Here is a 140,125-nt window from a genome sequence, read left to right on the forward strand (position 1 = left end):
GAGAAAACTGGACACATGTGCATACATTTAGGCAGGGGAATTGGCAGAACGTGGCCAGAGCTGCCTGTGGAGCACAGTTCACAAGGATGACGCCCAGGCTGTGGCGTGGGTGATCTGGGGGACGTTGGTGTCATTCGCTGAGATGATAGCACTGGATCAAGTAGCTTCCGCCTTCCCTGGGCCAGACTTTCTTCCACGGTTCCTTCCAGCACTCCTAGTCTAGGTTTCTACTTCCCAGAATTGCTGAGGGTTAGCAGAAGCCATTGGTTATGTAAGAGCAGAGACAAAAGATTATAGTTGGCAAATTACCTAGTATGGCTGTTCCTGTTAGCAGCCCTGGAGCAAGGTCTGGATTCTGCCAGACTGAGTTCAGAGAAAAGCTAAAGTATGTTTAGTCTCGGAAGAGAAAAAGCAAAGCCTGTATCATTGAAGAGCAGGAAGTATTGTTCTAAAAAAGTACTTAGTCACACTAGCTGCTTCTATGTATTTCTGCTTACCTAAACTGAATGTTACTTAATAATAAAGATGAAGTTCTATGGGAAGACTTTCTAAATTGAGTGTTTTATTGTTTCTGAGGGGGGGGGAACCCCTTATGTTAACAACGGACTTTGAACTTGGGTGGTAATGGTGCAATCGTGCCGATTCACTAACAGTAATGAATGCGCCAGGCTGGGTCAAGATGCTGGAGTGCGCTTTGATCGGGTGGGGGCAGGGAAATCTGTTCTTTCTGCTCAGTTTTTATGGGAAACTAAAAATGTCTCTAAAAAGAATGTCTATCTGAAAACACATGCATTTTTGGAGCGGTGTTCTGGAACAAGGATCCACAAACTTTCTGTATAAGACTCTATAGTAATTGCTTGAGGCTTTGCGGGACTGTCCCAGGCTTCAGTTCAGCTGTGTGGGCACAAAAGCGGCCACGGAGAGAGTGGTTAACTGTGTGGACGTCGGCGAGTGCCTGTGGAACGACTCACAAAAGCAGGCAGTGGGCCAGATTTGGCCCATTGGCCTCTATAAACTGAGATTCAATGAAGCGTGAGTATGGGCGTTGTGCAGACCAGGGAGTCACAAATCAAGCCCCACCATCCACGTGAGTCAAGTATCTTCTATATAGACAGATGGTCTTTAAATTGTTTCCCAAAAACTCTTAGATTTTTTTTTTTTGCCACATTTTAGACAATTATTTCTGTTGAGGAAAAACATATTGAGCTTGTCAGCATTGTTTAAGTTTTTTTTTTTTTTTATACTCTTGTAATTCACCAGTCATTGTTAGGGACAGGAAGTTAGCCTAGTGGTTAAAATGCTGATGAGGGTGCCTGTGTCCCACACTGGAGTGCCCAGGGTCACTGCCCAGCTCCAACTCTGGTTTCCTGCTGCTGCAGACTCTGGGAGACAGCAGGTGATGGCTGGAGCAGTTGTGTCTTTGACACCTATGTGAGAAACCTGGATTGAGTCCCTGGCTCCCCACTTCAGCCTAGCTGTTGCCAGTTGCTGGCATTTGGAGAGTGAGCCAATGGATGGGAATTCTGTGTGTCTTTTCTCTCTGCCTGCTTCTCAAATAAATTTTTAAAAATCACACACACACACACACATACACACACACACAAACAACTAAACAGAGGCCAGCACAGGTAAAGCCTACTGTGGTGCCGGCATCTCATATGGCTGCCGATTTGAGTCTCAGCTGCTCCCCTTCCTACCCAGCTCCCTGCTAATGGCCTGGGAAAGCAGTAGAAGATGGCCCAAGTGCTTGGGCTCTTGTCACACGCGTGGGAGGCCTGGAAGACGCTCTGGGATCCTGGCTTCCACGTGGCACAGCCCAGGCTGTTTTGGCCATTTGGGGAAGTAAACCAGCAGATGGCAGCTCCTTCCCTGTGTCTCTCCATCTATCTCTGTAACTCGCCTTTCACGTAAATATGAATAAAACTTAAAAGCCAAAAAAACCTAATGGCCAGCATCTCTCTCCCTCCCTCTCTTTCAAGTTAATGAAAAATAAACATTTTGAAAAGTTTAAGTTCATGAATGGGGTTTTTGTTATTGTTGTTGCAAATGACAGGAAACCCAGATATGAGTGGGGTAAGCAAAAAGAGAACTTACAGGCGATATGCCTGGCTTGACCTGTGGACCAGGGGGACCCAGTGTCCCCTCACCTAGCTCCGTCCTCAGCCTCCACGGGCTGGTGAGATGGTGGCCAGCTGCTGCACAGCAGCATCCCTGAGGTTCACGTTTGCCCCTCTCCGCAAAGCCCAGCGCACGTCTTGGCGCCTCTCTGGTGCCCGCAGGGCCCCGTGCACGTCCCTGGCTGGTCCACGCCACAGGGGCGGAGGAAGCTTTGTCTGAAGAGTGTGGACTGGTGGCAGCAGGACAGGAGGCTTCTCAAGGGGAACACAAGGGGGAGCTAAACGGACTGTGAGTGGCGAAGCTGGGCGCTCAGCCCCTGGGCAGGTGGGACTTGCCCACGTGTTTCTTGGCACATACCCTCCTACACAAGTCAGCTACCCGTCCCCCTTCCAGCCTGGCCTACACCCCCGTGAGGACAGCACACGCAGAGCCCCTCGTGGATCACACGTGCACAGGCCCCGTGCTCATGCCCTCCCAGTGTGCCCACGGGCCGGAGGAACCGCCTCAAAGTTGGGATTACACATTGGTGGTTTGTCCCGGTTAGGGTCGCTGTAACCATACACTGGTCCCCTCCTTCATCCTTGGTTTCCATGGTTTCAGTTTCCCAGTCAACCATGGTTTGAAAACGATAATGTGGAAAATTCCAGAAAGAAGCAATTCGTAAGTTTTAAACTGCACTCAGTTCTGAGTGGCGTGATGAAATCCATGTTCTCCTACTCCATCCTGGTTGGGACATGTATCATTCCTTTGTTCAGTGTAGATGCTGTATGCCTTACCCTCCCATCAGTCGCTGCTAGCCGGCTCAGTTGTCAGATCAGCTGTGGCAGTATCTCAGTGTTGGAGCAGCCCTCAGGGGGTAGCCCGAAGCGCCACTCCTTCTCTTCACCACACTGCCATAGTGCCACTCCGTCTCATCACGACGCTGTCACAGCGCCACTCCGCCTCATCATGATGGTGACAAAGTGCCACTCCGTCTCATCACTGTGATATCACAGTGCCACTCCGTCTCATCACCACACTGTCACAGCGCCACTCCGTCTCATCACGACGCTGTCACAGCGCCACTCTGTCTCATCATGATGGTGACACAGTGCCACTCCGTCTCATCATGATGGTGACAAAGTGCCACTCCGTCTCATCACGACGCTGTCACAGCGCCACTCCACCTCATCACCACACTGTCACAGCGTCACTCCATCTCATCACGATGGTGACATAACGCCACTCTGTCTCATCACGTAGAGGTTGTGTTATCACCACGTCATCACAGGGAGGGTGAGTACAATCTGAGATATTTTGAGGGGCAGAAAGAGGGAGGGAGAGACCACATTATATAACCTTTATGACAGTGTATTGTTACAGTTGTTCCAGGGGCAGGCATTGGTGAAGTGAATCAACCGACCGCTTGGGACACCCACATCCCATATCCGAGTGCTGGTTCAAATCCCAGCTCCTCTACTTCCAATCCAGCTCCCTGATAATGTATCTGGGGAGACAGCAGGAGATAGCTCAACTATTTGGACCCATGTGGGACACCCAGATGGAGTTTGGGCCCCTGGCTTCAGCTGGGCCAGCCATGGCTGTTGCAGCCATTTGAGATGTAATGAAAGTGGATGAAAGATCTCTCTCTCTCTGAGTGTGTGTGTGTGTGTGTGTGTCTTCTCCGTGTCATTCTGCATTTCAAATAAATAAATCTTTAAAAAAACTTTTCTATTTTATTATTTTTATTATTGTTAATCTTTTACTGTTCTTAATTTGTAAGTTAAACTTCATCATCGGTGTGTATGCATAGGAACCATCACAGCACAGGGTTCGGTACTGTTTGTGGCTTCTGAGAGGGTGCAGTTGTAGCCCAGCCTGTGAGGCTTACAAACAACAGAAATCTATTTCTTACGGTTCTGGAGGCTGGAAGTCCGAGATTAGGGTGCCGCTGTGGGTGGCTCCTGGTGCAGGCCCTCTCCGAGGCTGCACCAACTTTTGTACCCTCCCAGGGTAGAAAGAGGGTGGAGAGCCCTGTGGGGACCTGGGAGAGCCCTCCGGGTCCCATTTCCTAAGGGCCCTCTCTGTTGCTAAGAGAATTTCCGTTATCACCTCATTGTACCCCAGAGGCCGCACTGCCCAATGCCATCACCTTGGGGATTAGGATTTCACATGTGAATTTTAGAGACGCAAACATGCAGCCTATTGTATATGCAGACACACAATGGAAGCATTTTGATTCCTGCAGGTGTGTGAGCAAGATACAGGTTCCCGAGGATTCTCCATATTTTTTTAAAATTTTAATTTATTCACTTGAAAGACAGAGATAGAGAGAGAGAGAGAGATCTTCCATCCATTGGTTCACTCACCAATGGCTGTGACAGCCAGGGCTGGGCCAGCCTGGAGCCAGAAGCCAGGAGCTCTATCCAGGTCTCCTCTGTGGGTGGCAGGGGCCCAAGCACTTGGGCCATTTTCTACTGCTTTCCCAGGTGCCATCAGCAAGGAGCTGGATTGGAAGTGGAGCAGCTGGGACTCCAGCCAGCACACATATGGGATGGCAGCATCACAGGCAGCAACTTAACCAGCTGTGCAACAACACTGGCTCCTTCTTAGAAAGATTTATGTATTTATTTGAGAGGTGGAGTTACAGAGATGGGGGGAGGGGATAGAGAGAAAGGTCTTCCATCCACCCAGATGGTCACAATGGCCAGGGATTGCCCAAGCCAAAGCCAGGAGCCAGGAGCTTCTTCCAGGTCTCCTACGTGGATGGCAGGGGCCCAAACACTTGGGCCATCTTGTGCTGCTTCCCCAGGCCATTAGCAGGGAGCTGGATCTGAAGTGGAGCTGCTGGGACTCAAACCGCATTCAATATGGGTGCCCGTGTCACAGGCAGCAGCTTTACCTGATACATCACAACACCAGCCCCACAACCTGTTACTAGAGAAGCAAAGGGTCCTTGTCTTCACACAAGAAAGAATTCAGGCGTGAGACAGAGCAGTGGAAAGTAAAATAGCAAGGTTTATTAGGGTAGGGACATCTGTAAGCATGGATGGGCACCTCTCCAGACAGAACCTGAGAGAGAGTGCCCCGTTTACAATTAGGCTGGGGTTTTTAAGGGGATGGGTCTTGCCTTCCCACCTGTTCTCCCCCCCCCCCTTCTTCTCTGCCTGAACAAAGGACTTGTTGGGTGTAAATATGAAAAATTTCTTTCTGAGTTTTTCCCCCTGAAGTTATCAGACAGGGGAATCCTGGCTGGCGTTGCCCCGCCTTAGAGGAAGGATGGTTATCAGGCCAGGTAGAAGGGGCAGGGCCCCCTGGAAGGTCATCAGGATCCGGGCAGGACCTGGAAGAGCAGATATGAGGCTGCACCTGGAAGGTTATCGGGATGACTTTGAGATGTGGACGCTGGACCATGGTAGATGTCAATCCCTTAGGCCCTTGTCACACACACAAAAGCTTATTTCTGACTTCCTACCTAACAAACCCATATTCATTTTTTTTAAAGATTTATTTATTTGAAAGTCAGAGTTATACACAGAGAGGAGAGGCAGAGAGAGAGAGAGAGAGAGAGAGAGAGAGAGGTCTTCCATACGGTGGTTCAACGGCCAGAGCTGCGCCCATCCAGAGCCAGGAGCCAGGAGCTTCTTCCAGGCCTCTCATGTGGGTGCAGGGGCCCAAGGACTTGGGCCATCTTCTACTGCTTTCCTAGGCCACAGCAGAGAGCTGGATCGTAAGTGGAGCAGCCAAGTCTCAAACTGGCACCCATATGGAATGCCAGCACTTCAGGCCAGGGCGTCAAGCCGCTGAGCCACAATGCTGGCCCCGAAGAACCTACATTCGTAAAACAAATTCTTGGGGGATGGCGCTGTGGCACAGGGTAAAGTAGTGGTGTAGGTAAAGCTACTGGCTCCCCTCGCTGACCCCGCCAGTCAGGCCTTCAGGAAACACCAGCTCTGGTGCCCCTCCCTGTGGAGAGCCAGGCTCTCCGTCCTTGCCTGGTGACCTGCCCATGCGTGGTGTTCTCAGAGGTCAACAGTCTCCCTTGTGAGGTGAGCTCGGGGCCCTGGGCACCATCAGCAGAGGGCCACGTGTCCTCGGTGGCCACACTTTCTGAATGCGAGTTGGGGCCTGTCTCCCTGAGCCCTGCCCTCTTCCAGGCCCCCAGGCCTGGGGCACTTGCCTCACGAGCTGTGGCTAAGACCACCTGGGTTTGAGTCTCAGCTGCTGTATTTACTGTTACGTTGAGGCAAAGTGCTTAACCCAGCAACACCCAAATTTCTTAGTAAAATAAAGATGTGAAGTCTAAGATATAGCACAATACACACAGTGAAGTGTTCAGGAAAGGGCCAGCTACTCGGGGGCCTTCGACTCTCTCTCTGTTTTAAAAGGTTTATTTTTTATTTGAAAGGCTGAGAGAGAGAGAGAGAGAGAGAGAGATTTTCTATCCACTGTTTCCCCAAATAGCCACAGCACCTGGAGCTGGGCGGATCTGAAGCCAGGAGCTGGGAGCCAGGAGCTTCTTCTGGGTCACCCACGTGGGTGCAGGGCCCCAAGGTGTAGGGCCATCTCCTACTGCTTCCCCAGGCCATCAGAGGGTGGAAGTGGAGCATCTGGGGCTTGAATTGGCGCCCCTATGGGATCCGAAGTTGCAGCTTTACCCACCACGCCCTTGGCTCTCTGGATCTCAGCTTTTCCGTCACAGCTCAGGCCAGATCTAGCTCCTCCCTCTTTAAACATCTCCTTGTCCCGTTTTTTCACAGCTTCCTCCTGGGCCAGCTCCCACTGACTTCCGTGGGGGCCTTGCCATGCGTTTCTTGAACCTTGGGATCCAGTGCTCCCCCTCCCCCATTCCAGGTTACTCCACTGTCATGAGTAGCTGGGAACCCAGTTCTCCCTATTCCAGAACATTCTACCACCATCGGTCCTTGGCTCGCTTTGGACTTCATGGAGTAGGGCTTTAGCAAGGCTTTTTGAGGACGGCCTTTCAAGTGCTCGGTGCAAAGTAAGAGCAAAACTCAGCCTCTGGGGCCTCTCTCTGCACAAAGCAGCTGTCCGCTGTTTCTGACTCTCAGGGGAACAAGCATGCCGTGATCTGAGGCCTCGTTCCCTCCAGCTCTCACCTGAGCCACTGAGGCTTCTGCCCCACCTGTGCGTCTCAGCGGCTGCTCCCAGACACAGGCTCACTCCCTGCCCTTGTTCAGCTTACTGCCCGCCCGTGCATCTCAGCGGCCAGGCCAGGTTGGGCTACTTTGGCAATGATTTGCTTTCCAGCTCAACCAGTTTGCAGCTTAGAAAACGGAAAAGGGGTCGGTGCTGTGGTGCAGCGGGTTAAAGCCCTGGCCTGCAGTGCCGTCATCCCATATGGGCGCCGGTTCTAGTCCCAGCTGCTCCTCTTCCAGTCCAGTTCTCTGCTATGGCCTGGGAAAGCAGTAGAGGATGACTCAAGTCTTTGGGCCCCTGCACCCGCGTGGGAGACCCAGAAGAAACTCCTGGCTCCTGGCTTCGGATCAGCACAGCTCAGGCCGTTGTGGCCATCTGGGGAGTGAACCAGCAGATGGAAGACATTCTCTCTCTCTCTCTCTGCCTCTCTATAACTCTGCCTTTCAAATAAATAAAAAAAAAATTAGAATTACCAGAAGTATGATTTTTTAAAATAATCACTTGGTGATGTATCTTTAAAAAAAAAAAAAAAGAGAGAAAGAAAAGGAAGCGGAAAAGCCTCCGTGGAGCCCAGAGCTTTGCCCTGGCCCCCGGCACCTGAGCTCCAGAATGTGCGGCCAGGCCGCACCCTCGCCGGCTGTGTCCCCGGCTTTGCTGGCTCAGCGCCACGGGGGATCATTAACTTCCCCGTGGTTACTCAGACGTCCACATTAGGACTCATTTGCCACAGCTGGACGCGCCTAGGTGGCTGCAGCAGGCAGGTGAGCCCCCGGGGCCCCTCCCTCCCGGGTCGGCGCCCTGAGAAGTTAATCTTCCTGCCCGGAGCGGCCTTTTGTCCGTGTTCTCTGTCCTGTTGCCTCGGAGAAGACACAAGAGGGCCCTGAGTTGCCATGGACTCTGCTGTTCTCCGCTGGGAGCCTCCCAACCCCTCGGTGAGTGCTGGTGGGGGTGGGGGTGGAAAGGGGAGGGGGGCAGGAAGGTGGGCTGGGGGCCGGGGTGGGGGCGTGGATCTTAGGCCCTGATTCATTCTCTGAGCGACAGGCAGTGGCGCACTCTGGATTAGGGCTGGGAGTCTTGTAGATGAGGCTTGGGTTCTTAGGACGGGCTGCTCCCAGCCTTGGCTCCCTGGTGTCCTGGGTGTTCAGGTCACCGTCACAGCAGCCGCGAGCCAGGCTCTGACTACCACAAGGAGCCGGCGGGGCGGGGGGAGGCTGGATTTGCTTGCAAGGCAGTGTTGTCCCCGAAGCTTCCGATTCCCACCAGTTAACACCACCAGGAGCCGAGGCTAATGCAAACACAAGAGTTTTATTTCAAACTTGAGTTTGGTCTGACGTCCGCACCAGGCGCAGCTGGGTTGGATGGGTGGCCCCCACAGGAAGGTCGTTAGGGTTTTTATACAGTTGAACAAACAGGTTTGGCTATACAGCATCTGATAGGCCATATTTTAAATTAATACTTGTTGTTCTACGATTGGCTAAAGTATAGGGTCCGAGCCGCTAGGGTGCGCGTGCCAAGCTGCAGGGTTTCGGGATGCTATCAATCACCTTAACTGATAAGACACCTGGAACTGCCCTGCTGTCTGCTAATCGCTGTTGCTAGGAGAGTTTATCGCAAGGGGAGTTTTATTTTCTTCTTTTCGGAGCGTTTGGCTTAGGGTTCAGGACCCGGTCAGGCCCGAGTTGCAAGATGGAGGCCTCGTCTAAACTAGCTGCGCCTTGATCCCGGCTCAGGTCCCTCAGCAGGAGGGGCCCCAGGCCCCTGCTCGGGTCTCTGCGGCATCTGAGTGTTCCTTCCTTACCTTGCTCAGCACTCTGCTCGCTCTCACGTCGGGCCCCTTTCTGAGGGGGCAGAGGGAGAGAGAGAGAGAGGGAGAGAGAGCCCGAACAGCCAGCGTGCGTCAGCCACTTCACGTGCCGTTCCTTTTACACCTGTGGGGTCTGAGGTCCAGAGACGCAGTCACAGTGACCCATCTGCCACCCTCTCCAGCCTGTTTTGGGCACCTGTTTTGGGCACTTGGTAGACCAAGTGGACACTGGGCTTAGGTCTGCAGCCCTGGCCTAGTGGGGGGAGGCCCCTTCCCCCACGGCCAGCAGCAGCGAGGACAGAGCGTGTCCACTGCCTTCGCCCTCCCCCCGCAGGGCTGCCCCAGCCTTCTCACCGCTGCTCTGGCTGCACGGAGCCGCTGCCTCCTCTGCCCACCCGCCTGCTGCCAAGAGCAGGGAAGCTGACCCAGGAAGCACAGGGCCGCACCTGCAGATGGGAAGAGGGGGCGGTTCCACCCTCCCACTTGCAGCCTGACCTTGGACAAGCCCTGCAACCTCACTGAGCCCCGGCCTCCTGTCTATCTGTGGCAGGCGGTGAGAAGGTGCCAGGAACCAGGCGGTGGATGCACTGGCTGCTCTTTGTGAGCTGTGAAGTTCTGTGCACCACCAGGTGCCGTGGGGGTGCCCCTTTGGGTCAAGCTTTATAGTGAAATTGCAGTCACGTATTGATAGTGAAAACCAGAAGACAGGCTCAGCCCCCCACCCCCTTTCTCTGACGCTCAGCGTCGGGGCGCGCTTCGTGAAGTCATTCTTCCTCCAGGAAGGATCTCGGAGGTTTTCTTCTGCCACTGGGCAAGTCACTTGCACAGACTTCTCCCAGCAATGGATGCCCCGGGAATAGAAGTGGCCCCGGCACCCTGATGGAAAGATAGCACTGGGAATACTCGGAGGCCACCAGACTGGAAATGGCCTTGGCAATTGACTCCTGCTCTACTGGGAGGAAAGGCGAGCGGGCGAGAGCCAACGCCTTCCCTAGCCCTGGCGCTTCCCTGCCTCACTTTCCTGAAAACCCGTCCCTGCGGGCGAGGTGTAGTCAAGTAGCAGGCAGGACACGCACAGTCTCGGCGCCCATGGTGGGATGCCAGCACACCACGCATGCTCCAGCCTGCCAATATGCTCACCGCCATGCTGCCTGGGTGGGCAGAGGCCGTGGAGGTGGAGCCCCAGGCCCACAGGCTCTCTGAACTTGGCATGACAGTCGCATCCGCCCAGTGTCTCTTGTTATGCTCTTCTGTGTTTGCCCGCCCAGGATCCGATCAGTCACTCAATCTCTCCCTCTCTGTCTCTCCTCCCCCCCCCTCCTCTCCCCAGTGTCTTTTCTCAGCTGATCTGTAGATTCCTCTCCACGCTTGCTGATCCCTTGGAGTAAGTGCTCTGGAGCCCAGAGCGACCTCCTGCAGCCTCTAGTTTGGAAAAGCAAATTTCTTTGATGTGCACCCCAAATACCAAGCAGCATCAAAAGCCTAACTGGGATAAGCATGCTGTTTCCAAGACTTCCAACCAGCTGACGTTGGGAGCTTCTTAGGAAAATTCTCTGGTCATCAATGCATGCGTTTGTTCTCTGAGCGCTAACTGCGTGTGGGTATTGGAGAGGGAGAAGTTATGGGACTTTGCGATCCTTTGTGTGGGGAAATATATGGTGGATGTTTGGGGCTGTAGTAACTTGCTCACAAGTTTGTCGGAGCCCCCGAGGAGGGGAGGCCTCACCTAGTCAAGGCTGGGGTGGAGTGGGTGAGGGATGTCTTCCCGCGCCAGCGAATGCTCACCAAACAGGTGAGCTGAAGCAAAATGCCTGCCTTATGCTTCAGGGCCTGATGTCAGAGACGGGTGAGAATGCATGGTTTGGTACAGAGAACACAGTTCTGCAGGAGGTTAGATCAGTAGACCCAGAGCAGCAGGCCTGGACTGGGGCACGGGGCTCTCTTCCAACGGCTGTCTCTGTCGCTGGTGATGCGGGCTCCGCAGGCATGGGGAGGAATTAGGATGAGGGGTTAGGGGCCTGCATTGTGGCCTGCTGGGTGGAGCCACAGCTTGCAATGCTATCAGAGCACCAGTTTGAGTCCTGGCTGCTCTGCTCCGGATCCAGCTCCCTGTTAACGTGCCTGGGAAGGCAGCAGAAGACAGCCCAAGTACTTGGGCTTCTGCCACCTGCATGGGAGGCCCAGATGGAACTCTGGGATCCTGGCTTGGACCTGGCCCCAGCCCCAGCCCCAGCCCCAGCCCCAGCCCCAGCCCCAGGCTCAGGCCCAGCCATGGGGGTCTGTCTTTCCCACTCCCTTTGTCACTCTGCTTTTCAAATAAAAAGATCTCTTAAAAACACTTAAAGGTTGTGTTTGCCACTGAGCGCCCTCCATGAAGGACTGTTTTGCTTTGTCTCCAGGTGGGATATGGCTCAGCCCGCTGCTCCCAGCTCCCCTCCTTCCCGGCCAGCCCTGCCCTGAGTTAGGGCTTCCTCAGGGGAATGCATCCTAGACAGTGCAGCTTCACGGATGGTGGTTTAGCAGTGTTTTGGACCAGTTTTGTTTGGCACAATTGGGTGCAGAGGCCAGGAAAGCTAGTGAGCACAGGATACACACACACAACACAACCAAGTCTTGTTCGGTGCAAATGTCAGTAGTGCTGAGGCTGGGAAACCCTGACTTAGAATACAGCAGTTCCCCTTGCCTGTGGAGGACAGAGTCCAAGACCCCCTAGTGGATGCCCAAAACTACGGATAGCAACAAGCACTGATTATGCCATAACATCTGTATGCCCACAGCATTGCCATTCAAAGAGTTCATGGAAAATGCATATTATGGAAAAAATGTGCATGGATTTAAAAAAAATCTTGCACCAAAATGAACTTAATTAATTCCACTTTTCCATGAACTTTTGGAAGTGCCATCATAGTACCAGAGTTAATCTACTGTTTCACGTTTTATGTCTGGATGCCTCCTTTGCAACACTGCTTTTGCCCTTTGGGGCCATTACTAAGTAAAACAAGGCTCGAAGACAAGCACAGTGGTGCTGCGATGGTCACTCTGATAGCCAGGACCACTACTGAGTGATGAGCGAGTGGAGAGCATATGTAGCATGTGTGTGATGGACAGAGATGATTCACAGCCCAAGGAGGGTGCGGCCAGATGGTGTGAGATTTCATCACACTAGTCAGAGCACCATGCGATGTAAAATTTATGAATTATTTCTCTCTGGAATTTTCCATGTTGGATTTTTGAACTACAATTGAAGGAGGAATGAAACCATGGAAAGCAACATTGTTGTTAAGGGCAGACCATTTTATCGTGCTCCCTGGACCCCACTGGGCCATATCAGAAGGAGCAGCCTGCTTTTCGCATGATGGCCTGGCCACATCGGGAATGATGCTCTCACATGCTTAGCCATATGTTGATTGATGCTCAAATGTTGGCCCTAAGCACGTGCTGGACGCTCTCTGTATACATGGAAATCTGGAAGCCGAAGGTGTTGTAGCCAATATTTATTGGACAGTTACAATGTGCTAAGCATTGGACTATGTGTTTCCTGCTCCAATTTAATTTTCTCAACCATCGATGAGGCGGGTACTATTGACATTTGTATAGTTTGGAAAATCTAGACCTAGAAATACTAGTCATGTATCCAAGGCTAGTAGGCTATTCAGTCAATAAGGTGGCAGGAATGTCAGCAATTCAAAGTTGACTTCGGTTAAACTCAGAGGAATCCAAATTGGCTATAGACCTGAGCTCATTCTAGATGTTTGTACTGCACTCCTTTACGTTGGTATGTTCCCATTACTCACCATCAGCTCAGTCTACACTGAGCACAGAGTTTGCACTAGGAGCTGGAATGACAAGAGTGATGCACAAGCAGTGTGTAAGGAAACCACCTGTTAGGATAAATGTGCCGTGAGGAGAGCTTTGGCAGAGTAAGCACAGGGCTCCCTGCCAGCAAGTGCGAGGGTCTGGGAGGGAAATCTACCCATTTTCTGCCCTTGGGGTTGGCCATCCCCTCCTGTTCCACAAAACGACTTATTCGCCAGGGCGTCAGGAAGGGTACCCAGTCTTCTTGCATGGGCCCAGGCTTCACAGGCCCTGCTGCGGGTGCATAATCTAGGACATCACTGGTTTGGTTCTGGCCCTGAACTGCCCAGCTGGCCAAGTCATCCCTGTCTCACTGCCACTTGTCTCTGGAAGGCTGTCCATCTCTGGTTCACTCCTCTTTTATTTATTTATTTTTCCTTTTTAAAAAGATTTATTTATTTATTTGAAAGGCGAGAGTTACAGAGATGCGGAGAGAGAGAGGCCTTCCATCCTCCAGTTTACTCCCCAGATGACCACAACAACGAGCTGAGCTGATCCAAAGCCAGGAGCCAGGAACCTCCTCCACTTCTCCCACACAAGTGCAGGGGCCCAAGGACTTGGGCCATCTTCTACTCCTTTCCCAGGCCACAGCAGAGACCTGGATGGGAAGTGGAGCAGCCGGGACTCAAACTGGCATCCATATGGGATGCCGGCACTGCAGGAAGTGGCCCTGCCTACTACGCCACAGCACCAGCCCCATGGTTCACTCCTCTTAAAGTGCCCAGATGTATCCTTTTCTCATTCCCTGCAGAAGAGTGATGGTGTGTCCAGCTTCCACACTGATGACCAAGACAGGAAGAAGAATGGGCAACCTGGGAGCCCCAGCCCCAGCCATCTGGCCTATGGCATCTTGGACACCCCACCATGGTATCTCTGCATCTTCTTAGGGATCCAGGTAATGCCACCGAGCAAGCTCCGGGTCCAAAAATGCTCTACCTCCAAAGCCTTGTCAACCAACACCAAGTCCAGTTAGCCAACATGAACAGCTTCAGTTTCTGAAGTTGCGTCTTCCATGTTGTGGACCTCCAGGGACATGCAAGACTGCTCCAGTCTCTTTCTCTCTAGGGTTTAGATGTGGGGGAGGAGGCTACTGCCTCGTGCTGAACTGACGGTCCCTTGTTCCCCTCAGCAGCATCCCTGGGCTTGTCAAAGCTGTTTCACTGAGTGAGGTCCCTGGGGGGCCAGGGAGGGGCCAGGCCAAGTACCTCCCTTGGAGTAAGCCCTTTGAGCTCTAGTGTCTCTTTCCACCAAATGCCTCATGCTCTCTAAGTTCAAGAGATCTGATAATGGGAGGGAGTTAGCCCTGGCCAGTTTGGGTAGGTAATGTGGTCTGGGCATATATGAGGCTGGTGGACTCTTGGCCTGGAGCACACATGGTCTGTGTTGACCTAGTGGTGGCAGGCCAAGGAAGCATTTATAGTAGGCTATTGTGTCATTGATTCAACAAGACATAGGAGTGATGGTGAGGATCATCCAAGTGCCCCTATGTTGGCCTTTCTGAACTGGAAATTTTTCATGTACTCTTGCCCAAGGGGCAGCCAGCCGCCCAGTGACCATACTGCACCTGTTGAAACTGCCCATCAGCCAAAGGGAAGAACAACAAGTGTAGGCTTTGACTTTTAGTGGGAGTTCAGAGTCCCCCCGCCTCCAACACACGTCCCGTCCGCCCTCTACTCTGCTGTCCAGGAGCAGCACTGGTCATACTGGTCAGATTATCCCAGGATGTTCACGAGAGGATTAGCCGTGACTGGTGGAGAGGTCCCCTTAGACGTGACTTGGCCTGGTAACAGGAGCGGGAACTGCTCCTTAAAGAAGGCTTGGCCATTTCTGCTGCTCATGTGGCTGGGGAGACAGGGGCCTCCCACTCCCCAGTCCTACTGGCCCAGGCTTCTTGCGGGTGTCCAGGCCTGTCCCACCTTAGGCAGTGGCAAGATGCTGTCTTCCTCTGGCACCGGCGGAAGGTACTGGTACATTTTTACACTCGGCTTTGCCTGGGTGGGGCAGGTGTGTGAATACTTTTAGGGTGTCATTTTCCTAAGAAAAAGCCAGCTTCCTGTGGTCTAATTTAGCTCACAGAGGTTTGCAATCAACACCCAGCTACGTAGGGGCGTGTAACCTGCCTTCCTATGCCTTCTTTATGTGTCGCTTGCTCGGCGTTGTGGAAAGGAGGCGTGGTTAGGACAGGCAGGATCAGGGGTGCTGGGTCCCGTGGCTTAATTCTGTCCTAAGGACACCTTAAGGGTGACCCTTTGCAGAGGGCCAAGTCAGCTGTCCTGGCTTCATTTACACTATAATCTTACAAGGTGGAGAACCTGTGCTGTTGAGTCATCCTTCCATGGCACCTTTGCAGATCAGAATTTTATCAGCACTGAGAACCCAAGGCCTTGGGGAAATGCTGACAGATCTGGTCTATCTGTGGACAGCCTGGACGGGAACAAAGCTGAGAAGCCGGTGTCTGCATGGCTCTGGATGTTTGGCTCAGTGGCCAGGTCTGCGTTGGGACTGGAGCCACACGCTGGACAGCTGGTGTGACTCAGAACCAGAGTGGCCACAGCTCGTGAACGTCACCCTCGACGTGGGGCACCTCTCCGCTCTGTGGGGCTGCAGTACATGAGACAGTGGCTCATTCCTGCACCTCATTGGTTGTGTGGCGCCATGTCTGTCTGTCTCTCTCCCTCTCCCATTTGTCCCCTGCATTGCAAGGCCACCTGCAATGAATTCAGCCTTCCCTGAACTACGGCTCTAATCTGGTCTGACAGGTGGAACTCAGATAGCCTGTGGCCAACAGCTCCAGGGTAATGCTCAGGCCTTCCTTGTGCCTTGTTTAGTGATGAGCCTCTTGCCTGTTTTTTTTTTTTTTTTTTTTTTTTTTAATTTATTTTTTTTGAAAGGCAGAGAGAGAGAGGGAGAGACAGAGACTGAGAGCTCTTCCATCCACTGGTTCACTCCTTAAATTGCCGCAATGGCCAGAGCTGGGCCGAATCTTACCTGGTTCTTAAGGTTCCCCTTTGGTTCCTGTTAGATTCTCTGGCGCTTGCAGCTCTGCCTCAGTTTCTTCCCCAGGGCATCAGTTCCTGGTGCTAGGGCTCCGCCCTCCCAGCCCAATTCCTCTGGCAGGCTCCCTACGGCTAGTTGCTAGGCCTTCCCAGTTCCCTCTGCCTGCCTGAAACTCTGCCAGTGGTCCAGGCCCTGGCCCTCTTGCCTCTGGTGCTGGGACCAGCTCCCCACGAGGTGCTGGGCTGCACTCTGGTTTGGGGGATGGGGATGGAGCAGGCAGCTGCAGCATGGACCACGGCTCTCACTCTCTGCCCACAGCACTTCCTCACAGCCCTGGGGGGGCTCGTGGCAGTGCCGCTCATCCTGGCCAAGGACCTGTGCCTGCAGCATGACCCCCTGACCCAGAGCTACCTCATCAGCACCATCTTCTTCGTCTCTGGGCTCTGCACTCTCCTGCAAGTGTTCCTAGGGATCAGGTAGGTGAGAAACCGCTCCACCTGACCACCTGCCAGGGTGTCTGCAGGGTTTGCTTGGCTGTGGCTGGAGAGACCACAGGAGGCTGGTGTTGCTGCGAGAGAGTGCACGGGACAAGGATCCCAGCCTGGGTTCAAGTCCTGGCTCCAGTGCTCACTGTTAGGTCTGGAATAGCTCGGGGTTCTGGCCTTTCAAACCCCCAGAAAGGAGAGAGGGAAAAAAGGAGACAAGAGACCGACGTCAACAGAGACAGGTTGCTTTATTGGAAGCACAGAGGTTGCGACAGTCTGTTCTTTGGACTCAGGTTTTTATCCAGGTTAGGAGCGGGGACTTTGCCACTAAGGCGGGGTGGGTGTAGAAAGCAGCCGGCAGAAGAGGGGGCTCTTTGAAGTCTCTGGGAATCTCCCTCTTATCTGTTTCCTAGCTGCCCTGCTGGGCTTATCTGTTTTGGCATTTGCATTGTAAGGAGTTGAGAAGGGTCTGGTTAGGCACCAAGGATCTAGATAAAAGAGAGGAAGTGGTGGGGAGGAAGGGAGGAGGGGAAAGGTGCGCCAAGTCCTTAACTCACTGCCTCCATAAGCAATGGACACCTGATCAGAAAGATCCAGACCCACTCGGTGTAAGACGCGTTCTTCATGAATTCATCAGGTCAAACCAAGGGAAAGGCAGGGGTGCGTCCGTGCCTCAGGAACTCGATGGCCAAGCATTCACATGCTGTGGCGATCTCTCTCTCTCTCTGTCTCCGCTCAGGCCTGCCCCTGATGTTGGTGAGACCCTCAGCAAGTGCATCCGTGGGACAGTCTGTGCCTAAATGTCATAAACCACGCTGCCGCACCCTGAAACAAAACACGTTCCGCTCATCCTGCTGTTAACTGATTTGCTTATTAATAATTCACAATATTAGTAAGCCCTGTATGTTCTTGGCTCATAGAGAAAAATTCTGAATACTGGCACAAATAAACCAGGCAGCGTGATAAAGTTTTATATTCAGTGAGAGAAATGCATAGGAGAGTGAGGGCCCTGTCTGAAAGAGAGGGAAATCTGGATTTGTATGGAGCAGAGGAGCCAGCCATCTGGAGGGGCATGCAGGAAGCAAGGAGTGGGTGGCCTGGGAGGCCACCGCCCCAAAGGCGCAGGGCAACAAGCGGTAATCCACTCCCAAAAGGAGTGGTTAATTCGCTTGACTGGGCAGTGGGCACACAGGTGCAGTCAGGGAGGGGCATGAGGTCACTCAGGGGCGTGGTGAAGGTGTGGTCTTCCAGCTCACAAACCTGATCAATTTTATCCTGTTTGAGTTTAGACTTCTTGGCTCCCAGGGGTTCTGCTTTGGAGTCTGGACAGGGGAAGGGCCAGTCGCCAGCCGGTGCCGGCTCCCACCGTGTCCCACTTCAGGCTTTGCTGCAAATCACAAAGGGTCTCCATTCTTGAATGTGGGTGCCCCCAGCTGCACATCCAGGTGCCGGTTCTACCTGCCTCCCCGGAACTGCCGCCCCTTGGCTGTCCTTCTGCCCTGGGGGCTTGCATCCTGCCTCTGTCCTCAGCAGGCTGGGCCTGGGGAAGAGCCCCAAGGCGAGAGAGGCGTAGGCCCTTGGCGCTGTGGCCTCCTCCTCCAGGCAGCTGGTGTGGACCTTCTGAAGTTTAGAGGAAGCGTAGGAGGCTCTTGTTTGCTGGTCCGCGGCAGGACTGTGTCTTCATTGCTCTCCCAGTGCCTGTATTTCCTCCACGCAGACAGGCTTCCTGTGTATGTGTGGCAGGGTTCTTCAGAGAGACAGAACCGATAGGATGTGCATGTGTCGTAGGAGGTGGCGCTCATGTTACAGAGGCCGGACTGTGGCACCATATGCCGTGTGTATGCTGCAGCACCAGAAGAGCTGATGGTGCAACAAGGGAGCGGTCCTGGAGGGAGGCTCTGGGTTGAGCAGCGGAGGCCACTGGTATGACTCCCAGCCAGAGTCTCAAGTCTGCACAGCCAGTGTCGCTGGGGGAGGAGAAACTGGCTGTCCCTACTCCTGGGTCCTGAATGGAGGGTGTGGTGCCCACCCATGTTGGTGAAGGCCATCTTCTTCACCCAGTAACCAAGCGCCAGTCTCCTCTAGCAGACATCCCTGGCTCTGCACCCGTTAGCTGGGCATCCCTCGGCTCAGGCAAGTTGGCCCGTACAGGTGTCCATCGCCAAGTGACTGCAGCCGGGGCTGCTGGCCGCCCAGCGTTCCCAGCCATGGGCCAGCAAGTGCTACTCAGGCGAGTCTCACATTTCACCCTCAGGCAAGTGCTCGATTGGCCCAGCCCTGGATCCGCCAGGGGGCCACTCCCCTTGCGGGAAGGTTTTCCAAAGCAGCAGGGGAGAAGAGTTCTAATCTGGGTGGGGCAAAAGCAGGCACTCCCTGGCCAGGTAGGGACTTTGGGAGCTGAGAAATAAAGCTTGTGAGTGTAGCTGCCCCTGCTTCTGCCCCGTGCGGGCTGAGCTGGCCATTGTTGTCACCAGTGCAGTCACTGTTTTTTTTTGTTTGTTTGTTTGTTTTTGGACAGAGTTAGACAGTGAGAGAAAGACAGAGAAAAAGGTCTTCCTTCCGTTGGTTCACCCCCCAAATGGCCACTACGATTGAAACTGCACCGATCCGAAGCCAGGAGCCAGGTGCTTCCTCCTAGTCTCCCATGCAGGTGCAGGGGCCCAAGCACCCGGGCCATCCTCCACTGCCCTCCCAGGCCACAGCAGAGAGCTGCAGTGGAAGAGGAGCAACCGGGACTAGAACCCGGCGCCCATATGGGATGCCAGCGCCGTAGGTGGAGGATTAACCAAGTGAGCCACAGCGCTGACCCCTCACTCTTTTTAACATCAAGTCCTCTGTGTTCATGTGAGGGCTGCTAATGTCAGCCTTAGCAAAATGGAGTCCTTTGTTCTGGAGCTGGCCTGAGCACATCAAGTGTGGAGAGTGTGTCCTGGGGCCCTGCTTTCCTTGTTTCTACACACGCCCTCTTGTCACTCTGGCCACCACTGCCCCTTCTCTGGTCCTCACACCAGGGCTGCTATTGGCTGCCACCTGCTCAGCACATGCCTCCCTGTGAGGGCTCTCAACCCTTCTTGTTCATCTCCCTTACCCAAAACCCACTAGCCCCATGGCTCCTTCCTTTGACGTTTGTTTATTTTTAAAGACATTTTGACTCATTGGAAAGGCAGAGAGAGAGTGAAAGTAAGAGAGATCTGATCCATGGTTTACCCCTCAAGTGGCTACAATATCCAGGGCTGGGCCAGGCTGAAGCCAGGAGCCCAGAACTCCATCCTGGTCTCCCACATGGGTGGCAGGGGCCTAAGCACTTGGGCCATCTTCTGCTGCCTTCCCAAGTGCATTAGCAGGGAGCTGGATTGGGAGTGGAGAAGCCGGGAATCGAACTGGCATCCATACGGGACGTCAGCATCATAAGCAGTGGCTTCAGCCACTGTACCACAATGCCACTCCTTAATATTTATTTGGTATCAAGTCCAAGAACATGCCCAGGTTTTGTGCAACCTGAAGGTAATACAGTTTTTTAGTGTCCCCTTTAAGAAAAAGAACAAAAAAAATTATAAATCCAAAATCATGTACAAAAGAGAATATTTATTTATACTGAAAAAAGTAATCACAGCAAATGGCAGATAAATACTGCAAATGCCATACATTTCAAAAAAGTATGACATTTTTATTATTAAACTGTCCAACAGTCACCTGTAATGCATTCCCACCTCTGCGTTTTGTGGCTTCCCATTCTCTAATCACCTCTTAATTTGGCAAAGAGACGGAACAATAACTCTGCAGTCATTCCTCTAGGTTGGTTGGTCCAAGTTCATTTGTGATTCCTGCTGGTTGGGGTGCATTATTGTGACTTCACAAGCTGTACTGGGTAGTGCTGCTATAGATTCGCACCTTACAAACATGGGACCACTGACCAATTCTGTTACGTGTGATTCTTATCAAAGGGTCTTGAAAAATTACAAATGCACCGTGTATTTATAATTGAATGGCCACATATTAAGTATATTCCTGAGAGAGGAAACCTTCCATTGTGCCTGGGCATCTGTGAGGACCAAATCTCTGGCAATCCTGCAGATCTGACGCTTGTCAGATTTTCCACATCACTTTCTGGCTCCATTCGCTTCAAACCTTGTTTCCCCTCCCCTCCACATGTGTCAAGTCCAGGTGCTGGAGGACGTGTCCAGGCCCAGCATGCCCTGTGGTCCTGCCCACCCCCATCAGGACACGGGGCGAGCTGGTCTGTTGTTGGTAGGAGTGTTGCTGGTCACCACGTTCACCCCAAGATGACTAGCAATCAGTTAACTATGTTTGGGTAGTTTGGTGGTCTTAAACCACATAAATCTATCCTATTACTACCCTACTAAATTTATGCTGCCTCAACTTCCCCTTAGCCAGGCCCCAGAAGTGCTGACGGCTTTCCAAATGTCATCTGACGCCAAGTTTGGAATCGGGAAGGCAGTAGGAGGGGACAGGAGTCGGCAGCGGTGGCCAAAAGCTTTGGTTTTCATGCATTGTGCAAAGGTATTTAGCTGGTGAAACCCTGGCCAGCCCCGAGCAGCCGCTTGCTGTAAATCTGCTCTTGACCCCGTCCGTGCCAGGCCTGTGGCAATGGAGTTGAAAAGGGAAAACATTCCATGCAGTGTGCCTCTGCCTGACCTGTCGAAAGAGACGGTGAGTTGCCAGGAAAAACTCAGACCCAGTTAGTCTTCATTACCTGAATCAAAACCACAGGGCACGGACGGAGAGGTGGTTGGCCTATTGTTTCCAAGGTAGACAGGACACGGCACCCAGAGGACAACGTGCAAGCTCTCTGATCAGAGTTCCTCCTTTGCAAGTCCTCTCCAGGAGGAGATCCACCGTGAAAGCTCTTCCTGGTCCCTGGGGAGGGAGGTGGGGGAGCCAGCGCCTGCTTCTCTGCAGGGAGTCCCATCTCTGTGAGCCCCTATTTCTCCCAAGTGCCCCAGCCGAGACTCAGCCAAGTCCAGGGTTAACGCTCAGGTCTGTGGCTCAGGCCCGTAAAATCCAGAACTCTCCTCTCTGCCAGGATTGGTCCCTGGCACATAAGAGGCTTCAGTAGCCCCGGAGGTGGCCTGGAGGCCCCCTGCCTGGCTAGCCGGGCGCTCCTGGCTCTGCTCCAGCCCCACGGGAGTTAAGAACATGCAGCTCTTGTGGGTGGGCCAGAGCCTCCTCCCCAAACCTGGCATGGTGTTGGCTTTCACACCTGGCAACCAGGGGCCTAAATTCCAGCCCTGGCTCTGTGCTGTGGGAACAAGGTCAAGTCCTTGTGCTTCTGAAGGCTCTGGGTTTTCAGCTGTAAAATGAAGGAGCTGACTTAGATAATAGCTAAGCGTCCTTTCTCTCTCATGTCATGGACGCCTACGATGATGGCAGAGAAGACGGTGAAGTGCCCGTAATCAGGGGTGAATGAGCTTGTGGGCCTGGCCTTCCAGTAAGTTCTGTGAGAAGCCCCAATTAATCAGGAGTTAGAGTTCAGTGAGCTCACACCCTGATTAAACATGCAAAGAGAGATGAAAATGACATTAGGAAATGAAATCCTGCAAACATCATTAAACAAAGCGGGTGGGGCTGGTGTTGTGGTTCAACAGGTTAAGCTGCTGTCTGCAATGCCAGGATCCCCTATGAGCACTGGTTCAAGTCCCTGCTAATGCACCCGGGGAAGCAGCAGAAGCCTGCCAGCTACATGGGAGATCTGGATGGAGTTCCTGGCTTCTGGCTTTGCTTGGGCCAGCCTTGGCTGTTGCAGCCAGCTGGGGAGTGAACCAGTGGATAGAAGACCTCTCTCTCTCTCTCTCTTTTTCTTTGCCTCTGCCTCTCTGTAACTCTGCCTTTCAAATACATAAATAATGTTTTTTTAGAAAGCTTTTATGTAATAAATTTCATAGGTACATATTTCGGATTATAGCGGTTCTTTATCCCATACCCACCCTCCCACCCCAACTCCCATCCCAACTCCTACTCCCTCTCCCATCCCATTCTTCATTAAGATTCATTTTTAATTATCTTTATATACAGAAGATCAACTCTATACTAAGTAAAGATTTCAACATTTTCCACCCACACAAATACACAAAGTGTAAAGTGCTGTTTAAGGACTAGTTTTATTGTTAATTCTCATAGTACAACATATTAAGGATAGAGGTCCTACATGGGGAGTTAGTGCACAGTGACTCCCATTGTTGATTTAACAATTGACACTCTTATTTATGACATCACCTGAGGCTCTTATCATGAGCTGCCAAGGCTATGTAAGCATTTTGAGTCCACAAACTCCAACATTATTTAGACAGGGCCATAATCAAAGTGGAAGTTCTCTCCTCCCTTCAGAGAAAAGTACCTCCTTCTTTGATGGCCCATTCTTTCCACTGGGATCTCACTCACAGAGATCTTTCATGCAGGTTATTTTTTGCCACAGAGTCTTGGCTTTCCATGCCTGAGAAACTCTCATGGGCTTTTTAGCCAGATCGGAATGCCTTTAGGGCTGATTTTGAGGCCAGAGTGCTGTTTAGGGTGTTTGTCATTCTATGAGTCTGCTGTGTGACCTGCTACTCATGTTGGATCATTCTCTCCTTTTTAATTCTATCTGTTATTATTAGCAGACACTTGGTCTTATTTATGTGATCCCTTTGACACTTATTCCTATCTTTATGATCAGTTATGCACTTAAAATGATCACTTTAACTAGTTAAGGTGGCATTGGTACCTGCCAACTTAATGGAATTTGGAGTCCCATGGCAAGTTTTTAACTTTACCCTCAGGGGTAAGCCCAAGGGAACCTGCGCCTCCTTCTCTTATTCTCACTCTTTTTTTTTTTTTTGACAGGCAGAGTGGATAGTGAGAGAGAGAGACAGAGAGAAAGGTCTTCCGTTGCCGTTGGTTCACCCTCCAATGGCTGCCGCGGCTGGTGTGCTGCGGCCAGCGCACTGCGCTGATCCGATGGCAGGAGCCAGGTGCTTCTCCTGGTCTCCCATGCGGGTGCAGGGCCCAAGCACTTGGGCCATCCTCCACTGCACTCCCTGGCCACAGCAGAGAGCTGGCCTGGAAGAGGGGCAACTGGGACAGAATCTAGCACCCCGACCAGGACTAGAACCCGGTGTGCCGGCGCTGCAAGGCGGAGGATTAGCCTTTTGCGCCTTGGCACCAACCCCCCGACTCTTATTTTTAACAGGGATCAATTTTCAATTGGATTTAAACACCTAAAAATAATTCTGTGTTAAGTGAAGATTCAACCAATGGTATTAAGTAGAAAAAGAAAATATACGTTGGATGTAGATGTTTGGATTTCTGGTGTTTCTATTCTGTTCCATTGGTCTATCCATCTATTTTTGTACCAGTATCAGGCTGTTTTGATTATAACTGCCCTTTAGTATGTCTTGAAACCTGGTATTGTGATGCCTCTGGCTTTGTTTTTGTTATTTAAGATTGAATACATCTTTTTTAAACAAATAGAACAAGATGGGGTCTTGAGTTTGGTTCCACTCGTGGAAATGGACTTCCCTCTCTAATTTTAATGAGTAACTGCAGGAATATTACAGGCTGTAAAATCTAACTGGCAGCTTATGAATCAAAGGCCCAGTCAATCTGATTGCTGGTTATCAACTAAAAGTATTTTGTGATATGCCTGCCTTCCTGCCTACCTTCCTTCCTTCCTTCCTTCTTTTAAAGATATTTATTTGAGAGGCAGAATTAGAGAGAGAAAAGTCTTCCATCTTCTGGTTCACTCCCCAAAGGGCCACAATGGCTGGAGCTGGGCTGATCGGATTCTAGGAGCCATGAGCTGCTTCCACATGGGTACAGGGGCCCAAGCACTTGGGCCATCCTCCACTGCTTTCCGAGGCCATAGCAAAGAGCTGGATTGGAAGAGGAGCAGCTGGGACACGAACTGGTGCCCATATGGGATGCTAGCACTGCAGGTGAAGGCTTAGCTCACCTAGGTTAGAAACAAAGATGCTGAAGTGGCAATCAGATTAACAATTAAAACTGTTTAAATAATCTAAAGACAACCTTTGCTGCTGCTTTTGGTCTGAGAGCCACCAAGTGCCTTGCCTGGGAATCCTTGGTCTCACGGACGACTGCCTCGCTGGTTGGCTTTAGGGATCTTGGGTGTGTCCCCTGAAGGACTTAGGTGCTCACTTCTGAAATTCATGCAAGGGCATGCATCGCCACTCGTCTCGAAGACATGAGATTTCGAGGGCAATCCCTAGAGGAAGTAAAACCTTGACTCCTGTCATCCCAGACTTGAATTCCAACCCTCGCATTATGAATGGTGTTTGCTTGGTGACTTCTTGGTCTAGAGTGGTTCGAGATGATGTCTTCCTTTCCATTACCCTGAGAATATCTGAAGCATGGAGCAAATATTCCTGCCACAGAGTGATTCAGACGTTTCACTGTTGCTTGCCCTCAGCTTTGCCCACATCAACCCTAGCTTTGGTCCTTCTGATCCGTCGCGGGTCTTGCCTTACCCAAGCTCTCTGCCTATCCTTGGTTCTACAGAAAGGCCACGCCTGCCACCAGGGGCTTGCAGCCACGTTGGCCCCACCCCTGTTGACAGCCAGGTCCACAGAGGCACCTGGGGTCTGGTCTGTCCAACAGTCACTCATATCACAGAAGGTGGAATGGGCTGGATTGGAAGAGGAGCAGCCAGGACTCGAACCGGCTCCCATATGGGATGACAGTGCTGTAGACACTGGCTTAATCCTCTGTGCCACAGTGCCGGCCCTAGGAATATTAAAACTTTAGTAGTTGCAATAAACACATTTAATCTGTATTTAATTTTAATTTTACTTAAGTTTTTTTTTTTTTCGATTGGAGAGGCAAGGTAGAGACAGAGAGACAGATAGAGAACTCCCATCTGCTGGTTCACTTCTGAGATGCCTGCAATGCCCTCAGTTGGGGCTGGTGCCCAAGTATTCCATGTGAGTTGCAGGGCCTTAGTCACTTGAGCCATTACTTGCTGCCTCCCGAAGTCTGCACAAGCAGGAGACTGGAGTTCAGAGCTGAAGCCGGTGTCCAGCTCAGGCACTGTGACAGAGGACATGAGTGCCTGAAGTAGCATCTTGACAGCTAGGCCAAATGCCTGGCTCTGATTAAGATATTTTTGCCATAGGAAAGGCTTTATGTTTTTATGGTAAAATTTATCACTTATTCCCCTATCAAGTTTAATCTACTTTTAGGCTTTAAAATTTTTTATTTACCTAATAGATAAGTACTGTATTATTTAGATTTTTGGGATGTGTTCAAATAATTTAATTCTCCCCATACAAACCAACAGAAAGCAATAAAGACTTTACAATATTTACCTGTCTTGAGACTTCAAGTCAATTCAGATGGCAAAAATATAATCCAATCACCAATGAAATGTTTACAAAATATATATTAAACAAAAAATAGTTTTTACAAGATAAAAAGTAATCTTCCACATGCAATAAATTGCAGATCACTGAGCCTTTAACTCTTTAGATGTTTCAGTTCAGTTTTTATTTCAAAAATCTTGAGACAGCCAAAAAAATGTGTTGCCAGATTTTCTATGTTTTTGCGTTTTTCCCTCTTGCTTCTGCTTGTTATGCTATTTAAGGATGAAGATGAAGGTAGCCTTCTGATGGGCAAAGAGCTTACTTTGGGATGGGAATTCCCTGTGGCGGATTGTACAGCTGGAACATCGGTCACAGCGTGTGGTTCAGCAGGTGCTCTGACATTTTCATGTCTTTAGGTTCATTTTTTGGACCATCACGCAGTTTGATAGTCTCCACAGCATTGGGCTATCTCCCAGTTCTTTGGCCCTGTCTTGATTTAAGTTGTTATCTTTTGCATCGATTGTTACTGGTTCTCCAGTTCCATTTTCATGGAAATTGTCACCATCTGTGTTGGCGGTCTTAAGCCTGAGGCTGGCCCCTGACCAGCAGGGGGCAGTACAAGCACTCCCCGACAAGGCGAACGGAAAAGGTAAGGTCGACGGGCCAAGAACACCGCAAGCACCCGTGAGTTCTGTCGAAGCAGCAACTACTTTATTGAGGAAGCATACAGGCTTATAAGGCTTACAAAAAGACATGCGCAGCAGGAGAGCCAATCAGTGAAAAGGTCATGCAGGTGTGGGTGGACCATGCACAGGGGCATCTTAAACGAAGTATAGGGATCACGCACTGTCCACGTGTCCGGAACTGAAGCGGACCTATCCCTGCTTGTGGTCCGATCTTACGTAGCTAACCGCAGCAGCCACAGACAAGCCCCTCGAACATCCGCCAGGCGCCATATTGTAATGGAGGTTTTAGGCAATGCCCAACACATCTGTGCTGGTTTTGTTGTTGTTTTATTTTTAAGAAAGACTTGCTTTTGGTGCAGCTTCCATTTCTTCCTCAGAAATGGCATCCAGTAGATTTTCAGGCATTTGACGTCCTGAAGAATTCTCTTTGTCCTCTTCCAACTGCTGTTTTCCCAAGGCGACTGTCTCTCGGTGCTTCTTGGATTTCCCGTGATTCTCCCTGGCCTTGTCCGTCTTGAACGACTGTCACAGGCTGGGCAGTAGGGGCCACCAAAAGCTCAGGTCCTTGGCCTCATCGCTCGGCACCATCCTGTCCGCCTTTTGGTTCAGGGTCCTCCATTCCATTGTCATTGACCCACGTGCAAACTCCTTCTCATACCGCATCTCCATCTCCAGGAGCTCCTCCTGCAAATCAGCTATGGCCATGGCCATCCGGCTCTGCTGGCCGGCGCGCCCCGCCCGCTCTGCCCGCTTCGCCTGCGCAGCTCCTGTTGCCACCCGGTCTCTTCAGCGTTCCTTGGCTCTTCTGCGTTCTGTTCTCCCACAGGTTTTCCACCTGCCTGTACTCTTGTCTCTTTTGTGAATGAAAGCTACCAGCTGAGAGACAAGTTCATTCTTCTCTTTGCTTGCTTTGTCCCAAATCTTTTTGCTTTGTTTTTTTTTTTTTTTATTGCGGTTTTTCCCAGCAGTTTGAAGCTTTTCCTGTATCATATTCCTCCTTCCAAGCGAATTTTTTTAAAAGATTTATTTATTTATTTGAAAGGCAGAGTTACAGAGAGGGAGAGGTAGAGAGAGAGAGAGAGAGAGAGGTCTTCCATCCCATGCTTCACTCCCCAGATGGCTGCAATGAATGGAGCTTTGTTGATCCAAAGCCAGGAGCCAGGAGCTTATTCCAGGTCTCCCATGTGGGTGCAGGGGCCCAAGGAGTTGGGCCATCTTTCACTGCCCCCCCGGGCCACAGCAGAGAGCTGGATTGGAGGTGGAGCAGCCGGGACTCGAACCAGTGCCAGCACTGCAGAGGCAGCTTTACCCGCTATGCCTCAGCACCAGCCCCCCTCCCACCCAAGCAAAATTCTTTTAAGTGCAGAAACTGCCAGGAAGCGTACAAAGGGTGGACTGTTGTATCGCAGTCAGTCTGGGAGCCTCCAAAAGTCGGGAAATCTTCAACATCCTCCTCCAACACCAATTCCAGCCCTTCCTTCGCAATCATTTCAAAAACATTGCGAAACACTACATAAAAGCCCTTTTCACCATCTCCATAACCAGAATAGCAGGTAATGGTGAAACAGGGAAGCAGACCCAAGCTGTCATCTTGGTATTCTCCATCAAGCACACCTTTAGGTACACCTTTCCGGTGAGCAGGCCCCAGGCGCCAGGGCCTAGCCCTCTCGCCTCTCCCTGCCATGCTCTCTGCTGATGGTCATTCAGCACAGCATCTGCTGCTTGGATTGATTTACGTCGTCCAGCTGCCTATGCGGCATTGTGCAGATCTTTATGAGCTCCCTTCGCTTAATCTCGGTGAGAAAGGTACCTAAGTTAGGTGTAAGTGGCTAGGATTCCGCCATGAAGTTCAGGGTCAGGTGCTTTTCCATGGCCAGATTACTACCTGCCTTCTTGAATGCCGCCTCACTGGCGACATGCCACACCCCCAGCGCCTGTAATGACATTTTATTGCTGGACCGGGCTGGGGGCTGGGGTGCAGGGCAAAGCAAGTTTTTAAAATAATTTTATTTTTAAAAAAGGTTTATTTACTTATTTGAAAGGCAGAGTTATTGAGAGAGAGAAGGAGAGAGAGACTGATCTTCCATCCACTGGTTCACTCCCCACATGGCTGCAACAGCCAGGACTGGGCCAAGCTGAAACCATGCACCTGGAACTTTATCTGGGTCTCCCGTTTGGTAGGGACCCAAGTACTGGGGCCATCTTCTGTGTCATCCCAGACACATTTGCAGGGAGGTGGATCAGAAGCAGATCCGCAGAGACTCAAATTGGTGCTCTGCTCTGTGATGTCGGATTTTAAAACATGACCACTTTTCGGGGTCTCAAGCCCTAGGCTGGCCCCTGGCCAGCAGGGGCCAGTACAGACACTCCCCAACAAGGCGAACGGGAAGGGTAATGTCGATGGGTGATGAACACACCACAAGCACCCGTGAGTTCTGTCGAAGCAGGAACCGCTTTATTGAGGAAGCATATAGGCTTATAAAGCTTACGAAGGACATGCGCAGTAAGGGAGCCAATCAGAGAAAAGGTCATGTAGGTGTGGGTGGACCACACACAGGGGCACTTTAAGTAAAATGTAGGGATCACGCACTGTCCACGTGTCTGGAACTAAAGTGGACCTATCCCTGCCGATGGTCCGATCTTACATAGCTTAACCACAGCAGCCGCAGACACGCCCCTCGAACATCCACCAGGCGCCATATTGTAATGGAGATTTTAGGCAATGCCCAACAACCACTGGGGGCCCGGCACCGTGGCACAGTAGGTTCATCCTCCACCTGCAGCGCCGGCATCCCATATGGGTGCCAGTTCTAGTCTCGGCTGCTTCTCTTCCAGTCCAGCTCTCTGCTGTGGCTCGGGAAGGCAGTGGAGGATGGCCCAAGTGCTTGGGCCCCTGCACTGGCTCCTGGCTTCGGATTGGCGCAGTTCCAGCCATTGTGGCCATTTGGGGAGTGAACCAACAGAGGGAAGACCTTTCTCTATCTTCTCTCTCAATGTCTGTAACTCTACCTGTCAAATAAATAAAATCTGAAAAAAAAAAAATGACCACTGAATTCATGTAGTACTTATTTAGAAGTATGTCATGAGATAGGTCTTAAAGTTGATTTTTTTCTTCCTAAAAGTCAAGTTTCTCAGTTATTTGTTGACTGTTTCAACTGCTGTTCATTAAGAGTCATGATTTATTCATTATTAAGTTTGTTATTTCCTAGGATATGTGTCTTGGCTGCTATTTTTCTCATTAATCTCTTTTTTATATCTTTAACTGGTACTATACTGTTTTTAAACTAATAACTTTATGATGTACTTTGTCAAGTTTGGGAATGTTTTTTCCTCATTACCATTTCCTTTAAAATTTTTTCCCAAATTATCCCAATTCTTTTCATTCTTCTAGATCAATTTGCAGTGCATTTTATTAGATAAGAACTTCTCTTTGGGTTTTTGATTACCATTGCTATATTTATAGAGTAACTTGGAATAATTAGCATTGGGCTAATATTGACTTTCTTTCAAGGAATATGGTATAGATCTCATTTATTCCACCTGGGCGCTGGGGTGCTGACAGCCACTTTTTTTCCGATCCACCCTTGCCGGTTAGGTTGTGGACACAGCCCCAGCTCAGCCGAGGACACCTGCCGTCCGTTCTTTCCATTGCCCGGCCTGTGTCCCAGCTGCCTGTGTCTCGGGCTGCGCTAGCGTCATCGAGCTTGTAGATCTTTGGATACTGAATCTGCAGACCAGTCGCTTCCTCCAGTGAGACAGCTCCCAGCACTCTCGCCCTTCCCCGTGTCTAGACTTCCTGCTACGTGACTCAGACATTCAGAATTCTGGGAGCCTCTGCAGTTCCCTTTTCTTATCTCCTGGAGTCACCTCTGGAAATGAGGGCTGTGCAACGCCTCACCTCCCTCAGCCACCCCAGCTCTCCCTGACCTTTTATTTTCTAGATTTATTTTCTTTATTTGACAGGCAGAGTTGGGTGCGGGGGAGGGAGAGATCGATCTTCCATGGGCTAGTTCACTCCCCAAATGGCTACAATGGTGGGGGCTGGGCCTCGCTGAAGCCAGGAGCCAGAAGCTTCATCCGGGTCTCCCATGTGAGTTGCAGGGGCCCAAGGATTCGGGACATCTTCTGCTGCTTTCCTATGCATGTTAGCAGGGAGTTGGATCAGAAGTGGAGCAGCCAGGACTCGAACCAGCTCCCACACGGAATGCCAGTTTTGCAAGCCGTGGTTTAACCTGCTTCACCACAATGCCAGCCCCTCTCCCTGACATTTATCAGGCCTTTGAGGTGTGCAGATGCCTCTAGGGCAGCTCCAAAGCCTTTCCCTTGTGGCCTGTAAAAGGCCCAGCAGATCCACAGGGGCTTGTGTGCATTTGGTTTCCTTGTCTCTCATCTCTCTGGAGTGGAGAAACACAGGGGGAACTGTTGGTGACAAAGGGGTGGAGAGGGGTCCTGGGTGGGCTTTGTGATGCCCCTGGAGTGAGGTGGGGCTGCAGCCTGAATTCTGGGGTCCAACCCTCTGCTCCCATGACTTCTTTTAATCATCTCCCATCTCCAAATACCATCACACTGGGAGCTGGGACTTCAACCTATCAATTCTGGGGGACCCAATCCTTTGGTCCTTAGCACAAAATAAGTCATATGTTCTACAGAATTAAGTGAATTCAGTGTCTTGGAGAAGAAAGACAAAGTTGGCAGATACTCCATTCTGGGAGCAACCAGGGCACCCATCTCCCAAGAGGAAGATTCCATGCAGCATCCAGCTTTGGATGCTGTCCACTCTCTCCCATGGGCACAGCTTCCAGCCTTGATGCTGTAGCACCCTGTGTTGCATCCTGAAGCTGGTGGTGCCAGTTGCCTTTGCATGTTTGCCTGCCATGAGTAGGCACTGGGATTCCTTCGTGTTCTTGACCGCTGTTGAGTGCTTGGAAAATCAAAGCTGGAGTTTATTCAACAGGTCAAACCGAGGTTTTAAAGCTGGAAACAACCAGACAGTTCCCTGGGCTGGCTGTTTCACAAACCCGAGTTTGGATACAGGTTTTATACTTTCTTTACAGGGTGGGTGCATACATTGAATCAGGGTTTCTAAATATAGATAGATAGACAGACTGACAGACAGATTTGTTTTAAAGGCATAAAGAGAGAAATAGAGAGATCTTCCATCCATATATTCACCCCCCAAATGGCGACAATGGCAAGGGCTCGGCCAGACTGAAGCCAGGAGCCAGAAGCTCCACCTGGGTCTCCCACGTGGGTGAGGAGCCCAAGGCTTTGGGCCATCTTCCACTGCTTTCCCAGGTCGTAGCAGAGAGCTGGATTGGAAGTGGAGCAGCCAGGACTTGAACCAGCACCCATATGGAATGCTGGCACCAAGCAGTGGCTTTACCCACTACGCCACAATGCTGGCCCCAAGTGAGCTTTAAGCAATACAAATTTCTGTGTGGTTTTCAATCACATTGAAAATCACAGAACACCTCATTGAAATGTGAACACTTGGTAGTAGCTAGCAGACTTGATTATTGATTAAGGAGATACGTTGCATTCCCACTCTCATTCTTCAGGTTATCTCTGAAGAGAGAGACAAACGAGGGGTAGCTAATCATTCTTCCTGCAAAGGCCTTAAGACACAAAGCTCACTCCTTCTTAAAGTCCGAGTAGGCGTTGCCAGGCTTATGGCTGAGGTTCTCCTGGGACCAGCTGCGGGCATCCTCACCGTACAGGTCAGCACGGCTGACTTGCATCCCCACAGTTATCATTCAAGGCCACACCTTGAAGAGGTCAGTGTCTCCACAGGAGAATCGGGTGTTTGAAGATGTAATCACAGAACCTGGCGCAAGTGCAATAATGTCGTTGACATGGTCGTGTGGTAGCAAGAGGAGGGGAGAGTTTGCTTAGGAAGTGGAGAGGCCATGACCCTGGAGAAATGGTGGAGGTGAGGGCTGGGCGAGGCCCTGAGGGGAGAAGCAGGGGCTGTGGTTTGCATATGGCTTGTCTCCAACTCTGTCCCAGAAGCTGGGTCCCCAATGTCAGGCACCACCCCAATGTGATGGCTTTGAAAAGTGGTAGGATCTTCAAGAGATGGGACGAGTGGGGGTGATCAGCTTGCGGGAAAGGATCAATGCTGGTCTTGGAAAGCCACCAGGGTCTCTGGACTGGATTAGTTGCTGAGAGAGTGGACGTAAGGTCAAAACTCTTGAGACTGAGGGAGACAGAGCCATTACAGATGCCAGCCAGAAGAGGACCAGGTCCCAAGACAAATTCCTGCTTCTCCCAGCAGGGAGGCTATTGCATAGCCACCAGACTGGTGAGCCAGATGAACCTCTTTTCCTTATACATGACCCAGCCACAGGTATTCTGTTACAGCAATACAAAAATGGGCTGAGAATGTGCTATAGTTACTGAACATCTAACATGTCTCCTGCAAGATGGGTACCATCGTGAGCAAGGTCGCTCCGTCATCTCAGGTTCGACACCCCTTCTTTGTTGTCGTCGTCCTAGTTTGGGGCAGTCCTGCCTGTCACACTTGGAAAGCACCATGTCACTTTGTTTGCTGCACTAGTCATAGTTTGCAATGATACACTCACCCCTCCCCACAAGGAGCAGGCGCTGACTTGCTCATCCATCCTGCCTCAAAGGTAGTCTGTGCAGCCTGGGTGCTGAGGGCAACCTGACACATCTGCCAGGAAGGGTGGGCTTCTGGCTCAGTTTTTCCCAGCTCACCTGACCCCTTCCACTACTTCTCTCTTGCAAAGGAATGCAGGAGAGCTCAGAGAGAAGGGCTGAAGCCTAACTTCTCCAAGCTTCCAGAAGGCTACAGACTCCCATTTGGGAAATGGACTACATGGAGAGGAGAGAACCGTCCCTCCTAATCCTAGGCTAACTTCCTTAGGTGGTTTGTTCTTAGTGAAAACCCTGTCACCACTTCTTCTTAAGACTGGTGTGATGTGGCCCCGTGACTCCAGCTTTCTGATCAGCGCTCTGCCACTTCCCGGCTACCCCTCGGCCCTGGTGCTGCCCCCAGCATCGGTTTCCTGATTCAGAGAACCTTGGCAGTGCCTGAACCACACCAAAGGGTACTGGAGGGCATGACATCAAAACTCGGTGCAGCTTTCAAATGCTACACAGATTCAAATGTTGCTGTTATCTGCAGGGGCACGTTTCTGTGGCTTTTCCAGCCCCTACAACTAGTCGTCTCCAACTTTGAAGACTTATCTCTGAGACTGTGGGTTTGGGCATTTTTACCTCTTACAACAAGAAAAGCATTGTTGTAAAGCAAAATGTGGGGGGCTTTCTTTTTCGCACTTGAGCAGCATAATGATGGGATGTTAAAGGCTGGAGGGAGGAGCAGGATAGATGAGGAGTATCCCCATATTTCCTGTGGGATCCCCATGTTTCCTACAGGATGTTGTGAGAATAACAGTGCAGACTTGCACCCAGATCCCAGGCCATCTGAGCCCAGCCTGGCTCTCTCTCAAATGGTTGCATGAGATTGGGTTTAGATGAAATTGAGTGGGGAAGAGAAGGAACAGGTAGAAAATGAAATTGGAGAGGATGAGCACGGAGTGACATGTCCTTGCTGTATCATAACACATCTGTAAGCTCCCATAATGCCTATTTGGAACAACATGAGATATAAATAAATAGTTGAAGTTAGTACAGAGCACATCAGGGGTTATGAGACATTATCAGAGCGCTTGCTCCAACTCTAACACAGCAAAACAAAATGAGGAGGGGGAGAGAGAGAGATGAACCCAATAATACTGAAAGAGAAGCTTCAGTGACTACTAGTGGCCAGCGCCACGGCTCACTAGGCTAATCCTCTGCCTGCGGCACTGGTACTCCAGGTTCTAGTCCCAGCTGGGGCACCGGATTCTGTCCCAGTTGCTCCTCTTCCAGTCCAGTTCTCTGCTGTGGCCTGGGAGTGCAGTGGAGGATGGCCCGAGTGCTTCGGCCCCGCACCTGCATGGGAGACCAGGAGGAAGCACCTGGCTCCTGGCTTCGGATTGGCACAGCGCGCCAGCCGTGGCGGCCATTTGGGGGGGTGAACCAATGGAAGGAAGACCTTTCTCTCTGTCTCTCTCTGTCTCTCTCTCACTGTCTAACTCTACCTGTCAAAAAAAAAAAAAAAAGAAAAAAGAAAAAAAAGAAGTGATTACTAGATCCAATCAAGCAGCTCCATCCCAGTGAACACACGTGTGACACCGCGTGAAGGGCTTTGCACAGGAGCCCTGGAATGTTACTGTTAGTCTTTTTTTTTTTTTTAATTTTTGACAGGCAAACTGGACAGTGAGAGAGAGACAGAGAGAAAGGTCTTCCTTTTGCTGTTGGTTCACCCTCCAATGGTGCACCGCACTGATCCGATGGCAGGAGCCAGGTGCTTCTCCTGGTCTTCCATGGGGTGCAGGGCCCAAGCACTTGGGCCATCCTCCACTGCACTCCCTGGCCACAGCAGAGAGCTGGCCTGGAAGAGGGGCAACCGGGACAGGATCGGTGCCCCGACCGGGACTAGAACCCGGTGTGCTGGCGCTGCAAGGCGGAGGATTAGCCTAGTGAGCCGCGGCGCCGGCCTACTGTTAATCTTTATAGATTAAAGGGAGAAATGCCAATGATTGCAGAGCAGCTGAGCCAGGGCTGTGAAGTCTCAAGACACCAAGTGGGGGCCTCGGAACAGCCCTGGCATGAGGACTCCAGCAACACAGAGCCACAGGAGGAACGTGGAAGCCAATCCTTGGAGAACCCAACCGCAAGAGAAGGGAATGCCATATAGCAGTGAGAACTGGCCCACAGGGCAGCAGCTGCTACTTGGAGAGAAAGTTAAAGAAAGTGTTCTGAGATGAACTCGCTTCTCCGGAAGGACTCACTCATTGTAGGGAAACTCAAGCAGTAGGAACTCCGGCTAGCCCCTGGCGTCAGGCTAAGGACTTAGAGCATTGGAACCTCACAGCTAGTCTTGGGGAGAGCACTGTATTCTTTTTATCAAAGAGAACATTGAGGCCTGCAGAGGTGGGGCAATGTATCAGGGTCACATACAAGAGGTAGGGCCAGTTTGGAACACACCTTTGGTCTATACTGTGCTCTACACCTTGTCCTGGGAGAGTGAGGAACCCGGACAGTGAGTGAAGAGGCCAGGGTGCAGGTCATGACTTTGTCACTGGTTAACTCCAGGACCGGGGTCCTGACCTCCCTTGTCTGTACAATGATAAAGCCAAGCCACATAGGCTTCAAAGGGTTCTTCTAAGCCTAAAGTGCTATGGGTCTAGGTTTTTTTTTGGTGTGTGTGTGTGTGTGTGTGTGTGTTTAAAAAATTTATATACAGGGAACAGATTTCATGTATTCCATATATACAGGTTTTTTTCTTTTTTATAAGGCAGTTACAGAGATAGAGAAAGAGAGGGATAGAGTGAGGTATTCCATCTGTGGGTTCACTCCCCTAGATGGCTACAATGGTTGGGCAGATCTGAAGCCAGGAGCCAGGAGCTTCTTCCAGTCGCCCAAGTGGGTACAAGGACCAAAGTAGTGGTCTATCTTCCAGTGCTTTCCCAGGTGCATTTGCAGGGAGCTGGATGGGAAGAAGAGCAGCTGGGATTTGAACTGGTGCTGTATTTATACAGTTTTAAGAGCATAATGACAATTCCACCCTCTCCCCTACCCTTTGCCTCCTTTTCTTATTTTTCTTTAGTTTTTTACAATAACATATCTTCATTTTTTTATAATCACAAGCTTAACTCTCTACTAAATACAGAATTCAATAGGTAGTAAGCAGAAAAACTACTGGTCCTCAAGAGTATAGACAAGGGCTGTAAATAATAATCAAATTTCAAAATGTCAATTTTGCTCATACACATTACTTTTTTTGTTCTCTGTATATTACCACAACTCAGGGAAAACATTATGTTTGTCATTATGGGGCTGGCTTATTTCACTAGCACAATAGTCTCCAATTGCACCCATGTTGTTGTGAAAGACATGATTTCAATCTTTTCTTACTGCTGAATAGTATTTCATTGTGAGTATATTCCATGATTTCTTTATCTAGTTGTCAATTGATGGACATCTGAGTTGATGCCATATCTTAGCTGTTGTGATTTGAGCTGCTTTAAACATGGAGGTAGAGAGAACTCTTTCAGGTGCTGGTTTCATTCTCTGTGGGTAAATCCCCAGGAATGGAATTTAATGTGGTAGATCTATTTTCAGATTTCTGAGAAATCTCTATACTGTCTTCCATAATGGCTGTGTCTTTTTACATTCCTACCAGCCATGTATTAAGGAACATTTTATCCCACTTCTTTGCCAACATTTGTCGTTATTTGATTTTTGGATGATAGCCATCCTGATTGGGGTGAGGTGAAACTTCCTTGTGGTTTTATTTGCATTTCCCTGATGGCTGGTGATCCTGAGCACCTTTTCATGTGTGTGTTGGCCATTTGTATCTCATCCTTTGAAATGTCTGTTCATATCCTCTGCCTGTTTCTTAACTGGAATGCTTGTTTTGCTGTTGTTGAGTTTGTTGAGCTTCTTATGTATCCTGGATATTCATTCTTTATCAGAAGTATAATTTGTAAATATTTTCTCCTGTTCTGTCAGTTACTTATGTACTTTGTTGAGTGTTTGCTTTGCTGTGTTGAAGCTTCTTAGCTTGATTTAAACCCATTTGTATATTTTTGCCTTTGTTGTCTGTGCCTCTGTGGTCTTAGCCAAGAAGTCTTTGCCTCTGCCCATGTCTTTCAGTGTTTCCCCCTAGTAAATTGATGGTTTTTGGTCTTAGACTTAGACTCCTGGCCCACAGTGAGTTGATTTTTGTATAGTATATGAGGTAGGGGTCTTGTTTCATACGTTTTCATGCAGAGATTCAATGTTCGTAACATTATTTGTTGAAGACACTGCCCTTTCTCCAAGGAGTGATTTTAGCTTATTTGTGAAAGATTAATTGGTTGTAGATGTGTGGATTATTTTATAAAGTCTCTAGTCTCTTCCATTCGTCAACATGTCTATTCTTGTGGCAGTACCAGGCTGTTTTTACTATTACTGCCGTGTAATATGTCTTAAAATCTTGTATTGTGATGCTTCCAGCTTTTCATTATTTAGGATTGCTTAGGATTTAAGGGGTCTCATGTGATTTTGTGTGAATTTTGGGGGTAATTTCTTTCCAGATCTAGGAAGAACATCTTTGGTATTCTGATTTGGATTGCATTGAATCTGTAAATTGCTTTGAGTAGCATGGACATTTTCATGATATTAATTCTTCCAATCCATGAAAATGGAAATTTTTCCATTTTTGTGTGTCGTCTTCTTTTTCCTTCCTTCATGATTTGTAATTTTCATTGGTGGGATCTTTCACACCTTTGGTTACATTTATTCCAATATATTTAAATTTTTTGTAGCTATTGTGAATTAGACTTGTCTGACTAGTTCTTTATTAGTCATGGCATTATCTATGTATACGAAGGCTATTGATTTTTGTGTGCTGATTTTATATCCTTTGCCAAACTCTCTTATGAGTTCTGATAACCTCATAGTGGAGTCTTTGGGTTCCCCTATGTGTAAGATCACATCATCTGTAAACAAGGATCATTTGACTTCCTTTTTCCCCATTTGTATCCCTTTGATTTCTTTGTCTTGTGTAATAGCTCTAGCTAAAACTTCCAGAACTATGTTGAATAGTAATGGTGAGAGTGGTCATCCTAGTCTGGTTCCAGATCTTAGAGGAAATGCTTCCAGGTTTTCCTCATTCAATATGATCCTGACTGCCAGTTTGTCATACACTGCCTTGATTGTATTGAGGTAAGTCCCTTCTATAGCCATTTTGATTAAGGTTTTTTTTTTATCATGAAAGGATGTATTTTATCAAATGTTTTCTCTGCATCTACTGAGATAATCATATGGTTTTTAGTCTTCAGTTTATTAATGTGATGTATCACATTTATTAATTTCCATATGTTGAACATCCCTGCATATCAGGGATAAAAGTCACTTGGTCTGGGTGAATAATCTTTCCAATGCATTATTGGATTTGATGATCTAGCATTTGGTTGAGGATTTTTCATCTATGTTTATCAGGGATATTGGTCTATAGTTCTTTTTCTTTGTTATTCTTTTTCTGGTTTTGGAATTAAGGTGATGCTGGCCTCCTAGGAGGATTTTGGGGGGATTCTCTTCCTTTCACTTGTTGTGAATAGTTTGAGAAGAATTGGAATTGGTTCTGAAAAAGTTTGATAGAATTCAGTTGTGGGGGCTGGCGCTGTGGCACACCAGGTTAATCCTCCACCTGCAATGCTGCATCCCATATGAGTGCTGATTCTAGTCCCAGTTGTTCCTCTTCCAGTCCAGCTCTCTGCTGTGGCCTGGGAAAGCAGTGTAAGATGGCCCAAGTGCTTGGACCCCTGCACCCACATGGGAGACCAGGAGGAGGCACACATATATATATAGGTGCATATATATTTACTGTAGTCACATCTTCCTGTTGAATTGATTCCTTGCTAATTACATAAAGCCCCCCTCCCCTTTTTTATAGTTTTTGTGATAAAGCTCATTTTGTCTGATATTAGGATGGCTACTCCTGTTCATTTTTTTTTTCTGTTAGCATGGAATACCCTTTTTGGTCCTTTTACTTTCAGTCTGTGTGTATCTTTGTTGATGAGGTGTTTTTCTTGTAGGCAGCAAATAGATGGGTCTTGTTTTTTAACCCATTAAGCCTGCCTTTGTATTTTAAATGGAGAATTTAGGCCATTTACATTCAAGGTCATTGTTGATTAATAATGACTTACTTCTGCCATTTTTCCATAAATAATTTTATTTTTTAATTTTAGATTTCCTTTGTACTTTACTAGGAAATGTTCTGCCTTGAAATTCTTCCATGACATTATCTTTTTCTGTGTACAGCACATCCTTAAGCATCATTTGTAAGACTGAATGAGTGGTGACAAATCCTTTCAGTTGTTTTGGAATATTTTTATCTCACTTTTATTTATAAATGAGAACTTTGCTGGGTATGGTATTCTTGACTGACAGTTTTTTTTTCTCTTAGGACTTGGACTATGTTTCTCCATTCTCTCCTAGACTATAGGATTTCTGATGAGAAATCTGCTTTATGTAATTGGAGACCCATTGCATGTAATCTGGCATTTCTCTCTTGCACATTTTAAGGTCTTTCCTCTATGTTTTACTTTTTTAAAAAAGATTTATTTATTTATTTATTTAAAAGGCATAGTTACAGAGAGGTAGAGGCAGAGGCAGAGGCAGAGGCAGAGAGAGAGAGAGAGAGAGAGAGAGAGAGAGAGGTTCTCCATCCGATGGTTCACTCCCCAATTGGTCACAACAGCCGGAGCTGTGCTGATCTGAAGCCAGGAGCCAGGAGCCCCTTCCAGGTCCCCCATGCAGGTGCAGGGGCACAAGGACCTAGGCCATCTTCCACTGCTTTCCCAGGCCACAGCATAGAGCTGGATTGGAAGTGGAGCAGCTGGGTCTTGAACCAGTGCCCATATGGGATGCTGGTGCTTCAGGCCAGGGTGTTAACCCACTGTGCCACAGTGCTGGCCCCAGCTCTATATTTTACTTTTGAAAGTATAGTGTGTCATGATGAAGATCTTTTCTGATCATGTCTATTAGGAGTTCTATGTGCTTCCTGTACTTGGATGTCCCTATCTTTCTTCAAATAAGGAATGTTTTCTGTTCACTAAATAGGTCTTCTAATCCATTCTCTTTTCCATACCTTCAGGAACATCTAAGATATACAAATTTGGTTGTCTGGTAATATCCAATAAATCTCATATTATTTTTGGTTTTCTATTTTTTCTGATTTTTCTATCTATTTCTAAGGAGTTATCTTACAGCTCAGATATTATTTCTTCTGCCTCACCAAGTCTGTTGTTAAGGCTTTCCACTGTGTTTTTCAATATATTGAATTCTTCATTTCTAATATTCAGTTTGATTTCTCTTCAATATCTATGCTGGCAGGAATTCTCACCCATGTCATGTATGGATTTCTTTGATTCATGTCTTTGCTTCTCTGTGTGTTTGCACAATTTTATCATTCATTGGAGTTCACTTTCAGGCATTTCTTCAGTCTCTTCATCTTCACATTCTAATTTTTGAAGTGTTGGTGTGTTCCTTTGGGCAGTCTTATTGACTCTTGTATTTTTACATTTATTTTAGGCATTTGTGGAAACACTTGTTGGGTTTCTCCTCTGGTGGCTTTTGTCTTTGACATACCTCCATGGCTTAGTGGAATGGCTGCTCTTTCAGCAGCTATCCAGAGAGCTCCAGCCAGTGCTCAAGGGTAGGGCAAGAGTCCAAAATGGTGCCCAAGTTGGTCCTGGTAGATCTCAATCGTCAGCATGGGGAGGTTGTAATTGTGTTGACGGGCGTGATCACTGCCTCAGCCCTTTGCCAGTGTGAAACAACTGCTCAGGGTGAGCCCACAGTGGGTCCATGCCCACCATGCAGGTGCATGTACTGCACAAAGGATCTACACTCACCTTAGTGTGAGCGTGGACCCTTTGCACTGACCCACCTGGGCACTCAGGGAACTCTGAACTTCTGAAGCCAGCCACACCCCACACCCTATCATGCAGTCACAGGGAGCAGGGGGTCCACTCTGAGCCCCATGAGCCTCCCCCATCCACAGAGAGAGTCATGGCACCACCAGAGCCAACTGCACACCTGATAGAAGTTGGTCAGTGCTCCACCGTGGCAAGTCAAGGCCAGAGGCTTGGACAGAATGAGGGAGGGTAGCATCATTCCCTCACCTCACAGCCTTTAGTGAGTGCCCCACCCCCTACCAAACCTCCATGCCAGTGGGATCATGGATTTATCCTCCGATAAAAACCCCCAGCCTTGGGCAGGCCACACCAGGCTCCACTCGTCTTATTACAATGGTGCTTTCTCCCTGCTGGTCACCAGGTGCCCTTGTTGGTGGGAGGGAGGAAAGCCGTGTGCTTTCCATTCTTGGAATTTGCTGGCAGCCTGCCCCTCAGTTGCACTCCAGGCTGGACTCAAAGTCTCGGTGAGAGCCGAGAGGTTCTCCCTCAGGTCACATCCACCAGTGACACAGGCTGGCACAGGTTCCTCTCACCTTGCTCTGAGAAGATGGCACCCCCTCCTGCCACTGACTGCGGGAGTCACCAGCAGTGTCCCTCTCCGTGCTGCATGACTGGACCGTCCCTGCTGCTCCACAGCGTCTCTCTTCTTCAGCATCCCCACTGCAAACGTCTCTCCAGCTGCTCCCTGGGCATGCAGGTCCCTCCCTTTCCTTCTGTTATCTCTCTGTCATTAGAATCAGCTCATCTTTTCCCGATTCAGCTGTCTTGGATGTCCATGGGTCTTTCTACTCAACAATCTTGGTTTCCAAGAAACATTGAAGTCAGAAGGACCTCAGAGAACAAGTGTGAATCATAGTCAAATGGGGCTGCCATCGTAGTGCAGATGAAATTAACTGAGCAATTAAAAAAAACACTCAGATAATCAGAGTCACCCTAGAAGGTAAGTGGTCCATAGACCCAGGAACAAAATGGAGTGCACACGAGAACCAGCCTACATGCAGAAAATTTAGATCTGTCTGTAGAAAGACTGTAGTTAAAACTGTGCCAAGACTTAAAAAACACAACTAGTCAAGAAACAAAAAGGTACTAATACAACGTTATGGGCATGTCTAACAAAATGGGGTAGGGAAAGGGGTAAAAAGAATGAAAATGAAATAGGAAGGTCAGAGTATAGAATAATAAAGGAAGAATTCATTGATATAGCATGTGAACCTGAAGCTACGGCATGATAATGCATTTAAGCAAATAAAAGGGAAAAGATCCGTCTTGCTCTTGAACATAAAGACGTTTAGCCATTCCATAAAGGCAGAAAGCCCATACATCACATCATCCCAACGCCATGAAATAATCTTTTTTTAAAATATTTATTTATTTATTTGAAAGGCAGAGTTAGAGAGGCAGAGGCAGAGAGGTCTTCCATCTGCTGGTCCACCCCGCAGTTGGCTGAAGTGGCTGGAGCTGCACCAGTATGAAACCAGGAACCTCCTCCAGGTCTCCCACATGGGTGCAGGGGCCCAAGGACTTGGGCATCTTCCACTGCTTTCCCAGGCCATAGCAGAGAGCTGGATCAGAAGTGGAGCAACCGGGTCTCAAACCAGCACCCATATGGGATGCCGGCACTGCAGACGGCAGCTTTACCTGCTATGCCACAGTGCCCCTCCATGAAATAATCATAAAAGAAAATAGCATGAGCAGAGTTAGAAAGGGGCTCAGCTACTTCAAAATTTTGAAATACTCCTTTAAGTCATTTCTGGGTTGCTGCATACAATGAAAAAACTTTTTAAATGAAAATAAATCTTATCATCCTAGGTAAAGAATTGCTTGAAATATATATATATATATATATATATATTACTTACACACACACACATAGAGTGTGTGTGTGTGTGTGTGTGTGTGTGAGAGAGAGAGAGAGAGAGAGAGAGAGAGAGAGAGAGAGAGAGAGAGAGAGATTGTATTTATTTGAAAAACAGAGTTGGAGACAGAGATCTTTCATCCACTATTCTCTCCCCAAATGGCTACATCAGCTGGGGCTGGGCCAGGCTGAAGCCAGGAGCCAGGAACTTCATCCGGGTTTCCCACATGAGTACAGGTGCCAACACACTTAGGCCATCTTCTGCTGCTTTCCCAGTCAGATTAGCAAGGAGCTAGATTGGAAGTGGAGCAGCTGGGACACGAACCAGCACCCAAATGGGATGCCAGCACTGCAGATGGTGGCTTAACCTGGTGCATCGTGATGCCAGCCCAGAGAAAAATATTTTATAGTAACCAAATCCTGTAAAGTGAGCAGATAGTTTACAGACAAGGAAAAACAGACATCGAATGACATGAAAGAATACATATCTATCGTGGCTCAGCAAAATGCAAATTAACACTGGTTAAGATTTCATTATGTGCCTGTAAAACTCAAAAGTCCAGAATGACAAAACCCAGTGTTGGCAGGTTTCAGTTGGCACCATGTTCAGAGCTAGAGGGATAGAAAAGCAAAGCAAAGAATCTGCACCCTGGAGGAGCCCGGGAACAAAGAGACGGCCGAGACAGAAGGGGCGCCATGAGTGTTGTTCGTAAGCACCACCATCGCACCTTCAAGGGGTCGCTGAATGCCAGCTGTCATACATGGCTAAGCTGTTAGTAAAAGGGGCGTGTCCATTTGAAGAAATGGTACCTAGGTGCACTAGTTCCCCTTTTCTGGTAGGGGGTGCCTTCCAAGACACCCACCCACTCACAGTGGAAACCTGAATCTTCAGTTAGTACAGAACCCCAACTATGGTGTGTTTTCTCCTAACTGCACATACACCCCTAGCTAAAATTTCACTTATAGATTAGGTACAGCAAGAAATTAACATCAATAATTGAAATAAGATAGAGCTGTTATAAGAATGTACTATAATAAAACTTATGTGATGGGGTCTCTTGAAAGAGCCAGGATGAATATTAATATTTTGGGGCCATGGTTGATGGCAGGTAAGTGAGACTCTGAAAAGTGAAGCCGTGGTTAATGGAGGACTACTGCACCAATAGGAATTTTGTCTCGCTCTCCACTGTGGTTCCAATACCTAGTGCCCAGTGCTGCCCATATAGCATGGCCTCAACCAACGTTTGTGGGATGACTGGCTTGTGCATATGGAATTACAGCAAAAACAAAATACAAATCCTGTATTAGGTACTCTCCGTGCCCTAAACAAAGATTTCTGTGTTCACTTCTGAAGCTCCACAGGGAGTTTCCATGCCATAGAGCGTGTTTCCCTTTTCTGTCAAGACGCTTAGACTCTTTTTTGTTGTTGCTTAAGATTTATTTATTTACATGAGAGAGAGAGTTACAGACTGAGGGAGGGAGACACACAGAGAGAGAGGGGGGTCTTTTATCCCCTGGTTCACTCCCCAAATGGCCACAACGGCCAGAGCTGTGCTGATCCGAAGCCAGGAGCTTCCTCTGGGTCTCCCACATGGGTGCAGCGGCCCAAGCACTTGGACCATCTTCTATTGCTTTCCCAGGCCATTGTAGAGAGCTGGATTGGAAGTGGAGCAGCCAGGATACGAACTGGTGCCCATATGGGATGCCGGCACTGCAGGCAGTGGCTTTACCCACTATGCCACAGTGCAGGCCCCTAGAATGGGTTTTAACAGCACCTGAACTGGGAAGGCTGTGGTGTGAACAAATGCATTCCTGTAGCTGGAAGTCCCTCTGTTCCACCCTCCAGTCCTAAGGCCACATGGGCAGGCCAGGTAACAGTGACAGCCTCTTATCCTCTAGGAAGAGAGGGTCTTCAGAGGCTGATGATCAGGCTGTGTTCACCTCCAGGTCAGGCACGCCCTCCTGGAGGTTCTCACCGAGGCCAGTGTGAGAGGCCCACCCGAGGAAAGAGGGGCAGGGTGGGCGGCACACCCTGGTGACTTTTACAAGCCTGTGCCATGACCCTGTGGGGAGGACTCTCTGGGGATGGGGGAGAGTACAGTACCCACTAAGTGTGTCCAAGGAGCTCAGGCTGTCTCCACACCATCTCCCAGCACCCAGCTCCCTCCTCTTGGCTTTGCATCTCTAGGACCGAGGGTGGGCTGGGTTGTCCTTCCCCTGCCAACGTCTCCTACCTGCCCAGAGTTTGACGGGACTTGTGGTCTGCCTTGGAGCTTGGCAGGAACTCGCTGCAACTGGGAAAAGCAGGGGTCATGTGTCGCCTCTAAACCAAGCTAGGGCTTGGGCTCCAAAGGCCCGTTTGGGGCCAGTGATGGAGGCAAAGTGGAGGATCCTGGGGGTAACCTCAATCTTCCCCCTCCTCCAGGCTGCCCATTCTCCAAGGAGGCACGTTTGCTTTTCTGGCGCCCTCCCTGGCCATGCTGTCCCTGCCTGCCTGGAAGTGCCCCGAGTGGACACTGAACGCCAGCCAGGTGAACACCAGCTCTCCTGAATTCACTGAGGAATGGCAGAAGAGGATTCGGGAGGTAATGGGGCCGGAGGGGTGCGTGGGAGGAGCGCAGGGGTCCCTGCCCTCACTGACGGACACAGCATTCATCATCCAGCTTAGTACCAGCCTAGATCTGGGATTCAGACACTGCTCAGACAGGCAAGGATCCTGTCCACACGGAGCTGACTTTCTGGTGTGTGCAGGAGCTGGCACGGAGTGGGAGGAAGAGAGAGAAGTATTCCAAACAGGGAGGCCACAAAGGAAATCTCACAGATTCATACATTCAACGAAGAAAATAAAATGGGTGATGCACAAGAGAGGGGTTGGGGCTGCGGGAGTGGAAAGGGTGGAGAGTAGGAGTGGACCTTCTTGGAAATGCTCTTATATCTTCCACATAAGAAGAGTTCCAGCATCTCTCCAGCAAGTCCCGGGAGGCAGAGAGCACAGGGAGGCGCTTTCTGTTAACTCGTCAAATATCACTGCCAGACGCTGTGCCAAGTACTGGAGGCTGAAAAGGGGAGAGAGATAGAGACAGACAGACAGACACACACACACATATCACAGCAATGGTGGTGATGATGATGATGAAGAAGGGGGTATCAACTCCATCTGAGCAAACTCTAAGTGCTCAGGTCATAGCACTCTAACGGAGCAGTGAGCATCTTCCAGGTACTTGACTGCAGGTTTGCTACATTGCCACCTGAGAAAAGTAGGCACAGGTGAATAGGAAAAGCAGCATGCAGGACCAGGGCCCAGCACCATTCTGTTAGTGGGTTGTGTTAGTCCATTTCCCATTACTGCGGTGAAATGCCTAAGGCTGGCTACTTATAAGGAGAAGAGGGTTTTAGCTCACAGTTCTGGATGTTCAAGCCCATGGTGCTGGTGTCGCTCAGCTCTGCTGAAGGCCTACTGGAGGACGATGCCCCATGGTGGGATGCCCCACGACAGGGAGAGAGAGACCAGCAAGACAGCACATGGAGGGGCCATCCTGGGACCTTCCTCTAGACCCCATCTCTTTTTTCATTTTTTATTTACTTGAAAGGCAGAGTTACAGAGAGAGGAGGACAGACAGAGAGATCCTCCATCCACTGGGTCACTCTCCAATGGCTGCAATGGTTGGGACTGGGCCAGGCCAAAGCCAGGAGCCTGGAGCTTCTTCATGGTCTCCCATGTGGGTGCAGGAGCCCAAGCACTTGGGCCACCTTCCACTGCCTTCCCAGGTGCATTAGCAGGGAGCTGGATCAGATGTGGAGCAACCAGGACTGGAACACTTTGCAGATATCACTGTTCCCATGGTTGTCATTTCAGTGAGTGTGACGTCAATGATTGAATTCATAATGGGACCATGACCTATTTTAATCTAACACAACTTCAACCATGTCCTAATAGGCCAGCGTCACATTAAGAGTTGGTCACTTCACAATGCCCACTCCCCATTGTCCATCCAGTGCAGCCAAGTGTACTGAGTCCAGTTTTATTAAGACTTTAGGGTGGGCATTTGGCCTAATAGTTAAGACCCTGCATTAGGATGTCTGTGTCCCATATCCAGAGTGCCTGGGTTCCATATCTGCCTGTGGCTCCTGGCTCCAGCTTCCTGCTAACACATGCCTTGGGAGGCACTGGCACTGGCTCAACCAATTGGGTCCCTGCTCTTCACATGGGAGTCTTAGATTTGGTGTTGACCCAGCCCTAGCCACCATTGGGGAGTGAACCAAAGAATGGGAGCTCTGTCTGTCCGTCTCTCAGATAAATAAATAATAATGAAGACAACAAATGAGAGACGTTTCAGTTTAGTAGACTCAAGTTCAGGTGGTGTTATTCCTGATCTCAAACTAAAAGGATGTTTTAAAATATTAGGAAGTAATTTTATGTCCAACTTATTTTTTTAAAGATTTATTTTATTTATTTGAAAGACAGAGTTACAGAGAGAGGTAGAGGCAAAGAGAGAGGTCTTCCATCTGCTGGTTCACTTCCCAGATGGCTGCAATGGCCAGAGCTGCACCAATCCGAAACCAGGAGCCAGGAGCTTCTTCTGGGTCTCCCACGTGGCTACAGGGGCCCAAGGACTTGGGCTATCTTCCACTGCTTTCCCAAGCCATAGCAGAGAGCTGGATTGGAAGAGGAGCAGCTGGGACTGAACCGGTGCCCATATGGGATGCCAGTGCTTCAGGCCAGGGTGTTAACATGCTGCGCCATAGCGCCGGCCCCTGTCCAACTTATTTTAAATGTAAAGGGAAAGCGTAGCATCATTTGGTATAGTAATTTGGTGGACTCCAGTTCTTTCTTTTAAAGTTTTATTTATTTATTTGAAAGGCAGAGTTATAGAGAGGCAGAGGAGAGAGAGAGAGAGAGAGAGAGAGAGAGAGAGAGAGAGAGAGAGGTCTTCCATCCACTGGCTCACTCCCCGGATGGCTGCACCGGCCAGGGCTGCACCAATCCGAAGCCAGGCATCAGAAGCCAAGAGCCAGGAGCTTCCTCTGCGTCTCCCATGCAGAGAGCAGGTGCAGGGGTTCAAGGACTTGGGCCATCTTTTACTGCTTTCCCAGGTCACAGCAGAGAGCTGGATTGGAAGTGGAGCAGCCAACTTGAACCGGCACCCATATGGGATGCCTGCACTGCAGACAGTAGCTTAACCCACTACGCCACAGCACTGGCCCCATCCTTAGCTTTTCACTTCTCAACCTGTGCCCCAGAGATCACTCCACTGGGACTCACTCTTGGACGCCTTCGTTGTTCAATATTCCGTCCTGGAAAGCCAGCCCTTTTGCCTCTGTCACCAACATTTTGTTCCTTCAAGTGCGTGTTGGAAAGTGATATTAAATCCCAGAAGACCACTTGATATTCTATTTCTAGGTCCACCTTTCTCCGCTCATGAAATGTTGAGCGATGGGTAGTGAGTTGATAGTAGCATTGGTGGGCAATTGCTCTGCCTGAGCCAGTGCAAACAGAGGAGCACCACATATTGATAAGATTTTTTTTTTTTTTGACAGGCAGAGTGGATAGTGAGAGAGAGAGAGACAGAGAGAAAGGTCTTCCTTTTTGCCATTGGTTCACCCTCCAGTGGCCGCTGCAGCCAGCGCATCTCGCCGATCCGAAGCCAGGAGCCAGCTGCTTCTCCTGGTCTCCCATGCGGGTGCAGGGCCCAAGGACCTGGGCCATCCTCCACTGCCTTCCCGGGCCATAGCAGAGAGCTGGCCAGGAAGAGGGGCAACAGGGATAGAATCCGGCACCCCAACCGGGACTAGAACCCGGTGTGCCGGCGCCGCAAGGTGGAGGATTAGCCTGTTAAGCCACGGCGCCGGCCTATTGATAAGATTTGACAGTCCTTTATTGCCGGCGGTGGAGAGCGGGCTGATGCTCCAAAGAACTCGCAACCACGAGGCTCAAAACAACAGAGTTTACAAAGGCAAAATCCACAAGGAGGGGAGGGGGAGTGTGTGGTTACCAGGGTCAAGCTGACCTAAGGCCTATGTGAAACTAATATCAATTACAATCTTGACAGTGGGCAAATTAACACTAATCCAGGTGCAGCCTGTCTGTTTCCAGCTTGAACGATCATGCTAGGGAGTTTCTATGTTCTGCCAAGCTGCAGGAACATTGACTGAAACCAGAAATTCTGTCATTTCCAGTTTTTTAAAAAATGTTGAAATTCTCTGTGATCCATGATGGTACCCAGCCTGGCCTCCAAACCTCTCTTCCCAGCAGACACAGCTGAGCCTGCTGCTGTTGGTGATATGGACCGTCCTGGGCCACACAGTGGCTTCAGGTGCAGGTGGGGGACCTGCTGCTTGGGTGCCCAGGTGTGCATGGCCTGAAGCCCAAGGTGGCATCTCACGATGCCAGTGGCTACATTCATTGCCATATTTGCCTCTTCTTTGAAGACCAAGGGTCCATCACCATGAATGACCAGTGTCTGCGATTTGATTGTAAGGTCCTGTCTCACAGAAGGAGGGGGAGGGGGCATTAACATTGAACATTCTGGAGTCATTGGCCAGATCAAATCTTCCTTGGGCTGCAGCTCAAGGATCTATGTAATCACATAGGGAGAAGGGTGAGTCTTTACATGTGCATGGGGTCACAAGATACGGAACTCAGTCACTGGCCTGATGTGGGTGGGCCTTAGTCTCCATCAGAATGTCACCCCCCAGGTACAGGCCTTCGCAGGTAGCTGAGTAGCACCTTCCATAAGACACCAACTAGCATTTTTTAATTAAAAAACTCAGGTAGGGAGGCCCATGTCTCTGCGGCTAGAGTTAGATTGTCCTGAGAGGTTGAGCCACCCTCACAAGGGCAGTGGGCCTAGCATGCCCTCGTGGGTCCTCTGAACCCCTCCTGGCTAGCTACCTTTCCTTTTCCTGATTGTAACCATTTCCCTTTAATCAGAAAATGGGCTATTCCTTCTTTAAATGTCTTTCTGACATCACTCAAGACGTGGTTGGGACTTCCGGTTTTAGTGTCTGATGCCATTCAGCTATCCCAAGATAGCAGAACACTTAGTGATGGTCTTCCAAAGGGAGAATGGTGAGGCAGCTGCCTTGGCCCTGTCTGTACCCAAAGCTCTGAAACAGGCCTGAGTACCAGCCTTCACCACGTCAGCCCTAAGTCAGGAGAGGCTCCATCACCAACACTTCCGTAGCTCAGGGCACTGCTGGTAAGGGTGCGATAGACCAGTCTTGGGCTTCACTTGGGACTCAGACCATCTGCTGTTTCCCACAGGCTTTCAGTAGGCATCTGCACCATGACATATGAGGGACCTTCCAAAAAACTCATAATGGGGGCGGTGGTGTTGTGACGAGGGCATCCCATATGGGTGCCAGTTCATGTCCTGGCTATTCCACTTCCAATCCAGCTCCCTGCTAACAGACTGGGAAAAACAATAGAAGATGACCCAGGAGCTTTGGCCCCTGCTACCCACATGAGAGGCCTGGAGGATGCTCTTGGCTCCTGGTTTTGGCCCAACCCTGGCCATTGGAGGTTCTGGGGAGTGAAACAACAGATGTAAGATCTCTGTCTGTCTGTCTGTCTGTCTCTCTCTCTCTCTCTGTCTCTCCCTCCTTCTGTGTGGCTCTAGTTTTGAGGTAGATAGATAAATTATACATAGATTCCAAATCCCTTTTCATCAAAATTAGCATCTTTTTATTTTCCATGCACTTAAATTTTTAAAATTTGTTGATTTTTATTTATTGAAAAAGAAAAAAAGAGGAGCCTGGAATTCAACCCAGGTCTCCCCTGTGGGAGGCAGGGACCCAAGTGTTTGAGCCATTATCTGCCTCCCAAGGCATACATTGGCAGGAAGATGGATTAGAAGCAGAGGAGCAGGGACTTGAACCCAAGAGCTCTGACATGGAGTGTATCTCGTCGCTTTTTCTTAATGAAAGAAAGAAAATTTATTCTCATGATGTTTGGTTTTATATTTTCTTAAATTTTTCCCTTTTTTATTTACATAAAGGGAACAAGTTTCATGTATTTTATATACACAGTTTTAAGAGCATAATGATACTCCCACTCTATCCTCCCTCACTGCCACCCTCCCTCACCCACCTTTTCTTATGTTTCTTTTATTTTTTACAATGACATACTTTCAATTTTCTTTATAATTACAAGTTTAACTCTCCACTAAATAAAGAATTCAACAAGTAGTAAGTAGGAAAGCCATTGTTCCCCCAGAGTCTAGACAATGGCTATAAAATAATCAAATCTCAAAATATCAGTTTTGGGGCCGGCACTGTGGTGTAGTGCATAAAGCTTCCACCTGCGGTGCCAGCATCCCATGTGGGCACCGGTTCAAATCCCGGTTGCTTCTCTTCTTCTTTTTTTATTAAATATTTATTTATTTATTTGAAAGAGTTATACAGAGAGAAGGAGAGGCAGAGAGAGAGAGAGACCTTCCATCCGCTGGTTCACTCCCCAGTTGGCTGCAATGGCCAGAGCTGTGCTGATCCTAAGCCAGGAGCCAGGAGCTTCTCCCGGGTCTTCCATGTGGGTGCAGGAGCCTAAGGACTTGGGCCATCTTCTACTGCTTTCCCAGGCCATAACAGAGAGCTGAATCAGAAGTCGAGCAGCTGGGACTCAAACTGGCACCCCTATGGGATGTTGGCACTGCAGGTGGTGGCTTTACCCACTACACCACAGCGCTAGTCCCTGCTTCTCTTCTGATTCAACTCCCTGCTAATGTGCCTAGGTTAGAAGAAGAGGATTGCTCGAGTGCTTGGGCCCCTGCACCCACATGGGGAACTCTGAAGTTTCTCTTGGATCCTGGCTTCCGACTGGCCCAACCTCAGCCATTGTGGCCATTTGGGGAGTGAACTGGCAGATGGAAGATCTGTCTTTCCCTCTCTCTCTCTCTGTAATGCTGCCTTCCAAATAAAATAAATCTTTTTTTCAAAAAGTCAATTTCACTCATATATGTATTACATTTTTGATACTCTGTATGTTAATTTCCACAAATCAGGGAAAACATATATTTGACTTTTTGGGACTGGCTTATTTCTCTAAGCATAATGTTCTACAATTGCATCCTTTTTGTTGCAAAAGATAGGATTTCATTTTTTCATGGCTGAGTAGTATTCCATTGTGTATATACCACAATTACTTTATCCATTTATCAGTTGATGGATATCTGGATTAATTCTGTATCTTAGGTCTCATGAGTTGAGCTGCTATAAAACATAGTGGTACAGATAACTCTTTGTAAAAATGATTCATTTGTGGCCAGTGCTGTGGCATGCTAGGCTAAGTTTCTGCCTGCAGCACTGGCATCCCATACGGGCATTGGTTCATGTCCCAGCTGCTCCTCTTCCAATCCAGTTCTCTGTTAATGGTCTGGGAAAGCAGCGGAAGATGGCCTAAGTGCTTGGACCCTTGCACCCACATGGGAGATGCAAAAGAAGCTCCTGGCTTTGGATTGACCCAGCTCTGGCCATTGTGGCCATTTGGGGCATGAACCGGTGAATGAAAGACCTTTCTCTTTGTAACTCTATCTCTCAAATAAATAAATAAAATCTTGAAAAAAATATTTATTTATTTATTTGGAAGGCAGAGGTACAGGGGGAGAGACAGAGAAGGTGAGTCTTCCAGCCACTGGTTCACTTCTCAAATAGCCACAGGAGCAGGAGCTGGGCCAGTGTGAAGCCAGGAGCAGGAGATTCTCTTAGTTCTCCCATGGGTGCAGGTGCCCAACAACTTGGGCCATCCTCTGCTGCTTACTCAGGCACATTAGCAGGGAGCTGGATCTGAAGTGGAACAGCCAAGACTTGAACCAGTGCCCATATAGGATGCTGCAGTTATGGGCAGTGACTTTAGCCCCCAGATAACTCTTTCATACGTTGATTTCATTTCCTTTGGGTCAATTCCCAGGAGTGGAATGGCTGGGTCATATGGTAGATCCTTTTTCAGATTTCTGAGGAATCTATTTCCATAATGGTTGTACTAGTTTACTTCCCACCAACAATCTGTTAGGGTACATTTTCCCCCCCACAAATTCACCAGCATTTGTAATTTGTTGATTTTGGATGATGGCTATTCTAACTAGGGTGAAGTGGAACTTCATTGTGGTTTATTTACATTTCCCTGATGGCTAGTGATCCTGAGCATCTTTCCATGTATCTTTTGGTCATTGGTATTTCATCCTTTGAAAAATGCCTGTTCATATCCTTAGCCCATTTGTTAACTGGATTGCTTGTTCTGTTGTTGATATTCTTGAGGTCTTTATGTATCCTGGATATTCATCCTTTATCAAATGCATAATTTGTGAATATTTCCTCCCATTCTGTAGGTTGCCTCTGTACTTTGCCAAGTATTTCCTTTGCTGCGCAGAAGCTTCTTAGCTTGATGTACTCCCATTTGTCTGTTTTTGCCTTTAATGCCTGTGCCTCTTGGTTCTTATCCAAGATGCCTTTGCCTATGCTAATGTCTTTCAGAGTTTCCCCAGTGTTTTTCTCTAGTAATTTGATGGCTTCAGGTGTTATATTTAGATCCCTAATCCACTGTGAGTTGATTTCTGCAGAGGGTATAAGGTAGGGGTCTTTTCTCATAGTTCTGCATTCAGAGATCCGATTTTCCCAGCACCATTTGTTGAAGAGTTTGTCCTTTCTCCAGGGAGTAATTTTAGCTTGTTTGTCAAAGATTAGCATATTGTGGATGTGTGAATTAATTTCTGGAGTCTCTGTTTCATTGGTCAACATGTCTATTTTTGTGGCAATATCAAGCTGTTTTGATTATAACTTGCGTGTAATATGTCTTGAAATCTGATATTGTTATATCTCCAGCCTTATTTTTATTTACTAGGATTGCTTTATCTATTTGGAGTCTTTTGTGATTCTATATGAATCTTAGGGTCATTTTTTCCAGATCTGAGAACACCTTTGGTATTTTGATTGGGATTGCATTGAATATGTCAATTGCTTTGGATAGTATGGATATTTTAATGATGTTAATTCTTCCAGTCCATGTGTATGGAACATTTTTCCAATTTTTTTAAAGATTTAGTTACTTGAGAAGCAGAGTCAGAGGGAGGGAGAGACAGAGGGAGGGAGGGAGGGAGGGAGGGAGAGAGAGGGAGAGAGAGAGAGAGAGAGAGGTCTTCCATCTATTGGTTCACTTTCTAAATGGGTGCAATGGCCAGAGCTGAGCTTATCTGAAGCCAGGAGCCAAGAGTTTCTTCTGGGTCTCCCATGCGGGTTCAGGGGCCCAAAAACTTGGGCCATATTCCACTGATTTCCCAGGCTATAGCAGAGATCTGATCAGAAGTGGAGCAATTTTTTTGTAGCAATAGTGAATTAGACTCTTACAAGTTCTCTCTTAGCCACAGTATTATTTGTTTATACGAAGGCTATTAATTTTTGTGTGTTGATTTTATATCCTACAACTTTACCAAACTCTCTTAGTGAGTTCCAATAATCTCTTGGTGGAGTCTCTTGGTTCCCTTCTGCCTAGAATCACATCATCTACAAATAGGGGTAATTTGACTCCCCCCCCCATTTGTATCCCCTTGATTTCTTTATCTAATGGCTCTGTCTAAAACTTCTGGAATTATATCAAATAGTAATGGTGTAGTAATGATGAGAGTGGATGTCTTTGTCTGGTTCCAGATCTTAGTGGAAATTCTTCCAGTTTTTCCTTATTCAAGATGATGCTGGTGGGAGGTTTGTCATATATTGCCTGATTGTGTTGAGGAACATTCCTTCTGTACCCAGTTTTCTTAAGGTTTTTTAAATGAAAGGATGCTGTGTTTTATCGGATACTTTCTCTACATATCTTGAGATAATGATATGGTTTTCATTCTTTCATCTGTTAATGTGATATATTTAATGATTTGCATACATTGAATCACATCTGCATACCAGAGGTAAATCCCAGTTGGTCTGGGTGAATGACCTTTCTGATGCCTTGTTGGACTTGATGAGCTAGCATCTGGTTGAGGATTTTCATATGTGTGTTCATCATGGATATTGGTTCCTAGTTCTCTTTCTGGGCTATCTTTTTCTGGTTTTGTAATTAAGGTGATGCTGGCCTCATAGAAGGAGTTTGGGGGTATTCCCTCCCTTTTACTTGTTGTGAATAATTTAAGAAGAATTGGAATTAGTTCTTTTGTAGAAGTTTGGTAGAATTCAACAGTGAGGCCATTTGGTCCTGGGCTTTTCTTTGTTAGAAACATCTTTATTACAGATTCAGTCTCCATCTTGGTTATTGGTCTACTTTGGTTTTTTTATGTCTTCATGAATCAATTTTGATATATTACATGTGTCCAGAAATCTATTTCTTCTAAATTTTTTAAGTTGTTGGAATATAGCTGCTTATAGTAATTCTTGATGATTTTTTATTTCTGTGCTATCTTTTTCATCTCTGATTTTATTAACTTGAGTCTTCCTTTTTTGGTTAGTTGTTACAATTATGTAACAATTTTCCTTGCTTTATTCAATAGACCAGTTCTTTATTTTGCCTATCTTTTCTATCTATCTTTTATTTTCAGTTTTGTTTATTCTCTAATTTTTGTTATTTTTTTCCTCCTACTAATTTGGGGTTTTGTTTGTTCTTATCTTTCCAGTTCCTTGAGATGCATTGTTAGATCATGTATTTGATGTCTTTCTAATTTCTTGATGCAGGCACTAACTGCTATACATGTTCCTCTTAACACTGCTTTTGCTGTATCCTATAAGTTTTTGACATGTTGTGTTGTCATCTACACTTGTTTCTGGGAATATTTTGTTTTCCCTTTTGATGTCCTCCGTGCCCCACTGTTCATTCAGGAGCGTGCTGCTCAGTCTCCTGTGTGTGTGTATTGTCTGCAGTTGCTTGAGTTGTGAGTTTCCAGCTTCATTCCATTGTGGTCAAAAAGACACATGGTATGATCTCCTGGCAGAATGTATCATCCACGTCATGTATGGGTTTCTTTTTTTTTTTAAGATTTATTTATTTATTTGAAAGTCAGATGTACATAGAGGAAGAGAGGCAGAGACAAGGAAACGTCTTCCATCCGCTGGTTTACACCCCAGTTGGCAGCAACGGCTGGAGCTGTGCCGATCCGAAGACAGGAGCTTCTTCCGGATCTCCCACATGGGTGCAGAGGACCAAGGACTTGGGCCATCTTCTACTGCTTTTCCAGACCATAGCAGAGAGCTGAATCAAAAGTGGAGTAGCCAGGACTCGAACCAGCACCCATATGGGATGCCGGCACTGCAGGTGGTGGCTTCACCTGCTATGCCACAGCGCCGCCCCCATGTATGGATTTTTTTAATTAATGTATTTGCTTCTCTCTGTGTTCGAGTAATGTTATCATTCTTTTAAATTCCTCTTCAGGCATTTCATCAATCTCTCTGTCTTCACATTCTAATATTGAAGTGTTGTTGTGTTTTTTTGAGGGGAGTCATATTGTCTTTCTTGTTCATGTTTCTTGTAATTTTGTGTTTATTTTTAAAAGCATTATGGAAATACTTGTTGGTTTTCTGCTCTGAGTGCTTTTGTCTCTGGAATGCCTCTATGCTTAGTGGAATGTCAACGGGGACGTTTATCCCTCCGATAAACTCCCCCCTCCCCTGGTCTCCCACAGGCCACGTGGTAGCTGCTACCCACCTTATTGAAATGGTTCTTCCTCCCCAGTAGTCACCAAGGCCTTTATGTGGTGAGAGGCAGAGTGCAATGCGCGCTCCCTTCCTGGGGCTAGGGGGGCACTCTGCCCCCCAGCTAGTGTCCGTGCCAGTCCCAAAATCAGTTGGGACTGCGATGTTCTCGCTCTGGCAGCAGTGATGTGGCTGCCACAGGATCCCCTTGGAGTCCCGCTCACCGATGTACCATCGCCACTGCTCCACGGCATCTCTCTTCTGTCTGTAGACTTTCCACGCTCAGGTCTCTCCAGCTGTTCCCTCGGAATGCAGTCCCCACCTTTCTCCTGGTATCTTCTCATAGTCTGAATGAACACGTCAGTTCCCTGTTCACCCATCTTGGGTCTCCCCCTCACGTGGCTTCGTAACCCCCACACCTAGCACTCTCGCCTTCCATGAGCTTTGCAAGACCCTTTGTGCGGAGCAAGAGGGCACACGGAGATGGGCGGGCTCAACCATCCCATGAAGTTCCTGAGCTTGTCTACTGTGATGGACCCATAGTAGACAGGGCTTTTAACCTTTGCAGAACTGACTGTTCATTGTGGCTCCAGACCAAGATACGGCTAAGGCCTCCCTTTGTCAAGCTGGTGGACCTGGAGCTTCACTGGGCTGATTGGCCAATCACAGAAGGCCACCGATTGCATCATATTTCGCACACTGGGAGGTGCGTCCTTTTCAGCGACACCTGTTCCCTGATCGTCTGGCATCAGTAGCATGAATCATAGCAGGCATGTGCTTTCCTGGCTTTGTGTTTATGTTCCCCTGGGAACCCATCCTTGGCTTTGGGAAACTCCAAATTAAGACTAAGCATCTGCTGTTTTAGATGCCGGGGGCAGGATTTCCCTACACACAGCCCTGATGGGAACCACAACTCCTTGTGCAAGAGTCTGCTGCCTTCTACTACCTAAGGAGGGTCTGACACGTGACCTTGTCCGCCCTCCTTCCCGAACACTTCTGCTTACGTCCTTCCTGGGTTGCAAGGCGGGGTCTGCCTCTGACATTGCAGTGGCACAACTCACACACCCTCAAGGCATTGGCAGGCAGTTTTCTTGTGTTTTGAGGACAGCAGGCAGAAGTTATGGACAAGGATGTCCCTGGGGCCCCAGCAGTACCGTTAGTGAGACTGGGGGTGTGCCTGGGTGCCTGTGTTCCTCTACTGAGCACACCAAGGAACAGAGAGCCTTGTTTTCGTTTGAGCTCATGGAGAAGGCTTGTTATCTTAAAACAAAACAAAAAACAGAAGCACATACAGAAAGAGAGGCAGAGAGAGATACAGAGATACAGACAGAGTTGTGATCTGCTGACTCATTCCCCAAATACTTCCTCCCCTCCGACCCCTCCAAGCCAAGGCAGGGCTGAGTCAGTGCTGGGAGTCAGGAGTTCAGCCCAGGTCTCTCACATGGGTGGCAGCAATCCAATTTCTTGAGCTGTTACTGTTGCCTTCCAGGGTGCACCTCAGCAGGAAGCTGGAGTTGGGAGCAGGAGGTGGGTGTCAGACCCAGGCACTGTGGTGTGGGATGTGAGCATCTTAACCTCCGGGTTAAACGCCCACCCCTCCTGTGTTTTTCTGTGCTGTGCCGTGTGGAGTCCGCAGAAGCAGGAGCCAGCGTTCCCTGGCTCTGGAACCAAATGCCTTTTTTTCACTGCTCATGAGCTAAGAATGCTTTAAAATTTTTTAAAAATTTATTAACTTATTTGGGGGGCGGAGAGAGGGCGAGCACACACTCTCATCCTCCGGTTAACTCCTCAAATAAAAGCAACAACCAAGGCTGACCCAGCTGCAGCCAGGAGCTGGGAACTCACCCAGGTCTCCCCTGTGGGTGACAGGGACACAACACTTCAGCCATCACCGCTGTTCCCCAGGGTCTGGAACCGGCAGGCCTCGAACCCCGGTGTTCCAAGGTGGGACGTGGTGTCTTGAACACTATGCCAAACACTTGTCCCAGGGATGGTTTTTTAGGCTTTTAAAAGGTTGTTTAAAGAGGGGGAGGGGCATCAATCTAAATATTGGCTTCCTAGCCTTTTGCAGAAAAAGGCCATCACCTGCTGTGGGTCCCCGGGCAATCAGTTCCGATGTTCCTCCCACTCAGTCTCCAACACCCTGAGCAGCCAACCCCAGACTTCTCTGTGGTGCCCCGGCTCCCTCTGCTCGCCCGGCGTTTTTCACCAGCGCTCTAAGCAAGAGAAAGTTCTTGCACTTTCCAGCCTCATCTTACCAACCGATCAATCGATCGCTTTAATTCCCGGAGTCAGCCTACTGCGTTGACATGAAAGGAAGATTCTGCAGGACGCACTGGGTTCTCTTGATCCCCAAGCCCCTCAAGACTTGCAAGCGCGGGTGAAAGTGACGTGAACACAGGGCCGTCGGGAGTGGTCCTGCTCACCGGGATCCCGCGGAATGCAGAGGGGCCGAGTGCACAGTGATTGCTTTAAGGAAATGGTAGCAGCAGACAAAGAGACGGCCAGTTCACATTTCAACACGTTAGACCGATTTAAACTTGACCTTCGCGGATCGGGGTAGTTGAGCTAACATAGAGCCCACCCACATGACCAACACAGAAAAATGCTGGGGGAGCTGTATTCCTGAACACACCCTTGAGCTAAAAACCAAGCGACAGCTCCACTTTCTGGGAGCAAAGGCGGAAATTACAACCAGAATCAAGGGTTTATGGTGGTGGGGTGCGGGATCACACCCAGGTGTAGGAGAGAAAGGAGGGACGTGGGCTGGGAGGATCAGCTGGGTCCCAAAAGGGCTTCTCCTTTGGGGAACAGAGGCCAAGATCGTGCCCTCCAGCAGGGGGAGCTGGTGAGGAAGCTTCAGTCTGCTCAGGGGACTCTGGGAAGTGTTAGAACACAGATCTGCATGAAAAAGACTGACCAGTGGGATGGGCGATTTCCCATGCTCAGAAAGTAACACCGGCCCTAGTCCTGTCCATGAGATACCTGTGGTTCTTGGTAGAGAAGAGAACATGGTAGAAACAACCGAAATTAGTTTTCTGAGAATTCTTGGGGCTGGGAGTCTGAGAGGAGGGTGCTGGCACAGCTGAGTCCCGCGGGAGGCTGGTCCTGGCGTGCACTGATGGCCTTCTGTGCTCTCACACGGCCTTTCCTTGCCGTGTGCGTGGGCACAGGGAGCCGGGGATCAGGAGGAGGGGAATTGAGCTTCCTGCTTCGTGAGCTCATCCCAGTCCAGTCGCTTCCCCAGAGTTCTGCCTCCCAAACCTGGACAGCTGGGCCTTCAACTTGGGGACTTTAAGGGGCACATTCAGTCCATGGCATTAGGTACATTTATATGCATTGACTATAGGGAAATAGAACGAAATCTATTATAACAGCCAGTAGTAGTAGAAAAACAAACAACAACAACAAAAAACACTTATCACAATAGTGTGGGAAATAGATGCTGGTAGAAGTTAAAATTTTCTAAGGCCATTGTACTATTTACAGGGAGGCTAGAAATTTTATATAAAGTTAATTTATTAGATAAAGAGACAGAGCACTTCCATCCACTGGTTCACTCTCCAAATGCCTGCAACAGCAAGGGCTGGGCCAGGTAAAACCAGGAGCCAGGAACTTCATTCAGGTCTCCCACGTGGGTGACCGGGACCCACGTACTTGGGCCATCATCTGCTGTAGTAGCAGGAAGCTGGCTGGGAAGTAGAGGTGGGACTCCGAGCAGGCACGCCGACATGGCAGGTGGGCACCCCACGTGGTTAGCTTAGTCTGCTGCACTGCAGTACCCACCTCCAGAAAATGTATGTAAGTGTGGACTGTAAGTGTGGTGTTCACACTGGTAGGGTAAGAATAGGGGCCAGCATTGTGGAGCAGCAGGTCAAGCTGCTGCTTGCAAAGCCAGAATCCCATATGGGAGCACCAGTTCAAGTTCAGGGTGGGCTGCTCCCTTTCCGATCCAGCTCCTTGCTAATGCACCCGGGGAAGCAGCAGAAGATGGCCCAAGTGCTCCTCGGCCTGCCGAGTTACGGCTACCCACCTGGGCTCTTTGGCTTGCCGGCAAAGGGAGATTGACAAGAGTGCAGTGTTGAACCCAGACAACTTTGTTGGATAATTTTGCTCCAGCAAGTGGGAGATAGCTCAGGGCGACAGGGTTGCCCTCCCAGGAGCCGAACTGGGTTTTCCTTGGGTTGGGGAGGCGTGGCCATGCTCTCCATCTTGGGCTCATCCCCCTCAGCACACGGCACTTGTGCTTGCACAGGTGTGGTTGCTACTTTTGCACACGACACACTCAACATGGCTGTGGTGTTCACTACCACCTCCCTGGAGAGATCATATATTGGGCACTATGGGCTATTCTGCACACGCGTGCGGGTTGGGGGAGTCCCTCAGTGGGGACCAGGGGTTCTTTTGCGGTTGGGGTCTGGACACTCCTTGCATCTGATTGGTGTGGAGCTGGGTGCAGACTGTGGTCAGAGATGGTTACAAATGGGGTGAGGAGGGGCTCGACTCCTAAGTCCCAATTCTATCCCATCTCATAATGGGAGTCGTCATAGCATCGCCATCATCATCACCCATAGGTAACTTCGGAGCCTGTTTCCTGAAAAGCCGCATGTCGAGGGGACCACAGCCCGGAGGGCAGCGAGATGAGAGCTCTGCTCCCCTGGGATCCTTAGGGACCCAGCCCTGCCTCGGTTTACCCTCTGAGCGCACCGCCTAGGGTGCCCAGACGTGGCTGTAGGTGCAGCCTGGGCCTGGCCTGGGGCTCCCGCTGGCCTGCGAGGAGCCTTAGCGGCACTCCCCCCTTCAGCTGCAGGGTGCCATCATGGTCGCCTCCTGTGTCCAGATGTTAGTGGGCTTCTCGGGCCTCATCGGCTTTCTCCTGCGCTTCATCGGCCCCCTGACCATCGCGCCGACCATCGCCCTGGTGGCCCTGCCTCTCTTTGATTCTGCGGGCGCCGACGCCGGGATCCACTGGGGCATCTCTGCCTTGTGAGTACTCCTGGGGGAGGAGGGGGTGGAGGACCACCCCCTAGGGCAAGAACAGCAGGAGGCCTGCACGAGGGCCTCTTGTGATTTCTGGATGCTTTGATGGGCAGTGTCCCACCTTACCTGCTTAGTGCACGCAGCCCGCCAGTTAATCACCAGTGGGCATCAATGCATCCCGCATTCGTGGAGGGATTCGCCACACCCTGCCAAACTGGGTTTTCATTGAGCAAAGACCTCTGGGACCCAGGAAAGTCAGAGAGAGAGGAGACCTGGGTCCCACTGGGGGCAGCCGCAGCGGGGCATACAGATGAGGGCCAGCTGTGAGGCTCAGGGAGGCCTCATGGCACAGGAGGCTTCTAGAACATTCTCACTGGGCTCAGAAGAGCCTCAGGGCCAACACCTGCAGCGATGCTGGCCCAGGTGGCCCGGGAGGTGGCGGGGGACCGTCGGTCCCGCCCAGGGGCCTGGCACACACCAGTCTCTGACTCCGGGCTCCTGGCCTCTGACCGCCAGCCCTGGCCAGCAGCCAGCAGCTCCTCTCTCTCGGACCCCGGCCGAGACAGCAGCATCCTGGTGGGATGTGGCAGCAGTCTGCCTTGCTCCCAGGGACCCACAGGGGCTCAGCCTCCAGGACCACCCAGCCCCGGCTGGGGTGTGCTTGCGAATTCCTGTTTCAGGACCAGCTTCCTCATCGTGCTGTTCTCTCAGTACCTGAAGAACGTCGCCGTGCCGGTGCCGGTCTACGGGGAGAAGGGCCGCACCTCCAAGTTCTACCTGTTTCAGGTCTTCCCTGTAAGAAGCACGCCCCTCCTTCCCTTCCTAGTCGGGCTCTGCGTGCCAGGACGGCCCCCATGTCAAACGCCCCTGCTCTGTAGCCGGCTTTGAACCTGGGTCTTCAGGAGCAAGTGGAGAGGGACGGGGGCTGGAGGTGGGCCCCCCTGGTGGCTGGCAGCTTGCATTGTGTTCTCTTCTTGGCACTGGAGTGGGACCTGGTCTGATCCCTGGCTGCCCACACAGCAAGACAGGGGACAGCCACGTTCACCAGCATGACATAAAGCCAGAGGCCTAAGGCAGCCTGGGCTCCCCCAGTTTGCTTGGATCAGGGCCTGGCTCGCAGGCAACCTGAGTCACCCTGAAGAGGACAGAAACTGTTCAGAGCCTTGTCAATTGCACGTGCACCATTCTATGAAGGCTGTCCAATACGTGGCAGACTTTTGGGTTTCACGTAACTGCAAAAAGAGTCGTCCACATAATGACCTCACTGATCCTTCAACTCTGCTGTGGTCCAGTGACTACACTTCAGCGTGCATAACGGTCCCTGGGGAACTTGGCTGAAGTTCAGGTTTCCGGTTCGCACCCCTGCTCTGTACCTGAGGACCTCACTTTAAGAAGCCCTGTGTGAGCCCCGCAGAGCAGTGATAATTCCGTTATACCGACAAGGCAACAGGCTCTGCGTGTCTCCTCCCCCTGGGGTAGCAGTGAGCACAAAGAGGGCCAGATTGAAGTCGTTTTGCCCTGGGCTGTGTCCAACTTGCTGGCCGCTTCTGTCCCAGTCTGCCACAAACTCCCAGGGTAATTTATCGTCTGCTTCTAGGGCTAGCTTGCTTGCTTATTTGTTTATAAAGATTTATTTATTTGGAAGGCAGAGAGAGGGAGAGAGGGAGAGAGGGAGAGGGAGGGAGAGGGAGGGAGAGAGAGGGAGAGAGAGGGAGAGAGAGAGAGAGAGAGAGAGAGAGAGAGAGATTTTCCACTGCTGGTTTATTCCCCAAATGGCTGCATGGCCAGGGTTGGGCCAGACCAAAGTCAGGAGCCAGGAGCTTCATCCAGGTCTCCAGTGTGGGTGCAGGGGCCCAAGCACTTGGTCCACCCTCCGCTGCTTTTCCAGGTGCATTAGCAGGGAGCTGGGTTGGAAGTGGAGCAGCCGGAACTTGAACCAGTCTCCTAGAGGATGCTGGTGTTGCAAGTGGGCGCTTAGCCCACTACACCACAATGCCAGACCCCTAGCTTGTGTCTTTAATGTGCTGATTTATCCACTGACCCGGCAGAGTCCTGTGCCACCAGAAGGGTCAGTGACTGGCCTTGTGCTCATTCCCAAGCGCCTTCCTGACCTCCCTCCTGGGGCTCTCTGTGGCAGGTGCTGCTGGCCCTCTGCCTCTCCTGGCTCTTCTGCTTCGTGCTCACCATCACCGACACCCTCCCTGTGGCCCCCAGTGCCTATGGGTACCTGGCTCGCACTGACACCAAAGGCAGCGTCCTGAGCCAAGCTCCCTGGTTTCGCTTCCCTTACCCAGGTAGGAAGATGGGGCCTCTTCTGGCTTGAGATGTGTTTCCCAGGACCATCCTTGGTGTCCAGGGCCCTGGGCAGGGGGCTGGGGAGGGACTGACCAGCAGGGATGGACCCTGGAAGGCCACTCGGAGGCCTAGGAGAAGAAGGGTGAGGGAGAGAGCTGCCGACTCTGGCTCTCTGCAAGTGAACCAGGTCGTCCCTTAGGCTCTTCTGCCTAAGGAGGCCCTTCTGCTGCCTCCTCCTATAGCGCTTGGCTCAGGCTATGTAATAATCCGGTCCCAGGGCCTCCATGGACTGTGGAATCCCGGCCTCCCTCAGTTAGCATCTCGGCTTGCAAAGGCTTCAAGTCTCCTCAGAGGCAGAGAAAGAAGGGGGTACAGAGACCCATCCCCTGGTTCACGCCCCAAAGGCCCCCGACTTCTGGGGCTGGGCCAAGCCAAAGCTAGGGGTCCCTCATGTGGGCAGCAAGAACCAACCCATGGGCTTGAGCCACCACCCGCTGCCTCCTTGGGTGTGCGTTAGCATGAAGCTGGAATCCGGAGTGCAGGCGAGACCGATCCCAGGCACCTGCTAGGCCAAGTGTCCTTGATGGCTCCTCCTGTCCACGGAGAGGTCAGGCTCTGGACATGTGGCCGACCCTCAGGGAGGGATGGCGGGGCAAGCACCTGGGCCAAAGCCTCTGGCCAGAGGCCTGGAGAAACTGCTCCATGTCTCGGGCCCTCCAGAGACTTCTCCGGGAAAGCAGTCATTTGGGGATCAGCGGCCTCATCCCACCTGAGCCATTGTAGCTGTGTTGCCTTTCAGGACAGTGGGGCCTGCCCACGCTCAGCCTGGCGGGGGTCTTCGGGATCATCGCGGGGGTGATCTCCTCCATGGTGGAGTCCGTGGGTGATTACTACGCGTGTGCCCGGCTGGTGGGGGCCCCACCACCCCCGAAGCACGCTGTCAACCGCGGCATCGGCATTGAGGGTCTCGGCTGCCTGCTGGCCGGCGCCTGGGGCACAGGGAACGGCACCACCTCCTACAGCGAGAACGTCGGGGCGCTGGGCGTCACCAGGGTAAGGCGCTCCCCGGGAGCACGCGCGGTACCCAGATGTGCCACCCTGAGGGTTGCTTTCCTATCGCTGCTGCGACCAGTGATGGCAGTGTGGTGGCTGGTGAGGCTGTGTCCCTTACGGAGGCTCCAGAGAGAATCTGTTTGCTCGCCTCTTCTGTTGTCTCGAGGCCGCCAGGGTCCCTGGGCAGTGGCCCCTTCCCCCCTCTTCACAGCAAGCACCATTGAGTCTCTGCCCACAGCTGGGAAAGCTGCTCTGCCTCTCAGGATCCGGGACCCAGACCGAGCCCAGCCCACCTGGGTAACCCAGGGCCTCCCCGCATCTCAAAGCCCTGCACTCAATCCCACCTGCAGGACGTAGTCCCTGGTGCCAGGATTAGGACAAATGCATCGCTGAGGGCTCCACACTTGAACTTGGGTTGTGACAATGGCGCTTGAACTTGGGTTGTGACAAGGGCAGGGCTCCACACTTGAACTTGGGTTGTGACAATGGCGCTTGAACTTGGGTTGTGACAAGGGCAGGGCTCCATGCTTGAACTTGGGTTGTGACACCTGGCACTGATGAGGTTGGTGGCTTTCTGAGCACTGAAAAAGTGCTGTGTGCTTTCCGAAGTTCAGCTGGGAGGTCTGTTGCTTGCAGCCCAGCTGGGGTACCAGTGTCAGAGCTCAAACAGGACTATTCCCCTGGGCGCTGGGCAGCCTCACCTCCTGTCCCAGGCTCCCTTCACACTGTGGCCTTCAGGAAGCCCACCCCATGCCTGTGTCCTGACTCTCCTGCAGTCCTCATCCCAGTGGCTGTGACCACGGACAGCTGGGGACCCCTGCCTGGGCCCCCCACAGTCCCAAAAGGGATGTTGGTTTGGGCAAGCGAGAGAGAAATCAATTGTGAGCTAGCCAATAGAAAGCAAGGATTTTATTAAAGCAAGGGGCAAAGAGCAGGTTACTTTATGGATCGAGAAACCCTGTGTTTAGTTGGGGTTTTTAATTTATGAGGTCCTGGAATTGTATGTTAGTATCTGGGTAGAATATTTATCTTACGTGTGGGAAAGGTGCAGCCACGTCCAGGAAGTGGCCACCTCTTTCTCCCCTCGAGGGTCCGTATGCATAGGTTGTCATGGCAGCCGTCAAACATCACAGCACAAGGGGGAGGGGCCGTGACTATGCTAGCTAATGCATTACAAGGGGCGGAAGGAGGCTGGCGGTCAGTTGGGCAGCCGCTAATCTGGTGCCATGCTGGGTCTACCTGCTGTGAACCCACTCCTTTGCCTGACCCGTGTTCTTTCAGCTTGCTTGCTGGTGGGTAGGGCTGGGCTGGCCACATGCTATCCCAGGGGTGCCCATAGCCCCCGTCACCTGTAACTTCTGCTTCCTGGACTTCAGCAGGGGGTTCTAGTTCCTCAACATCCCTGCCACCCTCCCTGTCCTCCTCCTCCCTTCCCTGTCTGTCAGGGGACACTGTCGGGCACCCTCTCACGCTCTCTCCCAGGGGTCATGCACTCTGAACTTCCTACCACAGGACTGCACGGGGATCTTTCTAGAAGCTGACTCTGATTGGTCTTGGCTTCAATCTCTTCCTCAGCTCCATTTTCCACAGTAAACTCCAGAGGTCAGCAAGGATTTTTCAAGATGGTGCTTGTTCTCTCTTTCTCTTTTATTTGTTTGTTTATTTGTTTGTTTATTTATTTGAGAGAGTTACAGAGAAAGAGAGGAGAGATAGAGAGAGGTCTTTCATCCACTGGTCCACTGGTTCACTCCCTAAATGGCCACAACTGCTGGGCCAGGCTGGAGCCAGGAGCTTCTTCTGGGTCTCCCATGTGGGTGACAGTGACCCAAGGACTTGGACCATCTTCCACTGCTCTCCCAGGCCACTAGCAGGGAGCTGGCTCAGAAGCGAGACAGCTGGGACATGAACTGGTGCCCATATTCAGACGGTGGCTTAACCCACTGCACCAAAGCACTGTCCTTGTCTTTCTTTCTAAATAGGACTTTTTTTTTTTAATGATTCATTCATTTATTTGAAAGGCAGAGTTAGAGAGGGAGAGACAGAGTGTGAGATCATCCATCTGCTGGTTCACTCCCCAGATGGCCGCAACAGCCAAGACTGGGTCAGGCCAAAGCCAGCAGCCAGGGACTCCATTCAGGTCTCCCACGTGGGTGCAGAGGCGGGGACTTGGGCCATCCTCTGCTGCTTTCCTAGGCACATCAGCAGGGAGCGGAGTCAGAAGGTGAGCAGCCAAGACTCGAACTTGCACTCACATGGGATGCTGCATCGCTGGTGGTGGCTTAACACGCTGTGCCACAACGCTGGCCCCAGGATGGTTCCCTCCAAAGAGACTTGGGAGAGAGGAACGTCGTGTTGCTCCCCATGTGTGTCAGGGCATCTTTGCAGGGGCATGGAGCACAAACACTGTGAGCTTTGCAACTATACGGATCCCCCCCCCTTGCATTTTCTAGCACTTTCTTGGCAGTTCCCAAAATTACAGCATTGTATCCATCCACCCCTGTACCCCCCATGACCTCTGGCACACAGCTGGAGCCAAACATGTGTGAGGAAACAGCTGAGCCAGCCCCTGGGCCTACTGCAACCTTGTGAGCTGTGACCCTGTGGACGCCGATCCTTGCCCGTGGTCTCTCAGACTTTAGGGCAGGCAAGGGGAAGTTTTTCCCACAGGAAAGCCACTGATGCACCTCGAAATGTGGCAGATATATATATGTATATATACATATATATATATGGCCACATAATCATAAATGGCTAATATTCCCTTTCCCACTGCACTAGACAAATAGCACTCAGAGCAGAAAATTATATTCCATAAGTAGTCTTACAATTTCTTCATTTCTAAACTAAGGACCTTCAGAGGGGAGGGGAGGAGAAGGAAATAAAGATACAGACACAGAGGAGACCACATCCCATAGGAGACAGATTGACCTTGAAATAGGAACAGGTGCAGGGAGCACTTGCTTTGATGAACTCAGACCTCCCCCTTGTGGCCTTTTTGCTCAAGATTTATTTACTTATTTGAAAGGCAGTTATATAGCAAGATGGAGACAGAGACCTTCCATCCATTGGTTCACTCCCAAAATGGACGCAATGGCCAGAGCTGGACTGGTTTGAAGCCAGGAGCTTCTTCCAAGTTTCCCATGTGAGCAGCAGGGACCCAAGCACTTGGGCCATCTTCTGCTGCTTTCCCAGGTGCATTAGCAGGGAACTGGATCAGAAGTAGAGCAGCTGGGACTGGCACCAATGCCTAAGTGGAACGCCAGCATCGCACACAGGGTGGCTTTATCAGCTTCGCCACAATGCTAGCACCCCCTCTTGTGGCCTTTTGAGGTATTGCTTCATGTTGCACCTGTGCAATGATGCGCTCCAACCACTTGGCAGGTTCTCCCCAGCGCCAGGGGAGACCAGGCTGATCACAGAGATCTCCCAGCACTTCTGCGCCATGTCAGGGCTCCCAGCCGAAGTGTCACTGCTGGGACCAAATTAGGCCCACGGCTGCATCCCAGGTGCCTGTGGTAACAGGACCAAAGGTGACCGCCATCTCCGTGAGACGGGCAGCATCTCTGAAGGCGGCGGCTGAACTCGATCTGTGGTGCCTTGGACAAACCTTTGCTCCATGGTTAACTACCAGGGCTGAAAACAAAGCAAAAAGTTCTTGATGTGATAAGAATCTCCATTGAAGACACTTAAATAAGTTCTTACACTGGATAGACACGGCAGAGGCAAAATCTACCACTTCTTTGCTGCATTAATGGACTTTAGTTGGCATCAGATTATTTTTTTTTTAAGATTTATTTATTTGAAAGAGAGAGTTATAGAGAGAGGTAGAGACAGAGAGAAAGAAAGTGGTTTTCCATCTGCTGGTTCACTCCTCACATGACCACAACAACCGAGGCTGGGCCAGGCTAAAGCCAGGAGCCAAGAGCTTCTTCTGGGTCTCCTGTGTGGGTTCAGGGGCCCAAGGACTTGGGCCATCTTCTACTGCTTTCCAAGGTGCATTGGCAGGGAGTGGGATCAGAAGTGCAGCAGCCGGGACTCGAACCAGCATCCATGTAGGATTGGCAGTGCTGCAGGCCAGGGCTTTAACCCACTGTGCCACAGCACTGGCTCCCAGATTACCTTTTAAAAGATTTTAATTGTGGTTAAAGACACAGTCATTTTTAAGTGTGTGGTTAGTGTTAAGTATATTCCCATTGTTGTACCCCAGATCTCCAGAATCTTTGCAAAACTGGCAGTCAAGTAGAGCATCCTTCGAGGGCAGGGAGCAGACACAGATGGGTGTGAACTAGCTCCAGGCTCTGTCTAAACACATCCCTGACAGCAGACTCACGACAAGGATGTTTCCAGCCCAGCCCTAACACTTGAGAATGATCCCAAATGCCTCAAAACCGCGGGTCATTTTTTAAAGACAGATTTATAGAGCAGTTTCAGATTCACAGGAAAATTGAGTGACAAGTAAAGACCTGTCTCTGTCACGTGCACAGCCCTCTGCCGCCATTGTCCACATCTCCCGGCACGCAGAGGGCAACCGTGCCACTGGTGAACCTGCACTGTCATCGCCCGAGGTTCATGGTTTCCCTTGGGGCTGGCTCTCGGTGTTCCATCGTTAGACAAGTGTTCAACGACACGGACGCACCCCTGTGTTCTACAGAGTATTTGCATCGCCCTAAAAATCCAGACGTCAGCGTTTCCCCACCGGGAGCCATTGTCACCGGGAGCCGTTGTCACCAGACTCCAGCTATGAGCCCTGACTGGCACCGCAGTCAGTCGAGTGTGGCGCTGTGGCAGCTGTGTGCCGCGGCGCCAGGACGGCTCCATGACGGGGTGGGACGTGGACCCCTTGATTGTGTGACTGCGGAAGCTTCGGCGTGTCTGAAGACCTCATAGGGGGCTGGTGTGGCTGAGTAGTATCCCACCATCCATGCGCTCTCCTTGGGTTTTATCTGACTGCTTTCCACAGCTCCCAAGGCCCTCGGTCCCCTCCTCCCCACCCTGGCCTCTGTCCCCGGGTCACTCTGCCCCAGGCCTGCTGATTTGTCATTTGCTCTCAAACCACCCATGCTCCTCCACCACATCTCCCTGGGAGCGACTCTGGTCCCTTGGGTCTCAGCGGGACTCTCCCCTCCTTGGTGGGGAGTGCGTTCTTGGGAGGGGGGCTTCACCAACCCCCGTGGGCCCCCCATCCCAACCTCTTCCCCATGACCTGTCTTCCTGCCTCCTATATCTGTTGGACTTATCTCCTTTCTTCATGAGCGGGCCTGGCTGCTCTCTGTCTCCTGCTGAGGGGACAGGCACTATTTACAACACAAAGACGACATGGAAACAGCAATGGGTGTGGGCTCAAACAGCCACGTGTCTACAAGCACACAGGGTGTTACCCGAGCATGGCAACCGGGGGCTCCTTGCCCCCGCCTTGCCTTCAGTGTCCTGTTCTGTAAAACAAGAGCCCCCCCCCCGTCCCCTTCCCACCCTTTCTATGACACATTACACACAGATGATCTGAGTGGACCATGGCACAAACTGCAACCTGACGCAAGCATCGTTGATGTCTCTGTTCTGGCAAAACCTCTCTTCCTTTCCGGGTGCTTACTGTGCTAACCTCTCCTGTCTGAGCACTGTGCGTCCGGGGGATCTTCAAGGAGCGCGTGGGAAATATGTAGTATGCAAATCCGTGCGAGGACATCAAGGTGTTCTGGCACTGAAACCAGCTTAGCTTTCCTTTGCATCCTCCACCAACTTTTTGAAGCACCCTCATCCGTTACCTGATGTAATCTCGTGACGGGAGTGGGATGAGCCCCACGCGGTAGAAGGGAAGGCCGGCATTCAGAAAGGGTAGGTAAGCACCCAGAGGCACACAGCTGCTTGGAGGCAGAGCCAGGTCGAGCCAGTTAACACGGGCACCAGGGCTTGAAGACAGGGCGAGCAGCAGGGGGCGCTGTTGCGGGGCGTCCACCTGCACCGCGCACAGATGTGTCCCGGCGTGCGGCCCCGCTGATGCTCCGTGCGTGTGCAGGTGGGGAGCAGGATGGTGATCGTCGCCGCGGGCTGCGTGCTGCTGTTGATGGGTGTTTTTGGGAAGATCGGGGCTGCGTTTGCCACCATCCCGACCCCCGTGATCGGAGGCATGTTCCTGGTCATGTTCGGGGTCATCACCGCCGTGGGCATCTCTAATCTGCAGGTGAGGCGGGTGTGGCACCCTCCGAAAAGCCGCGGCTGGGCTGCGAGGAACGGGCTGGGGCCACATGCTAGGAGGCCTCCCAACCTGCATCCCCGTGGGCTGAGGGCACTGCCCGGCCCCGGGTCTGCCCTGGGGCCTTCCCCCTGCAGTACGCCGACATGAACTCCTCCAGGAACCTGTTCGTCTTCGGCTTCTCCATCTACTGCGGGCTCGCCATCCCCAGCTGGGCCAACAGGAACCCCGAGATCCTCCAGACAGGTGACCGTCCTCTGTGCTCCGAGCGGTACAGCCCGGGCCACAGCCAGCCAGGGGGCCCTGCCCCCGGCGAACCTGCCACTTGCGTCTCCACTGCAGGTATTCCGCAGCTGGACCAGGTCATCCAGGTGCTGCTGACCACCGGCATGTTCGTGGGCGGATTTCTGGGCTTCCTCCTGGACAACACTATCCCCGGTAGGGCTCACCTGGGAGCCAGCGGGCGGTGTGGTCGCGGTTCCCGGATCAGGCTGCCCACAGCTTGCCCTGAGCGGGCCCTGAGGCCAGGGGCAGGGGACAGTAAGGAGGGCTTGGATAGCTGGGTGGCTTCTTGCACTCTGTACTGAGAGTACAAGAGAAGCCAGACATACCATGCCTTCCAGAAACCCACAGCCGAAGAGGGGAGAGGCAAGAAAACAGGCACTCGTAACAGGGTACCAAGTGCCAGGATGACAAAGTGGCGTCTGCCAGTGCCGGGGAGTTGGAGGCCAATCTCTGAGGGCTTCCTGGAAGAGGTGGCCTGACCCCATCTCTCCTCTCCTCTGGACTCCCCCGCTCCCAGCCTCTCCAAGCACCTCCTGCAGGCCGCCTGCTCCTAGTACTCTATTTGCCACACTGTTTCTCTCCACCACATGTAACAGGCATCCCCATTCCAGAAACTAAAGTGTGGACACAGGCCTGCTCCCTGGGGCTCCTCTCCCAGTGGGGCCACGCAGCAGGAGCGCAGAGAGTGGGGGAGCAGGGGAGAGGAGGGGACAGTGCCAGGGCCTGCAGGGGGAGCCCAGGGCTCCCTCCAGCCGCCTCCGCCCCAGGCCGCCGGCGGCTCCTGACCTCCCGCATCCCGTCTCAGGAAGCCGGGAGGAGCGGGGCCTGCTGGCCTGGACTCGGATGCAGGAGGCGGCTGGGGAGACCGCGATGGCCGCCGAGGTCTACCAGCTGCCCTGGGGCATCGGCACCAAGTTCTGTACACCCTCCTGTGCCCGGCGCCTCCCGTTCTGGCCCAGCGAACGGCACCCACCTGCTGCCGCCGAGACCAGGCTGTGAGACCCGGAGGGACAGGCTGCTGTGACCCGGGCCGCTCCCAGAACCCGCATTCCCCGGGCAGGAGCCGTTCTCTGCAGGGGCCGCTCTGTCCCGAACCCCTGGCCTGGCCCGCCTCCGGCTGGCGTTCAAGAGCAGTGGGTGGGCAGCCCCGGGCTCCCCCTGGGGAGCAACACCCTCTTGGCCAAACCGTAACCCTGATCAGAAACAGTTCTTGGCTTCCCTGTAGCCGCGTCTGGGCCGCTCAGCTGGTCCTGGGTTGGTGACCGTGAGCTTCCCAGGGGCTGGCAGTGCCGCCTTCCCCAAGTGCATCCTATCTTTATTCTAAAGCCCCTCCTGCCTCTGTCCTCGTCCTGGTCCTTCGCTGCCTGCGTCCTCCCGGGGAGGGGGGTTTGGGAAGCACCCCCACCCCGTCCCCACGTCTGTGCCGGTGGGCGTGTCTCCCCGTCCTGGGCATCGTGAGAGAGCTGGCCTCCTCCTGTGCAACCATCCTCCCCTCTCGCATCCTCAGCGTCTCCTTCTTGGAGTACTCGAGGTCTGCCAATTTCCACTCCATGTTTATTTTGTAACCTGACTTGTGTGTGTGGCGTGGTGGCGTTAGAACAACAGGGCCAGTCTCTATAACAAGCTGCCGTAAAATGGGCTGCAGCTCCCTGGGCCTGGGCTCAGCTGCTCCCGGGGACCCTGGGCTGCACGTCCTCCCTCCTGCCCCCATCTCTCCCCCTGCAGCACTTCTGGCCCTGCCCTCCTCTGCCCTTTCTTTTCTTTGGGTTGGACTGTGAGGACTTGGGAGCATCTCGTGGCATTCCCGCCAGCTGGGCCGTTTGCCAGTACTGGGGAGCCACAGCAGGACAGACAGCAGGAGAGGAGCGCTGGGTCCGTGCCCGGGAAGAGATCCTGTCTGCCCTCAGCTGTCCTGTGTGTGTCAGAACGCGTGGTGTCAGAGCCCCGGGGACGAGGCAGCTCTGTGAGAGGCGTACGCAGAAGACATTTCCATAAAAGCTTCAAGGCCCATTGTTCGGGGTCAAGGTTGCAGGAGTGCCTTTCTCCACCTGTGCAGCTGGAGCTTCGAGCTGCTGGGTGGGAGGGGCAGGCGTGATTACACTGGTGTAGTCAGCGTAATATAGAACCGACGTTCAGTCTGATGCCCAGCCCAGTCACCCTTCCACCCACACACTGATCTGCTGGAGCCCGTGGCATCTGTCAACTCCAAGGTCACTGTCAGAATCTGCTACCCCTGGGTTAAGACCACTCAGGATATCAGAGCCCCAGGGTCCCAGCTCCACCCCCAATGCCAGCTTCCTACTAATGCACACCCTTGGAGGGGGGGCAACAGGTGGTGGCTCAAGTCGTTGGGCCCCTGCCACCCACGTGGGAGACCAGGACGGGCTTTCTGGCTCCCAGTTTTGGCCTGGTTCAGCCCTGGCTGATGCAGGCATCTGTGGAGTGAACTAGCAGATGGAAGCACTGTCTCTCAAATAAAGATAAGTTAATCAGTTAAGAAAAACGAACCCTGTACCTCGCTCAGGTCCTTCAGTGCCCAACGCTGCTGGCCTGGCAATCTCGTCCTCCATCACTCTGCTCCACTCCTGCCCCCACCTTTATCTTTGCTTTCTCTCTTCCCAGCCTTGACCTTGAGGTGCCGCCATGGCCGACACCGAGCATCTGAGGACTGGCTTTGTATTTCTGCATCCTAACTCTTTACTGTCCGGCCGGAGCTTTTTCACATTTTCACCTTAAAGTAGCCACAACACGCTGTGCGCACGAGGGGAAGAGGGTGATCCCGGGTTCTCTTCTGTTTCTTGGTTTTGTGGCTTCAGCCAAAGCTGTGGTTTCTCCATTTGCCAAACGGAGGTAACGACAGATGCCTGGCCTCCCCGCAGAGCTGTTTGAGTGACAGTGGTCCAGCACAGGTCCCCAAGGGGTGCCTGTGACCGTTGGCTTGAGCTGTCAACTCGGCCGAACCGCGGTGCCCAGTCACTCAGCCAAACGCTGGTGTCCGGGGTGCTCGTGAGCACGTGGTGTGGTGTGGTTAGCATCTCCAAGCAGCCGGCTGCAGACGGAGGGTGCCCTTGCTCCCCGATGCATCACGGGAGGTCGCCAGGAGGAGGAGTTGTGCCTGGAGACTGTAGCATCAGCTCCTACCTCGGCCTCCAGCCTACTGGCCGCACACTTGTGGGAATCAAGTCCTCGAAATAAACCCACGTCTTCCTCTCCAGCCTGGTGGTTCCTTTCTTTGTGGAACCCTCCCACTGCAGTCCTGACTCGCGTGGGAAGTTCCCAGTGAGGTTACAGGCAGATAATCCAGGCAGAGTCCTCGCTGGGGACGAAGAAGTTCACTCTGGGCCATGTCAGTGTCCAACAGGGCATGAGAAGGAGAAGACGGCTGCTGGGGCTGAAGACGGACTGTGGGGACATTAGCCCTGGAACGTGACCATGGGGAAAAGGGACACCCCAGCACTACAGGGAGGTCTGTCCTGCCTGGGGGCCACTGGCACTCCCAGCTCCAGGAATGGAGTCTCAGCCTTGGACTCAGTAGGTCAGGGGAGGGCCTGGTACAATCAGGTGGACATTGGTCAGGGGAGGGCCTGGTACAATCAGGTGGACATTGGTCAGGGGAGGGCCTGGTACAATCAGGTGGACACTGGTCAGGGGAGGGCCTGGTACAATCAGGTGGACACTGGTCAGGGGAGGGCCTGGTATAATCAGGTGGACGCTGGTCAGGGGCACCACACACTGCTTGAAGACCTACTATGCGCAGGTGCCTCTGTGAATACTCCCTCCTCCTTCCCCACGTGCTGGCTCGTTTCTAGCTTGCTGAGTCATGGGTGTGACTGACGTGAACCCCGGGCTCCTGGCTCTTGTCTTCCCAACACAAGCAGCACCACAGGATGTGTGTGTGTTTGTATCCACACAGAGACAGGGGCAGACTGGCTGGAAGCGCTGGGTCCACGCAGTCATGGACGCTCCGGCTCCAACACCTGCAGGCTGTCTTCTCCCCTAGGGAGGTCGGTCTTTTCCTGCTGTGACCTCCGCTGATTTGGAGCCTGGAGGTGTGTGATTGGCCTTACTCAAAGCCCACTGGTTTAAGTGTTAATCTCACCTACAAAATGCCTTCGCAGAAACAGCTAGAATAATGTTTGACCGCCTTGCCAGGTTCCGTGGCTTAGCCGAGTTGACTCATAAAACCCACCCTCACCCCCGAGGTGTGAGCCTAGAGAAACATGTGCACCCTTCCCCTGGGGCTCAGCACAGCGCCCAGAGCACTGGGGCCCCAACACCACCCACTGGAGGAAATTTATTGCCAGAGCAGCAGGTGTATCTGGTTCCACCCGGAAGTCCTGTAGCACAGCTGGAGGTCAGCACGGTGCTGGGCTCCCAGCCCGTGTGGGATGAGCAGGTTGGCTCCCAAGCCCTGCAGAACCCACCAGAGCAACGCCCTGAGCTCTGCATGGAAGCAGCTCGTGTCCCCTCACTGCAGGGACAGAACCTGTCTGTCCTCTTCTTGAAAGGCTCACAGCGTGGGCCTCAGGGCACCTGGCACCCGCTGGACAGGGGCACAGCAGGTGTGTGGCCTGCAGCCAGCCAGCCCCCTTTTGCCAAACAATTAGAGACACACACACAGGGCCATGCTTCACTTAAACATTTTATAATAACCAGAAACGCAAACCATCAACATGCCTCTGGGGTTGCACATGCCCATGGACGCAGGTGCAGCCTTGGCTGCCAGCATGCAAACTTGGACACGGTTCAGCCTTGTTCCGCCCCGTCCCCTCCCAGCCCCTCTACAAATCGTCGTCGTCGAAGGTCTCCATGCACCGCAACATGTGTACATCATCGTCAACAGAATGGTCCTGTTCCTAAAACAGAGAGGCAGGGGTTCACGTGTTCATTTGAGAGTGCCGAGGGCCAGCAGGCGGGACGGCTGGACTCGGGAAGTCTCCCTTCGGGTCTCCCCCCAGGGCTCGCGATGCACCATGCAACCCGCTCCTCTTGATGCCGGGCAGTGTAGGTGAGTGGCCATTCCCGGCCACTTCCCCGGCTGGAGGTGACCATCCAGGGATGTCCCTGCCCGGTGTGCTTGTGCAGTGGAGGGATCAGATGTGGCCAGAGGCCCCCTGTACGCCATCCTCAGGGAGGCGGGCGAGGGTCTCACTGCACTTCAGTCAGTACTACCTGTTTTATCTCGGTGTTAGCACCACAGAGGCCTTTAAAAAAGTCGATGATCTGCACGTAGAGCTGAAACTTCTCCCCGGCATCGGCTGGGTTGTAGCCGTCAAGCACTGAACTAAAAACAGAAGAAACAGCCAAGGTTTAGAAGGCTCACCTCCCGTCTCTGCTTGGCAACTCCCGCCCCAGCCCCCTGGTATTTGGATTACAGTATGGGCCAAGTGCGTGGAAGAGCAACCATGTGGCCCGTGGGACGAGGGGACGAGCGCTCCTGGACCCCTCGAAGTGAGCTTTCACCCGCCGTTTTGGGTGCACCTGCAGCCGCCTGAGGCAGCTTAGGGAGCACAAGTGCACATTTTGAGTTAGGCCCATGAGGGGCCCCGGCTCGGTGCAGAGCGCAGGTGTGTGTTGTAGGCCCCTTTCCCACTGCCCTCCCAGGACGAGGGCAGAAGCCCAGGACAAGGGGGCCTGAGAGCCGAGAGGCCGTGAGCCATGAGGGACCGCGGGCATCTTGATGGGGCTTCGTCCTTTGGCCGCAAGTCCTGCCTTTTTCCCGGGAAAGTGGGGAAAGAATTTTTAATAGGTGGTTTGTGTGTTCCATCATCAGGGTGAGGAGTTGCAAATACTGCTTGGCAAGTGCACTGTGGCAGGGCCGGGCAAAGCCGTCTTGCAGCCCAAGCCCGGGGGAGACATAGGAATGTGTACTCCAGCCAGTTTCAGCCAAGTGGAACTCCACGCACAGCTGAGAGGCGCTGAGTCACTCGCGAGGTCACCTCGGAGGGGACAAAGCCTGCCTCTGTCAGCCCTGCTTCTCCACAATGCTTCTGGGAGGCAGGGGATACAGGAAGGCGTGCGGGTGCCTGACTTGGCTGCGGGCTGCAGGGCCTCCCGGGCCACGCTCCACTGAGAGGACACTGCTTGTGAGGGTCACGCTCACGCCCACGGCAGGGAAGCGACACGCCAAGGCCTCCCCTCAGCCATGGCTCCAGCACAGGTGGTATCTCAAAGGCCCAAGACCCTATACTTTCAAGCAAAGTAGCCAGGGAGCACCCCTCTTAAACTTCCTCTGGGGAAATGTCTCTTTGGGGTGCACATTTAGTGGAGCTGTGGCTGGTTTTAGAAAAGCCCCCTCAGCTCCTGTTTTATGTCTTACTACTTCCTGAGGTCGGCTGTCCCCTTCCCCCTCCCTGCGGATCTGTTCCCATCAGCTTCCCCTCTAGGTCAGGGCACAGTCCCCTTTCCATGCTGGTCCGGGTTCTTTGTCTCCCAGGGCCCTATCTGGTGGACTGTTCTAGCCGGCCCACAGGCTGCCTGACCCTGGGTGCTGAGGACCTGTGTTCCCCCAAGTTCATGTGCTGGAGCGTAACCCCAAAGGTGATGTTGTAGGAGGAGGGGGCCTTTGAGGTTAGGTCACGAGGGCAGAATCCTCTGGAGTGGGATCAGTGCCCTCATGGAAGAGGCCCTGGAGAAGTCCCTTGTCCCTTCCTTCTGCCAGGGAGGTTAGACTGAGAGGCCATCCTCTAGAGGGGCAGGCCCTCCCCAGACCTGGGTCTGCCTTGGCATCCCCAGGCTCCAGAACTGGGAGAGGGCTTTGTGGTTCCTAAGCCACCCAGGCCAAGGTATTTGTTGTATGAATGGATTTTCAGCAGGAATAGAGCAGCCCCAAGCAGGAAAAGCAAGACTAGGACAGCCAAGAAAACAGTGCAAAGCGCGAGTGCATCCCACAGCCTTAAGCTGAGCAGGCCAGGGTGGGAGAATTTTCTAGTATGAGGACACCCCAGATGCCATCACTCCCTGCACTGGCATAATTCAAGGAGCAGCCCACTTTCAATCCCAGAAAAATGTGTATCCCCAAGAATGTCCACTGGATTTTGTGCCCATTGGGAGAAGCAGAGGAAGGGTTCCCAATACCCAAGGGGGGGTGCGCACAGGCACACATGTTCTCACACCCACATGCATGCACACACTTCTCACATTTACACATGTTCTCACACCCTTGCACACATTCCCACACCCACTTGCACACGTTCTCATACACTCACATGCAGGTACACACTTCTCACATTTACACATGTTCTCACACCCTTGCACACATTCCCACACCCACTTGCACACATGTTCTCACACCCACATGCATGCACACAGATTCTCACATGTTCTCACATACGTGTACACACATTCCCACACCCACTTGCACACATGTCCTCACACACCCACATGCATGCACACACATTCTCACACCCATTCACCTGCACACTCACACACGTGCACATGCTGTCTCTTGTCCCCATTTCCCACCTGGGGCTGTATGCATTTGGAGCCTCATTGTTGTCCAGGAAGTTTGCCAGATCAAAGACGTCTTCAAAAAGGATCTGAAAGAAAGTGAAGACGTTGCTGTGCCAGAAAGTGCAGCCTGAGGCTTGCTCTAGGCTGCTGGGGCGGACGTGCTCCCTGTCTTTAGGGCATGCAGGTCAAAGCTGGGGCTCCAGCTCGGGATTTCCACTCAACTGCCAGTCTCGGAGGTGGCTGGTCGGGGGGGAAGCCCTGGGGACCACGTCTCTTTTTTAGGAAGGTGGAGCCCAGGTGTCAGGTACAACGGCCAGAGCAGCAGTGTCCGGCTAGGAAGGGCTTGTCTAGACCCTCCAAAGTGCAGAGACTGTTGGAGTTCAGGATGCACGGAGTTTCACGCCAAGGTACCTGAATGCAGACTTTAAGGGGTTCTGGGGCTCAGCTGCAGGGGCCCGGCTTCCGGCCTACTGCTCTCTGTGAGACCTCATACAAGTACTTCACCTCTCAACTCCCCCCCCACCCCCCGATAAAACAACTGCTGCGATTTGAGGATCGGCCTCTCCAAACCTCACGTGGAATTTAACTATTAGCACGGCTGCATTATGAAGTGGGGCTTTTGAGAGGCGATTAGGCCAGGAGGGTTCTGTCCTTGAACACTGTGCTGTTACAGCGGGTTCTCGCCTGACTTCCTTCATGTGATAATGGAGCAGCAAGCCCTGGCTTGATAGAGCTCCTTGATCTTGAACTTCCCAGTCTCCGGTACTGTAGGTCAACACATTTCTGCCCATTAAAAATGGCCAGTCTCAAATTCAGCTGTAGTAGCACAAAACAGACTGAGACAACCCTGCCTACGCATAGGGCCCTTGCAAGCATTAAGATAATTCCCGTGAAGCACCTGGCATATAATAACGGCTCAAGTAGGCTAGCTATTATTGAATATTATCTGCTTTAAAAAAGAAGTCAGGGTTCACTGTGGAAAGTTTGAGAAATAGGAACAGATAAAGGGAATAAGAATCATGAAGAAACAATTATATCCAGAGATAGCCATTGCTGACGTATTGACCTGCTTGTCTCCAGTCAGTCCCCTAGGCATATCCAATCATATCACGCAATACTGGCAATGATAATGTGTTTCCAAGTGTGGAGCCTTGCTACATAGAGAGTTTTTCATCCTACTTTCCCCTAATTTGCAAAGCAACATTAACTATTATACAGCAACATGGTTTATCTATGAGATTGTCAGATTTAGCCAATGAAAATACAGAATGCTTAATCAAATTTGAATTTCAGAAGAAGAATGAATAACTTTTTAGCATAAGGATATCTCAAATTCTAGGGGCCAAGGTTGTGGCACAGCAGGTTAAGTCACTATTTACAAAGCCACTGTTCCACACGGGAGCTGATTTGAGCTGATTTGAGTCCTGGCTGCTCCACTTCCAATCCAGCTCCCTGCTAATTCACCTGAGAAAGCAATGGGAGATGGCCCAAGTACCTGCACCCACATTGGGAGACTGGGGTGAAGCGCCTGGCTCCTGGCATTTGGAAGCTCTCTGGCTCAAAGACTTTGCAGTGAGAGAGAGAGGAAAAGGGAGAGGGGGAGAGGGGGAGAGGGGAGAGGGGAAGGAGGAAGAGGAAGAGGGGGAGAGGGAGAGGGGGAGAGGGAGAGGGGGAGGGAGAGGAGAATCTTCCATCTGGTGTTTTACTCCCCAAATGGCTGCAATGACCAGGGCTAGGTCAGACTGAAGCCAGGAGCCAGGAGTTTCTTCCAGGTCTCCCCCATGGATGCAGGGGCCCAAGGACTTCAGCCATCCTCTGCTGCTTTCCCAGGTGCATTAGCAGGGAGCTGGATCAGAAGTGGAGCAGCCAGGACTTGAACCGGCGCCCACATGGGATGCCAGCACTGCAGGTGGAGGCTTACCCTTCTGTGCCACAGCACCAGTCCCGATTCTCTCTTGATTGCCAGTCATTGACTTATGGCAATCTGGCCAGTTCTGGCCAAGGAGGGGGAGGAGAGGTATAGTGGAAGTTTCTGGAAAAATTCTCACTTGACTCTTAAGAGCCTTCACAGGCTAAGAGTGGACAGCTCGGTTGTTCCAGCTGCCTTTCCACAGCCTCGGGGTGGGTGAGGCAGAGAGAGGAAGCAAGGACAAGAAGCGAGCAGAGCAGACAAAAGGGAAGAACCGGAATCCAGCGGGACCTCCCTGGATGCGAGCAGTACACCTGCTTTGTGATCTAAGGACCCAGTCACCCGCAGAAGGCTGCCTGGCAAGAAGTCACAGCCCAGAGAATCCCAGTGGATTCTGTCTTCAAAGCCTGTTCTACCATCCCCGCTGAAAGGCCAGGAGACCAACAGGAGGGAAAGGAATGCTACGCAGTGGTCATGGAGATGACGCTGTGACAAATCAGAAAGCTGCCACGCGAGCCAGAATCCAAACAGCCCCTTGGCCTCGCCGCATGGCCCCAGCCGAGCCCTGGCACACCTGGGCTGAGGAGATGCAGTTCTTTTTGTGCACCCCACACGCCACCTGTGCTCTGCTCACCTCCTCCGGGGTGGAGATCAGGGAGAAGGTGGCCTCCTGGCTGTCCACTCCACTGTCCTTGACACAGAGCAGCCCCTGGTAGGCCCCCTGTGGGCCCGGGAGATCACTCTGCTTCTGCATCCAGGCCTGCAGGATGCTGGCCTTCCTCTCCTCGGAGAAGGTCTGCCACAGGTGGGAGATGGCAGCGGAGACCACGGGCAGTGTCACGTCCTGAGGGGCGATGATCCCGTTCACGGTCAGCAGGTCCATGGTCTGCTTGTAAAAGCTGAGATACCTGGAACATAAGTGGCACCCGGTCTCAGACCTGAAGCCGGTTCCCCGAGATCGCCTTCGTGGCACGGTCCACAGCACACAGTCCCTGCCACGGCTCCGTGGCCTACTAGTAGCCAAGCCTCACTGGGCTCTGGATGCCCCAGACCGTGGAAGGGCTGATGCCATCTTAGGGGGAAGGACGAACATGGGTTTGTGCTGCCCAACCTCCCAGTTCCCTGCCCCATGAAGCTCTGCTCTGTAGATGAGAGGCATGGCTGGTTCAGCTCTTTGCTCTGTGGGAAAAAGTCCTTAACATTCTGGGGTCACAAATGTACCAGCGTGATATGATTCCCAGACTGATCTGGGACCTGCAGGTCAGGCTCAGTTATGGAGTGAGAGTCCTTCTATTGGGCCAGTACCTCTGGACGCCAACATTGCTACCGAGGGGTCTTGTGTCTGTGGAGAAGGCGATGGCAAAGGAAGTCCAAGCCAGTCATTCACCTCCTTTGTTACTATGAGATCAATGATGCTGCTGGAAGCAGAGTTGTGGGGCCCACGCCTGTGTGTGTGTGTAGGGGGTGATGATCAGCCCTCAAAATCACCATCAAGTGCCCCTGAATGCATCCCAACTGAACGCCCAGTCTCAGTACAAACAGTATATATGCCAATCAACTGTAGCTTCAAGATTAATTCCCTAGCCCCTGTGCCAATCCCATCCCAAACCCCTCCTATATGCAAATCCTGGAGCATCCAAGAATCAGGGTCTGGTCTGACTCACACCTGGGGCTGCAGCACACCCCCTCCTGCCCCTTCCCCACGGGAGCTCCGTGGGTGCACACCACCGCCCACCCGGCTGTTCACACCGTTCAAATTCCATGAGATCTGGAGACACGGTGTCAGGGGGGTGCAAGAACTCCACTTTTTTCTCCTCCTCTTCCTCCTCTTCTTCTCCCTTCTCTTCTTCTTCTTCTTCCTCCTCCTCCTCCTCCTCTTGGTCCTCTTCGTCCACTGCTTCCTCCTCTTTAACATCTTTCCCGGCTACCTCAGTTGGGCACCAGAGAAAGGAGCCATTCTGAGCAAAGCTGTTTGGGACCAGGTTTGGGACGAAACCAAGACAATGGCAGAGTGATACTGCTCACGAACATACATAGGAATTCTTCACTCAGTTTTAGCAATAATATATATAACCCAGCTCTATAGATCACAAAAGGAGAATACATCAGACCGAAGGCTTTATCCAGGTGGCTGGTTCAACATTTGAAAGTCAGTAATAATTACCAAATTGACTAAAGAAGAAAAACCATATGATTGTCTCAATAGATGCAGGAATAGCAGGAAATGAAACCAACGTTACTGATGATTAAAAACTCGGCAACTTCCACAGTGGTGAAGGGCAGCTACAAAACCCTGCATCTACCATCCATTTAATGGGAAAAGAGCTGAGTGTTTCTCCCCTGAGACCAGGAACAAGACAAGGGTGCCCACTCTCGCTGATATTAAGAATCGTACTGGAGATTCTAGCCAGTCTCATAAGGCAAGCAAAAGAAGTAAAAGGAATACAGGTTATAAAGGAAGACGTAAAGTTGTCCTTATCTGCAGACAAATACATGGAAATCCCAAAGAATCTGTAAACATGTGACTAGGACCAAGAACTAGGACTAAGAACGAGAACGTAGCAGCAGAGCTGTAAAATGAAAGATAAATATACAGATCAATAGTGCTTGTACTTTCATCTACTAGCAGTGAACAACTGGAAATGCAGAAAATTTTAAGTCCTCTTTCTAATAACATAAAAAGCCATGGCATACTTAGGCTTAAACCGACAGCTCTCTCTTTATTTTTGGAAACGGGTAAGTTGGACTCAGCAACCTTTTCAAATTCTGCTCTTGGAAACTACTTTTAAGATGATTAAACAGAGACTGATGTTGTGACACAGTGGGTTAAGCCACGCTGCAACATCAGCTGCCCGTATCGGAGTGCCAGTTCGAGTCCCGGCTAGTCCACTTCCCATCCAGCCTCCTGCTAAAGTGCCTGGGAAAGCAAGTAAGAGTGGCCCAAGTGCGTGGGGCCCTGCTACTCTTGTGGGAGACCAGGGTGGAGTTCCTGATGCCTGGCTTCAGCCTGGCTCAGTCCCAGTTATGGCCATTTGGGGAGTGAATCAGTGGACGGAAGATCTGTCTCTCTCCCTCTCTCTCTGATGCTCTGCCTTTCAAACAAACAACTAAATACATCTCAAAATGGATGGGAAGCCAGTATCACAGGTGGTGACTTAACCTGCTGTGCCACAACACCAGCCCCCAAGGCTGATTTTTAAAACATAGCTACCAACATACTGCCATGTACACTTAGCACATATTAGAAAGTTTATGGAAAATGGCATTGAAAGATAAGTTCATCTTGGCGCAAGAACGTTTTGAAACACACACGTGGTTTTTGTGTAATAAGCATTTCCATGGACTTCGTGAAGATTCCTCTTTCACCTACTTCCCGCCTCCATTCTGTGACTACAATGGTTTAAAGCTGTCTGTGTGAAGTGAGATGATAGGTAATTATTTTCTTCTTGAGTTTTTCTGTATTTTCATATTATCTACAATGTAAATTTTACCTTTTTTTTTTTAAAAAAAGATTTATTTATTTATTTGAAATACAGAGTTACAGAGAGGCAGAGGCAGAGAGAAAGGTCTTCCATCCGCTGGTTCACTCCCCAAATGGCTGCAATGGCCAGAACTGATTCGATCCAAAGCCAGGAGCCAGCAGTTTCCTCCAGGTCTCCCACATGGGTGCAGGGGCCCGAGGGCTTGGGCCATCTTCCACTGCTTTCCCAAACAATAGCAGAGAGCTGGATCGGAAGTAGAGCAGCCGGACTCAAACTGGCGCCCATATGGGATGCCGGCTCTGCCAGTGGCAGCTTTACCTGCCATGCCAGAGCGCCAGCCCCATTAACTTTAAAACGTTTAATATTTTTTCCTGATTATTTCCCTTAGGATGTAATAACATTCATTGTCATAAAATCTGGAAGATACAGGAGCAGTTATTTAGCTCAGCAGTTAAGGTGCCCGCATCCCATATTGAAGTGTTTGATCTCAAGCCCAGCTCCAGCTCCGGGTTCCAGCAACCCTGGGAGGCAGTGGTAAGAACCCAGGCAGTTGGGTCCCTGCCACCCACAGGGGATATCTGGATTGAGGTCCTGGCTCTGAGTTTTGGGGTGGCCCAGCTGCAACCACTGTGGGCAATTCATAAGTGACTCAGTGGATGGGCGTTCTCTGTGTCTCAGCCTCTCAAATTAAAAAATAAAAGGGTGGGAGGAGACACCAAAAAGTATAGAAAAGAAGAGTCAAGAGTGACCCCACCATGACCAGCGTTGTGGCAAAATGGGTTGAGCCATCGCATGCTGGCACCCTAGACAAGTGCCAGTTCATGTCCCAGCTGCTCCACTTCTGGCCCAGCTCCTTGCTAATGTGCCTGGGAAAGCAGCGGAGGATGGCCCGAGTACTTGGGCCCCTTGCTACCCACGTGGGAGACCTGGAAGGAACTTCTGGCTCAGCCTTGACTGTTGTGGCCATTTGGGGAATGAACCAACAGGTGGAAGATCCATCTCTCTGTCTCTGTCTCTGTCTCTGTCTCTTCCTCTGTCATTCTGCCTTTCAAATAAAAAGTAATTATTAAAAAAAAAATGACCCAACCAAAAACATTCAGAAACGATAGCACCCTACCCAGAGCAGGGTGGGTACAGCTTGTACTCTGTCTCAGCAGAGCCCAGCCTGGGTGTACACCACACTGTTAGAGCCGGACAAGCCCAGGAGCCTGGGGGGATGGCAAACCCGGCCACTGTCCAGGTCCCGGCTGCCACACAGCACTGCAATATGCAGAGGCAGCACGGGAGTTACTTCTGCCTTTAAGAGCAGAGTAACAGACACACACACACACACACACACACCACATCCAGGAGAGGTACGGTTCATGAAAGTGTTACAATGACATTTCTCACATCAGAGTCTCTTTCAAAGTTTGGATGCATCTATGTCCCTGTGTGTGCTATGGCTCCTTCTCTTCTCTGAAGTCTAATTTGGCTTTTCTCAGGTCTCTGTGTGGTTCAGAAAGTAGATTGAGATTTATATTTTTCTGATTTTAATACGCATCCCCCAATAAAGTCACTTGTTGAGGCTTTTTTAAAAAATACATAAAGAAGGGCTTGTGTTATGGCACAGTGGGTCAAGTGACCACCTCCCATGCCGGCGTTCCATATGAGCACAGGTCTGAGTCCCGGCTGCTCCTCTTCTGATCCAGCTCCCCGCTAATGCACCCGAGAAGGCAGCAGAAGCTGGCCTGAGAGTTTGGATCCTTGCCCCCTTAAGGAGACTCAGACAGAGTTCCAGGCTCCTGGCTTTGGCCTGTCCAGTCCTGGACATTGCAGCCATTAGGGAAGTGAAGGCGCAAATGAAAGATCTCTCTTTCTCTCTCTCTGTGTCATTCTGCCTTTCAAATAAATAAACAAGCCTTTGAAAACACATAAAGAAAAAGCTACAATACATGAATGCTATCATGTAATTTCTTCGAAAAAACAAGATGGATATCTTTCAAACTTCATTGCTTTTCTTTGATTGATGAGCTGATATTTTTTTCAAGCTTTCTGGATTTTCTACATCTTCTATAATAAGCATGGACCATGTTTATGATGGGGGGGGCAATGCACGTTATTAGGATCAGAGAGAAAAGGACCACGTGCACGCAGCACAGGCCTGTGAGGGGAGGATGAGTGGCTGTAACACAGCATCCAGGCGGTGGGTGCACAGTGACAGGGGCCCCGCTCATGGCGCCTGCGGGGTCTTACCTGTCATTTGCAGAGTATATCCTGGCATATTCTTCCTTGACCTCCTCTAAGGTGCTTGCGTGCTCGTCCTTCAGGTTGAAGGAGTCTGTGGAGGAATTGGAGGCAAGGTTGACAACGGGAAGTTCCATGCCTCTCTTGAGTCCCTCCCGCCTCTCTGGCCTGGGGAGATCGTGGGTGGGGTACAGGCCCCCTCGGTTCAGTGTTCAGAAGTCCAGAGCCTAGCGTGCACTTCTCCTCAGCCTGAGGGGCTGGCACCATGGCAGCCCAATCCCTCTTCCTCTCTGGCCTCTCCAGAGATCAGGTGCCTTCCTCAGCATCCCAAGAAAGAGCTCACCAAGCTCACGGTCTGGTGACTCCTGCCCGTCCTGCCTGGCTAGAGATGCCCCAACGACAGAGCATCAGTCTCCATCTTAGATCAAGCACAGCGCTGGGCACACAGCACTGTTGACTCAGTGTAACCCATCTCTCCATGTTTCATAGAAAAACCCAACCAGCCTTCTCCAGGGAGGGGTCTCTTACTTTTCTGCTTCAGCAAACTGTCCAGGGTGTGCTCCAGTTCCTGAATATGATTCTTCGCCTGATTCAGGACCTGCCACTGGGAACAGAGGCGTTCAATGCGAGAAGATCAGCCTTTCAGGGCAGAGACTGGTGTTGGGGGACCTGGAACACTCCCTGGGGCTGAGGCCATGCTCGTCCATATGTAGTCACAGCCCCTCACTTTCCCAGTGCAATGGATAGCAAGTGCACGGAGGGCAGGGAGGTGCCTTTATGCGCTAGAGGTGGATTCTCACAGACAGACCCAAGAACTCAGAAGCAATCAAGCTGACGTCTAGCGCTGCAGAAACGTAAACACCTGGCAGGCTACTGGAAGGTGGAAGGGGGGACACTACGGAGCCCCCGCCGGAGAGATGTCAACTCCAGGCTGTCTCAATGAGCAACTGGCTGGTTACTATGAAACTGATTCTCATTACATATATGTATGTGTTGCCAAATGCATATAGTCCACATGTTATGAAATCTTATCAACTGCTGTCAACTTGGGGCCAGCACTGTGGTGCAGCGTAGTTAAGCTCCTGCCTGCAACTCCAGTATCACATATGGGTGCTGGTTAGAGTCCCAGCTGCTTCACTGCCGATCCAGCTCCCTGCTGATGTGCCTGGGAAAGCAGAAGATGACCCAAGTGCTTGGGTCCCTGCCACCCACTGGGAGACCCAGATGGAGCTCCAGGCTCCTGGCTTCAGCCTGGCCCAACCCTAGCCATTGCAATTGTTTGGGAAGTGATCCAGTGGATGGAAGATCTTTTTCTCTCTGACTCTGTCACTCTGCCTTTCAAATAAATAAATGTTTTTTTTTTTTAAATGCTGTCCACTCGAATTCTGAATCTCTGCCCTTTCCTCTCCCTCTCTCTAATCCCTCTCACCCCCCCCCTCCTTCCTTCTCCCCTTCCCTCCTTCCTGCTACTATGTAACATTATTAGAGTCAAAATGGTAAATGGTAACTGCAGGATTAGATTATAGAAGGGGAAGCACTCGCATTTCCTGGGCTGACCACTGAGACCTGTGGGCAGTTAAGACCAGGTCTCAGGCCTGTGTAAAGGTGAAGCTGTGAGATGAGCCCTGGGACCCCGTGCACAGATAGTCCCTGCTCTCAGGGTGCTGACATCTACCGGGGAAGACAGGAAAAGCAGAGTTACATCAGTGCTGAGAGGCGGTAGAAGCGAAGGCTGGGGAAGCGTACAAGGTTGGGGTGGGGTGGGGGATGCCAATGGGAGGATCAAGAAGACAGCTTGGAGTGGACAGCTGGGCAGAGTGGGCCAAGTGGAGCTCTGACGTGGGCACAGCATCCCAAAGGCAGAGCTAACTGCATGAGGGGGGAAGGCCAGGAGGCCGGGAGAGGCAGACCTCACTCAGTGAGATGTGGCCCGAGCATGGGGCTGCTAGGGGGAGGCAGCCTGGGCCGTGCCTTTCTGGCTTCCTATGAATTCTGCTGCTGCCTGAAATTTCAGGAGGTCTGGGGGAGCTGGAACACTATAGACCCAAAGGGGAAGGAAAAACAGCCACGGGCGGCAGCATTCTCTCTCTCTCTCTCTCTCTCTCTCTCTCCCTCTCCCTCTCCCTCTCCCTCTCCCTGCCAACCCCAGTAATACAAAAGGATCTCTGACTGTTCCTTTTAAAGCACCTTCCACCCCATGCTCCTGCACATCCTGCTGTCCCTAGCCCTGAAGCTCAGAAGAGTGCTGTCCATTGGGTCAGCGAGGGCTTGGAATCAGGGACGAACTTGCCAGAATCTTTTGTTTCTTTGCTTGTTTGCTTATTTATTTATTTAAAAGGCAGATTTACAGAGAGGCAAAGGCAGAAAGGGAGAGCAAGAAAGAGAGAGAGGTCTTCCATCTGCTGGTTCACTCCCCAAATAGCTGCAATGGCCGGAGCTAGGCCAATCTGAAGCCAGGAGCCAGAAACTTCTTCTGGGTTTCCTACGCAGGTGCAGGGGCCCAAGGACTTGGGCCATCGTCCACTGCTTTCCCAGGCCATAGCAGAGAGCAGGATTGGAAGTAGAGCAGCCAGGACTAGAACCGGAGTCCATATGGGATCCCCAGGTGCTGCAGGTGGCAGCTTTACCTTCTACGCCACAGCGCCAGCCCCACCAGAATCTTGGGCTTGTTCTAGGGTGAGATGATTCTGTAGCTGCTATGGTCTGAATGTTTATGATGTCACCATCACCCCTCCTGCCAAATTTCTATGTAATGATATGAGGAGGCAGAGCCTTTGGGGAGGTGATGAAGTCCCGAGGGCAGAGCCCTTATGAATGGGATTGGTGCCCTTAGGCAAAAAGCCCAAGGGAGCTTGCTCACCCCTTCCACCATGGCGGATGCCACTCAGTGTCCAGTATTTTGCCTGGGCAACCCTAGGGACCTAGTAAGACCTTCTTACTCTTGTAGAACAAATCCTATCTTTGTGCAAAATCCTGGGTTTGTCCCTCCCATGGGATCAGGAGAGTGCAGAAGCCGCCCTGGTTCCAGGCTACTTCCTGGCAGTGCTAATCACAGCAAGTTTTCAACTCCCAGGGCCTCCGTCTCCTGCTGTGTAACTCGAGGCTGATAGAACTGAGCAGGGGGAATAAAGGAGGCTGCACACTGGATAACAGCGACAGGAACATTTTAAGACACAAACGACAATGCTGCGTCCTTTTACGCGGTTATAGGCGTCCTTTGATGTCCATGCAGAATTGGTTCCGGGGCTCCCAACACAGCTCCAGGAGGTGTCCACGGCTGACCACTGACCACATCCGGGCTCCAGCCCCCCGGGATGGGGCACAGCTACTGGCCAGGCTTTGTCTCACTCACTCCACAGTTCCTCAGGAGTGAGTGAGCACCGCCATACAAGCCGCAGTGTAGAAACCTCTCTGCCCCCCAGCCAGGCCCCCTACCTTAGAGGCTGTGAGGTCAGACTGGGAGTAAACCACCTTCCTGAGGCTGCTGAACAGTCCCGCCAGGGTGGCTCGGTGGCGGGCCTGGGACAGGCGTCTCCGGGCCACTCGAGTCTCCAGCGGCAGCACCGGTGCCTGGGGTGTCACTATGGCACTGGGGCTGCTGCCTTCTCCGGGGGCCTCCATGGTGAGCTGCAATGTAATATTATGTTTTTTCGTTTGTGCCCTAATAAGAGATACAAAATTAAAGAAAATGGAAGGCAGATTGAAGCAGGTGGAAAGGTGGTACCCCTCCCAAGCCAAGGACCCCAAACCAATGGATACGATCAGTAACAGAACCAGGATCAGTCACGGATGACACAGTATCTGTTATTGAGGCTCAACTCTTGAAGTAAGACACAAGCCACCCATACTGGGCTTTGGGCGCTGGCACTGACCCCTGGAAGAATCCAGAGCTTTGAAGATACTCACCAGACAGTTGTTCGTTTCTGTGGCCCCGGGGAGCAGCCGTGCCCTGAGATCCTGTGTTTCTGTCTGTTCAAAGATGAACCTGAACTGTCCCACCCTAGGAGGCCTTTCCTACCTTCAGAATGCCTCCCTTTGCTCTGGGGAGTGGTGACAAAGGTGTGTACATATGAAAAAAAAATCAGGGTGGACACTTCAGATTCCTGAACTTTTCTGTGTATATGTCACACATTCCAAGGACAGAAAGGAAGCGAATGCACCTGCTACCTGTGAGAGCGAGAAGTCACCTGACCCCTCACAGCCAAGTTCCTGGTGGGTTCTGAAGATGGTCACTGTGTCGTCCTTTGTCACCTCTGAGTTTACAAACTAGGAGCTCTTCCCTAGGTGTGGTGGCTCTGGGACTTATGTGTAAGAGTGTTAACAAGAGACAGAGACCAGGGGTCTCTCCCCTGAGCCAGGGCACTCTCAATTGAGTGCTCACCACCCCTCCCCTGCCCTCAAGGAGAGCTTCTCCCCACTGCCCTGCCAACTCTTTGAACAGAGGGGCTGCATCTTCTTGATCCCTAGACCCTGGTGCCTAGCACAGAGCTGGCCTTGATAGACACTCAATGTGGGAGCCCCGGATGAACGAGAACAGTGGGTTCTGCTGGGTCTGCTCTTCCCTGGGCTCAGCCCTTGGTACAGGGACAATACATGGCCTCAGCCAGGGGACGTATGTCAGTCACCCAGGGAGACTGTTGAAAATGTCAGGATGCTACGGTTTCAACATCCCCTCTAAAACTGCCATTGTAACAGTGTTAAGAGATGAGGTGCTGAGGCCAGCAGGGCTCTGCTCTCATGAATGGCTCTCCACTTCTGATCCAGTTACCCGCTGAATGCCTAGCGAGGCAGTGGGAGATGGCCCAAGTGTTTGGGCCCCTCCACCCACTTGGGAGCCCAGAATGGAGTTCCTGGCCTCTGGCTTTCTCTCGCTCTCTTTCTCTCTCTCTTCATCTCTCTGAAACTCTGCCTTTCAAATGAACAAATATATAAGCATTTGGGGGGAGGATATTTAAAATCAAACAAGTTCTTCTGTAGTTTGACTACATCAGAGAGACAGATACAGAGATCTTCTACCTGCTAGTTCACTCTCCAAATGGCCACAATAGCTGGGGCTGGGCTAGGCTCAAGCCTCCCTCCCTCCCTCCCTCCCTCTCAAATAAATTGATAAAAAATAAACAAAATCTTTTCTCCTAAAAGCCCTCTGCAGGTGCAGTGTGTTAAGGAGACTGCTGCCAGCAGTATGGGAATTAGACAGCATAGAGTCTGGAACTCTATCCCGAGGGCCTGCAAGTCTACATTTTAATAGCCTCAAAAGCTCAGAATCTCCCAATGTCCCCTTCCTGTCACTTTTATTCTTTAACAAAAGAAACTGTTACCCTCCCGCTCCGAATCTAATTCACAGCGCATTGTTTTTCCTGCCACCTATCATGCCACCCCTCTCTGCCTCTCACCCCCTCTTTCTACCCATCTGGAGCCAACGTGTCTTTCCAAGCCCAGAGTAAGTTCCAATTCCTCTAAGTTAGAGACCTGGTCTCTAACTTAACCTTGTTTTGTGACCAATTAGCAAGAGCCTTGGTCAAGATCTGTGTACCAAGTATCAGAGGTGTCTCGCCCAGGATGCAGTACCACGTCAAGCATAAGTGGGCCACTCAAACACTCCCTGATTTGACGGCTTCTCCTAGACTACAACCACTAGGGCCCTGGACCACTCAGACAAATCTCCAAGGCACAGGGATGGGCAGAGGCACTGGTATGAATGGGCGTAGGCTAGCAGCTTGAAGGAAGTCAGTCTTAAGAACCCCGGGCGGGGCTGGGGTAGGGGAGTGGGGAATGGGGGGTGGGCTGACGCAGGGGCATGCTCACAGATGGCATGTGGCCAGCTGGTGAACTGGTGCAGAGAAAGGCACACAGGATTACGGTCTGGCTGAGAGCTGGGTCATCACCTAACTGTAGGTTAACCAGCCGTGTGGCACTGAAACTTCTTTTAGGTCTAAAATTCTTTGCATTAGGGAGGTGAAAATTCCTAGCCTATAGTCTAAAGTGTTCCCCTCTTCAAAGGTCGTGGGCACGATCCGGTGAGCATCCGGGGCACACGCTGCTCCTGTTCCGACAGAACCGGGCGCGGAGCCTCTCAAGGAATTCTGGGGGCTGCAGCTCTGCGGACTGGTGTGTAGCGAGCACTTTCTCTGTGCAAAGCCCACTCGTGCTGCTGGAGACGGGAGCCCGAATGACGCTAGGCAATTCGGGATGGCCACAGCTCTGTACTCGCCCCCCCCCCAAACCTCGGGGGGTCCGGGCGGTCAGCTGGGCGAGCAGAATGTCCCTTTCAGCCGCACAGAGTTAGAAGACAGTTGCATTGATTAAAATGGCATCTTGCGTAGACCCACGCAGTCCTACGCCATTTTTGCATTATTTGTTATCTCTGCAGCAATGCAAAAGAAAAAAAAAAAAAAAAACCCAAACCAACAACTACCTAGTCTTAAAAAAAAATGATCTAACCTCAGGTTTCAGGGAAACTTCCAGTCATGTTTAAGCTTCCCTCTCCAAAGCATTGGAAACCCATTCTCCTCAGCAACCCCTGGGCAAACGCCGAACACACCGCGGGCCACGCGGCGGCATGGCAACCCCGAGGCCACTGCCTGTAACTCTATGCAGATCAGGTTATGAAAAAAACAAATCCACAGGCTTTCTCCAGACCGTCCCGAGCCGCGGCGACTTGCACACACTCCGATTCGAACCCAGATCTGCATGCCCAGCGTTTGCGTGCCCTGCAAAGCCTCCACTCGCGAAGGCGCGCACACCCACACACCCACGGGCGCACCTTTCTGGAGAGCAGCCCGAGGGCAGGGTTCAGGGGCTACTCACACACGGAAGGAGCTGGACACCCGTGCACGAGCCCCGACAGCGGTCACCCCCGGACCGCGCGCCCCTGTGGGGAGCTCCGGGCAGAAAACCCGCCCGGCACCTCGGCGCCCAGCGGCAACCAATCACAGCCCTGTCTCCGGCCGCCCGCAGCCAATGGGGATGCGCGGGGCCGGGCCAGTGGGCGTGTGCACCTGAGGAAGGAACTGTAGCACGTTGTCCGCAGGCGACATGAAGGGGCAGGAGCGAGCAAGGCAGGGCCGGGCTGGCCTCTCACCTCCCCGGCTGGGGAGCCACGACGCCGAATGCCTTGCACGGTTGTCCTGACGGTTGTCGAGGACACTCTCGATGCAGGGGCCAGAGGACCAGGCTCCCTGACCACACACACAAAAACATTTAGGCGGGAAAGATCGCGGACGACGAGAGGGCAATTGCGTTTTAATTCAGTCGGGAAGCCATGGAGGAGGGCCTCAGGGGGCTGCAGCGGTGTTAAAGGGCCAACACGGGAAGAGCCGGTCCGTGGGAAGCCGGCGGCCATTCCGTCAGCGGCCCGCGAGCCGGTGCTGAGGAGATGCCCGCCGGAGGCTCTGAGGAGCGCCGGGCCCGAGGCTGAGGAGAGGAGCCGCGAGGTGCCGGGCGCCCCCTGGCCGCGGCCTCCCCTGAGCTGAGCTGCCTCAGGGCCGGGGTCACTCGGAGGTCACGCAGAAGCGCCCGAGGCGGGCTTCGGTGGGGCCCGGGTTCGGATCTCGCTCCAGGACCCCAGCCGTGCCCTAGACGCTACTTAAATGTCACATCAGCGAGTCCCGGACTCGCCTTTGAAAGGGTTTTGGTGGACGGTTAAATTACAATGATGCACTATGTGCAAAAAAAAAAAAAAAAGCATCCAATAGGCATCAATTTGTTTTCTCAGGAGAAAATTATTGCACTGCCAAAAGGGCCTAGACGAGGGTGGGCGCATAGGCTAAGGCAGTCTTCCACAGGGTCTCTGCGCCCCCCTCCCCTGCCTCCCCCTCTCGGGGTCCTCTCTTGGGGTCCTGCCCCCTGCAGGGATAGTGCATAGTGTGAGCCCAGCGTTCTCAGGGCTCACGGGGCTCTGTGCAGAGAGCTGCAAACGCACCTCCTCCCGGTCCCCACTTTTCGTGTGGTCACCCCCGCCCCTCCCACCTCAACCACTACCCCACACGCATCAGCCTCCCCAGATGGATGCGTGTCGCCTAGGGGGCTGATCTGCACTCAGGGGAAATGCAGCCCTGAGCGGAGTGTTACTAAGAGAGTTCGCTGCAGCAGCCTGATTTCTTTATTTTAAATAAAGATCTGGCCACCTTCAGTCAACCAACCTGTCACAGCCACAAGGCAGAAGGCACGGTGGTGAACCCTGGTGGCCTCTCACCAGCTCTGGATAGAATCACAGTTCTCCCCAGCAACACACTGTCACCCTGTGACCCGTTCCTCCCAGTAGAGCTGTCCTAAGAATATACCCCAACCTAGGACCAGCACTGTGGCACAGGGCATGAGGCTGCTACTATGACCCCAGCATCCCATCAAAGCACTGGTTTCAGTCTCAGTTCTTCCACTTCTGCTCCAGCTCCTGCTAGTATGCCTGGGAAAGCAGTGGAAGATAACTCAAGTACTTCAGCCCCTATTATCCATGCGGGAGACCAGGATGGACACCTGGCTCTTGGCTTCAGCCTAGACCAGCCCTGGCTATTACACCCATTTAGGAGTCAACCAGCAAATGGAAGATCTCTCTCTCTTTCTGTCACCCCGCCTTTCTTTTTCTTTTTTTTTTTTTTTTTGTTAAACATTTATTTATTTATTTGAAAGGCAGAGTGGAGAGACACACAGAGAGAGATCTTCCATCTGCTAGTTCACTCCCCAAATGGCCATAATGGCCAGGGCTGGGTCAGGCCAAAGCCAAGGAGCCAGGAGCTTCATCTGGGTCTCCCATGTGGGTGCAGGGCCCAATTACTTGCTACACCACAATGCCAGCCCCATGCACTGCCTTTCAAATAAATAACTATTTTAAAATGTGTATACCCCCCCTGCCATACAGTAACATAGATCTTGTCCTGAATTATCATCACTCTGCCCTACCTACCCCCACCATGGTTGGATGGATTCTACTATGAAATACTTTTCTTCCTCTTCTAGTTTAAGAGTGTTGCCTCCTCCCAAGGTGCATCTTAGCATCTGTCTCACCAGAAGGAAACTTTCCAAGAGCCTTGCATTTTAGACCAACCCAGGATGGCCACCTCTGTTCTGTGTCCCTCAGCCCTGACTTTCCAGTTGGAGGAGCAGCCTTTGAACCTGTGCTCCTTGTGGTTTCTGTCTAGTTCATGTGATAAAGGGTACGGGCCTCAGAGTTTATCATCTTTTTATCCTTCAAACAAAAGGGCAGGGCTGGGTCATATATTGAGAATACTGTGTTTTTCATCCATGTGGACAATGCTATGACGGGTCTTTTTCATGCTATAGATGGGAAAACCATGGTCACAGAGGGCCAGGGACTTGCCCAAGGTGGAGGCACTAACGGTTCCCTACGGTCCTCTGCTTTCCGTGCCTTGTGGGCATTCCATTCAATAAATATCTACTACCTTAGGCCAGAGAGAAATGTTTATGATTTTATAATTTCCTGAACAGAAGATTCCCAGCTTTAACTGAGGTCTGTGGGCAGCAGCTCCTAAAGGCAGGGACACAAAAGAGGGGTGAGCTCTCTGACGCTAGTGAAGGCTCCCAGCACTTCTGTCAAGATGAGTCTGAGAGGGGTTGATGCTGTGGCATAGTAGGTAAAGCAGCCACCTTCAGTGTTGGCATCCCATATTGGTGCCTGTTCCAATCCTGGCTGCTCCACTTCTGATCCAGCTCCCTGCTAATGTGCTTCGAAAGCAGTGGAAGATGTCCCAGTCCTTGGGCCCCTAAATCTACGTAGGGGACCTGGAAGAAACTCCAGGCTCCTGGCTTCAGATAAGCTCAGCTCTAGCCATTGTGACCATTTGGGGAGTGAACCAGTGGATGGAAGACCTCTCACCCTCTCTCTCTCTCTGTCTCTGCCTCTGTGTAACTCTGACTTTCAAATAAACAGATAAATCTTTTTTTTTAAAAAGAAAAAAGATAAGCCTGAGACCAATCCTAGACAGTTTTTGCTTTCCTTTCCATGTCCTTTGCACATGACCAGACATTGGTTTCCGGGAAAGCCTGGTTTTTTTTTTTTTTTTGATGGAGAGCAGGCTCATGGCCTGTCATCACAACTCAGCATCAACTCCTAAGGGACTTGTTTTAGCAGTTTCCATTTTAAGGATTTTAATGTATGTGAAAGTGCTTCTAAATGTAGAGTTTTACAAATACTGACAAAGTTGATTCTTGACACCATAAACCTGTAGACAAAAACTGCTGTGGTCTGAATCTTTGGGTCCCCTGAAAATACTTATGTTTAAACCTACTCCTGAAAGCAATCCTTTTCATATGTCTGCACGTTAAGGATTTTTGTATCGATGTACTTAGGGGATATAGACCTGTAGTTGTTTCTTCTTGTGCTTTCTTGATCTGCACTTGGTATCAGAGTGATTCTGCTCTTATAGAATGAACTAGGAAATGTTTTGTGCTTTTTCATTTTGGGGGAAGAGTTTAAGAAGTATTGGTGATAATTCTTTAAATATTTTGTAGAATTCACCAGTGAAGCCATATGGTTTTGGATTTTCCTTTGTTGAAATTTTATTGCTGAGTCAATCTCTACTTACTGCAAGTCTGTTCAGATTTTTCTATTTCTTCTTTGGTGATTTCTGTGTTTATAGGAATTTGTCCAATTCATGTTGGTTACCTAATTGTTGTATCTCTTATGATTCTTTTTTTTTATAGGTTCTGTAGTAATGTCCCCACTTTTACTCCTAATTTTAGTCATTTACCTCTTCTCTTCTTTTTTCTTAATCACTCTATCTAAAGATTTGTCAATGTTGTTAATGTTTTCAAAGAACTACCTCATGGTTTCATTGAATCTATGTATTGCTTTTTCTATTCTGTATTCCATTAATCTCCACTAATATTTATTATTTCTTTCATTCTACTAATTTTGGACTTGGTGTTCTGTTGTTTTTCTGGATCCTTAAGTTATAAAATTAGGTTGCTGACTTGAGATTTTTTTTCTTCTTTTACGATTCAGTAAATTTACAGCTGTAAATTTTCCTCTGTGTACTTCTTTCCACCCTGTAAGTTTCGGTATGTGTGTTTTTCATTTTCATTCACCTCAAAGTTGTTTTTCTCCCAACTTTATTTATGATTTCTTCTTTGATTCACTGGTTGTGTAAGTGTGTTGCTTGGTTTCTACATACTTTTGTGAAGTTTCTGTTTTTCCTTCTGTTACTAGTTTCTAGTTTCATTAGTTTCATTGCTCTGTGGTTAGAGAAGAGACATTTCACATGATTTCAATTCTTTTAAGAATTACTGGGAATTTATGACATATTACATGATCTATCCAGGAGAACAGTCCCTCTGCATTTGAGAAGAATGTGTATGATAATAGCTGGTGCTGGTGCGTGGTGCATTTTGGGATGTTGGGTGGGATGTTCTACAGAAATCTGTTAGGTCTGGTTACAGTGTTGGTTTATCCTTCAACTTCACCGTTTATCCTCCATCTATGGGACATCCCACAGTGCCAGCCCCAGTAAATACATCTGAAAATTAATAAATAAAATGACAAAAGCATGCTGTTCTTGCCCAAATGCACCTGTTTCCTTGAATAAATAGATTATTACATATCTTTGGTTAACATTCAGATTTTTGAAAAAGTTATAACACAGGATTGATGCTGTGGCATAGCGGATAAAGCCACCACCTGCAGTCCCGGCATCCCATATGAGCATTGGTTCAAGTCCCAGCTGTTCCACTTTAGATCCAGTTCCCTGCTAATGTGCCTGGGAAAGCAGTGTTAGGTGGTCCCTGCACCCATGTGGGCAACCCAGAAGAAGCTCCTTGGTCCTGGCTTTGAGCTAGCTCGAGCCTGGCTCTGTCCTGGCTGAGGCCTGGTAGTTACAGCAACTAAATATGTGAATGAGTGCAGAGAGCAGATGGATTTGACTTTGGACTCTTTGTTAAAGAGGCAGTCTCATTGAGATCTTTTAGGATGTATGGGAAAAGCTGCTCAAAGGAGAGGATCCACAGGTGAGGCTCAAAAACGAGTCCTTCTTTGCCCTCCTTGGCAAATCAACTAGACAGCTGCAGGGAGATGGATCTTGCAGGCACCAAACAACCTTGGGGGAACACTGGGAATCTGAAGACAGACAGCTAGGTTATGTGCCATCTGCACAGGACAGTTGAACCCAGTAGATGGGAGTCACTGTCCTAGATCCTGATACAAGGAGGTAAAGCGTTTCCCCCAAGAGAAGCAATGGGTAGCCCCTTCCAGGCAATGGGAAGTGGTGTGAAGAGAAGCCCCAGGAGCAGGACAAGGATGTGTTGAAAGAGAGTGGATTTATACCAGCATGGACCATGACAGAGAGGCCAAGGAGAGGGAGAAGGGGTAGGGGAGGAGTCGGGGAGGGGAACTGTCCCAGATATTACAGAAGGTAGGAGCTGGATTGAAGAGGGCACCTAGGTTGGTTTTTAAGAACTGTGGCAACAGAGATGGAATTTCCCCCCTGCTGCCCTCCAGTTGGTGTTTGGAAAGGTCATATCATTTATTACATAAGAGACTTGAATTGTTCCAGCAGTGAAAGTGAAAGATTTTATAGACTATGGGTTCTTATTACTGGTGTGTTCACAGCTTTATTAGTGACTTGCTCCCCTGTGCAAATGGGGACTTTGCTGCCTTCTGGAGTAAAAGGCAGTGCATGGGGTGGGGGTGGGGCAGGGAACAGCAGCAACAACCCCTCATTTGAGTTGCTCCTCCAGGAGGTATGAGTACAGGCTGCTGTCTGAGAGAAGGAGGTTCATTTTCCACTACATAATCCACGGTCCCTAAATAGACAAATCAAGGCTCCCAGCAGCTGCCTTGTATCACCTTGAGGCCTAGAGACAGTAAGAGCTGAAGCAGCTCAGGGTCCTTCTCATGCAAGGTCTTCACGTTGCAGATACAGAAGCTGAAATCCGGAGAAATGTTACACTTGACAGTCAGAGGTCATGTCTGAGATCCTACACTTGGTTCCAAATACCAAATTGTAGAAGTACAGGATTAGAAATCCTTAGCTTAGCAGCAATTTATGTGTAGAATTTTGGGTGGGCTAACTGATGGGAGCTTTGCACGAATCTGCACTAAGATATGGTTGTTATGAGAAATGAACATGCTGTGATTAAATATTACATTCATTATATTTATAAATTATTAAATGAATATATGTCTGTAGCGAGGAATTTGAAACATTAGAAAGTATAGAATCAGAAATCATTCATAAAACCTGTTTTACTACCTAAGCCAATAATTGCTGATATTTTTTGTGCATACATGTATCTCAAAAATAGTGGGCAGGCATTTGGTTCAGTGATTAAGTTGCTGCTTGGAATGCCCCCATCCCCTTTGCTTGTGCTTGGTTCAAGTCCTGGCTACTCCACTTCTAATCCAGCTTCCTGCTAACGTGTGCCCTAGAAGGCAACAGATATTTGAGTACTTGGGTCCCTGCAACCCATTTTGGGCGCCTGGCTTTGACCTGGCCTGGCCCAGCCCTGGCTGTGGCAGACATTTGGGAAAGGAAGATGTCTGTCTGTCTCTCTATGCCTTTCAAATAGAATGAAAATAAACAAACAACTATATATTATATAAAGCAGTGGTGGTACAACTGTAGTTCTGTATCACATTTTAAAAACTCATTTAAACATTTTAAACTTATTATTTTGATATAACTGTAGACTATTATGCAGTTGTGAGAAATAATACAGAGATATTCCAGGAACTGTTTTCTTGGTTTCCCCCAGTAGTAACATCTTGCAAAAGTAAAGTATAATACAGGGATATCGACATCTATAATCCATGGGGGACATATTCAGACTTCTCTGTTTTATGTGTGCACATGTGTGTTTTCTATACAATTTGATCATAAGTGTAGGTTCGTGCATTCACAAGCACAGTCAAGATGCAAAACAATTTCATCAACACAAGATTCCTTGTGTTGCCCTTAAAAACACACACACACACACACACATTTCCTTCTTTCTTTACCATCTCTCCCCAGCCCATCTCTCACCATGGTGAGCACTAACCTGTTATCTGTGTCAGAATTTTGTCTCTTCAAAAGTATTGTGTGAGTAGCATCATGCCGGTAAAGGAAGTCTGCGTTGCTCCCAGTCTTTGTCCATCATGTGTAAACGTTTGTGTGCAAGTTTTTAGGTAAACTAAATGTTCATTTCTCTGGAAGAAATGCCCGGGAGTGCAATTACTGGGTCATATTTGATTTTCAGAGTATGCGTCATACATTTTAAGCACTTAGTGTGAGTATTTTTTCTACATATTATTGAAACATATAGTTTTAATGACTACATACTACTGCATGGGATTACTGCATAATTTATAAAGACATCCCCTACTGTTGAATAGTTAGGTTGTTTCTGATTCCTTTTTTCCTCTAGAAGTCAATAGTAGACTCCTGTATGGTGAACTGATGTGAAGAACAGGCTAGCTAGAACTGGTTCTTGTAGTGCCCAGGGCGACCAGGTTTCAAAAGACTAATTTATGCTCAGTACACTGCACAGGGAGGGAGACGTCATGATGCTATGTTGTAAAATCTTTGAATGAGAAATATAACTGTCATTCAGGTTCCTGACTTAAATGACACTCCCTTCCACCTACATCAGAGGACCATCACAGTCAGCTACTGCTGTTTGGCTTTCCAGGAGAGACACAGAGAATGTCACAACTCTCACCAGTTGCCAAGTGCTGGGGGCATCAGATGGTCCCTTCTTGAGCTTGGATCCAGGAACTAGAGTAGGATGCCTCGAAGGGACCAATACTGTGGTGGCCTAGTGCCGTCTCCTCATCTGAAGAACGGCCTCGCCGTAAGACAGAACCCAGGGTGTCTGGCTGTGCCACATACTTTGCCTGATTTGTGCTGATTTCTGTGTCCTGTGTTTAAGAGCTCTCCTGTTTGACATACTATTCATTTGTGAGTTCTGGCCTCAGTTGAGGCCAGTGGCTTTTTTAATTCCATCGATTTTGCATCTTTGGATTGCATTCCGTCGCAGGGTGATTTTGTAGTTTACCTCTCAGTGGGAAATACAGTTTCCGCACTCCCAAGCCCTTGGAGGGTATCTCACTAAGCTGCCAAGTGCTCACAACCATAACCTGCACCCTCACAAACAACCCCGGGTGCCTGAATATTATTTTAAGAATTCTTTCTTTAGGGGAAATTTTAGAAGTGGAGTCACTGGGTTAAAGAACGGGAACTTTGTGGGGGGGAGTGTTTTCATCCATTATAAATTGATCCCTATAGGAGTAGCTCCTTCTGAAGCTTCATGAGAGTGCTCATTTCATCAACTCTGGACAACACAATTTTTCTTTAAAGATTTAATTATTTATTAGAGAGGAGAGGCAGAGAGAGAGAGAGAGAGAGAGGTCTTCCATCCGCTGGTTCACTCCCCAGATGGCCGGAGCTGCGCCCATCCAAAGCCAGGAGCTTCTTCCAGGTCTCCCACATGGGTACAGGGGCCCAAGAACTTGGGCCATCTTCTACTGCTTTCCCAGGTCATCGCAGAGAGCTGGATCAGAAGTGGAGCAACTGGGACTAGAACTGGCGCCAATATGGGATGCCAGCCCTGCAGGTGGTGGCTTTACCTGCTAGGCCACAGCACCAGCCCCAGGACAGCACATTTTTGAAAATACTAATTTGATAGGCAAAGGGGGCATATATTTTAATTTGGACATCATTCATTTTAATTTTTTTTTTAGTTTTAAAATTAAATTAAAAAATATTTTGGGTGGGTCATGGTGGGCCAGTTTTCAGAGGCACTCATAACTTTTTAATGGGCCTAACGTAAGAGAAGATGTATCTGTCAAAGGCTATGGCAATGGCTGCTTTGTACCGACATGTAACTTGGAGTTGCCGGCAATAGAGTAATGTGAACTTCATTCACGCATTCATTCCACAATTAGCTACTGAACACCTTCTACATTCAAGGGTCTGTGCTCTCTGAAGTTTACATTCAGGGAGGTGAGATGGTTACAAAGCAAGGCTAGCAGCACACACAGGGCACTCTGTATGAAAACACAGCCAGGGGACGCACTTGCTGGAGGCCCAAGAGCTAGGTTGAGTCGAAGGAATATTAGAGATTCAGGTGAACAACCAGAAGCAGAGTCAGACAAAGGATTTGGTCAAAAGAAAAAATTAGAGATTGTAGAATTATACAGAGGGCAGACCAGAGCATCAAGATTAAAGATGAAATAGTGAGGCTGAGAAAAAAGAACAAAATTTTTTATAGAAGGCTTTTATTTAATAGATGTAAATTTTGTAATTACAACTTTTGGATTATAGCATTTCTTTCCCCCAAACCTGCCCTCCCACCCCCAAACCATCCCACCTCCCACTCTCTCTCCCATCCCATTCTTCATTAGAATTCATTTTTAATTATTTTTATATACAGAAGATCAACTCTATACTAAGTAAAGACTTTAACAGTTTGCACCCACACAGACACACAAAGTATAAAGCACTGTTTGAGTACTAGTTTTATTGTTAATTGTCATAGTACAACACATTAAGGACAGAGATCCTACATGGGGAGCAAGTGCACAGTGACTCCCGTTGTTGATTTAATGATTGACACTCTTATTTATGACGTCAGTAATCACCCAAGGCTCTTGTCATGAGCTGCCAAGGCTATGGAAGCCTCTTGAGTCCACAAAGTCCAACCTTATTTACACAAGGCCATAAGCAAAGTGGAAGTTCTCTCCTCCCTTCAGAGGAAAAGTACCTCCTTCTTTGATGGCCCGTTCTTTCCGCTGGGATTTCACTCACAGAGATCTTTCATTTAGGTCATTTTGCCAGTGTCTTGGCTTTCTATTTTTTTTTTTTTAACATTTTTTATATATTTTTTTTTGACAGGCAGAGTGGACAGTGAGAGAGAGAGAGAGAGAGAGAGAGAGAGAGAAAGGTCTTCCTTTTGCCATTGGTTCACCGGCCGGCACACTGCGCTGATCCGAAGGCAGGAGCCAGGTGCTTCTCCTGGTCTCCTATGGGGTGCAGGGCCCAAGCACTTGGGCCATCCTCCACTGCATTTCCGGGCCATAGCAGAGAGCTGGACTGGAAGAGGGGCAACCGGGACAGAATCCGGCGCCCCAACCGGGACTAGAACCTGGTGTGCCGGCGCCACAGGTGGAGGATTAGCCTATAGAGCCGTGGTGCTGGCTGTGTCTTGGCTTTCCATGCCTGAAATACTCTCATGGGCTTTTTAGCCAGATCCGAATGCCTTAGGGGCTGATAAAAGGAGAAATTTTAAAGTGATGGTAGGACCTCAGATAACTCCAGACATTATTGCAACTCTGACCTGTTATCTTTGGCTCCTGCCCCCGGGTTAAATTGGATTGATTCCTGGGAGTCATCCTGTACAGATAGATGCCCAGGCCAGAAACTTAGCCAATCTTTGATGATCGCTGATCCTTCCTCAACTCAGCTAACCAGTCCCCAGGTCTGACTGACCGACTCCTTAACGCTTCTCAAATCCCTGCTCTTTCTCCCACTGCCACTGCTGTAGTCTCATCTCTTCCTTGAACTGGCTTTCGCCCCCGTCAGCCCTGCTCCCATCCGATCCAGCCTCCACCCTGAGTCACTTGGTTTCCCCAACCAGCCTGAGCTCAAGGACTCTGGTCTTGCTTAGTATTATGTCCTTGACATCAAACACAATACCTGGTGCTCAGCAGGTACTCAATAAGCATTTATTCCCCCCATCTCTGTGTTCCTTGCTCTCCTTCCTCTCCCAGGTCTACGGGTCAAAGGTTAAGTAGTTCACGGCTCACCTTGTGGGTCACCACACAATTTTTTGTGTACAACAAAACCTCGTGCCCTCATTAGCACCTTCTGAACTGAACCCTAGGCCACCCTCTACTGTAGGACAGGGGACAGAGTATACACAGTGTCAGACAAATCACAACAGCTGATTGGGGCTAATGAATGAGCTGGAGAGTCTAGTACCTTGTCTGGTTACTAACGGCGACGCAGTGAAGTGCTTCCAGAAATCTTTAATGAGTGACTCAAAACACTGGAAGGCAAAGAGGAATGGCCTGGACAAGGAACCAGGCAGAGGCTCACAAAGCTCACGTATAGGGCTGACCTAGAGCTCATTTACTCTCTTAGAGGCCTCTCCTGCTTGCAGGTGGCTGGGCCCTCACTGAAATCAGGCTCAATATGTAGTTACTGAGCAACCGCTGTAAACCTGACATTGCTTTTGGCTCTGAGGAATATAATTGCAAACAACACAGACAAAAACATCTCCTTTCCTGGAGCTTATATTTTAGTTGGAGGTGCGGAGACAACACGCTAAATAAGTAAAATACTGTTTTATCAGATGTCATAAGTGCTATGGAGAGAGGTACAAGAGAGCAAGGTGGGTAACAATACTGGGGGTGAGAGTAATGCTATTTTTCCAAGAGAGTTAGACAGCCTCTCTGAGATGATTGCCTTGGTCTGTATATGTGTGTCTTCTCCAAACTTGTATATTGAGACCTACTCTGCAAATATGATGTTGGAAGGGGATTAGCACACGAGGGTCTTCTCTATAACGGAGAACCCAAGGGTACCCCAAGGGCACTTACCCCCGTGGTTAAGACACCGGTTAAGATTCTGGCATCCCATACTGAAGTGCCTGCATCCAATTCCTAGCTCCAGTCCCTGATTCCAGCTTTTGTTTTCGTTCTTTCTGTTTTTTTTTTTTTTAATTTATTTATTTGAAAGGCAGATTTAGAGACAGAAGGAAACAGAGATCTCCCATCAGCTCCTACATATTGGTTGTCGTCCAGATTACAAAAATATGGACACCTGTGAAAACTTCAAACAATTAAAGTAGAAAATAGGAAGTGCAAGTCCCTTCTGGTCTCACCTCACAGAGAAAGCAAACATAAGCAGTTGGCGTGTAATCTTCCTGGATTTTCAAAACGTACAAACGCACGCACGCACATTTTATCTTTGTGAGAAGTAAACATGTGGTTCACTTTCACAGTGAAGTCTTCAGCTGTGAGCCAACAAGCCGCCAGCACCACAGCTTGCAGAACGGCCCGGGTACACGCACCTGACAGCTCTCGGGCAAACCTGGTGTTAGCGGCCACAACAGCTGAAGCGGGTGAACCCCGCATCACTCAGCCAATGGGGACCTGGGGGCGGACCTGCGTGCTGGGGGATAAACAGCTCGCTGCGAAGCCTCTGGGCCCCCGGTCTGCAGGGCTGGGGGATGAACAGCTCGCTGCGAAGCCCCCGGGAGTGCTGGCCCCCGGACCCCCGACCCCCCGGGCCCCCGGTCTGCAGGGCTGGGGGATGAGCAGCTCGCTGCGAAGCCCCCGGGAGTGCTGGCCCCCGGGCCCCCGGTCTGCAGGGCTGGGGGATGAACGGCTCGCTGCGAAGCCCCCGGGTGTGCTGGCCCCCAGGCCCCCCCGGGCCCCTGGTCTGCAGGGCTGGGGGATGAACGGCTCGCTGCGAAGCCCCCGGGAGTGCTGGCCCCCAGGCCCCCGGTCTGCAGGACGCCTAGTGAGGTCTGGCTTTCCCGCTGCGCTTCTGGTCCGGGACCGTCCTTGGAGTGCACGGGTGAGGCTGTTGCTCCCAATCGTCTTCGTTTTTGTTCTAATGAGCAAGGAACCGGGACCACCTCAGCGTGACCTCGGCGAAATTCGGGTTTTCCGTCGTCGCCAGGCGCTGTGGCCATCCTGCCGTGTGGGCACGGCTTTGCGGGGAACCGGAGCCCCCCGACGCCACACCTGCGTCCCCTCCATTTTTAAAAGGAGAGGTGGGGCCACAGGGGTCTGCGATCAGCCGGGCACCCACTGCCCGCTGCCGCTCTGAGGAACTCGGAGCTGTAATGCCGCCGCCGCCGGGAAACTAAAGCCGGCAGAGCCTCCTGCAGCCGCGGCCGCCGGATGACGACACGGCGGGGCGGGGCGGGGGCGGGGCGCCGACCGGGGGGCAGGGCTTCAGGGCGCGAGGCGCGCGGTGCGTGTGCGCTGGTAGGCTGGCCGCGGAGTGACGTAGATGATTCCCGCCCCCGTCTCCGCCCCGCCCCCGCCAGGCCCCGCCCCTTCGTCCCTCGCGGCCGCGGCCCCTCTAGGCGCCGGCGCAGCGATGGCGGAGGCGGTGGAGCGCACCGACGAGCTGGTCCGCGAGTATCTGCTCTTCCGCGGCTTCACGCACACCCTGCGGCAGCTGGACGCCGAGATCAAGGCTGACAAGGAGAAGGGGTTTCGGGTGAGGGGCCTGCGGGGGCGGCCCGAGGGAGCCCGGGAGCAGCCCGCTCCCCCAGCCCCCACTGCCCTCAGGGGCGCGGGCGGCGCTGTCACCCGCGGCGTGGGGGCCGCGGAGATCGGCGCGCGCGGCCCGGGCCTGACGGACGGGGAGCCGAGGCCCTGACACGCGCGTGACCCGCCTGAAGTTGTCCAGCGAGTCGGGGACTGTGGCCTGACCGCTGGCCCGGGGCTGGGGGCTGCTCCCCGGCCTCGTAGCAGGTGCTGGCCAGTCCACGGCTGGGGAGATCCATGTGGTTTCAGCAGCCAGGGTTGGGTGGATGGGAGGTTCTGGCGGCCGATGTATCCCAGGGTCGTTTTCCCGAGGCGGTGGGAGCACAGCCGGGGTGTGTGCAGCCCAGAACGTTAGCTGGGTTCAGACACCTGTGATGTCGGTCTCAAGTGGCCTTGTTAGCTCACTGGCAATATTGCTACTAAGCATTTGGAGGAAGACCTCATTGCACGTGGTAAAACAAACTTTCGGGGCTCCGGTATGGATTTCCGTGGGGAGGTTCTTGGAATCCATGTGTGTGTGGTGTGTGTGTCGACTTCAGCGGGTGTTGGCAGGTGAATTGAGACAGTGAACTCCAGCAAGGGGCCTCCCTGGAGGGGAGTTAGGAAGTCCGGTCTCTTGTTTGGACGAAGTTAGTGGCTCCAGAAACAGGATTTCACCTCTCTGGGCTCCCGTGCCCCAGTCTGTAATCTATGGGGACCAGAACCTTCTCCCAATCACCTACTCGGGTATCACTGCTTCTCACAAGGAGGTGGCTGGTTTGGCTGATAGTCTGCGCAGCTATGAGGGCTCTGGTGGGTCGCTGATGACTGGCGGGAGTCCATCAGCGTACCTCCCAGTGCCCCTTGGAGTCCTGGAACTGTGGAGCTAGGAGGAGGACCATCTCATATGCTCTTACGCTTTTATTATTTTCAATGTGAAGCAACCGAGGAAGCAGTTGAAGTGACAGTGCCAACTTGGTCATGTAAGTCAGAGGCAGATCCAGGACCTGGAGCCAAATCTCCTGCTCATCGGGCCAAAGCCCATAACACCAGAAATTTCTGTGCCTGCCCAAGATTCGCGCCGTAACTTAAAAGGTGGTACAGTTATGTCTTAAAAACTTCATAGACTGCTAACTTAAAATTTGTATAAATTGTCAGATTTAAATAGCAAATTAAAAACTTTTATTTTTTCTTTAGGGGAAGATTTATTTATTTGATAGGCAGGGTGACAGAGAAAGGGATCTTCCATCCTCTGACTCACCATATGGCTGCAATGGCCAGGGTTGGGTCAGGCCAAAATCGGGAGCCTGGAACTCCAGCTGGGTCCCTGGTGTGGGTGACAGGGGTCCAGGTATCTGAGCCATCTGTTGTTGCTTTCTTGGGAGTATTAGCAGAGAGCTGGATTGGAAGTGGAACAGCGTGCACTTGAAACAGTGCCTGGATATGGGACGTTGGATGTTAACCTGCTGCACCCCCCCAGCTCCAGCCCCTAACTTAAAATTGCTCACATCCCGAAGCTATGGCAGTGGGAAAAAGCTGTGCCCTGTGGAATGAGGGCGGCTTTGCCTCCTGTCCTCACCCTCCCCACCCCTCTGCTCTCACCAGGTGGACAAGATAGTGGACCAGCTGCAGCAGCTAATGCAGGTGTATGACCTGGCCGCCCTGCGGGATTACTGGAGCTACCTGGAGCGGCGGCTCTTCAGCCGCTTGGAGGACGTGTACAGACCCACCATCAACAAGCTCAAGACCAGCCTGTTCCGCTTCTATCTCGTCTACACAATCCAGGTGCTTGGTGCTCCAGGGGCTCTGCTGCCCTTGGCGGAGATAGGGTTTGGTCTTGACCCACAGATAGGGTTTGGCCTCGCCCCTGGGGAGGGCTGTGTGCCTTCCTGTGGAAGGAGCGGGACAGTCATGTTATTTCGTGCTGGTTTTTTTCCTTCTCGTCTGTGGATCATCTGACTTCCCCATTTCTGTTTTCCTTCCTGTTTAAGCTGTTTGAAAGAATATGAAGTTGCTGGCCTGAGGTTTCTGTAATACGCAGTGCAGATGATCGGGGAGACTCGGGCAGTCAGGTTTTTGTAGAACCTCACTTAGGGACTCATTTTCAGGATGGCGTTTGTTCTTAAACTGCACATGAAACCAGCTTTGCAATGACAGGGCCCCTGAGAAAGGGGGCGATGGCTGCTTTCCACCGTGGAGTGGACAGGTCCTCGTGGGAGGCTGACACGCACAGGCCGTCTGCTCTGCAGGGGTGAGGAACCTCACCCCGGATCTCCGTCTCTTCCCCCCTCCTCTGTGTCTCGCAGACCAACAGGAACGACAAGGCCCAGGAGTTCTTTGCAAAGCAGGCCACGGAGCTCCAGAACCAGGCCGAGTGGAAGGATTGGTTTGTCCTGCCCTTCCTGCCGTCGCCCGACACCAACCCCACCTTTGCTACCTACTTCTCCCGACAGTGGGCGGACACCTTCATCGTGTCCCTGCACAACTTCCTGAGCGTCTTGTTTCAGTGCATGCATATCCTTTGTTGCCTGCGGCCGTGGGCCCGGTCTGGGGCTTCCAGACGCCGGGACCGGCAGCCGCTGCCCCTGACACAGCCATTCCCTCTACAGGCTGCCCAGGGATCCTTGTCATGTGAGGGGGCTGGACGACTCGTGGTTATTTTTGTCAGGAGGCCAGGAATCGCAGGTCTTGGTTCTGCTGAGCTGCTGTACTACTCGCTGACATGCTTGGGTGGAGGCAGCGGCAGCGGGGGGGTGCTCAGACCGGGCTGTGTGAGCAGGCCCAGGGGTGGGAAGTCAGCTGACCGTCCAGCCTTGAACACCCTCTGCACGACTGTGTCCCCAGGGATATCAGTTGTTGTGGCTGGGATTAGGTAGCAGATGGGAGCACATTTGGGTTTCTAGCCCATGTTGACTGTTCGTCCACTTGCCAGAAGGCAGGTTAGCCTTAAAAATGTCTAAGTGGGCACCTGCGAGAAGGCCTGTATGTAGTACACAGCCTACTGACTGTGCCATTAGAGGAAAGCAGGAGATCCCAAGGCCCCAGGCAGGCGCCATTGTTCCTGCTCTCTGGGCTGGAAATCCAGGGGAGGCGAAGGGAGTCTGCTTTGAATGAGGCTGCCTGGCGGGGTGTGGCTGAGATCTGAGCTCGCCGATGGTGGCTGTCCTGGGCGCCCAGAGGAGCAGTGTCCGGTGGAGGCGGGAAGGGTGCTTCTCCTGCCTTTGCCCTTGCTGCGCGTGCTGTGCACATTCCACCCTTCCCAGCTCTGCCTTTGACCTCCCACCGCTGCCTCCTAAGCCCGAGGCTTTCAAGTGGCACCAGCATGGTGGCTACACTGGCCGGGTGACCCTGGGAGCTGAGCCCTCGGACAATTGAAACGGCTACTCCAGAGCTTCTCGGGACCCTGCACGGGAGGTCACGCACAGGGGAGCCACGGTTCATTTCCCCAGGGATGAGGCCCTGTCTGCTCTGTGCTCCCCACTGAGGCTCTCTGGGGCTGCCCCGAAGGATGGCTGCCCCGAGCTAGGAGGCAGATAGCCATGGCATGGCGTGTGATCCCAATCTGTGGGAAACTCTGTTGCTCTCAAGCTTTGCCAGAAAGAGGCCAGTCTGGGGACACATAGGCTACGTGGCTGAACCTTCTTCCCGGCTGGCAGAGTGCTTGCGAAGCCCCCGGCCTTCCAGGGTTACTCAGCTGAGTGTGCACCTGACCTCGCCGAAGCTCTGTGCGTACTGGCCCAGTAGTCCCGGGGTTGGAGCGACAATCCCCAGCTTTGGATTTGTGTCTTTTTCTGTGGGCTTGAGTCAGTGAGTCTGTCCCAACGAAATCGGGCCCATCTATTGTGACAGGCCCAGGGACGAGAGGCTGATAAAGCGGGGAGGCACCCCCAGCACCCACGCTGTCCTCCGGTCCCGGTGTCTTGGGTCCAGGTGTTTTTACTGCCGTGTCAGTCTGGGAGGGATGTTGGGACACTGCACAGACAGGCTTACTCTTTAACCTCATGCACCGGTCCCCGTGATCCTGAACTTTGATGCGGAGTGCCAGAGAACCAACCAGGTTCAGGAAGAAAATGAAGTTCTACGCCAGAAGGTTTGTTCGGCACGGGCTCGCTCCGTGGCGTGTGCGTGCGTGCGTGTGTGCGTGTGTGTGTGTGTGTGTGTGTGTGTGGCTAGGTGGTGGCAGAGGAACACTGACTACAGGGAAGCCATGTCTTGGAACTGGGGGTTAAACTGCCTCTGAAAACTAGAGATGAGACCCATCCTCTAGATCATGTGTAGAGCATAAATAATAATGGACAGTAGTGAGCCATAATCGGGGAGGAGGCTGCATTCACGCCACTTCCCAGCTCGCCTGTCCTCATCCATCTCTCCATTCTTCCACGTAGCATCCCATGGCTGCTGTTGATGGCCCAGACACAGTTGCCTTGGTTCTACTCAGATATGCATTTGTCTGGTTTGATAACACAGCAGAGCCGAGGGGCCCACACTTGTCTTTTATATCTTGATGAGCATTTCTTTGTCCTGAAATTAAAATCTCTACAGGTTGTATTGCCAGGAAAAGGAAGATTATATAAGCTGTCTAAGTTTTGGGTATGTGTGTGGATGAATTAGTGTGTCTTTATTATCTTTAGATGAAAGGTTAAATGCCCCAATTTACTCCAACTTTATTTTTTCCTGTAGGACTTCTAAGACGGGAGGAAGGCAGGTGTGCATGGGGCTCTTTTTTTTTTTTTTTTTTTCCCTCCTTGAATTTAGGAAGAAACTCAGGGTAACTAGGAAGCAAGTCCGATAATAAGAGTGAGGTTGGATTTGTAATGGTTTCAGGTTTTCGCAGCTCACTCTAGTCCCGCACCAGCTGTCATTTGGCCAATTTTTCCAGTGCATGATGAGCAGAGAAGGGCACCTTGAGGCTGAGGGAAAGTGGCACTGGAAGCCGGGAGCTTGGGTTGGGATGTGATGGTTCTAGAATGTTCCCCACCAGAGGGAAGGTGCAGCAAGGCCATCGGCTCATTCAGTCCTACCCCTGTGTAGCTTTTTGCACTGCAGGCTGAAGTCCACCGGCTGAAGAAAGAAGAGCACCCGCCAGAGGAGGAAGAGGCCTTGGTCCAGCACAAACTGCCGCCTTACGTCTCCAACATGGACCGCCTGGGGGACTCAGAGCTGTGAGTGTGCGGAGGCTGGGGGTGCAGGAGTGACCACCCCTCCTCTCCTTCGTCCCCTGTGTTGTAAGCCCTGCGTGTCTCTCTGGCCCCACCTTGGCTGTGGCCCCCTTTGCCTGGCGAGGGAGATTTGCCAAAGAGCCGCCTGGGCACGCAAGGCCCTCGCCTCGGTCTTGTAAGAGGCCCTGGCCCCTGAGGTTCCCTAGGAGCTTTTACGCACTGTGTGAGCCTCTGGCTGTGCCTAGGGAGGGAGAGCTGCACAGCCCTGCCAGGGGCGTGTGCACCCGGATGTGCATGGCCTGGAGAGATAAACCACAGCACAAGTCCGGGGAGTCCTTGTGCATCAGGAATGTCTCACGTGGAAGGCTAGACGTGCTCCTCGAAGCGTGCCGCTGAGTGGGTAGAGAGGGGTGTTTAAAAACAGCCAGTCGGGACCGGCGCTGAGGCGCAGTGGGTTAAAGCCCTGGCCTGAAGTGCCGACATCCCATCTGGGCGCCAGTTCGAGTCCCAGCTGCTCCTTTTCCTATCCAGCTCTCTGCTGTGGCCTGGGAAGGCAGTATAGGATGGCCCAAGTGCTTGGGCCCTAGCACCTGTGTAGGGGACCCAGGGGAAGCTCCTGGCTCCTAGTCAGCACAGCTCCAGCTGTTGCGGCCATCTGGGGAGTAAACCAGCGGGTGGAAGACCTCTCTGTCTCTCTGTCTCTACCTCTCTCTGTAACTCTTTTTTTTTTTTTTTTTTGACAGGCAGAGTGGATAGTGAGAGATTGACAGAAAGGTCTTTTTTGCCATTGGTTCATCCTCCAATGGCCGCCGCAGCCGGCGCATCTCGCTGATCCGAAGCCAGGAGCCAGGTGCTTCTCCTGGTCTCTCATGTGGGTTCAGGGCCCAAGCACTTGGACCATCCTCCACTGCACTCCCGGGCCATAGCAGAGAGCTGGCCTGGAAGAGGGGCAACCGGGACAGAATCCAGCGCCCCAACCGGGACTAGAACCCGGTGTGCCGGCACCGCAAGGAGGAGGATTAGCCTGTTAAGCCACAGCGCCAGCCATCTCTGTAACTCTTTCAAATAAGATAAATCTTTAAAAAGCCAGTTAAAGCAGGAGTCTGAGGTGGTGGTGGTAACAATAGCAGTGGTTGAAGAAACGGAGGTGCTGGCGATCACAGCTAGTGATGGGGCTTGGGGCACAGAGAGATCGCAGAGCTGTGTACAGCCGAGGACTGTGCCAGGTGAAGACAAGCGGCCCAGCCATCGCCATTGGATGGAAATAAACTGCAGGCTGAAGCTGGGCCTTGCAAACTTGTAGCATCTGTGTTTAAAAACAGATGAAGTCCAACAGGTGAAGTCGGTTGTAATGATGGGATAACATATCCCAGTATATCAAAGTGTTGCTTCAATGTGCAGTGAACACAAACTAGTGAGCCGTCTTATGCCTTTTCATGCTAGGTCTCTTCAAATTTCTTTTTATGAGGATTTACTTATTTGAAAGGCAGAATTGCAGACAGAGATGGTTCACTCCCCAAATGGCTGCAACGGCCGGAGTTGGGTTTATCTGAAGCCAGCAGCCAGGAGCATCTTCTGGGTATCCCAAGAGGGTGCAGGGGCCCTCTTCCACTGCTTTCCTAGGCCATAGCCGAGAGCTGGATCGGAAGTGGAGCAGCTGGGACTCGAACTGGCACCCATGTGGAGTGCCGACACTGCAGGCAGTGGCTTTACCTGCTTCTCCACAGCACCAGCCCCATTGTGCTAAGTCTTTGAATTCCAGAGTGTATTAAACCTCCAGCATGTCTTGATTTGAGCTAGCCATGACTGAGCTGCTCAGTAGCACCCGTGGCCAGGGGCGGTCAGACAAAGCAGCTCTGAGCTTGACCACACCCTCCAAGAAGAGCCAGACAAGCTGCCAGCTCCCTTTGTACAAAAAAAAAAGTATTGAGAGTGATGCCGCCTTCCAGCTTGGCTCCTGGAGCTAGCTAAGGCCCGGGTGGTCTGTGTTCTTGGTTGTCCCGTGTCCCCTTCCGGCCCTGTGACCCTGTGGCGTGTCTGTTTGAACAGAGCCATGGTGTGCAGCCAGAGGAGCGCCTCCCTCTCCCAGTCGCCTCGCGTGGGCTTCCTGTCCTCATTGCTGCCTCAGAGTAAGAAGAGCCCTTCGAGGTTGTCACCGGCCCAGGGGCCCCCTCAGGCTCCGAGCACGGCCAAGAAAGGGTCCTTCAGCAGCCAGGTAAGCACCGGTGCCGTCGGCCCAGGAGCCACCGCCCCGTGGCCGCGTTTTGGGTGCAGTTTCTTGGCTGTGCTGGTTCTGAATTCACTTCGCCTTCCCTTTCTTCCTCCATCCCTGCCTTTTTCCTGAAGTCAAGTGATGGCTCTGCAGGAAGAGAGGGGACAATAGTAAGGGTAGAGCCACCTGCTGTGTTCCCTCCTCTCGACAATAGTAAGGGTAGAGCCACCTGCTGTGTTCCCTCTTCTCGCCTGTGGCTCGGTGACTGCTGCTCTGGTATCCCCATGCTCTTCCATCTCCCCGCCGATGCCAGTGCACAGCTGTACTTGAAGCAGTGGCTGGCAGGTGGCAGGAAGTAGGTTTTGATGGCTCCCTCTCCTTCCTTCAGACTTCCTGGCAACTCCTGGCTGCTTATTTCTGTGTTTTGGTGGCTCAAGTGCGAGTTCAAGCAGGTTGGCCACTTTGAACTTTTGGTGACTTTAGTGTCTGACTGAGTATAAGCTAAGATTGCCTGAGTCCCTGCATGTCGCCTACAGGTTGGTATTTGTTCGTTCTGCACAGGGCTTGCCACTACTTGCACTGTTAAAGAAGATTGCAAGAGAATTTCTTTGATGCTGGCTTAGGTCCCAGACAGCCCAGGGTGCCACTGAGTAGCTGGCCTAGCATAAGTTGTCAGGCATTTCTGAAACCGGTTAATCCTATCAGAGTGAGAGTTTGCCAGACTCAGCTATGTAAAGGGACTTCAAAAGGTTCTTGGAAAATGGAAGTAAAATTTAAGTATGTTTTAGTATAAAATTTTTGAAATCGTGCATAGTTTTTTCATAGTGTGCATGTTCGATGAACCTTTTGAAGTCCTTTGTGCGTTATTGCTGGGGTAGGATGCTTTCCCGTCTCGTGTATTAGTTTCAGATGAAGTGAGTCATCATATCCTGCGCCTTCCTCTCCTGCCTCTTTGGCCTTGAGTTGTAAGGGTGCCGTGGTGTGAGGCTGCTTGCTGCACCCAGGGAGACAGGGTCTGCCCAGCTGCCACTGGGACCGGGGGGTTGCTGTGGCAGCACTCCAGGTTAGTGCCGTGGGGTCGGAGCTGCGGAGCAGGACGTGGGATGAGACAGAACGTGCCCTCGGGAGTTGGGCGCTGGCTCTGTTTATCATCAGTGCTCACGTGGCTTAAATGCACCCCGGTTTGCTTGGGGTAGTGTGAGGGGTCTTCAGAAAACTCATGGCTGGCCACCTTTCTGTCTCTCCTCTCTATAACTCTACCTCTCCATTAAACAAACAATGCAAAATTTATGGCCAAATCGCACTGTGAGAAAACAATGAAGGTTTCAAAAAGCTGTTGCATCAAAATACTTAGCTTTTAGTTCTATCTTTATACAAGTGCTTGAGGTACCCTCGAAATAGCAGTATTTGCTCCCTAGGAGGATTAATTGAACGAATAAAAGGAGAGCTTTTGGTGTGTGCAGTGCCTGGCGGATGAGAAGCACTTAGTAAACTGACAGGTGTAAGTTGGGTTCCCGAAGATCCTATCCTGTCTGGCTACCCAGGTTGTGAGACCTCAGGTGCCATCCAGGTGAAATGGTGGTAATCTCTCTCTCTCTCTCTCTCTCTTTTTAAAGATCTTATTTACTTATTTCAGAGGTGGAGTTACAGACAGTGAGAGGGAGAGACCGAAAGGTTTTCCATCCATTGGTTCACTCCCCAAATGGCCACAACAGCCAGAGCTGGCCGATCCGGAGCCAGGGGCTTCTTCTGGGTCTCCCACATGGGTGCAGGGGCCCAAGGTCTTGGGCCATCTTCTGCCTTCCCAGGCCATAGCAGAGAGCTGGATTGGAAGTGGAACAGCTGGAACTCAAACCAGCGCCCATATGGGATGCTGGCACTGCGGGCGATGGCTTTACCTGCTGTGCCACAGAACTGGCCCCAATGATGGTAGTCCTAACACCCATGGGGACTGAAGCAAAGACTAGTCAGTTACCTTGTCAGTAGGTTATTAAATGAACATTTGCATCTTAAAGAATTCCAGTTCGGTGGCCAAGTAAGTTTTATGTTTGCCTTCTGGATCTCTGACTGTTGAACAGCTACGAGTGATGTGTGGAGTGTTGGGTCCCTTTGAAATGAGTCTGAAGTTAGGAAATCCTCACTGACTTAATGAGGGGAAGCACAGGCACAGCTCCCTTGGAGTTAGGCCTGTGGTCGTGCTCTGTGTGTTCAGAGTCTGTGCCATGAGGTGGGTCTACACGGGACTAGAGACCTCAAGTTCACAGCCGAGAGGTGAGGGTCAGAGCGGATGATGCGGCAGAACATTGCTCAGCTTCCCTCTAGAGTACTCGTTCACTGAACAAAGCCGGGGTCACCGTGCGGTGTCAGCCGAGCAGAGTTGGCAGTTCCTGAGTGGAGGTGATAGATGCCTACAATCTGAAAAGCTTGGTGGTCAGGTCAGCTGGTTATTAATGATGGGAGACTATCTAAATCAGCATTGGTGTTTCAGTTCTAAAAATAACCCATTTGAGACCATAACAGTTCTTGAGTTTGAGGGAAGCTTGCAGGTCATCTAGCTCACCCTCTTCATAGATAAAGGTTTATTGAGGTGAAATGCGGAGTTGTGGGGGGAGAGAGGGATGTCGTCGTCCATCTGCTAGTTCACTCCCCAAATGGCCACACGTCTGGGGCTGTGGAACTCCATCTAGTTCTCCCAATGGGACAACAGGGGCCCAAGAATTTGGATCATATTCTGCGGCCTTCCCAGGTGTCAGCAGGGAGCTGGGTTGGAAGTGGAGCAGCTAGGCCTTGAACTGGCAGTCAAGTGGGATGCCGGCATCGTAGGCTCTGGTTTAACCCACTGTGCCACAAGGCCGGCCCCTAGCTCACCCTCCTACTGTGTATAGGAGCGTGATGTTTGTCTTTGCACAGATCATTGATGGTTGAAGTAGAAATGTGTGCTTGTTAGAAAGCTGTGGGTAGAAACCTCTCAATAGTGTTTACTCACCAAGCTTTGCCTTGGCCTCTAGAGCTGGATAGGTAAGTCTTCTGGTTTGGGGAAAACACTTCCTGTCCTTCTCCCAGCCCTCTCCCAACGCTTCGCCCCCATGGTGTGATTTCTAGGCCCCTCCCCATTTTGGGCCCTCCCCTATGGGGGCACATTCTGATATCTCAGGCCCTCTCTTACTGTTGATGCCCAAGTTGGAGTGTAAAGTTCCAGATGCTCTCTCGCTGATACCAAATGCAGGGGTGGCAGGATCAGTTCCAGGGATTTTAATGATACGTGGCTTTGAACTCAATATAAAACGGTGTTTGGTTTTTATAGATGCTATGTTGCTTTGTCAACGAATATTATGCATGGAGTCCTTATCTCACTCCTGCCACACCAAAGCCCAGCTTCTGTGTTTACTGTTAACAGTACAGTTTGTATTTTTGTGGGTACTTATTAAGTTAGTGAAATGTAAAATGCCTATACTTTTTTCTTTTTTTCTTTTTTTTTTTTAAGATTTATCTGAAAGAGTTACACAGAGAGGAGAGACAGAGAAAGAGGTCTTCCATCTGCTGGTTGACTCCCCAGTTGGCCACAACGGCCAGAGCTGTGCCATCCAAAGCCAAGAGCCAGGAACTTCTTCCCAGTCTCCCATGCAGTTGCAGGGGTCCAAGGACTTGGGCCATCTTCTACTGCTTTCCCAGGCCATAGCAGAGAGCCAGATCAGAAGTAGAGCAGCTGGGATTCGAACCAGCGCCCAATATGGGATTCTGGCACTGCAGGCAGTGGCTTTACCCATTACACCACAGTGCCGGACACAACTTTACAATTCTCTACAGAAACAATTTTTAAAATAGGATACTTCACTCACATCAGCATTTTGCCTGCTTGTAATTGGTCACTGAGACCAGTGTCGTTATTACTGAGATACAAAAACATTTTTGGAAAAATAGATGTCAACTTATAATCTCCAGGCCTTCAATATGAATTTGCAGACAATAGCAAACAAGCAAAAAGGAAGTAACTGTAAAACCACAATGTGTAGGCTCTTTTGGGATCTCTGATAACAGAAGCCAGGAGGAGGGCCCCGCCATAGCAGACTTGTCTATGTTGCCGCTCCAGGCACACAGCCTGTGGTTTGTACTCCATCCTCTCCCTAGCCATAGCCCTGCTCCCATCACACCCACTTGGTGAGCTGTGGACCTGCAGGTGGGAGTTACCTTATTACAGCGATAAGCTCTAATTGACTGTAATGGCAAGAACAAAGCCTCCAGGAGCATCTATTACTTGGGACTGTTAGTAGTATCAAGTTACCTCGGGCTCCTGGGACTTGAGCGGTGAGGACAGCTGCCTGGGGGCTGTTCCCATGGATCTAGGCAGGGAAGGCAAACAGGGAGTCCTCTTCCCATCTGAATCTGGCGACCTGTGTGCTCAGAAGGCCTGTGGTCTGGTGGCTATGTTTGGGCTCATGGGAGGCCACGTTACTGGAGCCGGCTTCCTGCCGCGTTTGGATGTCTCTGAACTCCCTCCTGATCTGCTCAGGCCACCAGTGATTAACGAGTGTCAACTTCTGTCTGACTCCAGCAAGAGTTTTGGGATGGCCCCGTGGTGACAGGTTAACTACAGTGTCTCTCCTGAGCTGTAGGTGGGAGTTGGAGAGCTGAAGGTAGAAAACTAAGACCATTGCAATATTAGAGTTACAGGAAGACGATGCATAAGATGTTTATGGGATTTGTACCTAAAGCAAAACCAAACTAAACTTTGAATTTCTGGTTGTGTCACAGCAAGCATTTAGCAAGCATTTGTAGTGAGCCCCACACTGACGTTAACCTATTTGATTAAGTGTCTCGTGGACACTGCATTTGTCACCTTACAACATTACTGTCTTTGGCTTTTCACCCACTCTGAGGGATTAACTTAGATGCAGGAAGCTATTGTCCTCTTTAGGTGGGGCCTGTAGCACGTGCGTAGGGCCTCGGCTCCCCTGGTGGAAACTCTGCCCTCTATTACAAAGGCAGTTCTTAGTTTATTGTGTCAGCTGTAGTCGGCAGGGAAGGAAAAGTACTGCACTGTGCCCGTCTCCTTGTGTGGCACTGCTCGCCTTTGGTCCCGAGGCATGACGCCCACGTGCAATGTGGATCTCCCCGTGGCAGGCAGAAAGTACAGGAGAAGTGCTCCCCCCTCTCCCCACCGGGACGTGGCCGCTGGGCGTCCGCCTTCCTGGAGGGAACGTGACTTCCTAGTGGACTGTGACTGCTGCCGCCCGCCACCTCCTCGGGCCTCGTCCTTAACAGAGCTCTCGGCTTGGAGCGGCCCCTCCTCGCTGCATCTCCCTGGAACCAGTCTCGGAGTGAACGCTCACTTCTCATTGGTTCTTGTCCTCCCAAGACCCGTGTGTAGTTGGTACTGGGGTGGTCCAGACACTTAGAAGGAAATGTGTTTGTGGCTGAGCTGCGTGGGTTCAGCGTTCCAAACCTCACGGAAGTACTCCCCGTTATAAACAGGCCAGCGTTTGGCTTTCCTCTTTGTTTTGGGGAAACTATCATGAAAATACGCTGTAGGAAATCCTACATGCAGGCAGATGGCATTGAAAGTCGCAGAAGCCAAGTGGTTCCCTTTTCTTTGTGTTAAAGGTCAGTGCCACACGGTTTTCAGACAGTGGCCGTCCCAGCTCTGGCTCCATGCAGTCCTGAGCATTGTCTTCAGCATCTCACTGTCGGGCGGTGGCTCCGTCTGCTTCCGCCTTTCTACCGTTTTCTAATAGGTTTGTGTTCCTCTTTGTGACTTGAATGTTTTTTTCCTTTGAATTTAAGATTTATTCTAAAGTCAGAGTTAGGGAGAGACAGAATCTTCCATCCATTCGTTCACTCTCCAGGTGGCCACAACAGTGCAACAGCCCGGGGCTGGGCCAGGCCGAAGCCAGAAGCTTCATTTGGTTCTCCCAAGTAGGTGCAGGGGCCTAAACACTTGGGTCATTTCTTGTTGCTTTTCCCAGGCCACCAGCAGGGAGCTGGATCAGAAATGGAGCAGCCAGGACACAAACTGGTGCAGATATGTGATGCTGGCATTGCAGGAAGTGGCTTTATCTGCTGTGCCACGAGTCTGGCCCCAAGTCAGAATTCTTAATGGTGTTGGGACAACAGATGGCCATTTGGACAAAAATTACACAATAAGGCTCAAACGAATCAGATGTCTGAATGTACAAAGTGCAACAATGTGTGTAAGAGGAAACACTGAAGTCACTCCGTGTTACGGAGGGGAAGGCTACCATGACTCAGAATCCAAATGCAGTAAGGTAAGAGACTGACATACTTGCGTGGAAAAAAAAAACAAGCTGGTGCTTGGCCAAAAGATACAAGCAAAGTCAAAAGACCAAGGGAAAACTGAGCTATGACGTTTGCAACCAATAACTAAAAGTAAATGCCTGAGATCCCTGAAATATGAAAAAAAAAAAATTGAGGCAGAAACATCAACATTTACAGAGAAAAAATGGGGAAAGCCACACAATTTACAACAGACATACAAAAATGGACTCCACACACACGAGATGCTCGGCTTCACTTGTGGTAAGAGACGTGCAGACCACAACCACACCCGAAGTCGTCGCATTGCGTTGGCAAAAGTGCCAGAGGGAGAGCACAGAGCACGCCGATGAGGCTGTGGGGAGCCAGGAACTCCCAGCCATTCCTGAGGGGAGGCAGCATGGTGGAAACCCACCCGGGTCAAGTGGGGAAAATTCTTTATACTATTTCTGCAACTTTGCACTAAGCTTAAAAAAATAAAAGGGTCAGGTCTCAGCACAGTGTAGCAGTCCTCTTCAAATGAGCCCAGACTTCCAGGGAAGTCTGACAGGAGAAGATGTCTCTCTTTGTAACTCTGACTTTGAAAATACATCTTTAAAAAGCATTCCATCTTGGCTCCAGTATTTGAAAATGTCACCGTTATCATACTAACTCTTCATGTGTAACTGGGTCTGTTTCTAGAATGTTTCCTTTGATCCTTCTGCCCATTCATGCTCTAGTACCACACTGCTGTGTCTCTGGGGGCATTGTTTTATATTTGAGTCTCCTCCATGGGTCTTCCTTTTTGATGTTTTTCTAGATACTCCTTGTGTTTACTTTTCTATACAAACTGCACTGTCAACATGTTTAGTGCCAGAAAAGAACTTTTCTACATTGACTTAGATCGATTTAAATTTATAAATTAGAATGGACCTTCTGATGATGTTGAGATACCCTGTCCAAGAAGGGATATCTTTCCTTTGCTCCAGGCTACTTTTACGCCGATTGGGGATTTTTATAATTTCCTCTATGCAAATTTCATGCCTTTGACAGGTTTATTTCTAGGTATACGGTTACTGTTATTTATATGTGATGTTCTCTTAGATTCTCTATCTGGTTACTGCGTATATGAAGGCTACTGACTTAGATTTTGACATTCTGCTACCTTGTTGAGTTCTTAGGAGTTTTACCATTGAGCATACTGTCCTGTCATTTGCAGAAGAGAGATGGTTTAACTTATTTTCTAATTCTTATTCCATTTCTTTTCTTTGTATAATTGCATTGGTTAAGATTCCCAATATAGTATTCAATAATAATAGAGACAGTGGCTATTGTATCTTGTTCCTTATCAGTACTACATGTGTTTTCCCATCAAGTATGAAGTTGGCTTCAGATCATACCCACACACATGTATGTGCATGTTTTTAATTACGTAAAGGAAGTGTCTGTCTGTATCTGTTTTCAAGTAGTTCTGTTAGCAGTTCAGCTGGATATTGTCACCATTTAGGGAGATAATCATGACTTCCTACTTAGATGTATTGCTATATTGGATTATAATTAGTAGGTAGCCTAATTTTTGCTTTTAAATATATTTACTTGAAATTGAAAGTTACACAGGGAGAGGGTGAGGGAGATCTTCTCACTGGTTCACTCCCCAGGTGACCACTGGCCAGGACTGGGCCAGGCAGAAGCCAGGAGCTTCTTAAGGGTGGTAGGGGCCCAAGCACTTGGGCTGACTTGTGCTGTTTTCCCAGTCCATTAACACAGAGCTAGATTGGAAATAGAGCAACCGGGACAAGAACCGGTGCCCACGTGGTCTGCTGACACTGCAGTTGGCGGCTTTATCCACGATGCCACGATGCCAGCCCCTAGATAGCCTAATTTTGAACCATATTTGCTTTCCTTGTATGACTTACGCTGAACCGTGATATACTGTCTTTGTTTTGGTTTTAATGTAGTGTGGGAGAAATTGTTGAATAACATACAGAAATTTTGCATTTTTCTCGTGTGCTGTCATCGGGTTTACATAAATGTTACTCTCACTCCATTAAAGGACGTGAGGGTTCCCCTTCACTGGTGTCCTCTGGAACAATTCCTGGTGCATTGGGACCACATGGTCCCTGTGCAGTCCAGAAATCCTGGGAGACCTTCAGGACCTGACACCTCTGAGTGGCACAGTACTGGATGTTGTGAGAAGTTTCTGACTTGTTCCTATGGAAATGGTCTACTAGCGCCTTCTGTTGCTCCCGCTAAGCTGTGTCGTCTTCAGAAACTTCCACTTCATCTGCAAGGAAGACTTTGCACCTGCAGGCTTCTTTATTTTTATTTTTATTTTTTTTTGGTGATTCTGATGCACAGGAGTTGGAGAATGATTGCCTCCTCTCTGTACCTAACGGCTTCTGAGCCCGAGGGTTAGCATGGTGTCCTGTTTGGTGCCCTGAGTCCACCTCCCATTTCTTCTGCCCCCACACCTGGCCTTCACAGAATCTGGTTTGCAGTCTTCCAAGGGTAATAGTTCTTGACTAGGCTGACAGATCTGTCAAGCCTGATTGATAACCGGTTTAAGATCTTGATCTCATTTGCTGAGAGCCCACGCTTCTGGAACAGGCTGCGACCAAGGAAGCTGACCTTGCTGCCCCTCACTGCCAGGTACACAGCAGACTTTCTCCAGCTACCACAAAAACAAAGTTACTTGTGAAAGGCAGAGTTGTACACAAAGAGGGAGACGAAATTTTCCATCCCCTGGTTCATTCCCCACATGGCTGCGACAGCTGGGGCTGGGCCAAGCCAACGCCAGGAGGCGGAACCCCATCTGGGTTTCCCCGGTGGTGGCAGGGGCCCAACACCTGGCTGTCATCTGCTGCTTTCTCGAGTGCATTTACAGAGAGCCACACTGGAAGGGGGAAAGTTTGGGCTTGAACTGTCTCTGAGATTTCAGCTTCTCAAGTGGCTTTTTTTTTTTTTTTTTTTTTTTTTTTTTTTTTAAAGATTATTTTTGGGGCTGGTGCTGTGGCACAGTAGGTTAAAGCCCTGGCCTGAAGCAGCAGCATCCCATATGGGCACCGGTTCAAGACCCAGCTGCTCCACTTCTGATCGAGCTCTCTGCTATGGCCTGGGAAAGCAGTGGAATATGGCCCAAGTCTTTGGGCCCCTGCACCCAAGTTGGAGACCTAAAAGAGGCTCCTGGCTTTGCATTGGCTCAGCTCCAGCCATTGTGGCCAATTGGAGTAAACCATCGGATGGAAGACCTCTCTCTCTCTCTCTGCCTCTCCTCTCTCTGTGTAGCTCTGACTTTCAAATATTTATAAAAAATTTATTTTAAAATTAATTTGAAAGGCAGAGTTAGGGAAAAGAGGGAGAGAAGAGAGGACAGACAGATGGATCTTGTATCCACTGGTTCATTCCCTAATGAGCCAGGCTAAAGCCAGGAGACGGGAGCCTCATCCAGGTCTCCCATGTGGGTACAGGGGCCCAGTCACTTGGGCTATCTTCTGCTTTCCCAGGTGTACTAGCAGGGAGCTGGATCAGAAGTAGAGCAGCTGGGACTTGACCCATTGCCCATGTGGGATGCTGACATTGCAGATGGTAGCCTAACCTATTACGCCATGAGGCTGGCCCTCTCGGGCTGTTTTTTAACCTACTGCCCACAATGTTGGCTCCCCTTTAGCCACCTTCTGAATTCTGTGTTGCACTTGTTTTGGGATTCCTTGCTCTGTACTCCTTGCCCTCTGGAGCAGTGGATGTGGGGAGGAGGCGTGGGTTTGTTTAATGGGGGTTGGTACCCATGGGTCAAAACCCAGGGACAGTGCTGGAGGTGCCTGGCTATCCCAGCTGCTCCCTCTGGGAAGGTAAAAGAAGCCGCCTTCCTTTTTTGGTATCGCGGAGCCTGTTCAGTGTTCCGTGGACTGGGATGCTTCTCCAGAGCGGTCAGAGTGCTGAGAGGAGGGTCTTGCCATGGTTATGCAATTTAGCTCCAAGATCGTTGACGACTTCTCCTTCCTGGTCAGGGTCACTTTCTTCTAGGTACCCCTTCTGCAGCACCACTTTCTTCAGGTTGCCCCTAGCGTGGGCTGTGGTGTTGGGTCTGGGTGTGAGCTCCAGCTCCGTCAGGTCCAAGCTGTGTGGGGAAGTCTTTTTTTTTTTTTTTTTTTGTAAGATATTTATTTACTTGAGAGGCAGAGTTAGAGGTGTCTTCCATCCACTGGTTCATTCCCCAAATGGCCACAATGGCCAGAGCTGGGCTGATCTGAAGGCAGGAGCTTCATCTGGGTCTCCCACGTGGGTGTAGGCGTCCAAGCACTTGGGCCATCTTGTACTGCTTTCCCAGGCCATTAGCAGAGAGCTGGATCAGAAGTGGAATGGCTAGGACTCAAACTGGCACCCACATGGGATGCTGGTGATACCGGCAGAGGCTTAGCCTGCTGTACCACAGTGCCAGCCCCAAGAAGTCTCTTAACCTCCCCAGGATTCCATTTCCTCATAACAAAATAACGTCCTCATCTTTATGGTATTCTTGTCATATTCTTAACATAGTGCCTTGGATATGGTAGGTGCTCGGTTAATGTTATATATTGGTGCTATTTTGCTATTGCCGTTGGTTTTCTTATTCACTTTGTCTTCTAAAATATGCCGGAATTTGGGGAAGCAAATTGAGTTGGCCCTCCCTACTCAGGAGTTCCATATCAGGAGGTTCAACCGACTGATGGGAAATATTAAAAAGCACTCTGTACTGAACACGTGCAGACTTTCTGGTCATTATTCCCTAACAGTGTAACAGCCATTTCCGTAGCACTCGCACAGCACCATGTTAGTTATCAGACGTCATCCCGAGGTGACTTAGTGTCTGGGAGGATGTGCGCAGGTTCTGTACAGGTACTTCCCCGTCTTAACGGGGCGTGTGGGCACCCATGTCCGCTGGGGGTGCGGGAACCAGTCCTCCTCGGCTGCCGAGGGGCAGCTGCGCGTTCTCAAGAGGGAAGCCCCACTACAGCCGGAGAAGATGGAACTGGAGAGGACTTCAGGCCGGAACCACAACCAGCAGATTCCCTGTAGGTCAGCCGTAGTTAGGTTCCAGCTAAGCAGGCACTTATATTGTTGTTGTTGTTGTTAAGGTCTCCTTATTTATGTGATAGGCAGAATGAGAGGGAGAGACTTCGATCTTCCACTTGCTGGCTCGCTCCCCAGAAGGTAGCAGTGGCCAAAGCCAGGAGCTAGGAACTCCATTTTGATCTACATGTGTGGTAGGGACCCAAGTACTTGGGCTAACTGCTGCGCATTAGCAGGGAGCTGGATTGGAAGTGCAGCAGCCAGGACTCGGACTGGTACTTGTATGAGATGCTGGTGTCGCAGGAGGTGGTTTAACCAGCTGCACCACAGTGCACCAACCACCACCCCCCTCCAAGTGTTTTTTTTTTAAGATTTTTTTTTGATAGGCAGAATGACAGAAAACTTTTTTTAATGATTTATTTATTTATTTGAAAGTCTGAGTTACACAGAGAAGGAGAGGCAGAGAGAGAGAGGTCTTCCACCTGCTGGTTGACTCCTTGATGGGCCGCAACAGCCAGAGCCATGCCTATCCAAAGCCAGGAGCTTCTTCTGGGTCTCCCGTGTGGGTGCAGGGGCCCGAGGACGTGGGCCATCTTCTGCTTTCCCAGGCCGTAGCAGAGAGCTGGATCAGAAGTGGAGCACCTGTGCTCCAACCAGCACCCATACAGGATGCCGGCACTACAAGTGGCAGCTTTACCCGCAATGCCACAGTGCCGGCCCCGACAGAACTTCGAAAACTGTTCCTGGCTACAGGATTCCCAAGGAATCCACGGGAATCAGTCTAAATTGTTTACTGTTAACAACAGTGTAACAAGTGGAAGAACGAGAAAGCAACAGGTGGACTTTGGGTGAGTTTGTTCTCTTCTCTGAGGTCTTGGGTACAAACATCTGTCTGAAACCTGAGCGGCTGTTGGCATCCGTATCCCTTTGCTAAGAGAGGGAGCTTATTTGACCCCATGACCTGCGGGAATGAAGCCGGAAAAGGGGAGCCCTGCTGCGCCATTGGGAGAGGGAGCCCGGTGGCTTCTTTCCAAGCAGCTGTAGGTTAAGAGCGCAGGCATCTGCTCTCCATGGGGTGGGCGGGGCTTACTGGATTCCGTCTCTGTTGCTGTAGTCTTGGCTGGCCTTACAGGAAAAGGAGCCAGGAAGTACCAGTTTGTTTTCTGGCCAGGCTGTCGTACTCAAGGGTCCTTGGGTTTCCAGTAGTGTTAAAGAGTTTCTGGTTTGCCAGGAGTCATTTTCCAATACCCTGGTGCTGTTAGCATTTGCTGGTTATTCTTGACTTGGCCGAAACAAGAGAGGATATTGTGTTCCTTTCCTTCATCTAGAGAAGTGATCGCTTGTTGCATAAGTGTGATATATTTTTATATTGCCCCAGTATATTGTTGAGTGTAAGTGTTCATAGCGCCGAGCGTGGGACCTGGCCCGGCTCAGCGATCCCTGGCGGTGCTGGGCTCCTGCCCCCTCACTCGGTGTGGGGCATAGGTGAAGCTGGTTCTGTTTCCCTGTCCAGGCGAGTGATGTTGCAGGCTGAGGAGCACAGTGGACCTGTCCCACTCCTGGGAGAATAGAGTGGAAAGGAGCGAGCCCGCGCTGCTGGGACGGGCCCACCTGGCGGAGTGGGCACCACTTGAACTGCCCAGTCCAACCAGGGAGCACCTGACCTGGGAGCGGTAGAGAAGCTGCTCCCCTCCTGGCCTGGCTGTCACCATCTAGGCAGGTGGGAAGAGACTGCACAGCCGGCTTCTTGTCTCCTAGGCCACCAAGGGAAAGGACCCAGCACCCGGGGCCAAGGACGGGAAGAGCCTCCTGGGGGGGCTGGCCCCTGCGGAGTCCAGCTGGGCACAGCACCGGCAGCGGCGCCTGCAGGACCATGGCAAGGAGAGGAAGGAGCTGTTCTCCACCACGTCTTCCCAGGTACGGGGGTGCCCGGGGAGGCGCCGCCAGTGCTGTGGAGTGCCTCTCCTTGGAGCGCTGCTGCTGGGCAGAGCGCGTTCGCCCGGTCCTCTCGGGTGCTTGCACTTCGCGTCTTTGCCTGGCTCCTCCGTGGCTCTCTCCCGGATGCTGCAGCATTGGCCAAGTAGGGGCCTGAGATAGCAAGGCTCCGCAGGGAACTCTGGGGCTTGGCTGTCACCGTGCAGACGAGTTAGGGGTGAGTGTGTGTGAGTGAGTGTGTCATAAGCTAAGACCGGTGTTGCCCGAGTCACCCAGAGTGGCTGGACCATAAGATCCCTTTCCCCTGTGCTGAGACCATGTGCCCACATGGCGAGATGCTGTGGCATGGGCCCTCCTGAGAGGACCCCGCTCTCCGTGGGGTTGGGTCAGGCATGGCACGAGCTGCTCCTTCTCCTGCCTTCATCGAGAGTATCTGGAAGTCCCGAGACAGGACTGGGTCTCGTGCCCACGTTACCTTCTTGACCACTTAGCCCCTGCCTGTCAGTGAACAGCCCCGCAGTAGCTGCAGCCTGGTGGCAGTGGGCTCGCGTCTCCAGTCATCCTGCCCCGGCCTAGATGACTGGGTGTACCTGGAGTCCAGCCACAGCTCCATAAAGTCTGAATTACTCGTCGGGCCGCCCTGGGGGAGCACGGGGAACCCCAGGGTGGTGGAGCATTCCCTGGCTGGTCCCCTGAGGCCTGGGTGTGTCTGAGCACCAGGTGATGAGTGGCCAGCACGTGGTGCCACCGGGGCGCAGGCCCGGGCGTCCGGGGATCCCCTAGCTGTCCTTGGATGTCTGTCTTTATGCCTAGCTATTTGGCTCAGTTTCTCAGTCTCGCGATACCCACCTCCTGTGCTGCAGAGGGGCCGGGCCCAGGCTTAACTCTGGCGTCCAGGTTCTGCCCCTTGCCAGCCTTGGGACCTTGGGCAAGGTACATAGCCTTCTGCTGTGCCTTAGCGTCTAAGCTGTAAGGTGCAGTAATAAGATCTCGCGTGATTTTTGGGAGACTTAGACAAGCTAGATGACTGGAAGCCTGGTCCGCAGTGGGCTTCCACTCGGCAGTGTTGCCTTCAGCCTGGCCTGCTGGGCACACAGGTGCGTGTCCTGAATCTAGTTACCTGCAACAGGGAGGGAGGGGAGCCAAGGCGAGCTGGGTGCTGCCTCCATGGCTCAGGGCTCATCTCTGCATCCCATGGCCATCCAGAAGCGCCCAGCATGCCAGGGCCAGGGCCAGTTACCCCGTGGTGTGCTCCTGGGCGCGGGCCCCTTCCCAGCTGCCTTGTCTCCACTTCAGCAGCCACAGGGTGCGGAGAAGAAGCCGGAAGCTAGCGGCCCAGAGGCTGAGTCCTGCCCGGAACTGCACGTGGAGCCCGCGGAGCCCCTGACACGGGCATCCTCGGCCAGCGCAGAGGTGGGAGGAGCCCGCCCTGAGCAGCCCTTCATCGTGCTGGGCCAGGAGGAGTACGGGGAGCACCACTCATCCATCATGCACTGCAGGTGGGCCGGCCACCAGGGACAGCACTGGAAAGGTGTGGCAACAGGAGGATGGGGAGAGCGGTAGTAGGGTGGAAAGGATGCCCCAAGGACCCTGGTCTCTCCTGAAAGTTCAGAGGAGGAGGGCTGCATGACTGCCACCTGGTGGCCCTGCTCGGAGTTGCCTCTGGACTGGCCTCGCCGCCGTTTCTGATCTCGTGTCTGGGTTTTAGGAACAAGTCATCGTTTATCTTAACCCTCAGGGCTAGCTCAATTTTAGTTTCCTTAGGACGGTACCATAGGTAAATGGTTATCAATTGTGAGCTTGACGTCACTAAACATGGCCTGTGGAAGACACACTCGCGGAGTATGTCTCTCAGGAGATGGCGGGCTCCTTTGACAGCCCTGCTGGCGTGTGACACGGGCTCTCGGCCTGCGCAGACTGCCGGGACCCGAGGCGGGGCTGTGACACTCGCTGTTCTGGCCCTGGTGTTGCCACGTGACGAGCTCAGACGTCCTACGTGCTGAACGCGTGTTTTGGACAGTGCACGATGTCCACAGAGTCGTCTGTGCTCGTCCGTGGAGTGCAGGCCTCCGGGGTTGTTTTTGAACATGGGGGGAATGCCGGGAAGGTAGTGCCCGCCGTGGGCTGACGAGGACTGAGGCCAGGATCCTGTTGTGTCTAGAGTGGACTGCTCGGGCAGGAGGGTCGCCAGCCTCGACGTGGACGGCGTCATCAAAGTGTGGTCCTTCAACCCCATCATGCAGACCAAAGCGTCCTCCATCTCCAAGTCGCCCCTGCTCTCTCTAGAGTGGGCCACCAAGCGGGACAGACTGGTGAGTGGTGCTCCCGGGGCTCCCCACGGGCCCAGCTGAGGCTGCTGCCCCACGTCCCCTCCCTCCTGTCCACCAGGGGGCGCTGGGGGACCGCACTGCCAGCTCCGGGGTGGGTGGCAGTGAGGTGTCTGGGTTTACAGAGCTGGAGATGAGCCGAGGCTCCTTCCTGCCTGTGGCAGTCTGCCCTGAGAGGCCACCTGACCTCCTGGCCGCCCCACCCATCCCTGCTTGTCCCCAGGTTCTCTGCATGTACCCTCCTGTCCAGGCCCGGCAGGAAGCAGCTCAGTCATTCGCTGGGGAGGGGTGGTGAGCCGTTTTGTGCTTCCCAGGGGCCTGTTTCCTCCAGGAGAATACCATACCCTTCTTCTCCCCTCTGGGCTTTGCTGTTTGAGTGGGGGGATGGGAGTTCAGGGGGTCAGAGTCACTGTTACTTTTCTAATCCATTTGGTGGGGACCACACTCGCAGCCCCGGGGCACAGCCGGCTTTCTATGCTTCTGACAGCCGAGGGAGTTGCTCCTGGGGCTCTGGGGTCTCGGGGCTTGCCCTCGACCAGCATCCCTCGGCCAGGCAAATGCCGAGGCCGCCGTCTGGCTGGTGTTCCTGGGGACGTCCTCGGAGCTGGCTGCTGCTTGTGTGTTCTGTGGTGGCGCTCACTGCTGCCTTTGGAGCTGTTCCCACATAAACCACACGTTCCTCCAGACGAGGGAGGTCTCCTCACAAAGCCGGAGCCCTCCCCTGCAGAGCCGCAGGGCGCGGGCAGCTGCCGGAGCTGTGGCCAGGGAGGGCCTGGGGTAGATCAGGAGCCGGAAGGAAGGGTTTGGGGCAGCTGGGATTTAAAACTGAAAGAATGGCCGATCTGGGAGTCTCATTTAAGCAGACAGGAGGGGTCCCGGTGTATTCGGGGTGATGTGTGTCGCCCGTTTCCACAGATGGCTTCTGTGGTTCTACGATTGCTCCAGGTCGGTGCTAATATTCTTTAATTAAAAAGATTATTTTCTTGTTATCCTTATTTAATTGGCTTTCATTTACTTGAAAGGCAGGGAGATGGAGACCTTCCACTTGCCGGTTTACTCCCCAGATGCCTGCAATAGCTGGGTGCTGGCCAGGCCAAAGCTAGGAGCTGGGAATTCCATCTGGGTCTGCCACGTAGGTAGTACCCGAGCCATCACCCACAAGGTGTGCACCAGCAGGAAGCTGGTATTGGAAGCAGAGCTGGGACTCAAACCCAGGCACTGCAGTATGGGATGTAGGCATCCCAAGCTGTGTCCTAACCACTGTCAAATGCCAGCCTTCTTTTTTATTTTTAAATTTATTTGAGAGGCAGAGAGATCCTGTCCACCGATTGATTCCCCAAGAGCCCTCATTTGCCCCCTGGCTGGGACTGAAGCCAGGAGCCAGGAACTCAGCCCAGGTCCCCAGGTGGGTGGCAGGGACTCGGATACTTGAGTTATCACCTGCTGTCTCCCTGCTAGTGCACACTCTGGAAGCTGGGGTCAGGAGCCAGCGCTGGGACTTGGACCCAGGTACTCCGGTACGGGATGTGGGTGTCCCAGCCTGCATCTCGGCCGTTAGGCTGTACGCCTGCCCTGTTTTATTTACTCTTCAAGTGAAGTCCCCTGAGGCCCGAGTTCTCCTGCCTGCCTGGAGGACTGGAGGAGGAACAGGCCTGGCCTCTGAGGTCCTCGCTGACCGGACCTGCCTCCCACGCTGCCCCTCCCACCTCCTGCCCCTTCTCGTTCCAGCTCCTGCTGGGCAGCGGCATGGGGACGGTGCGTCTCTACGACACAGAAGCCAAGAAGAACCTGTGTGAAATCGGCATCAGTGACGACATGCCCAGGTGAGCGGAGGCCCGAGCCTCCCTCCCTCCCTCCCTCCCTCCCTCCCTCCCTCCCTCCCTCCCCCCCCCCCCGCGGCTGGGCCGGCGTCTGACCCAGCCTCACGTGTGTTACAGAATCCTGTCTCTGGCGTGCAGCCCCAACGGGGCCTCCTTCGTCTGCTCGGCGGCAGCTCCAAGCCTCACTTCCCAGGTGGACTCCACAGCCAAGGGCATGAACCAGGTTCCAGGCAAGCTGCTGCTGTGGGACACGAAGACCATGAAGCAGCAGGTACGGGACCTGCCCGGTGGCCAGGCCCCAGACTCGGAGGGCGCCCTGTCCATGCTCCCCAGGGTCGCTGGCCAGTTTCCCTTCACTATTGGCTTTACTCTCTTCCCATGTCTGACTCGTGAGAAGGTCGCAAAGTGTTCAGTGTTGAAAAATGGTGTCCTCTAACTGGGCAAATTGTTGGCAACTTCAGTTCAGAGCTGTGCCGCAAACTTGGAAGTCACCCAAACCTGCCAGGGGGTTCTTGGGTTTATTTTTGCCAGTTTCCTTCTGACTTTTTTTTTTTTTTTTTTAAAGATCTTATTTATTTGAGAGTGAGAAAGTTACAGAGAGATCTTAGATCTTCTGGTTAACTCCCTAGATGGCTGCAGCAGCTGGAGCTGAGCTGATCCAAAGCCAGGAGCCAGGAGCTTCTTCCAGGTCTCCCATGCGGTGTAGGGGCTCAAGGACTTGGGCCATCTTCCACTGCTCTCCCAGGCCACAACAGATAGCTGGATGGGAAGAGGAGCAACTGAGACTTGAACCAGTGCCCATATGGGATGCCAGTCCAGCAGGCAGAGGCTTAGCCCACTACGCCACAGCGCCAGCCCCTGATTTTTAAATTTTAAAGTTTATTCTTTAAGTGATGTTTGGGATTTATCTGTTTTCTGAATCTCAGGGTTTGTGTCCTTGTTCAGTTCTGGAAGGTTCTTAATCGTCATTTTTTCCCGTGTTACAGTTCTCTGATGAACTCTTCTGGAACTCCAGGTAGCTGTGTGAGAACTTTGCTGCCCCCTTTTCGTTTGGCTTTGCCGCCTTCTTGATGCTGACTTCTTCAGCTCTTTCAGTTTGCCAATTCTGTCCTCCGCCGTGCCTAGTCGTCCATTTAAACCATTAGGACGCTAATTTCAGTTACTGTATTTTTCAGTTCTAGAAGCTCGACTTCATTTTGCAGACCTGCTTTGTTGTGCATCTAGTTGAACATTTTTACTCGTATCTTCAGTCCCTTCTGTTTTTTTATTTTTTTATTTTTTTTTATTTTTGACAGGCAGAGTGGACAGTGAGACAGACAGACAGAAAGGTCTTCCTTTGCCATTGGTTCACCCTTCAATGGTCGCCATGGCCGGCGCACCGCGCTAATTCGAAGCCAGGAGCCAGGTGCTTCTCCTGGTCTCCCATGGGGTGCAGGGCCCAAGCACTTGGGCCATCCTCCACTGCACTCCCGGGCCACAGCAGAGAGCTGGCCTGGAAGAGGGGCAACCGGGACAGAATCCAGTGCCCTGACCGGGACTAGAACCCGGTGTGCCGGCGCCACTAGGTGGAGGATTAGCCTGTTGAGCCACGGCGCCGGCCGTCCCTTCTGTTTTGTTGGACATGTTGAATACACTCATCGGAAGTTCTGACAACGTGGATGCCTGCAGCCCTTGTGGCTATGATTCTGTGGTTCCTCCTTCTGCCATGTGCTCCTGTGTCCTGTGAATTTTGACTGTGGGTTTGTTTCTTAGGCCTTTGTCCTTAAGAATATTCTGGGGGTGGGGCTGGCCTTGTGACTCAGAGGGTTAAAGCCCCGGCCTGCAGCGCCGGCACCCCATGCAGGTGCCAGTTCAAGTCCTGACTGCTCCACTTCCGATCCAGCTCCCTGCTAATGCACTTGGGAAAACAGTGGAGGACCGCCCAAGTCCTTGGGCCCCTGCACCCATGTGGGAGACCTGGAAGAAGCTCCTGGTTTTGGACCAGCTCAGCCATTTGGGAAGTGAACCAGCAAATGGAAGACCTCTCTCTCTCTCTCTCTTTGAAATAATATTCTTAAAATTTTATTTAAAAATTTCTGGGGCTTGGAGAGGAGGTCGTTTCTCTGGAGAAGATTTGCACTTGCTCATCCCCGGTGCCTGGGGCACTTCAGGCCCTGGCAGGTTTGCTTTCTCTGCTTGTGGTTTCTGTCTGCCTGGGGATTGTGAATTTGGGATATAAACCCCATCGGCACTGGTTCGTGGTCAGGAATGTGCAGAGAAGCAGGTAGGTTTGTTTCCAGTCCATCCCTGCACTGGGTCCAGCCTTGTTGGAGCCCCAGCTTCACGTGGAGTTTGTTCCTGCCGGGCCTCGGGCAGGCCTGGCCCCGCTGTCTCCAGGCTCCTAAGCTTCTTGGAGCTCCTTGGGAACCTGGGTCGTCGGGGTGTGTAGGATGCCTCAGTGCGACAGCCAGCTTGGACGTGGCCAGTGCTCGCATCCCTGCCTTCTTCCAGTGCCTGCCTTCGCTCTGACGAGTCCTTTGCCAGCTCAGTACTGTGTGTGTGTGTGTGTGTGTGTGTGTGTGTGTGAGAGAGAGAGAGAGAGAGAGAGAGAGAGAGAGAGAGAGACGGAGACTTGTTGACATCCTATGTTGTATTTCTAGTTTCCTGGGCTTCCACATTGTTCGAAATGCTCATCTTCGTTGGTTCAGCCATTCTGGGAGGCTGGCTTATCTGTCCCTGTCTGAATGTATCTATAGGGAAGGTGTAGGGCTTGCCGGGAGGCCTGTGCCCAGCCAGGCTCCATCACAGAGGGTTGCCTGTCAACCAAGTGTTGGTCCCCATGGGCAGGAGGACTTTGCAGTGAGACGTAGCTTGGCGTGCACTGTGAGTGCTGTCCGGGTGGCGAACACGTGGGTTCCTCGTTGGATGGCTGAGCAAGAATGGATTCGTCTCTGCAGGCACAGAGACCTTGCCTCTTGAAAGAGTGCGGAAGGTCACGGGCACCACACCTGGCAAAGCTCGGCTCCCGTCTCCGGGAGGAAGTCGCAGAGGAGGAGCCGGTGGGAAGACCGCCTGGGCCGCTGGTGGTGGCCGTGGCTGAGCTGGTCGCTAATCACGTGTCTGGTTTTCTTTTCTTGACTTCAATAGCTCCAGTTCTCCCTGGATCCAGAGCCCATTGCCATCAACTGTACAGCCTTCAATCACAACGGGAACCTGCTGGTCACGGGGGCGGCCGACGGCGCCATCCGGCTGTTTGGTATGCGGGCGCCCCGTTGCTCTTGCTGCCAGAGGATGGAGTTGGAGTTTTGGCCAGACTAAAGGCTGTTGTAAAATCCCATCTCAGTTGTGTGTACTAGAGCTTACATCTGTGTTCAGAGTTCTCAGAGCGCCATTCTCGGCTCGCCTGTTAGCGTCAGGAGACGTAAGAGGAAGGGGTAGGGCTCAGCAGTCCTTTGGCTTGAGCCATTTGGTTGAATCCTGGCCACCTGTGTGGGATCCAGCAGGACATGGGAGAGGGATGCTGTCCTGCCTGCTTGCTATAGGTGACTCATTCTGTCCCCAGGAGCCATCCGATGGGACGAACCACCTGTATGTTTTTTTATCTTCATTTGAAAATCAGAGTTAGGGAAGGAAGGAAAGAGAGACAGATCTTCCATCAGCTGATTCACTCCCCAGATGGCTGCAGTGGCCAGAGCTGGGCCCATCCTAAGCCAGGAGCTTCTTCCTGGTCACTCATGTGGGTTCAGAGGCCCAGACACTTGGGTTATCCTCTGCTGTTTTTCCAGGCGCATTAGCAGGGAGCTGGATTGGAAACGGAGCAGTCAGGACTCAAACTGGTGCCCATATAGGATGCCAGTGCCACGGGCGATGGCTTTGCCCACTACGCCATAGCACTGGCCCCAAACCACCTGGATGTTACCGAACCCCCAGGGCATAGGAAGCTCTACAGGAAGGACTCCTGCAGTTATAGGCTCCCCAGATGAGCTCCAGCCCCCAGAAATGCCCAGGCCTCCCCTTCTGCACTTCAGAGGCAGCCTGGCCTCTGGGGCAGGGGTCAGCCCTGTGATGCCTGTTGGGTCCAGGAGGCCCCCAGCCTCCAGGGCAGCTGTCAGCCCGAGCAGGGAGGGAGGGGCTCCTGCAGGTGGCGGGCGATTTCCACGGTGTCCCGGCTGAAACCCCTGTGACGTCTCTTTGCCCCAGACATGCAGCAACACGAGTGCGCCATGAGCTGGCAGGCGCACTGCGGGGAGGTCTACTCCGTGGAGTTCAGCTACGACGAGAACACCGTGTACAGCATCGGCGAGGACGGGAAGGTAGGCGCCGTGGGATTGAGATCTGAGAGGGCTGGCAGACAGTGTAGGCTGGCCCTAGTCTGACCCGTGTGGCAGCTGTGCCCTTGGGCCTTCTCCGCCTCCATTTTGTCATCTGTAGATTGGGGATAAAATAGGAATCCATCACGTAGGATCTTTGAGGCTGAGCTGAGGTCCGTGGGAACAGGCTGTCCCGATGGAAGGGGGTGGCACACCCTTCGTCCTCAGGGCAGCCAAGGGGAGGCCGTTTGCTGTCGATGGATGCAGGGAATCCAGATGGGGGTCACGATGCACTTTGGGAGCTTAGGTACTGGGGGCTCACAAGAGCACCGTGGGTGCACGGAGCTGCCGGGGGGGGTGGCGCTGGGGGCAGCTTCTCCAAGGTACATGGGTCTGAGCAGAGTCCAGAGATGTAGAAAAAAAGCCAGGAAAAAAGTAGGAGACGCCTAGTGTGGATGGGCTCTGGCAGGGCCCGGAGGGCATGGGCAGGTGCTGCCCTGAAGGGAGCTGGGGGGGGGGGGGGGGCGAGTGGGAGAAGGCTCCCAGCTGCCCTCCTGCCCCTTCGCGATGTGCGAGGACCTGCGTGTATTCTTATCAAAATCTGACCTCATTTGTGAGCCATAGGAAGGGATTTAATTCTTCTTTAAAATTGATTTATTTGAAAGGCAAAGATAGAGAGGCAGAGACAGAGAGGAGGGTCTTCCATGAACTGGTTTACTCCTCAAGTGGCTACAATGGCTGGAGCTAGGCTGATCCAAAGCCAGGAGCCAGGAGCTGCTTTTGGGTCTCCCATGCCAGTGCAGGGGCCCAAGCACTTGGGCCATCTTCTGCTTTCCCAGGCCACAGCAGAGATCTGGATTGGAAGTGGAGCAGCTGGGTCTCGAACCAGTGCCCATATGGGATGCTGGCACTGCAGGCGGTGGCTTTACCTGCTACGCCACAGCGCCGGGCCCTGGAAGGGATTTTTAAACTGCAGCTCGACGTCCTGGCTGTGTGGGAAGGATTCCCAGGGACGGGGTGGCCGAAGCCAGGTAGTTCATCCCTAGGACGAGCGGGCGGATTGCACGCTGAACTGAAGGCTGCGGGGTGTGGGGCCGCAGCCCGCGTGTTCAGCTGCTCCACGCAGATGTGGGAGACGGATGTGGGCTCGTCCTCGGTGCCCTGCTCCTCAGTGGGAAAAGGCCAGTCGGGTCGCCGGCCTGACCGTGACAGTGGGCGCTTGAAGCATTACCTCTGCTTGAGAGATGAGGATTCCACACGAGGCCGTTGCTGTCCCCTTTCCCTCTTGTGTAAAGCCCAAGGGAGGAGGCTTGGACTCTGACCTTGCCCAGGCCGCTGTTCTGCCGTGGGCACTGGAGAGCCCTCTGCACGGCCGCCGGAGGCGTGGATGGGACAGGTGCGTCCCGTCAGCCCTGCCAGCCTCAGCGCCGGCGCTGGCCCTGGCTCTCCCTCCCAGCACACAGTGGGCCTCCCTGAGCACACACTCTGTGCTTCGTGCCCACAGTTCATCCAGTGGAACATCCACAAGAGCGGGCTGAAGGTGTCGGAGTACAGCCTCCCCGCGGACGCCACGGGCCCCTTCGTGCTGTCCGGTTACAGCGGCTACAAGCAGGTGCAAGTGCCCAGGGGCCGGCTCTTCGCCTTTGACTCGGAGGGCAACTACATGCTGACGTGTTCTGCCACCGGGGGCGTCATCTACAAGGTAAACGGGCACGGGGGTTGTGGTGGGCAGGGGCTCCTCTCCGCAGGCCAGGGCTGTGTCTGAGCCGAGCATGGCCCTCTGTCCTGCTCAGCGTGGCCTGGGTTTGGGGAGATCTTCTCTACTGGCTCTTTTGAAATAGACAATTTTTTTAATAGAAAACTTTTATTTAATAAACATAAATTTCATAGTTACATATTTTGGATTATAGCAGTTCGTGCCCCCATAACCACCCTCTCACCTGCAAACCAGCCCATCTCCTACTCCTTCTCCCATCCCATTCTTTATGAAGATTCACTTTTAATTATCTTTATATACAGATCAGCTCTATATTAAGATTTCAACAGATTGCACCCACACAGACACAAAAAGTATAATGTACTGTCTGAAGACAAGTTTTTTTTTTTTTTTTTAAAGATTTATTTATTTATTTGAAAGGCCGAGTTACACAGAGAAGGGAGGAGAGGCAGGGAGAGAGGTCTTCATCCTCTGGCTCACTCCCCAGATGGCCACAACAGCCAGAGCTGCGCCAATCTGAAGCCAGGAGCCAGGAGTTTCCTCCGGGTCTCCCACATGGGTGCAGGGGCCCAAGAACTTGGGCCATCCTCCACTGCTTTCCCAGGCCACAGCAGAGAGCCGGATTGGAAGAGGAGCAGCCGGGGCTCAAACTGGCACCCATATGGGATACTGGCACTGCAAGTGTCGGCTTTACCCTCTATGCCACAGTGCCGGCCCCTGAAGACTAATTTTACTGTTAATTCACATAGCACAGCATATTAAGGACAGAGATCCTATGTGGGGAGTAAGTGCACAGTGACTCCTGTTGTTGATTTAACAATTGACACTCTTATTTATGACGTCAGTAATCATCCAAGGCTCTTGGAATGAGCTGCCAAGGCTAGGGAAGCCTCTTGGGTTCACAAACTCTGACCTTATTTGGACAAGGCCATAATCAAAGTGGAAGTTCTCTCCTCCCTTCAGAGAAAGGTACCTCCTTCTTTGATGGCCCCTTCTTTCCACCAGGATCTCACTCAGATCTTTCATTTAGGTCATGAAATAGATAATTGACCGTTGTCAACAGCAGTTGTCTTCCTGTGCCATAGAAACTCAGAAGTTTTCCTTTGAGGGACGGGGAGATGGTGGGACGGCATTGTGGTACAGCAGGTTAAGCTGCTGCCTATGATGCTGCAGGTCGTATCAGAGCACCGGTTCAAGTCCTGGCCACTCCACTTCCACTCTGTCTCCCTGCTAAAGCACCAGGAAAAGCAGCCTGGGTACAGGGGCCCCTGCCACCCGCGTGGGAGACGAGGATGGGAAGAAGTTACCTGTTAGGCATCCTCTCCCCTGGTCCCGTGCCAGGCTCTGTAACCACCATTCTGTTTTCTATTCTATGAGATCAGTGTTCTTAGCTTCCACGTGGGAGATGGTGTACAGCACTGTTCCTTTCTGTGCCTGATTTATGCTGCAAATGACAGTAATTGGTTCTTTCTCACGGCTGAATGGGATTCCACTGTGGTGAACGCCATGTTTTCTTTATCTGTTACACATTTGACTGTCAAGTTAGTCTGTGTCCTGACCACCCTGAATGCGTCCGATCGCGTCTGAATCTCCACGTAGAACTTCGGTTACGTGTGTGTGTGTGTGTGTGTGTGTGTGTTTTCTTTTGTATAACTGCATGAAATACTCGTATCTGCAGTCTTGGTGCTGTTCCCAGATGGACGAGTGAAGATTTGGGTTACAGCCTAAACCTGTGTCTGGTACCAAGTGAATTTGCTTCTTAGGCTCAGCGCTGATATCTAACTGTGCCTGCGGTGGTGTTCATGGGTAACAGGCAGCCCTACATGGGGGGTGTTCTCAGTTCCTGTGGCACATGTCTGGAGTAGCAGCTGAGGGCCCGGTGTCAGAGCAGGGAGATGAGGTGTGATCAGGACCCTCTGGGAGCTGCACTCCAGTTGGAGAGTGCGCCAGCAGTGGGGCAGCAGTGTGGAGGCCGTGAGCCGGCCTGGGGGAGGAAGTGGGAGGGCATTGTCCTGGGGCAGGCGGCAGTCCGTGGATCAGAGGTCTTGGGGGCAGGAGGGGTCAGGTGGACAGGGAGGAAGGGAGGCCTTGGCGGGGAGGGGGGTGGCCCCCTAGGGGCAGAGGCAGGGAGAGCGTGCAGTGGGGCATGGGTCCTGCGTGCGGGAAAGGGCGTGAGGGGGCAGTGGGGAGCCTTCTCCGCGGTGATGTGTGAGCGTGCGCCTCTCCCGGAGGAGGAGGACTTGGGTGCCCCTTGCCCTTTCCTTAAAACTTAACCCTATACCTTCCCCACACTGCAATGGAGATACCATGAAAACCGGTCAGTGTTTGGTCCCCTGGAGCTCGTAGGTGGTTTCCAGGTGGGCGCTTCACTCAGTGCACAGACCTACGTGTGCACGTGAGCGTGGGTGTGTTTTAATCTTGTAGCCGTAAGCCATTGGCCCGCGTCGCTCTATGATTTGCAGTAGACTCGCGGTGTCCCTAACTCCTCTGTGTAACTCGGCACGTGTCAGTCAGGGGTTTCGTCACGTTAGCAGCCTACTGAACTTCAGCTCCCGACCTTATGATGTGGAAACGCTTTATACTTCTCTGCTCCGTGAACTCCTCATGTCTCTTGCTCATGACCGCGGTGTCCTGTGTAGCAGGACTGACGCTATTTGTTCGCTCCTGGTTCCCCAGGAGCTTCTGACTGCCCACGTGCGCGAGACTGGAAAGCAGTGCTCCTGGGCTCGGGGCCTCCCCTGGCCACACTGCAGGGGAGAGCTGGCCAGGACCCTGCGGTCCCCAGACGGGGAAGCAGCCCCAAACAAATGAGCAGGTGCAAGAGCCCGTGTCAGGTCGTGATGAGCGACACTTAAGGGAGCACGCGGGGCAGGTACAGGAGTCACAAGTGCAAGGCAAGCTCCTGGTGGCAGGGAA

The 140,125-nt window shown here is 51.4% G+C and overlaps 3 protein-coding genes and 1 pseudogene across 4 annotated transcripts in view; 2 read left to right on the forward strand and 2 right to left on the reverse strand.

The window, feature by feature from the left end:
• The first annotated feature begins 314 nt into the window (after positions 1-314).
• LOC133762025 (solute carrier family 23 member 1-like) lies at positions 315-75,799 on the forward strand. Its single transcript, XM_062195132.1, has 18 exons — positions 315-385; positions 883-1,032; positions 2,054-2,073; positions 2,280-2,406; positions 2,512-2,647; positions 13,668-13,811; positions 16,232-16,389; positions 45,210-45,369; positions 61,194-61,375; positions 62,050-62,164; positions 63,507-63,663; positions 64,464-64,717; positions 70,731-70,895; positions 71,045-71,153; positions 71,250-71,345; positions 71,998-72,187; positions 75,345-75,588; positions 75,701-75,799. Exons 1-18 carry the CDS (start codon positions 315-317, stop codon positions 75,797-75,799), a joined length of 2,577 nt encoding a protein of 858 aa, XP_062051116.1.
• Positions 25,864-30,094, reverse strand: LOC133763902 (dnaJ homolog subfamily C member 21-like; annotated as a pseudogene).
• A 174-nt stretch (positions 75,800-75,973) lies between the features above and the next one.
• On the reverse strand, positions 75,974-89,882 carry STRA8 (stimulated by retinoic acid 8). 2 transcript variants are annotated; one of them, XM_062198142.1, is made up of 8 exons: positions 89,697-89,882; positions 86,790-86,865; positions 86,271-86,355; positions 82,495-82,521; positions 81,188-81,461; positions 78,657-78,730; positions 76,365-76,476; positions 75,974-76,048 (listed from the first exon to the last, which is right to left on the reverse strand). In XM_062198142.1, the coding sequence occupies exons 1-8, from the start codon at positions 89,880-89,882 to the stop codon at positions 75,974-75,976; spliced, it is 909 nt and encodes a 302-aa protein (XP_062054126.1). The 2 variants fall into 2 exon arrangements, with proteins under 2 accessions (XP_062054126.1, XP_062054117.1); XM_062198133.1 differs by having other exon boundaries at positions 82,303-82,536.
• A 16,401-nt stretch (positions 89,883-106,283) lies between these two features.
• WDR91 (WD repeat domain 91) overlaps positions 106,284-140,125 on the forward strand; it is a 34,507-nt gene continuing 665 nt past the window's right edge. The window contains exons 1-14 of the mRNA XM_062195704.1: positions 106,284-106,426; positions 108,061-108,240; positions 108,762-108,968; positions 110,462-110,545; positions 111,487-111,617; positions 113,664-113,829; positions 126,880-127,038; positions 128,353-128,555; positions 129,218-129,368; positions 131,112-131,206; positions 131,321-131,474; positions 134,330-134,438; positions 135,383-135,495; positions 136,997-137,194. Coding sequence (XP_062051688.1) covers positions 106,304-106,426; positions 108,061-108,240; positions 108,762-108,968; positions 110,462-110,545; positions 111,487-111,617; positions 113,664-113,829; positions 126,880-127,038; positions 128,353-128,555; positions 129,218-129,368; positions 131,112-131,206; positions 131,321-131,474; positions 134,330-134,438; positions 135,383-135,495; positions 136,997-137,194 — 2,073 coding nt within the window. The 5' untranslated portion in view covers positions 106,284-106,303. The remainder of the gene's footprint in view (positions 106,427-108,060; positions 108,241-108,761; positions 108,969-110,461; positions 110,546-111,486; positions 111,618-113,663; positions 113,830-126,879; positions 127,039-128,352; positions 128,556-129,217; positions 129,369-131,111; positions 131,207-131,320; positions 131,475-134,329; positions 134,439-135,382; positions 135,496-136,996; positions 137,195-140,125) is intronic.

This window comes from Lepus europaeus, chromosome 1 (genome assembly GCF_033115175.1).
Source record: "Lepus europaeus isolate LE1 chromosome 1, mLepTim1.pri, whole genome shotgun sequence".
Lineage (NCBI taxonomy): Eukaryota > Metazoa > Chordata > Mammalia > Lagomorpha > Leporidae > Lepus > Lepus europaeus.

What these genes read in the sequence shown, in the direction of transcription:
- LOC133762025 (XM_062195132.1), top strand. Translation starts at nt 315, where the DNA reads ATGGCTGTTCCTGTTAGCAGCCCTGGAGCAAGGTCTGGATTCTGCCAG. An exon ending in GCATCTTCTTAGGGATCCAG is followed by an intron (nt 13,812 to 16,231) that starts GTAATGCCACCG and finishes CTCTGCCCACAG; the next exon opens with CACTTCCTCACAGCCCTGGG. An exon ending in GCTGCCGCCGAGACCAGGCT is followed by an intron (nt 72,188 to 75,344) that starts GTGAGACCCGGA and finishes CCGCCTTGCCAG; the next exon opens with GTTCCGTGGCTTAGCCGAGT.
- STRA8 (XM_062198133.1), bottom strand. Translation starts at nt 89,882, where the DNA reads ATGGAGGCCCCCGGAGAAGGCAGCAGCCCCAGTGCCATAGTGACACCC. An exon ending in CAGTTTGCTGAAGCAGAAAA is followed by an intron (nt 86,356 to 86,789) that starts GTAAGAGACCCC and finishes ATTCCTCCACAG; the next exon opens with ACTCCTTCAACCTGAAGGAC. An exon ending in CTAACACCGAGATAAAACAG is followed by an intron (nt 76,049 to 76,364) that starts GTAGTACTGACT and finishes TCTCTGTTTTAG; the next exon opens with GAACAGGACCATTCTGTTGA.